The sequence below is a fragment of the Bubalus bubalis genome, chromosome 1, assembly GCF_019923935.1.
Source record: "Bubalus bubalis isolate 160015118507 breed Murrah chromosome 1, NDDB_SH_1, whole genome shotgun sequence".
NCBI classification, from domain to species: Eukaryota; Metazoa; Chordata; class Mammalia; order Artiodactyla; family Bovidae; genus Bubalus; species Bubalus bubalis.
In genome coordinates this window covers 43,389,029-43,515,622 of record NC_059157.1, presented here as the reverse complement: position 1 = coordinate 43,515,622, position 126,594 = coordinate 43,389,029, and the positions used below count along the sequence as shown (strand labels likewise).

At 52.6% G+C, this 126,594-nt stretch overlaps 2 protein-coding genes across 13 annotated transcripts; both read left to right on the top strand.

The window, feature by feature from the left end:
• The first annotated feature begins 4,400 nt into the window (after window positions 1-4,400).
• On the top strand, window positions 4,401-24,103 carry KBTBD11 (kelch repeat and BTB domain containing 11). 10 transcript variants are annotated; one of them, XM_044939016.2, is made up of 6 exons: window positions 4,401-4,605; window positions 11,130-11,329; window positions 12,604-12,856; window positions 12,944-13,062; window positions 14,544-17,066; window positions 18,547-24,103. In XM_044939016.2, the coding sequence occupies exon 6, from the start codon at window positions 19,298-19,300 to the stop codon at window positions 21,236-21,238; it is 1,941 nt and encodes a 646-aa protein (XP_044794951.2). In that variant the 5' UTR covers window positions 4,401-4,605; window positions 11,130-11,329; window positions 12,604-12,856; window positions 12,944-13,062; window positions 14,544-17,066; window positions 18,547-19,297; the 3' UTR covers window positions 21,239-24,103. The 10 variants fall into 10 exon arrangements, with proteins under 10 accessions (XP_044794951.2, XP_044794967.2, XP_025136657.3 ...); XM_044939019.2 differs by lacking the exon at window positions 4,401-4,605 and adding an exon at window positions 4,612-4,883; XM_044939029.2 differs by lacking the exon at window positions 4,401-4,605 and adding an exon at window positions 5,854-9,753.
• An 18,187-nt stretch (window positions 24,104-42,290) lies between these two features.
• Window positions 42,291-106,725, top strand: MYOM2 (myomesin 2). 3 transcript variants are annotated; one of them, XM_006064795.4, is made up of 38 exons: window positions 42,309-42,426; window positions 42,619-42,800; window positions 48,221-48,341; window positions 49,311-49,529; window positions 52,419-52,581; window positions 52,675-52,832; window positions 54,064-54,156; window positions 59,831-59,919; window positions 60,006-60,056; window positions 60,759-60,923; window positions 63,070-63,231; window positions 66,127-66,268; window positions 69,871-70,070; window positions 70,660-70,713; window positions 75,720-75,847; window positions 78,038-78,221; window positions 78,942-79,116; window positions 79,474-79,595; window positions 81,222-81,409; window positions 82,520-82,646; window positions 83,721-83,899; window positions 84,634-84,748; window positions 85,785-85,941; window positions 86,030-86,136; window positions 89,822-89,866; window positions 90,375-90,511; window positions 94,559-94,703; window positions 94,822-94,881; window positions 96,156-96,223; window positions 96,630-96,743; window positions 97,037-97,124; window positions 97,635-97,673; window positions 99,885-99,990; window positions 102,723-102,886; window positions 103,339-103,375; window positions 104,546-104,568; window positions 105,672-105,727; window positions 106,095-106,725. In XM_006064795.4, exons 3-38 carry the CDS (start codon window positions 48,232-48,234, stop codon window positions 106,410-106,412), a joined length of 4,488 nt encoding a protein of 1,495 aa, XP_006064857.4. In that variant the 5' UTR covers window positions 42,309-42,426; window positions 42,619-42,800; window positions 48,221-48,231; the 3' UTR covers window positions 106,413-106,725. The 3 variants fall into 3 exon arrangements, with proteins under 3 accessions (XP_044794949.2, XP_044794947.2, XP_006064857.4); XM_044939012.2 differs by lacking the exon at window positions 42,619-42,800 and having other exon boundaries at window positions 42,292-42,426; XM_044939014.2 differs by lacking the exons at window positions 42,619-42,800; window positions 60,759-60,923 and having other exon boundaries at window positions 42,291-42,426.
• Window positions 106,726-126,594: the final 19,869 nt, after the last annotated feature.

Here is a 126,594-nt window from a genome sequence, read left to right as displayed (position 1 = left end):
TTTGAGACGTGACCTTCCCGAGTGGCTGGGGTGTGTTTGCTGCCGGACAGCACGGCCGAGCCTGCAGGGAGCATGAGTGGAAGGGCGGGGGCTGCGCAGAGCAGAGGCCTGCCCCGCCGTGGTGGGTGCACAGCCGGGGGCCCCAGGAGGGAACGCGGCAACCGCCTGGAAGAGGCAGGAAGGCTTCCTCCCCGGTGCCCGCAGGTGCGGTGTCAGGGCGACACCTCTAGGTGAGGCAGGTGACAGAGAATGTGATGCTCTCATCACTACGTTACGGGGCTTATTTCTTCTGCTCATCCAAAGTAATTGTTGGTTTCCTTCCTTGCTGCTAACCTACAGGATTCCTGTTGTGGCTTTGGTGGTTCTCATTCGGGGCAAGTGCTCCCTCCACCCGGGGGCCGGGGGGCAGTCTGCTCACCACCTGCGGGGGCAAGGGTGCCGCTGGCGTCCTGAGTGTGGGGCCAGGGATGCTGGCAGACCCCGCGGGGCACGGGGCGCCCTGAGTTCTCCCGGCCAAGGCAGGTCTCGGCGGCTCCTCCTCCTCTCCTCGCGGCCCCAGCAAACATCGCACAGCGTGGTGTCAAAATTTTCTGTACGAACATCCGGGATTCCTGTTCTGTTCTCAGATGTCCTCAACTTCTCACTGGTGTGTTTCATTTTAGCACTGCTTTTCCAACTGGACTATAAAAACACCCTGTTTAGGTCCTGAAATGGAACTTCTCATGCAGACTAACAGATGCGAACAGAGGCAAAGGGCCCACGTTCAAACACCATCGCTTACACTGGTGTTTAAGTAAGATGTACAATAGTGATAAGTCTATAGCCTAAAGATGATGGGGATTCACACTCAGCCAAGAGAAAGAGGAACCTGCCCTGGCAGGAGACCCCTAAATGTTCCGTATTTTAAGCAAGTTCGACATACGCGCATTCAGGTTTATGAGTACGTCAGGCGTGGACTCTGGCTTCTGCATAAACTCAGCCCGGCGTCCCTCGTGCACAGACCGTGGGGAGATGAGGGCTCTCCATCCAGATTTTGTGGCTCCGTAGGGTCCTCGGCTGACATCAGGCTGAGTGCTGTGCCCTGGGCTCTGCTCCCAACCCCAGCCCCAGGAGAAACCCCATCCCTCCTCCAGACTCGCGGGCAGACAACTCTGGAAAGCCACTTTGCTGGTGCGTGAAGTCTGTGCCAGCGTCTGAATCCCATTGCAGTGAGTTTTCCAGAAACACAAACCAGGGCTGAGAGCACCCGCCGTGCTCACCAGACGTCCGGCTGGGGGCTCATTACTTCTAGAGCCTCCGTTTCCTCATCTGGATACCATAGGAGCTTCTGCATTGAGGTTGCCAGGAGATTCAGATGAATGACGGGCAGAGGGTTTCACTCAGTGCCTGGATGCAGTTGTGTCTAATAGGTAAGGCTCCTTATTTAGTTTATGCTCGAGGTTTACTCGTTAGGCCTTCATGTGGAGATGACTTGAAAAATTAAGCACTGTTCTGCAGTCACTGTATGACCAGCGGGGAGGCCAGCAACACAGAGGGTACCTTTCGATTTGGATTTCTGTCCTGTTTAACCCTGCAGGTCATCAAAGCCATTGTTCATACTGCTTCCTCGGGGATGACAGGGCTTCTCCCGGTCCCGGGACCCCCTTGCAGGCAGGATGTCCTGGGTCCCTCCGGCTGCACGGTGCCAGCACCGGGTTTGCGGGCTGGCCTGGCCCCCTGGCCGCAGCATCCTTGTCCCACTCTGTCTCCTTCTAGAGTCGCAGGCAAGCCTCCTGACACTCCTGTGTGGAATCATGCATCATAAACCAGGAGTCATGAGCTGGACGACAACTTGGGGAAGACCCCTCTCAAGACGCACAACCATCCCCCTCCCCAAGGGCATGCACACCCCAAGGTTGGTCTCTGCTCACAGCACGAAGCGTCTCTGGGGTAGGCAGAGGCAGTGCAGTGAAAGGAGGCAGGACTGATGTCATTTCTCACACACGATTCCTGTTACACCGACTGTGGCTTTGTGCTCTCGTAAGCCTTCCTGACACCACCCTTACGGCAGAAAGTGAAGAACTAAAGAGCCTCTGATGAAAGTGAAAGAGGAGCGTGAAAAAGTTGGCTTAAAGCTCAACATTAAGAAAACTAAGATCATGGCATCCGGTCCCATCACTTCATGGCAAATAGATGGAGTAACAGTGGAAACAGTGACAGACTTTATTTTGGGGGGCTCCAAAATCACTGCAGATGGTGATTGCAGCCATGAAATTAAAAGATGCTTACTCCTTGGAAGGAAAGTTATGACCAACCTAAACAGCATATTAAAAAGCAGAGACATTACTTTGTAGAAAGGTCTGTCTAGTCAAGGCTATGGTTTTTCCAGTAGTCATGTAGGGATATGAGAGTTGGACTATAAAGAAAGCTGAGTGCCGAAGAATTCATGCTTTTGAACTGTGGTGTTGGAGAAGACTCTTGAGAGTCCCTTGGATTGCAAGGAGATCCAACCAGTCCGTTCTGAAGGAGATCAGCCCTGGGATTTCTTTGGAAGGAATGATGCTAAAGCTGAAACTCTCATACTTTGGCCATCTGATGCGACAAGCTGACTTCATTTGAAAAGACCCTGATGCTGGGAAAGATTGAAGGCGGGAGGAGAAGGGGACAACAGAGGATGAGATGGTTGGATGGCATTACCGACTCAATGGACATGAGTTTGGGTAAACTCGGGGAGTTGATGATGGACAGGGAGGCCAGGCGTGCTTCAGTCCGTGGGGTCGCAAAGAGTAGGACACGACTGAACGACTGATCTGAACTGAACTGAAGCCTTCCTGATTTGCTCTCTGAAGCATGGATTCATTCAGTCATTTGGAAGGACGGTGTTTCACTATGAACATAAACCAGGGCTTTGGAGCTGAACTACAATTCCTGCTCCACCTTACACAGAATGAAAGAGACGGTGAAAAGCTCTGAGAGTTAAATTTCCTCAGCTGTAAAATGGAAGGAGTCTCCACCTCCTGGGGTCCTACATGTCTGAGTGCGCACGCGTGCATGCACAAGTGTGTGTCTCTACACCTAGTATTTTGCAGAATTGTACCTGTGCTTACATTTATGTGAAGTCATACTTAATTGCAGATAACTTGCTCGAACATTATGGATTCACACCTTGAAAATACTTTAACTAAAATTTTTATTTCTTTTCCAAAAGAACATTTGCTAGGATCGATACTAATAAACGTATTGGCCATTTAGTGATGGTAATATTTACTTGCTTGACGAAGATTTATCGCCTCCTCCTGGTAGCTTGCAGTCTGCTGAGAAAAAGTGTGTGCACAACAGCTGACATGGTCCACGCAGACCAGAGTGCAGGGCGATGAGAGAGAGGCCCAGTGAGGTCACTGGATCACTGACTCAGCAATGACTGAGGATCACAGTGCTGACCGTTACATGAGGCCACAAACACAGGCTCTGCGGTCATACTGACGTCAGGATAGCGAGGGCATGAGCGTGGGCCAGGCACTGTGTATGGTGTGAAATGACTGCCCTGGCACGACCAGGGCACCGTCCATGTGTGTGCCCTGTTCAGTCGGGAGTCAGCAGTGCTTCAGAGAGCTTGGCAGCATACTCTGTTCTGAGCACAAGGCTCTAGGCACCAGAAACACTCAGACATGAAGAAAGGAGCCTCCACTGTTCATGGAGTAGCTCACGAAAGGATGGAGATGCACCCAGAGTTCAACAGAGCTGAAGGGAGTAGTCAGGCTGGGGTTGGGGGAATACAGGGGAGCAACCAGAGCAGGGCTTGCCTTGTGTACAATGTGCACAGAACTCAAAGGAACCAGGGAATGCGGTTTCCACGCCAACACACAGATATTCTAATTAATTTTTCATGCCAAGAGACTCAAAGTACTTTGTAGTGATTGGATCAATTCCTGACAGCTACTGGAATTGAATTGCTTTTTTTTCCCTTGTGGAAGGCTGCAGGAGCGTGTGAACTCAGGGCTGTTAAAAGGAAAATGCTCAGGGCTATTCAAGGGAAAATGCCCTGCTCTCTGGTACTAGCACTCAGGGCTCAGAACCAGTGGAGGCGGGGGGCCACGCTTCTAGATACAAGAACAAGTTTCAGCGTTTCCTCTACTTGAGTGTTCTCTGTGTTGCCTTTTTACTCCGGAGTCTGTACGGATGTAGGCAGTTTTTTAACCACTAAATGTTTCAACAACGCATCGTCCCTAATTTTCCAAAAATTTAAACTCTAAATTCCATTATTTTATTTTATATATATTATTTTTTCTGGGGGGATGGGGGGACTAGGACACAAAAGAGCCTGGTCTTTGGCGGGCACTGCGCCAGCGGGAACCTGTTTCTCGTTCGGTGGTGGAGGAGCTGTTGGATTCAAACTCAGTATATACGCAGTGCGAGGGGTCCGGGCCGCTGGCCGCGGGCCCTCCCAGCCCTGGAAAGGGTTAAGCGAGCCGCGAGGGCTCGGGGTGGGCGGCCGGGGGCCGGGGCGCGCCGGCGCGCTCCCGAGCACACGCTCCCGGCCGCGGCCTGCGGCCGCCCTCCCGCCCGCGTCCCCGCTTCGGCGCGCCTCTCAGATCCTCCAGCGCCTGCCGAGGCCTCCAGGACGCGGTGAGTGCCGGGCCCCACCGCCGCGGCGGCCGTGAGCGCGCTGCCCGGGCCGGGGGCGCGGGGAGCACTCGCTGGGAGGACTGGAAAGACGCGCCCCGGAAAGACCCGCGGACTCCCGCGGGCGCTCGCGCAGGTGCGCGGGAGGCAGCCCGCCCGCCCCCTGCGTTCTTACAGGTGCGCGGGAGAGGCCGGCGCGCACGCGTCGGGGACCCCGGCGAGGGCTCCGCACCCCCGGTGCGGGCAGGCACGGAGTGGAGGGCGCGGAGAGGACCTACGAGGTAGGGGTGGACCCCGAGGGGCAGGCAGCGGCTAGACGGCCCAGGAGGCGGAGGGAAATTGGGGCCGGGATCCGAGAGTGGGCACTTCCCGGGACAGGGGTGGCCGCCCTGGCGGAGATGGTGGGCAGCGCGGGGAGACGGCCCGGTGGGGTGTGGGGTCCCGCCCGGCTCCGGGGCGCCTAGTGGAGGGGGCGGCACGGAGACTCCCCGAGCGCTGCAGCCGGAAGCGGGGGGCGACTAGCCCCTGCTCCGTGCCCGTGGCGACCGCCTCCGAGGACACAGCCCCAGGGGTGCCGTGGTCTCCGTCGTTCCCGCCGCGGATCGCGCTTCGGCTAGCGCAGCCCAGCCAGAGCCATCTCGAGGGCGGAGCGGCCTGAGCCGGCGGGGAGGAGCCAGGCCCGAGCCCCGCGCCCCGCGCCCCAGGCCGGACGCTCCTTGGGGAGACGGTCCCAGCCCAGTGGCCACGTTTGCGGCCAGCGGGGCCGGCCACTTCCCGCTCCCAAAGAGTGCCTGGGCCTGTGCTCAGCGCCGCGCGGGCCTGGCTCGCGGGCGGCCTGGCCGGGCCGCGCTGCCTCCGGAGCATCCGTCTCTGGGCGCCACAGGAAGCGGGTGGGAGGGCCCTCCCGGACCTGGGACCGCGGAGGGGAGGGACGTGCCTGAGTGTGTGCGGAGGCTCCTTGCCAGTTCGCCCCCCATCACCTCCTCTGACTGCCCTGCGAACACCCGGGGCCCTCTGCGACCCCCCGGGGGTCCCCTCCTTGTGCAGCCGGCATTGCTGGGGGCTCGCGGGGTGCTGGGGTGGTGCACAGCGAGCGCTTTCTTTTCTCGGAGTCTGCCCCACTGACCGACCAGACGGGCCACCAGCGGTGCTTGTCGCTTGGGTTGGAACGTGCCTGACATCACGATGGCCGGGGGCGGGGCGCGAGAAGAAACCGCATTTCAATAAAGACAGCGTGTGGCCGGCTGAAGGGGAGGTTAAATGCATTTCCACGGAAAGCCTCCCGCCGGCCCCCCCCAACCCCATTCATGCGGGGGGACCCCAGCCTCCCGGTCAGGGCCCGCAGGGTCCGCCACTCTGGCGTGGTTGCTCCTGTAGCCTTAAGTAAATATAAAAAAATTTCCACCATTTCTTAGGTTCCTACAAAACCACATCTTCTATCTCCACCCACCCCCACATCTATTCTAAGGGCAAGGAAAAGAACAAATCAATGTAATAAGTTTTATTTCTGCTCAAAGTACTGAAGGCGCCTTGCAGGCAGATTTTAAATCCCTGTGCAGCCCCTCAGTGGGGGTGGGGTGGGTGGGGAGTTCACTCTTCCCAGCCTGTGATCAGGCCGCCTCCCTCCTTTTCGCATCAACCATCAGGTACTCAGCTTCCAATTAGGACGCTTAATGGACCGCCAGTGTTCCCCTGGCCTCTTACCCTGAGCTAATGGTGCCCTATTATTAAGAGTCCTCGTGCCTACCCGGGAAATGCAGAAGGGAGCACTCCATCCCTCAGATTTGCCCAGGGACAGTCCCCTGAATGCACTGTAACTGGAGGTTCCAGCTCTCCCTTTGGGGCCTAACAAAGCAAATGTTTAAAGAAATAAAGTCTTTCCACCTTTTAATGTCAATTGCACAGGATACTGCTGATGATATAATTAGAACACAATGAAAAGAGTTCAGAGATTTTGCTTACAGGCCATAAGGCCCTCTTGGGTTTGGGAAGAGGGGAGAAGACAGTGAAGTGTCCGTGGTTCATCAGGATGAGCCGTTGGGGCAGCCTGGCTTTGTGCGGTCCCCTGTGGTCCCAGTGTCTGGGTGTTCCTGGGGCGGGACCGTGCCGGCTGCTGGCTCCAGCGCTGGGAGAACAGAGAGTCTGGGAATGCGGCGAGGCCGTCCCTTCATCCCCGAACATCTTCCTGGCAGCCCCATCACTCCATTTCTGCATGCGCTCATACAAGCTGCCACGCTGGCACCGGGGAAGCAGGAGGCCTCCTTTTAGCTCCAAGTCCACTCTCGTCCCTGAGCTGAAACCAGGCGGTGCTCCATGCTGTGGGGCCTCCATCTGGGATCCTGTTTCAGTTTTTTTCTAAATACCAGCAGCATAAATTGTCTGTAATCACAGCTCTGCGGTGAATCTGGAACTACTTAGGCAGCTGTAATGCCCCTCGGCCTCCCTAGTTGGGGGCGCAGTGACCCAGGAGGATGGCTACAGGGCCACCCCAGAGGTGCCCGCGGGGCTGTCGGGGTGCAGGCCAGAACCCGCCCTGTCCCGGCGCGTCCTCCCCTGGTGGCCCTGGGTGGATCTGTTCTGGGGAGTTCAGGGATCACTGTCTCCACTGGGGCCTTGACTCGGGTTTCTCTCTTGGAATTATTGTAATTACTCTAAAATGACAGTGTTGGCACCCGCAGCTCTTTGTGAAATAGTTAACAATGAGCACTGGCTTTTGGGGTAAACCAAGATTTTCCAGGAGTTTGCCTTTGGCCAGCAAGCCAGCTCCTGCTAGAAAGAATATTAAACAGCACTTTGGAAATTGAAGCCGCTGCAAGTCTTATACAATATCTGATGGATTAAAAACCAATTTCTTCCTTTCACAAACATCTATCGAGTGTCTGTCCCACCCAGGTCAGGCTCAGTTCTAGGTGCTGGGAATACAATGGCATTTAAAACTGACACAGCCTCCGCCTCCCCCAAACTGTCTCCCTGCAGCTTAGGTCCTGATACGGTGAAAGTGATATTAATTCATGTGTGGTAACAAGCAGGCAGTGTCTCTGAAGGAAAGGAACAAACCCCTATGAAAGCACCTGACGCAGGGATTGTGAGTTGGGCTCTGAAGGATGAAGCCCAGCAACGGAGGACGGCAGGGGACGCCCCGCGGAGACAGCGGTCAGAGACGCTGGCGCGTCGGAGGAGGAAGGCAGGCCAACAGGCACCCCGGCCGTGTCAGAGATTTGTGACTTAATACACGTTCATCCCTCATTAACTGTGGCATTTCCTCTGTAAATTGACAGAGCTTTACACACTAGGCCTTGATGGAGCAGGACGTGGATTAACTTTGGAGAGCCGAGACTGCGTGGCTCACAGAGCGAGACCGTCCAGGGGGGAGGACATGGCTGAGCATGGCGTAGGCGGGGGTCCCTGTGCTGGGGGTGTGCCCTCAGCACTGGCCCTGAGAACCCTTTGTCGTGGGGCCACGGTGCAGACACGGAGCTGCTGCCTCTGTCCAAGCCAGGGTCGCCTCTTGCTCCCATTGCGGGCACCCGCCCTGGCCCCCACGACCAGTTCCTCAGATAGCTGTCAGAATGGTCACTGAAAGGCATGAGCCTTGTTCCGAGGCTGGGTGGCCAATAGCTTCCCATGGGCTGCGGTCCACAGCACAGATAACAGGAAGCTCACTCCAGCCGGCGGGGTCGTCTGATGGCCAACCCACAAACTTAGTGGCTGCTACAGACTGAGTACCTGTGTGTTCCCCAAATTCACATGCTGCGCCTAACACCCAGGTGATGGTATTAGGAAGTGGGGGGGCTTTGGGAGGTGATGAGGTTGTTAGGGTGCAGCCCCCATGATGGGGTAAGTGCCCTGATGACAGAGACCCCATGGAGACCCCAGCCCTTCCTCCAGCTGAGGACACAGGAGAAGATGCCGTCTGTGAACCAGGGAGCGGGTCTCAGACACTGTGAAGAGTAGTCAGCTTTCCTCCAAGTCTGCTGGTCTAAATATTAGTCTCAACTAAAAACACCTTCACAGAAATACCTTGTAGACTGGCATTTGAGCAAACACCTGGGTGCCGTGGCCCAGCCAGGCTGACGCATTGCCACTGTCCTGTTCAGACGGGAAGAGCGACACGCAGCGGCCGCTCTGTGGGCAGCCCTGCAGGGCCATCGGACACAAGCGGGCTCAGTTCCAGCTCCGGGAGTGATTCTCAGATGCTCCTGGCCCTGCCTTCTTGATCCTCCAAGTCCTCCTCCCTTTTTCATAAAAAGTGCCTGGTGCTTGCAGCTGAGTGATTTTCTCAGCCTGCCTCCTGGTTTCTTTGAGCTGATCTGGCTCATTGACTCCAAGCTGGCAGAATCTCTTCCTGTGCAATTATCTTAAAAATGTTGTGGGCTTTCTATGGATCTGCTGGGATTGAAGCCATTAGACAGAGGTGTCGTCCACAAATCCACTCAGTCCTTTCTCCACCTTGGACTCCCTGCAAAGGCTACTGTGAAAAGCATCCTTAAAATTCCTAGAAGCCTTGTGTTGTTTACCACAAGACCCTTCCAAGGCCTCTGCCTGGTGCCCCTCAGATACCAGGAGGTCTTAAAAGAGATCTGATTGTGCTGCCTGGACTGATCTTGGCTCTGAAGCCCCATCTGAATTCGACAGTCTTGGAGGCGCTGGGAAGGAGAAGAGTTTCCTCTGTGAACCCCATGAGCCTGCTTCCTCTATGTTTCCTCCAAATTGCACTTGAAAACGGAACCCTTCCTTCTCCAGCTCCCCTGTTCTCTCAAGTCACAGAGATAGCGCTCAGCAGGGCCACCCTGGCCCCCCCCCGGAAGTCTTCTCCGGCATCATCGGGCCGACCGGAGCGCCCTCTGTCTCTGGCATCATGGGGCCGCGGCGCTGCTGAGCCCTGCCATCCAGGAGCCCCGCCCATCTGTCCTTGGAGCCCTGACGTGTCTGCCCACTGCCTGCCCCACTGGCTCCATAACTGACCACTCCAGACCTGCCAGCTCAGAACAGCAGGGCTGCCGTGCCCTTCGACTTACAGGCTGGGCAATCTGACGGGGAAGCTCGATGGATGCCCTTAAGGCCACCCACATCTGCTGCCAGCTGGGGCCCCTGGCAGCACTGTGTCTGTGGGCTCCAGCTGGGTCCCCAGAGGCTCCGGATTTCTCACAGGTTGGCACCGGGCCCCCGAGTGTCGGTCCTGAGAGCGGAAGCTGTGTGATTGCCGTTTTCAGCACAGCCTCCCTCACCACAGTGACCAGCGTTTAGGATCTGGGGGCCGGAGCACACCCGTGGGGGGCCGCCGTCACCCGGGGGATGACCACCCCTCCTCTCTCATCTCGTCCACGTGGCCGGGCTGCACTGAGGGACCCCAGGGACCATGAGCCGTGTCCTGCGCCATCCTGCCGCGCCCCCTCCAGCTCCTTCTGCCAGCCGGCGGGGCTGGGCTCCTGGGCCCGAGCTGCCCGCCCTGCGGTGCTGAGTGCAGCCCTCCGCCTGCCCTCCCGCGGCCCGGCTCCCTAGCCCTTGAGGTCCGTGTCCCGCGGAGGCTAGGTGTCTCGGTCCAAGCTCAGGGGCCTCGTGTGTGAAGAAGGCTCAGCCTTGCTGGACCTTTGGCCTCCGAGGGCGGGGCCGTGCGGGGCAGGGCTGCCCGGCAGAGGTCCAAAGAGAGCAAGGCCAGCCGACCAGGCAGAAGGCCTGGGAGAGAGGGCTCCGCCCTTGGGGTGCATGGCCGTGGCCTGGGCCCTTGGTGCGGTGGAGCCCAGACCTGCCCAGCAAGGGCCCGCTGTGCGAGGGGCTTCTGGGGTCGGCTGTGGACCTGCAGATGCCCCCCACCCAGCCGGGCTGTGAAGCATCACAGCTACCCCATGTACGGGATGTGGCCACCTCCTTGTGGACTTCCAGACCCCACAAGACGGCAGGAAGGGGCGATGTGTGTGTGTGTGGGGGGGTGTCACACCCTCCCCAGTCACTACTGCCTGACCTCCTGTGGTGTCTGTCCCAGTGGGAGTGCTGTTTCCCAAAATAGCCTCTTCCTGAGACTGAAGTGACCCCCTCACCCTGACCCCACCACAGCCCCAACTCCACACCCACATTTGGGGGAAATACAGTGGAAACCAGTATGTTGGCAGCCTTCACCTATAAACTCTATTTAGGCAGATGTTGGGCTTCCCAGGTGGCTCAGTGGTAAAGAATATGCCTGTGATGCAGCAGACACGGGTTCGATCCCTGGGTTGGGAAGATCCCCTGGAGGAGGACATGGCAGCCTACCCCTGGAGAATCCCATGGACAGAGGAGCCTGGAGGGCCACAGTCCATGGGGTCAGAAAGGGTGGGACATGACTGAACAACTAACACATTGACTTTAAAAGAGTTTGCAAAGACAGCAGGTTAATAATATATTGGGCTGGCCAAAATGTTTGGGTTTTTCCATATAATGTAACAAAAACCCTAGCCAATTTTTTGGCCAGCCCAATAGTTTCCTTGGACTGAGTCTCAAGATCATTTAAATATTTCGTTTTTGCATCCACTTATTCCTGGCTGTCTCAGGACTGTCCTGATGGGAGAGGCTTCTTTGACGCTCACATGGAGGAATTCCCACTGACAGAATGTGTCTGGATTTCTGCTTCCGAAGCCAGGTGTCAACAGTGAGAGACGAGCTGGCATTTCATCTGCCTCCGCATCCCGTCCGCCACCCTCGTTGCTTAGAGGACAGAGATCACATGTTGAATTTGGATGAATTCCTCCCTGTAAGCTCTCCGCCAGGTTCCTTGTCTCCTGACAGCCAAACAGAAGGCAGTGCTGCTCCGCAGCAGTTTCCAGGCAAGACTCAGGCCCTTTCCCAGGACCTGCTAAGCCGGAGGGGGCGGGCCTAGGTCAAGAGCATCGCTTCTGGGGACTGGCAGGATACCTGAGGACATAGGTCGGGGGTGGGGCTCTATTGTTACGTCTTAACCACAGCAAAGCAAGAGAGAGGTCAGAGACAGGGCTTCCTAGCTTGTGGTCCATTCATGCCTACAGTGATAAGTGAGCGAGTGCAATTAGTAGGCAAGGGAGCTGGGTTCCAACTTGCCAGTAATGGGTGTGTGATCTTGGACAAGTCTCTCTGTATAAAACCAAGAAAATTATAAAATGTGAGTTTTTATTTAACTTCCCCACATTTCAGTTTGACCTTGACTCTACTCACGTACTCGTAGCACTAAGAATATGGCAACTTAGGAGTCTTGTTACCTAGTGAGTGACTTCATTATGTTTCAGACTGTGTGGCTTCCATGAGAGTCAGTTGCAGTCCAGATTGATTATTTAATTGATGAATACTGATACACATATGGGATAACATTTTTAAGTTGTAAATTATAAAATAATCAAACGCCATTAACAATGTGATTAAAATACCGATGGTATCCCAGTGAGCTTTAATACACGTTATCATCTTGCCGTTTACACTTCAAATCCTTAGGAAACCAGGTGTTAATACAGCAGGTAGACAACACCTCCCCCACCCCCACCCCCCACCAAGCCTGTCCCTTTCACACTTCCTTGAGTGATACAGAGTTTTTTTTTTTTTCATGTTTAAATGTATGTAAATAGTATTATGGTGCTTCCCAGGTGGCTCAGTGGTAAGGAATCCACCTGCCAATGCAGGAGACACAGGAGACAGGTTCAGTCCCTGGGTCAGGAAGATCCCCTGGGAGAGGAAATGGCAACCCACTCCAGTATTTTTGCCTGGAGAATCCTAGGGACAGAGGAGCCTGGTGGGGTACAGTCCATGGGCTCGCACAGAGTCAGATACGACTGAGCACAAGCATGAGCAGAAAATCGGATTATACGGCATCTTTCTGCAAATGGCAAACCTTCAAAAATTCAAAATTATGTTTTTGGAATTTATTCACACCGATACATGTAGGTTTAGTTCATCCATTTTAATGTGTGTGGCCCTTTTGGCAGTGATGGAAAATCAGTCTGAAAGAAGTTTAATCAATCTTTTTGTACAAAAGGACACAAAGCTCTCTTTCTGAAACAGGAGATGGATTGCGTGGCTGCCCTGTCACCTCCCTCCACTTCTTCGAAGCCATCAGAGGATTCCTGTTGTCGTTCGGATGTGAGGGTGGGGCCTGGCCCTGCTCACCCTGGGGCTCCTGGCCGTGCCAGGCTCTCCAGTTTCTGAACTGGTCAAGCTTGTTTCCAACCCAAGGAGTCTGTTCTCGCTCCCCCTGGCCCTGTGTCTGGCTCCCTCCTGCTCTCAGGAATCTTCCCCGGATGCCAGTAGAAACCAGGTCCATCACGCCTCTCAGACCCTTGTTATGTGGTTTGTAATTCACTAGAATTCGTATAATGATGGCTTAGGCTTGTTTTCTCCCCAGACTGGGAGCTCCGTGGGGGCCGAGGTCAAGTCTTTTTGGTTCCTGCTCCCATCTAGGACCCAGGGCACTTCCTGAAACATTGTGGGTGTTCAGCTATATCCACTCAGTATGTGAACCAAGTAAGTGAAAGAATACTATTAATTATTTATCACCGCTGATGGGACTTTAACAGATTGAAGATCTGGGGGGAAGTGTGAATTTGTTCAGCCCAGGCGTCTCTCACTTCTGACTCCAGCTTTCCATCCCTGATGGAGAGCTCACCTCTGATTTCAGAGGATGCCCAAGACAGCCTTATCTTACTCAACCATTGCTCAAAACTGGGTCTCATGGCTACAGGTTTCCTGGTGGGACTGTGGCCCATGCGCCTTTCCAGCCCTGGTGGTTCCTTGTGGGTGTTCGCAGTCTGTGTCTGCCTAGGTCAACACCTCCTGAACCCGAGCCGCAAACAGAGGCACGTGCTTCTCTTGCAGCGCGTTCTGGGCTTGTTCCCTGGAGGTGCATCTGGAAATCAAGGGTGTTGTTTGTGCTCATCTAACTTGGGAGTCTTCCAAGTGACGAGTGCACACGTTTATCTCCACCTGTTCTCCTTTCAGTTCCTCGGGGTGTGTGACTCCGCGGAGCACAAGACCGTGTTGTAACGGCACCCAGTTGGGTCCTGTCTGTGATGTCACGTTTGGTGGTGACTGAAGGCACAGGCTCCCTTGAGCCCGCAGCAGCAATGCCCCCGAGTGCCCCCGCTCTAGTGTGCTGACTTCAGCAGTGAGAGTCCATCTCCTGCCAAGGGCTGTCTCGTGAGTCACGACACTCTGACACCGTGTGTGTCTCTCAGATTAAAAACAAAGACTGGCGATCTGACGAGGGAGGCGGAATGGTGAAGCTCTCCTACAGATCTTCATGACCTAGTTGTCCTGTTGGATTAATGTACATCTCATCCCTTCGCCCCGGGCATCATCTTACCCAGATGGCTCGTCACTGGCAACAGCCAAGGGCACAGAGACGCTCCCCTGATTTTGGCTCTCTGCCCCGCGGGGCCTTTCTCCCCATAGACTGAGGCAGTGCTGCTGCAGCAGGAGGACCGTGGGCCATGCTTTTGACAGCACTCTGAGAGGGCAGGGCACAGGGTCTGCACACACAGGCACACGTGCGTGGGGTGTGCACGCACACACAGCCTCGCGGGGCTCACCAGGGCGCGGGGTCTGCACGCACAGGCACACGTGCGTGGGGGGTGTGCACGCACACACAGCCTCGCGGGGCTCACCAGGGTGCGGGGTCTGCACGCACAGGCACACGTGCGTGGGGTGTGCACGCACACACAGCCTCGCGGGGCTCACCAGGGCGTGGGGTCTGCACTCACAGGCACACGTGCGTGGGGTATGCATGCACACACAACCTCGCGGGGCTCACCAGGGCACGGCGGCAGTTCTGCGCTCGCCCCACAGGTGGAGAGGCCTTTTTGGCACAGGACGAGGGCCAAGCTTGGGGCAGACCTGGGAGCAGACAGCTCAATGCCTTGTTTTCCAGCCTAAGGAGTTTGGACTTTGCAAACAGCTATTACGTAAAGGCTTTTCTTCATGACATTCTCTGATTTTACTTCCTCCAGTGCAGCTGTGCCAGAGAGTCAGCCCGCTGTTATTCCCCTAAATCACACCCACACAGACAGCCCCAGTGGGCCATTCCCACCAGACCTGCCTGCATCTCCATCTGCTTCCCTCTCAGGGCTGGGACAGCCCCCTCCACCAGCATCCTGCCCCCCAGACGCGCTGGGCAGCGGACCAGACCCACCAGCGTCTCGTAGGCGTCCCTCAGCCCACCGTGCGGATACGGCAAAGTCCCGGGCTTCACCTTCAAAACTGGAACAGACAGGAAGGACCTCCCTGGGGGCTCAGTGGTAAAGAATCCGCCCGCCAGCGCAGGAGCCTCAGGTTTGTTTCCTAGTCTGGGAAGATCCCACAAGCCCAGGAGCAACTGTGCGCCACAACTGCTGAGCCTGTGCTCAAGAGCGGGCGGAACCGCTGCTACTGAAGCCTGCAGGCCCAGGGGCTTGTGCCCCACAACACGAGAAGCCTCACCACAGCTAGAGGGCAGCCCTCGTGCACTGCAACCAGAGGACGCTGGCACCCTGCAATGGAGACCCAGCACAGCCAAAATACATTAAAAAAAAAAAAAAAACCAACAAAAAAAAACCACACTAGCAGCAGACAGAAGGACCCAGAGCATCGGGCGGGCACTGGGTGGCATGGATGCTGGAGCCAGCCTGTGGGCCCCGTCTGGCTCAGCCACTTGCCGGGCACAGGGCTAGTTAATCATATGAAGTTGGTGAGACTGCTTCACATCTCATTTCCTCTCGCAAAACAGGGCTAAAAGCTACAGCCCCGCAGAAGGGTTCTTGCAAGGGTCACATATGTAACACACGCGACAGCAGTGCCTGCAAGATAGACGACACAGGCGTGAGCTGGGTCATGATCACTCCTGCACTGAGGTTGCCTTACAGTCTGGCGAGTCCTAGAAACGTCCTTCGTGAAAAGCAAATTAAAAATTACAGTGCTGAAGCCTGGCAGTGTAGACTCAGGTTAACGTCATCCCAGGATTCACTGGCTGCTCACTGTCTGAGTGGGGTTACCCTGGTGTGTGAGGGTCAGCGGCGGGCAGGGCTCAGGGAGTGGTCCTGGGACCCTACTGTGACAAGCAGGTGGCTGGACGCTCGGATCGGACACATGGTGGGCCTGACTCAGAGGACGCCCAGAAGGAATTGGCTACAACAGGCGCTGCAGGTGTTTAGATAAACTTCATAAGTCTGTTCACTAATGTTTTTAAAAAATGGACTTTATTTGAAAGGGAGATTCTCTTTAGCAACCTATATCATGATAATGAAACAAACTTAATTTTAAATGATCTGATGTCCACATTAAGTGCATAAATAATGTCCACATTTGGAAATCATACACAATCTTTTTTTAAAAATTCATATTGAGAGAAGAAATTCATAGGAAGAGACTAAAAACTTCTGCTTGGGTATTTACACTGTGGAGAAGAGGTGTATATCCTTCACAGGGAGTGCTACCTAAGTTATATTTAAAGCAGACATGTTCCTATTAAAATATTTTCTCACCAGTAGTCAGGAAGGATTCTGTTACTACCGCACACCCGCACCTCTGCTGACACATCCCTTCCTGTCAGTCACGACGATAGGTGGAGAGGCAGTTGTTCATCTAACAGCCCCCAGAAAGGTGCTTGGGGGACAGGCCCTTCCCGTGCCACGGTCAGTGGGGAGTCTGGTGGTTTCCTTGCTGTCAGGGCCGGCACCAGGCTCAGAATCCTCCCAGAGCCTCCGAGGGGGAACTCTGATTCCAGAGCCAAGTACAACATGGGGAAAAGTCCCTTTGGAAATCCCGGACTTCCAACCAAAGAAACCTGACCTGAGCATCTTGGCAAACCCGCCAATGCCTCCGAGGACTGTTACAAAATGGGCTGATTCCTTCCCATCCATTTAATGGGTCATTCTGGGGGAGAAGGTTTTGCTCTGAAAGTTGAGTTTCTTGAACATCATTTGGAAAAGGAAGTGGTCCTCTGCTTTCTCCTGGGGATGCTGACTGTTTGTCCTTCACGGTGTGTGTGTGTGGGGGGGCAGGACCTGTCGACCTGCAGAACCTTCCTTCAGACAGTGGGCTGCACACGGGGAGCTGGCGTGGACGGGCCTGCAGAGGCCGCTGACCGCCTAGATTGTGTCTATTTCATCACGCAGCTCTTGCTTAGTGTGGCTATGACAAAATTTCTGCTTTGCCTGATTCTTTCAGGCTTTAAATGGACTCTGGAGAGCTTTTAAAAGACGAGAGTGCCGAACTCAGGCTTTTCAAGTGAGTCCCGTGCCCTGCTTTGGCTTTGAGTCTGTGATGCCTTCCAAGAGGAGAGCCCTCAGGGCTTGGGCCTGTGCACATTCTGATGAGAGTCAGGCCAGAGGAGGAACTAGGAAGTTCTGAAACTCTTTTCCTGGCCTAAAACTAGTTAGTTTTCTGAGGTCCAAGATTGGCCATACCATACAAAGAAAGTACGAAAAGAAAGAAGCAAGTCAGAGAGCCAGTTCTCTGGTTCTACTTGAGGCATGGAGGTGTATACATATATTTGGGTAAGATATGTAAGTATGTGTTACTTTTTATCTAACTTTCCCTGAATGACTCAGCTGACTAAGAAAACACCTCTGGCACTTTGGGAAAAAGCCAGAACTCTTGCTTATGAAATCTGCCGGTTTCCAGTTTGTCATCGCATTCCGGTCACCGGGGGCCGGAGTTCATTTCCATCTCAGTGGACACAGCGCCTCCCCAGCAGCTCCGCAGGCCGGCGCACAGCTGAGTAAACATGCAGCACCCCTGTGACCCCCATGCCCGTGGTCAGAGTTTCAGCCCGTCCCCACCGTCCCCACGCTGCCTTTCCACGCGAGGCAGCACCCTGCACGTGGGAATATGCCCCACAGGGTACTGGTAACAGTTTCTGGGAAATAGGGAAGGAGGGAGGGGAAGAGAGACAGAGGAAGGGAGAGGGAACTGAACGTCTAGAATTTCCAGCTCTGAGACACTTGTATTTCCTAACATGGCAGCAGGAAAGGGCCAGAGAAATGTGTTTATACACATACATACACTCAGCCCTGCACATTTATAGGGATCAGGTAACAGTATTAAGTACAATTAGCAGAGAATCAGAAGCAGCTGAGGGTAGGTGGTTAGGTGTCACTGTATCTGGTCTAAGAAGCGAACACAGCCTGGAAAGACAGCGGGCCTGGCTGTGTGTATCTGGCGGGTTTCTCTGTCCGCAGCCTCTTTGTAGGAAAACCAGAGCACAGCTGCCCCACCCCTTATGCCAAGACCCCCTTCCAGGCTGCCGAGTCTCAGTGAAGACTTGGCCAATTTAGGAAAGATAGTTTATTCTTCTGCTTCATCTGCCGGTGCTCACCTCTGCCTTCCAAGGAGTTATGTGGGTTTTGTTTTCTGTTTCGTTTCATCTTGGCTTTCTCTTTGGGGGCACGTGTGCTCTTTGGAGCGTCCTTTCTTGGAGGTTTTCGGAGATGCAGTGCAGAGAAGGAGCAATTCAAACGGGTTTCAGGTTGGAGCCTCAGAAGCCAAGCCCACACCAGAGCCCTCGCTTAGCACCTTTCTTCAAATACTGGCTCTAACCGAATTTGAGATGGCTGACTGGATCAGGTTTCAGGAAAACTGTCCCACAGCAGAACTGAGGAGATATAGGCTAACCACGCTTTCTCACTGAGAGTTCTTAATTTCACACATCTCATTAGGTTGGAGTTCGGGAACGGTTGATACTGACTGTCACTGATCCTCCAAACCAGCAGTTTTATGGTTCAACCCAATGAATTAATATTTAAGGCCCTTGGCTGAACTGGGTCCTTCCTTAAAGGCCTCAAAAATCAGGGGAGGACCAGTCTTTTAATTCCTAAATAGTATTCACTGAAGTCTCTCTCCAGCACTGAAAAGCCAAAATCCCCTTCCCACCAAATCTGAAGCCTACAGCTTGTGGGGGTGCTGGGGGCAGATGTTATCATGAAATCGCCTATGGAAAATGCAAACTCAAACATCCTCTCTTTCCCCTGTAAACAGGAACACGAAGAGCTGGTGACATGACATGGAAACACCTGATGTTCCGACAAAGGAAGTCGCAGAGGAAGGCCCCCGGTGGATGAGTGAGGAAAAGGGGTCTAGTGTGTGCACTGACTTGTCTTAACGCCCACCTGGAGAGTGAATTACGCACCCCCGCCTGCCCCCAGGTGAACACCGCCGAGGCCGAGCCAGGCCCGCACTCAGCCCTAATGGCGAACGGGGGTCACACACGAGGAGAAAGCTCCCCGGGCGGCTGCCTGTAAAGCAGGACTGAAAGTCAGGGTTGGGAAGCGTGGACCGCAGCCCAGCGCCGAGCGCGGACGCGATGGGATGCGGAAGGATGGACGGTGACTCGGAGAGACAGGGCGGGCCAGGTGCTTAGTACCCGACAGCTCGGTCCGCAGAGCGGGACCCGTGCCCAGAGCGGAGGCAGCGGCTGTCCGACCGTTCCGTCCGCCCGCGCGGAGCCCAGACCACACAGACCCGGGCAGACGGCCGCCCGCCCGCGGGGACCGCGCTGGGGTCACAAGTTCAGCCGGGAGCGGGAGCGCGCTCCCGCAGACACACCCCTTTCTCGGGAGAGCGGGCGGGCGGGTGCGAGCCGAGCGGCGCAAGAGCGAAAGCCGCTGTGGACAGAAGTGAGGTCTGATCGCGCACCCGGAGCCCGGAGGAGCCATCGACCTTGGGCAGCCCGAGTCCGGGCGGAGTGATGCGGGGCTGCTGAGGGGGACAGCTGCCTGAGCGAGCGCGCATGGAGAGCCCGGTGGTCCCCTGCGTCCTCTACCCGGGCGACGGGGCGTGCGGCCAGGCCGGAGGCCGGGGCGGCGCTCCCGAGGCTCCGGGAGAGGGCAGCCTGCAGCCGCCGGACGCGGCCGAGGGGGAGGGCGCGGCGTCCCCGGCGCAGACACCCTGCAGCCTCAGCGCGTCCCTGTGCTTCAGCTCCGGGGACGACTCCCCGCCGCAGTCTCGCGCCTCCTCCGCTGCGGAGGACGCAGCGGCCTCGCCGCCCTCGTGTTGCAGCGGCCGGCGGGTGGTGGAGAGGCAGTGGGGCGTCGGCAGCTCGGGCGCCGCGTCCCCGGAGGAGCCAGTGTCTCCGGAAGACTCCGCGTCCCCCGAGGAGCCCGCGTTCCCCGGGGAGCGCCAGCCGACCGAGGAACCCGCATCCCCGGAGGAGCCCGCGGACCCCGCGCCCGTGCCGCCCGGCGTCGGCCCGGAGCACGGAGAGCCCGACCTGCTCATCGAGGTCTCGGGCCGCCGGCTGCGGGCGCACAAGGCTGTGCTGGCGGCGCGCAGCGACTACTTCCGCGCGCGCGCGTCTCGGGACGTGCTGCGGGTGCAGGGCGTGGGCTGGGCGGCGCTGCGGCTGCTGCTGGCCTACGCGTACAGCGGGCGCATGGCGGGCGTGCGCCCCGACAACGTGGCCGACGTGGTGGCCGGCGCGCGCCGCCTGCAGCTACCCTGCGCCGCGCAGCGCGCCACCGACGCCGTGGCGCCGCAGCTGAGCCTGGCCAACTGCTTCGAGGTGCTGAGCGCGGCCAAGCGGCAGCGGCTGGCCGAGCTGCGCGAGGCCGCCTACCGCTTCATGAGCGACCACTACCTGGAGGTGCTGCGCGAGCCCGCAGTCTTCGGGCGCCTGTCGGGAGCCGAGCGCGACCTGCTGCTGCGCCGCCGCCTACGCGCCGGCCGCACCCGCCTGCTGGCTGCTGCTCTCGGGCCGGCCGGGGAGCGCGCGGGCAGCCGGCCACAGAGCCCGTCAGGGGACGCGGAGGGCCGCGGCGAGGCCGCCGTCTACTGTTTCCACGAAGCGGCTGGCGAGTGGCGCGAGCTGACACGGCTGCCGGAGGGCGCGCCGGCGCGGGGCTGCGGCCTCTGCGTGCTCTACAACTACCTCTTCGTGGCCGGAGGCGTGGGGCCCGCGGGCCCTGACGGCCGCGCCAGGCCCTCCGACCGGGTCTTCTGCTACAACCCGGCCACTGATCGCTGGAGCACTGTGCGGCCGCTGCGCCAGGCACGCTCCCAGCTGCAACTGCTGGCCCTGGACGGCCACCTGTACGCCGTGGGCGGCGAGTGCCTGCTCAGTGTGGAGCGCTACGACCCGCGCGCCGACCGCTGGGCCGCCGTGGCCCCGCTGCCCCGGGGCGCCTTCGCCGTGGCCCACGAGGCCACCACGTGCAACGGCGAGATCTACGTGTCCGGGGGCTCGCTTTTCTACCGCCTGCTCAAGTACGACCCGCGGCGTGACGAGTGGCAGGAGTGCCCGTGCAGCAGCAGCCGCGAGCGCTCGGCCGACATGGTGGCCCTGGACGGCTTCATCTACCGCTTCGACCTGTGTGGGGCCCGCGGCGACGCGCCGGCGGCCGTGCCGGCCGGGGGGGTCAGCGTGCTCCGCTACCACTGCCTGGCCAAGCAGTGGAGCCGCTGCGCCTCGCACCTGCGGCCCCCGGGCGCGCCCTCGGGCCTGCAGCCTTTCCGCTGCGCCGCGCTGGAGGGCACCATCTACTGCGTGAGCCGCGCGGGCACCTGGCGCTTCGTGCCGCCCGCTGAGGACGAGCCTGGCGCCGGCGACGCGGGCCTCGAAGGCAGCTTTGAGCTCCAGTCTCTCCAAACCCCGGCGGACGCCCGGGGCCTGCTCTTCCCCTTCGTGCTCAACTTGCCGGAGAAGCCGGACCGAGGGGAGGAGGGCGCTGTGTAGGATGAGCCAGGTGGTCACCTGGCCTGTCCCTCCGCGGCCCGAGACAGGGAATGCGCCGTGGGCGGAGGTCCCAACTGGGAACCCGGAAGGGCGCAAGGGGAGCGGAGGCCGGGGGAGAGGGTCGGGGGTGGGCGCTGCCCACGGGGGTCACTTAGGAGGTAGTGCTTGTCACTACTGGGCCTGGCAAACCGTGTGCAACGCTGCCTTAAGGCCCCCTTTCTACTCTGCATTCCTTCTGCTTTGTTTTGCTTTGCTTAAGGGAGGGGGGTCGATGGCTTAAGATGCAGGATATGAGCAAATAACTTTGCAAATAAGATACAACATACCTGAGAAAGAAGGAAACAGAATCAGAAACTGCGCTTCCAGGTGCAGTGGGTGGGCCCTGTGTACCAGGGACGCTGTGGCTCGTCGGGGAGGCAGGCTTGAGTACTGCGGGGTACCAGCCCCCTTGTTACTGTGTGCTGAGAAGGCCCTGGGAAACGCAGGGGGCTCCCAGACTGGAGTCCTAAATGAGGCCAGTGTGAACCATATTCCTGGAAACCCCTGAAAGAAGGTCGTGCTTTTTTTTAGCTTGGAGTTTAAAGTCATAACTGATAAATCAAGCTCTTAAAGCTTTTCTAATTTAGTTTAAAAGTTCCTGCCCTATGTGTCAACTCTGAATGTAAGAAGTATTAAAGATGAAATCTTTGATTTCCAATAAGGTCTCCTGTCCAGTGAGCACGGGAGATATTTCCTGTCATCCCAGGGGCCCCGGACAGGGTCAAAGGTCCACACACCTGAGAGCAGGTCCCTCTCATCACCTAACTGAGGTGGGTTTAATACTTTCAATTTCAAGGATGCTCATCATTATGTTCAATGTGTAGCAATGATTGACTGTTACTCGGGCTTTAGATCTTTGGTGACTGTTGGCCAAAGAGCGTATCATCAGTAGGCGAGGCTGACAGCGGCCCAGTGCTCGCCTGCTTTGAAAGCAGGGCCGGGGTGCCCAGCCGCTGTGATATTTTATAGTGGGCTTGAAGAGAGTAGTATTCCCCCGGAAAGAGGACTAAAATCCTTTCTTTTTTTGAGAGTTCTAAAGAAAAACATACAGGCATAGTTTGAACCCGCCAATTGTGATGTTTTAAATATTAATTCTGTAACTCTGAGGGAAATTCATTTTTACAACCATTATTCTAAGAAAGTGTGGCAGAGTGACAGTGAGTTTGTAGACACGAGGGGGAGCATATGTTTATAAGGGAGTGTGGGGCTTTCCTGGTGGCTCTGCGGTAAAGAATCTGCCTGCCAATGTGGGAGACTCGGGTGAGGAAGATCCCCTGGAGAAGGAAATGGCAACCCACTCTAGTATTCTTGCCTGGGAAATCCCATGGACAGAGGAGCCTGAAGTCTATGGGGTTGCAAAAGAGTGGAACATGAATTAGCAAGTAAACAACAATAACATAATGTAGTTTAGCAAATGAACTACTTTTGTCTAATTGTGAGCTCCAAAATACCATTAATAAAACTAACATGAAATTTCGCTACTGTAATAGGGCACAAGGATTAAAAGGCAGGGTTTACTATTTATTAAACATTTAAGGATAAAATGTATGTTCATAAAGAGAGGCCAACTGACTTGGATTCTGAATCCAATCCACTTTTTTTTAATGACAGGAAAAGTGCCCATTGAAGGTTACTGGCACAGAAGTCGATGAAGTCATGTGTAGCTTACTGTGAACTCCTCATGAATCAGTGATGGGAGGGAGCCTCCCTGTGCGATCTGTGGGTGTGCGGGGAATAGGTTATGCTTCCTAAAGAGGCAGTGGTCGTTAAAGTGGTCAGTTAAGCATGCTTAGAAATTCAACATGACTCATGCATGTCCTGAGGACAGTGCTCTGCCGTCTCAGCTGGTGTGTTCTGGGAACTTGTGTGCCTGCCTGTGACCACTCCTGACACCATAGGATGTCTTGGCAACTCGGGTCAGCATCTTAGGAAAAACCAGGCTCCAGATTGCCTGACTTTGTAGGAGCAGACTGGAGACATGGCAGGAGAAGAAGAAGTGAGGTCCAAAAGAAACAAACTGTTCTTGTAAAGACACGAGCGTTTCATATGACATACATTTTTCTCCAGACTTTCGTTATTTATGCTCAATTTTTATTTGAAATGGAACCGAGGTGATATTTTCATTCCTTCAATATCAAACTCATGAGATATGATCACTGTGATTTTACTTGAGAAATCATTCCTAGGATGCTTACCATTGAAAAACACAAATCCTAAAGTGGGCTTCCAAAGTCAACTCTCCCCATTGGAGATGGGAGACATACTAGCTGTCAGACGTGGACAGCCAGACAATGACACACCCCGCGGGAGTGTTTGGATATTATTTCATCCTTGAGTTGAATGAAGGGACGCTTGGCTGAGACACAGCACCGCTTCCTGTGGGAGCTGGCCCTGAGCCCCAGGGAGTTGTCAAGACGAGATCACGGAGGATGCCTAAGGAGGGTGGTGAGCTTAGAACCTTGTAGACCACGTTTCTCAAGGCAGCATCACCTAGAACAGGTGCCAGAGGACCTGTGTGCTTCGAAGACCAGTTTATTTTGTTTGGGGCCCAGTACCTGGGGTGTGGGGCCAGTCGGGCCGTGCGCCAAGTACACAAATCGAAAAGCCCCTGGCCCAGGATCCTTCTGCGCAGGAGGGCTGGGCGAGAGGCAGGCCTCCAGGGCTGACGTTCCAGGGCCTGGGCTTGTCCCATTGCTGAGCCTGTGTCCAGCTCTCTGTAGAGAACCAGTTGGTGCAAAAGGATCCCTGCTCTTCTATCGCTTGAATCAAATGAAGGCAGAGCATTTACAATATCTGTAATTCTCATGAAATTAAGAAACCCCCAAACACTGACATTTCCAGACATTTGAAAGAGCGGTGGGGCATTTTCAGGGGAAACGTAATTTGCAGAAGCTTAATCTTTCGGTTAGTTCACAGCAATGACTTTTGTGTTGTGAATCAAGGTTCGTTTGGAACCTGAAGGATTGGGGTGAAGTCATCTTCATTTCCTTTCTGTTTTTCCTGCTGGTTGGGGAGAGCCCCGGTGCCAGCGCCAGCGTGGACTCTGGCAGCTTTATGGGGCTGGCCTGGGACTGCAGTGACTTTATTTCTGCGCCAGTTTATTTTCCTTTCAGAGAATGAATGCTGCAGAAATTCTTTGGCTACTTAGTGACAACAACTCCCTGTATCACTTTTGCTGCTGCTGCTGCTGCTAAGTCGCTTCAGTCATGTCGGACTCTGTGCCACCCCATAGACGGCAGCCCACCAGGCTCCCCCGTCCCTGGGATTCTCCAGGCAAGAACACTGGAGTGGGTTGCCATTTCCTTCTCCAATGCATGAAAGTGAAAAGTGAAAGTGAAGTCGCTCAGTGGTGTCCGACTCTTAGTGACCCCATGGACTGTAGCCTACCAGGCTCCTCCATCCATGGGATTTTCCAGGCAAGAGTACTGGAGTGGGGTGCCATTGCCTTCTCCAATCACTTTTGCTACAGATACTTAAAATAAATCACCTGGTCCATTTTTGTTACTTTCTGGTGTCAATTTAGTAATTCTGGTAGCCACTGTTTAATTTTTTTGGTCTCTTGGGTAACTCCCTCTGAAATGTTTTGAAATGAAATGTGTTTTTAAGTCTTTGCCTTTTCCTGAAGTTAAGATGGTTTCAGGATATTATCTGTTGTGACACCTTCCTGGGTCGAAATGTAAACGAAAGTGCTCTTTTGCATTCTGTCTTATTGTAGATGATTTCCTAGCTTACAAAATGATTTATTTTTGGTGTCTTTAAAAAAATAAGTGTTCTCCTTTTCCCCTTTCCTCTGCGACATCATTATTCACGGGAAGATAACAGGAACTAAGCATGGGAACGGGTTGTGTTCTGGTTGCATCTGAGTGTGCATCAGAGCCACGTTCTCTTTGCTTCCTCGCATCCTGGAGGGCACCACGAGGCTCCGGCTCCTAGTATGGGAACTGGCATGGGTGAGGGCCTCCTACCTGCTTGGTGAACTGGTGTGAAATGAAACAAAAGACCAGATTTGTCCTCCTGTGAGACGCAAGCTCCTCTGAGGCTTTTGAAAGTGCTAAGCAGTGCCGTGATGTTGCTGGGTGTTGAGGACAAACAGCCGTCTTGAAGACACAGCTTTGCCCAGCTGATGCGGTACCGATCAGTACTCATGTTTCGAGTCGTGAGTGCCAATTCCGTAAAACCCTGTCCATCTGCCTGTTTATGCCGAGATGAAATAAATCACTGGGGTTGCTAGCGCTCCTGCAGTCTGCGAGGCTGTCCTTGTGTCTTCTCTCCGGAGCAGAGCCCTGGTGGAGGGCCTCTCTGGGAATGAGCTTCGGGGCTGGGAGATTCTGGCCTGACCTGCGAGGGGTGGGGGGCGAGCCCTCTGTGAATGAGGCGTGTGGAGTGTGGAGGGGCTTCCGGCGACCAGATCCAGGCATGGGGTCTCTTCATACTCCTCAGGCACCTGTGGCACCTCTGCCCACCCTCCCCACCACACCCCTTCCAGCCCACTGCTCCCGGGGGGCAGCGTCTATGCGGGGACGTTGCCCGTGGGCCATGGGCGGACCCAGGGCAGGCCGGGGGGCTCATCACACTCGTGGCCCCGACAAGGGTCGGCACACATCTGGACAGGGATGCAGTGCAAGGGGAGTGCTTTACTGGGGTTCCCGTGGGAGGGGCAGGTGGGGGTGAACAGCGGGGCACTGGCTGCTCTGAGCAGTCTCAGGGGCTGTCGGGTCCCTGGGGTGCCAGGCAGGGGGAATGAGTGAGGTGGGCTGGGAAGGCCGGTTTGAGGGTGACTGAGACTGGGAGTGTTGGGGCTGCTGGCCGTGGGGCTGGAGGCAGCTTGGGTGGGGGCTGTGGGGCTGGGGTGTGGATGAGAGATGGGCAGGGGCCTCGGTGGGTGGAGAGGAAGCCCGTGTCCTGGAGGGAGGCCCTCCCAGGTCAAAACCTCCCGAGAAAGCAAGAAGCCAGGTGGGCACAGCTGTGGTCCGCAGCTCAGCCCTGCCAAGGGTCTGCGGCCCAGGAACATTGGGCGAAGCTCAGGGCACAGCTCCTGCTCCCTGGGATCCTCCTCCTTCCCTGAGAGGCACCTGATGCCACTCAAATCCAGAGGACACAGAGTCCCCAGGGTGTCCCCTCTGCTCCCCTCTCTGCCCAGCAAAGTCACCCCAAAATGAGAAAGAGGCTCAGGGGTCAGAGCACATTCACCAGCACAGGAGGGGAGGGGAAGTGGGGCTTGGGTTGCTTGGCCAAGAGTGGCTGGTACCTACCCCCTGAATCACCACCTGGGATGCAGGCCTGCAGACCCACGGGAGTGGGTGGGCTGTATCCATTTAAAGTTGTCTCCTGTGATGTTCTGACAGCTGAAATCCCGCCTGGCAGGCAGATACCCCCATATCGCTGAGACCTGGTGTGGGCATTGGGCACAGATGGAAGCCGGCCCTGGCAGGGGCAGGACCCACAGAGGGAACCCAGGGTGTGACGGGCAGGGCCTGCTGTAGGGTGGGCCCTGCCAGGCCCGGGGAGGCCCAGCGAGGCGGGCCCGGTGCCTGAGAAGCATGGTGGGGCAGCGGGGCTGGCACGCGGGGTGAGGGGCAGCCTGTGCAGCACGGGGCCAGGCTGCGGTTGGGGCACTTTGGAACTTGTTGGAGATTCCGAGCAGTCGGGTCAGAGACAAGAGAGACGGAGACCTCGTCCACCCGGCCCATGTCTGGTGCACCCATCCAACTCCAGCCCGAAACCAGGCGGAGTGCCGTGGACAACCTCTGAAAGGCTTCTCCTCCCAGCACACCCGGGAGATGGCTGCGGGTGGATGGGCCTCTCCACACTTCTGCGCAGAGGGCGTCTCCAGGGGCACGCCTGGGGTCTGTCTGCACCTTGCCCCCTTCACCCAGGATGTCACGGGGGCCACTGTCCCTCCTCCACATCAAGTCCGGGCACGAGCGCAAGTTTCCTGGCCTTTGGAGCCAGTCGAAGACAAACAGACAAACGTCCGTTAAAGCAGATTCTGCTCAGCGCCGCCCATGGTGAGAGGAGCCAGCGTGGGGCTCAGCCAGGTGATGGCGCCTTCGAGGGGACAGGAGGGGGCAGCAGACAGTGCCAGGGCCGGTCCCTGGACTGCAATGGGGCCGCATCTGAAGCTGGCAGCTGCTGAGTTAGGGCTCTGCCTCCCCCAGGGCCGGAGGCCCAGCTGGCCTTCCTCAAGCTTCCTCTGGAAGGCGTGGCTCGCAGGCCTCTGAGAAAGATGCCCCGAATGGTGGGAGCACGCAGGTGTCTCGGAGGAACAGAGGACGGGCCCATGCGCGTCAGCCCATGTGCATCAGCCCTTCTTAGTGAAAGCTCTGGAAGGTCAGGGCCCCACCAGGCACGGCAGGAGCAGACAGCGTACCTCTCGCTGCAGCCTGGAGCTTCCCGGAGGCGCCTCCGTGGGGCTGGTGCCCACAGGACCGCCTGGTGGGCAGGAGGCCCTGCTAGGGTTAGACTTGGGTCCTGGTGCTGAGCTCGGACAGAGCGGTGGGTACCGGGGGCCCCGGCCTTCAGACAGACGGGGCCACACAATGACACCCGCCCGTGGTGAGAGTCAAGTTCAAGCCACTGCTGTCTGCGGGTTTCTGACGCACTCTGGAGACATTTTCTTGTGCTTCCGGGGCTTAATTTGAGAACTCGCTGAAATTGAGCAGCAGTGGTGTAACTGGGACTGCACACTCGATGGAAGGAAGAGTCTGATGTATCAGAAGGGTACATCCTGCCCATGCCCACGGTCGCGGGGGTGTGTGATGCTTTAAACAGACCACACGTGCCAAGCCAGGCTGCCCGGTTTCCGCTGAGGTTTGGGCTACAGGCCCCTGCGAAGCCCCTACGAGTAACCCAATTACCGAGGCTGCTGCTCCAGGGGATCGGGGGACTGGAGTCCGGGGCCCCCCGCGCCAGCCCCGTCTGCCTCACAGCTGCTGCGCCTTACAGCCCAGGGCGTCTGCCCTTCAGATGAGCTGTGACTCTGCGTTGACTCACACATGGCTGTGGGCAAACCTCCCTACAGGCCGCACGGGCAGGGCGGCGGTCGGGGGATGCGTGGCTGAGAATCTGGGGCTGGCCTGGGGCCCCCGGGGCACACCGTCCTGGATGGAGGCCGGGGGGCAGGTGGGCCAGGGACCTGCAGCCAGTCCGGGCCTCAGGGCAGCCAGGGGAGCTCTGTCCACTTCCAGGATGGTGGCCGGACACCCCACCAGCTTTCTGGGCGCTTCTGTGCACTTTTCCCCGCAGGCTCTGTGCCACCCTGGTGCCCGCTGAGCCCGCCCCGCCCCTCTGTAAACAGCATAGCAGTGTCCACGGCCCTTTGTGACACAGCGGCTATGGGAACCGGCCCTCGGGCAGACAAAGGCTCTTTCTCTCCGCTGCTTGCTCTGAATCTCCTCCTGTCCCCAGGCCGGCGGGTTGGCGTCCCCGCGGTGTCCTCGGCAGTTAAAAGCTCTGTGTTCTTTTCAGAAGGCCGTGGCCGGGGGGTCTGTGTCCGGGTCAGGGAGGCCACTCTCTGACCTTGGCCCTGAGGAATGGACGGGCCCCCCGGCCCCCACCCACCCCGTCCAGTTACTAATCATTTACTTGGCACAATTCAGATGCATTAAACCTGAATAGAGTTCAGGTTCTAGGGAAGGACGGATAATAGAGACGTGTAAATAGGAAGGCATGGATCATAGGAGATCCTATGTGGCAGCTGTGACTGGGGCAGCAGACTGAGTGAGGGCAGCTGGGGGCGGCGGAGGGCGGACCACCCCCTCTGTCTTTTCAGCCACCACCAGCCCGTCACAGCCCAGTTCTGGAATGCTAACTCAGTAAACTGACTTGGGCCATTGTTTCCCCATCTATTTGCCATGAAGTGATGGGACTGGATGCCATGATCTTCGTTTTCTGAATGTTGAGTTTTAAGCCAGCTTTTTCACTCTCCTCTTTTACTTTCATCAAGAGGCTCTTTAGTTCCTCTTTGCTTTCTGCCATAAAGGTGGTGTCATCTGCATATCTGAGGTTATTGATATTTCTCCCTGCAATCACCTCATGGTAAATAGATGGGGAAACAGTGGAAACAGTGAGAGACTTTATTTTTGGGGGGGCTCCAAAATCACTGCAGATAGTGACTGCAGCCATGAAATTAAAAGACGCTTACTCCTTGGAAGAGAAGTTACTATCAATTTACACAGCACATTAAAAAGCAGAAACATTACTTTGTCAGCAAAGGTCTGTCTAGTCAAGGCTATGGTTTTTCCAGTGGTCATGTATGGATGTGAGAGTTGGACTATAAAGAAAGCTGAGCGCCGAAGAATTGATGCTTTTGAAATGTGGTGTTGAGAAGACTCTTGAGAGTCCCTTGTACAGCAAGGAAATCCAACCAGTCCATTCTGAAGGAGATCAGTCCTAAATATTCATTGGAAGGACTGATGCTGAAGCTGAAATTCCAGTACTTTGGCCACCTGATAAAAAGAGCTGACTCATTTGAAAAGACCCTGATGCTGGGAAAGATTGAAGGCGGGAGGAGAAGGGGACGACAGAGGATGAGATGGCTGGATGGCAGCACCCACTCAATGGACACGAGTTTGGGTGAACTCTGGGAGTTGGTGATGGACAGGGAGGCCTGGCATGCTGTGGTTCATGGGGTCACAAAGGATCGGACACGACTGAGCGACTGAACTGAACTGATTTGGTCACCCCTTCCTTTTCCTCCTGCTCTTTGCCCAGGGCCCTGCCCCCCCCACCCCCTTTGCCTTCACTGGGGCCCTGGCATCCACCCTGGTTCCTCACTTCCCTCTGGCTTCTGTGGGCACCTTCCCCTCTCAGCACAGCCTCGACTTTCCCACATTCTCCCCACCTCCTCCTGTCAGTCCAAAGCAGTGCCCACCAGAGCCGATGTTAAATTCACTAATGTCAAGAGGGGGGTGACCTTCTTTTCCCCTCTGTCCTGTTCTGAGTCTGTTTGTAAAGGTGACTGCATGATGGCAGGAAGTTGGTTGCATGTTACTCATAGTCCCCAGGAGAGAGAGGAACTCCTGGACGTGTGGACGCGCGGGGGATGGCCTGGGGTCGGGGGCAGAGACACGATGGAGGCAGGACGGAGGCCACGGGCTTCCCTGGGTTCCAGGATGGAGGGCAGGCATCCGTCCTCGAAGGACACAAGGGGACTCAGTCTCAGGGCTGCAACCCTCAGGGGGCCCGCTGTCTGAGGAAGAGGGTTCAGAGCCGCTGCAGGACGCTGGGGGTGGGAGGGGCTGCCAGGACGCCCCTGCCCACCAGCAGCTGCTGCTTCATTTTGTGTTTCTCAATTCTGACAGTGAGTCCCTGGTCCCACCCCACACAGTCCTAACGCTGGCAGGAATCAGCTGTCTTTGGGATCAGTGTTCTCAAACCTCAGGCTGTGACTCACTTGTCAGGAAGTCCATGTGCTTGGGTGCAACTGCACACATGAGTTGAAATAGAGCTGGATAACCAAAGTCAGAGCTCCTCTCTCCCCCTGCACCCACACACGTGCTCACATGTGTCCTCCAAGACAATGCGCAGGGGCGTTTGATTTCACATGTTCTCCTCTCCCCTCCTGTTTGGTGTCACACCCCCAGCGATCTTTGCATCATCCATCATTCGTAGTTCGAGGACAAGGAGGCTGAATCAGAGAAACAGGGGCAGTAGGAGGTATAGAGATAGGTAGGTAGATACTGGAAAGATGAATGGATGGATAGATAATGTTGATATCAATACAGACACACAGATGCACATTTGTGTCTGGGTCACAATAAACTGTGGAAAATTCTTCAAGAGATGGGAATACCAGACCATCTGACCTGCCTCTTGAGAAACCTGTATGCAGTTCAGGAAGCAACAGTTAGAACTGGACATGGAACAACAGACTGGTTCCAAATAGGAAAAGGAGTACATCAAGGCTGTATATTGTCACCCTGCTTATTTAACTTATATGCAGAGTACATCATGAGAAACGCTGGGCTGGAAGAAGCACAGGCTGGAATCAAGATTGCCGGGAGAAATATCAATAACCTCAGATATGCAGATGATGCCACCCTTATGGCAGAAAGTGAAGAGGAACTCAAAAGCCTCTTGATGAAAGTCAAAGAGGAGAGTGAAAAAGTTGGCTTAAAGCTCAACATTCAGGAAACGAAGATGATGGCATCTGGCTCCATCACTTCATGGGAAATAGATGGGGAAACAGTGGAAACAGTGTCAGACTTTATTTTGGGGGGCTCCAAAATCACTGCAGATGGTGACTGCAGTCATGAAATTAAAAGACGCTTACTCCTTGGAAGGAAAGTTATAGATAGCATATTGAACTTAGATAGCATATTGAACTTAGATAGCATATTGAAAAGCAGAGACATTACTTTGCCAACAAAGGTCCATCTAGTCGAGGCTATGGTTTTTCCAGTGGTCATGTATGGATGTGAGAGTTGGACTGTGAAGAAGGCTGAGCGCCGAAGAATTGATGCTTTTGAACTGTGGTGTTGGAGAAGACTCTTCAGAGTCCCTTGGACTTCAAGGAGATCCAACCAGTCCATTCTGAAGGAGATCAGGCCTGGGATTTCTTTGGAAGGAATGATGTTAAAGCTGAAACTCCAGTACTTTGGCCACCTCATGCAAAGAGTTGACTCATTGGAAAAGACTCTGATGCTGGGAGGGATTGGGGGCAGGAGGAGAAGGGGACGACAGAGGATGAGATGGCTGGATGGCATCACTGACTGGATGGATGTGAGTCTGAGTGAACTCCGGGAGTTGGTGATGGACAGGGAGGCCTGGCGTGCTGCGATTCATGGGGTGGCAAAGAGTCGGACACGACTGAGCGACTGAACTGAACTGAACTGAACTGATACATATGTGCCTGGCTCCCCTGCTGGCTCAGTGGTAAAGAAACTGCCTGTGGTGCAGGAGCTGCAGGAGGCACGGATTCGATCCCTTGGAGGAGAGCATGGCAACCTGCTCCAGTATCCTTGCCTGGAGAATCCCAGGGACAGAGAAGCCTGGTGGGCTACAGTCCGTGGGGTCCCAAAGAGTTGGACACGACTGAAACTACTTAGCATACACATATCTATACCTATTTCTAGAAAGATCCGTCATAAGGTGTTTGCTTACGTGAGGCTGGAAGCTTAGGAGCTGGTGACGAGCCCTCTGGGAGCTGGTGGCCAGCGTAGCCGATGGTGCAGCCTGGGGCCTGAGTGGGGAGCTGCCGGGCAGACCCCAGTCTGAGTGCAAGGCCAGGAACCTGGGGAGCCCAGGACAGAGGCTGGGCGCGGGCAGAAAGGCAGAGAGACACATCCACCCTGCTCCGTCCACATGGGGGGTGGGATGATGCCTCCCAGACACGCCTGAAAACACTGCTTAATCTGACATCAGGGTGGCCCCGAGGCCTACGGAGGTGACACTTGAAACCCCCTGTCACAGAGGCAAGTACATTTAACACAAGGGACGCAGCCCTGGAGGCAGAGAGCCCGGGCAGGGTCACTGGCAGACGGGGCCATCATGGGGCGGCTGGCCTGCTGCTGCTGTTCTGTTTAGGAAGATGATTTATACCCATTCCCATGTGGGCCTCTACAAACCTGCACGTCTTTGGAGCCTCACTTGGTTAACTCTCAAGTGGGTGACAGTTTTGTTCGGTTTCTTCCGGTTTGGGCCGTGGTTTACAGCACCGCGAGTCCACTGCACCCCCTGAATTTCTGGACCTGGACTCTCGCGGTGGACCGAGCAGGGGTCAACGCCCAGGCCTCCTCTCAAACCTGCGACTGGACGATTCCAGAATCTGCAGGTCTGCCTCGGATCCCGGGCCTGAGCCCAGACTGTGACGGGCAGCGCTGCCGCCATCTGGTGGAAAACTGCAGACATTACACCTTAGCCCAGCGTGAACTAAATACTCGGTTCATTGAACTGGGGAAAGATCAGAAAGTTCTAAATTATACAGCTACTACAACATAGACCAGGGCACATAAGATACTTGCGAAGCCCTTTTATGTACATCCAATATTATTTAAAGTGAATTCATACAATAGATGGTTGCTAATTAAAGGACTGACATGCATCTCTACTTTCAAAGGTGACGCACACCCCAGGACAAATTAAATCCTCCAGCGACACGCATTTCTGATCGTAACGTGACGCACGATTGGCCCCTTCATGCGTGTGCACTGTGGTGTGTGAAAGCCACCCTAAGGGGTGAACAAACGAGGATTCCTGCTGTAGGAGGCACCTTTAGGAAAATCCCAAATAACAGCCCAGAGTTATTAAAGAGGCCAGTAGAATATAAGAAATCAGGAACCTTAAGCGGAAGGCTCTTGGAAATGCTAACATTTGCAACCACAAGTTCATGTAACATTGAGAAAGGATGTCTAATTTCTTCTGACCTGGTCCTGCCCTCCTCCATCACCGTGTCCACGCCGGCAGCCCAGCCCGGCTCCAGCCCTCTCCCTGCTCGGCCCTTAGAGCGCAGCCAGCGCCAGCGTGTTCCCGTGGGCCCCCTGGTCCCGGCCTAGTGTGGCCTCTGCGGGTCGGGGCTCTGGCATTTGAACACAAGCATGCACAGCGCCTGCCCAGGGGAGGTGCATGGTGCAAGGGCTGGGGGCGGGTGTGGGCTTTGAAAGGCCCCCGTGGCTCCCAGGGCCGGTCAGCAGAACCAACAGGATGTAACACAGAAAATCCCCATAAGAGCCAAGCTAGGGTAGGAACCCGGCTGACACCACTGCAGGCCGGCAAGCCCCAGATCTGCAGGCGGTAGCGGAGCCCAGGCGAGGGCTGCAGTTCGGGTCTGAAGGTGGTCTGCTGACAGAATTCTCTTTCTGGGACCTCAGTCTTTCCCTACGGAGGCCATCAACTGATCGGGCAATGCCCACCCACACTGTGGATAATGCACTTCCCTCGGAGCCCACGGATTTAAGTCTGAATCTTTTCAGAAAGGACCTTCACAGGTCCTGCGTGGGTGTTTGACCAAATATCTAGGTGCCATGGCTTAGCTGAGTTGACACATAAAATTAACTGTCCCAGTGTGTGTACACACACATCTTCAGATTTTTTAAAAACATATTTTCAGTGTAAGAGTTACTATAAATAACTAACCTGACGTTACTCAACTTGGAGATTTTTTTACACTGATATGCTTTTGGTTAGATAAAATTACTGTGACTAGCTGGAACCATGTTAGGATTACTATAATTTATTTCAACAGTGAAAAAGATGATTGATAATACAATTATTTAAATTTGCATTTAGTGTTTTTCCTCTTAGAAAACACTTTCAAATTTCTTGAAGGAACTGGTAATTTTTGAATGGTTCTGCCGGTTTGGTGCGCCCTCCAGTGGATGTAAGTTGAATATGCACTTGGTCAAGATTTCAATGGATGGTTTGCAGCTTTAGCACTTCTGAGCGTGGTCCGAAGTCACCTGGAGGTTTCTGTTGCTGCTTACAGAGCCTGGCATCAAGAGTCATTCTCATAACACTGATGAGATTGTTGGGTGTATCAACAGTGTGAGCTTTTGCCCCTGTATGATGGAATTTGGAAGGTCTGTGTAAATTCAGGGAATTCTTGTTTTCTGAATGGCCAACACAGGATGTCACAAACTGTGGGGTGCAGATGGTGTGTCCAAGCTGCAAGAGAGATCACAGGATGTAACAGGCGTGGAAGGTAGTGGCTGTGGTTCCAGGTTCCCTGTTGTAAAGAAGCTTTAAGAAATTACCAGAGAGCATCTGACTGCAGTAAAAGAAAAAACTATTCGCTTCTGAAAAGGCTGTGAAGATTGCCTCTCCTGCGCTGTGTCTACGAGAGCCTGGATCTTCTCCACATATTCCAGGCAAGAATCAGACTGCAACAAAATGAACAGAGGAACGCCCCAGGTGACTTTTCTTAAACCAGACGTCAGAGAGAGTCTTAAAAATATAAAGAAGTGCCACTCTATTTTTTTGTTTTAAAAATATATTTATTTTATGTAAATACATTATTTGTGTTAACATAAAATGGGTTAGATTTCGTTACCTTAAAGTGAACTAAATTTTTCATGTGGTAAATATAGGTAGACATAACCCATGTAAGTAAGAACTGTTTGGGATATTTTTAAGGGCACATGGGGGTCCAAAAAGTTTGATTAAAATGTTCAAGAAATCTTGGGCTCAAGGAGTACTTGATAATCTGCAGATAATCAATAGTCAAACATAATGTTGAATTTATAAACTACAATGGAGTAATGAATGATGTCTATATGTTGACACATATAGCAATGATGTCTATATGTTCTTACTTTTTTATACTTTAACATTATTTCATTTGTACCTCTAACAAGTCAAGAGTTGATACTTGTATCTTTACTTTTCACAGGATTAAAGCAGGTTCCACTCCTGCCTTGACTATATCTCTTAACTCAGTTCATTTAATTTTCTTCTAAAGGACCAAATCAAGGAATATTTATCAAGCATCTGTTCTTGCCAGCCCCAGGAATAGTTGTTTAAGAAAAAAGAGAATGAGACATGGTTTATGCCTTTCCTGGAGTAGAATAGCAATAGCTTTATTTATGTACACACTTTTGAAAATAATTTGCTCAAATTTCTAAAATCATTGCCAAATTAGACTTCGGACGGTTGTCTTTTAATTTATGAGTAATTGAGTACTCTTAGATCCTAGGCACTGTGGTCTGCAGTTTCATTCCCAATTGGCCAAAGTTAGAATTTTATGTCAATAGCCGTTGCATGAACTTGGGCTATTTCAGCAGCGGGGCATTATCTGCATCCTGTTTCTCAGCGTCTTCTCTGTACAATAGGCTGTGATGATGAAAGGAACCTTCTCAGGAAGAGCACCATGGGAAGTTCAAGTTGAACGAGGCAATCCTGTGACAGCTCTTCAGAGGCATGAAAAATAAAATGCAGGAGCTTGCGGGAGAGACAGTAAAGCTCCGTGAGCTCAGCTTTATATTCGGCTGGAAGGGAGAATGAGAGTCTTTTGGAGAAAAACGTCATCCTCACGGAGTGTGCCTCTGAGGGGTTTCATTTTCATGGGGCAGGTCTGGGCCCCCATTCGTGGGGTGAGTGTATGCTGGTTGTAATTAGGGTGCTGTGGTCAGTGTGCTCCAGAGAGATGGTGGGACAGACAGATGGACAGACGGACACAAAGGGAGGTTTAGAACAGGAAGTGGCCCATGGACTCACAGAGGCCCAGGGGTCCCACCGTCAGCCTTCGGCCTGTCTGGGCCTGTTGACGCGTTTGCAGGAAGCGAAGGGCTGGCCGGTGACAGCCGGTGCTGTCCAGCTCTGGGGGTCCTCTGAGGCTGGCCCTGGCCTGTCTGTGTCCCCTGCAATCCACCCTGGAGCCAGGGCACACAGCCGGCTCCCGCCGCGCATAGAACACGCGGCCCTGCCAGCTGAGCGCTCTTCCCACCCGCTCTGTTTTGTGACAACCGCTATTTTAGAAGCACGCGCTCGCGGTGAGCTTGGTGAGCTCCAGGCCATGATGCGCTTACGGAGTGGAATCCTCTTGGCAGGCGCGTCCTGGGCTCTGTTCCTGTTTCCTGGATCCTGTTCCGGGCCTGGCTGCGGGGGACCTTGCTCGCGGGGGCCGCGCTCTCTTCCCCGGGTGCTGTCGTTCAGGACTGAAGTCACAGCAAATCAGGGCTTACACAAGGACCATCTAATCCGAGTCTCGCTCTCCTACTGTGAAGCCAAGTCCCAGGCGGCGGAGCCTGTGCCCAGGGCACGCAGCTTCAGCTGCAGATTAACAGACAGGAAAACCAGGCCGGCGGCCAGTGCCCTTGACTACGGGCTCAGGGTGCCCCGGGTAGCTCTCACCTCCTCTGGCCCTGCTGTGATTATTTAGTGACAGGGTGGAGATAAACTTCCCATTAATTGAGGGCCATATCTGTAAACAGAAGCCTGTAAATAGAATCTACAGGACGAAGGCCATGCTCTCCCGGTTAGTAAACACGTCTTTATTGAGCTGGGACGATGCGGAGGCCCAATTCGGTCAGAGGGAAGGTGCAGGTGCCAACCAGCTCCCGTCCCGGGGGTGGTCCTTGGGTGCCGGGGACAGTGGGCTAGGAGAAGGGCCCACAGGGTACAGTTCTGCTGGTCAGACGGCAGTTCTCAGCTTAAAAACACAACCATGAATACTGCATTCAGGATTGAGTTATAATTTCGAGCTTTACCAAGACATAGAAATCTGTGGTTGCCTTGACAACCATAACCCACTTCAGGGCAGCCCTTCCCCTCCCATGTGGGTCTGTGGGGGCTCTCTGGGTTTCCCACCTGCCGAGACAACTTTTATTCTCTAGCTGATTGGGAAGAACCTCCCGAGTCAGGAAACGTCAGCTCCCTGGGGGAGCTGGGCTGCAGGCCACCTGAGGCCCTGGGGGCTCTGACACCCCCATCTCAGGGAGGGACGCGGTAGAGGTCATGCTGAACAGAATGTACACATGACCCTGAAAGAGATGCAGCCAGGAGCTGGTGCCAGGTTTCCTAGGATTAGTTCTGATTTACAAAATATGGAAAAACTCCGGGCTCCATTACAGACGCACTGAGGAATGCTCCAGGCACCCGCTCTTTGATGTCAGGGAGAGCGCGGGTCCGGTCACCCCTCCGTGTCTTGCTAATGTTGAAGGAGGCCTGTTAGCTAGTTCGGTGCGTTCACCAGGAAGCACCTCTCTGTTGAGCGTGTTTTCCCTGCGGGCCTGGAGCTGTTTTCACGGCCAGCTGGGTACACGGTGCTCAGAGGCTAGAGGGTTAGATGGATGGGCCAGACCATCGCCCCGGTTACCGCATATGTAGTTTACAAACCACGGTGAGGGCTCTCAGGGGACATGACAGAGGAACCTGACTTAGACGGGGTCAGGGAGAGGCGCCCGAAAACTGGAGCTTGAGGTAGAGACTGGACTGGGTTAGCTGAGCAGAAGTAGGGGCAGCCTGGGGCCTTCCAGCTGGGACGCCATGGCCAGGTGGACATCGGCACGCTAGTCTTTAAGGCGTGACGGGCTCTCAGAGGTTGGGATGACAGCTCAGGTTTGCACCCTGAGGCTATTGCTTGGGACGGGGCATGGAGAAGCCAGGGCACGTGTGGGTGCAGACAGTGGTGGTTCTGGCAGAAGGGCCCAGCTCTGCCCTAGAGGGGGACAGAGGCGTGGAGGGGGGTGTCAAGGAGGACTGTGCATGGCCAGGTAGGCCTGGGGGAGGCGCCCAGGGTCCCTGCCTTGTGCTGCTCGTGGAGCGGGAGCAGAGGGGGCCTGGGCTCAGTCTTCACCTCATGGAGGTTATGACTGCATCCACTCTGCAGAGGAGGATGGGCGTCCATGTCGGGTACCTGCCCCCCCAGGCGGGGAGTCCGTGGGGTAAAGCGGGCAGAGATGGGGAGAGAGGGGCTGTGGCCATGCCCCAGGGCAGCTGTGCTGTCTCTTCATGGTGGTCCCTGGGGTTAGACGGTGGCAGAGGTGGCAGATCACAGCCCCTGGAGGTGGTGACATGGGGTCGGGGGACTGAGGGCTATTCTGGTGAGTGACGTGACGGCAGTGGAAGGTGGACAGAAAGGCCCAAGGGTGGTGGAAAGTGGATAAACGGGGAATGTGGCCACGTGCGGCCGGGAGCGGGAGAGGGCAAGGCTGGCAGAGCACGTGGGGGTTGGGGGGGCACTGCAGGGATGCCGGGGCCGTGGGGGCAGGACGGGGGGTGAGGAGGGGCATCAGTGGGCTGAGGGGGCACTGCAGGGATGCTGGGGCCATGGGGGCAGGCTGGGGGGCGAGGAGGGGCAGCGGTGGGCTGGGGGGGCACTGCAAGGATGTCTGAGCCGTGCTGGGGCCGGGGGTCGGGAGGGGCAGCAGTGGGCTGGAGGGGCACCTGCACCCTCTGAGCACCCAGGAGGGGGCTGGGTTCCGGGAGGGAGGTGGGGGAGCAGGGTAGGGGGGGCCCTCTGTGCAGACCTAGCTGGCTCGGTGGAGAAGGAGGTGGCGGGGTCTGTGTGGGCTGTGTTTAGATCAGGCCCCTCGGGCCCCAGCCTGGTGGGGTGGGGGGTGGCTCATGCTGCCTGGTTACTGGTGAGACCAGGGCCCCCAGGCTCCACTGACACCCTGGGTTTGAGGCAGGGGCACCCCACTCATAGCGCCCCAGCTGTGTGTGTGCGCGGGGGAGCCACCTGCATTTCTGAAAGTTGTTTGCTTTTGGCTGAGACCCCCCTTCCCACTGTCTCCATGAAAAGCTCTTCTCATCTTCACCCCTCTGTGCAGAGCGGGTCCTGTCTGAAGCCATCCTGGTGATCATGACTGCTGGCCTTGAGCGCCTGGATCACCACGTGGCCCTGTCTGAAGCCATTCTCGTGGATCACCACGTGGCTGGCTGGAGCTTCGTTCACGTTTCTTGACCTTCGCATCTGCTGAATTTCTTACATCCGTGGGTTCAGAGTTTAGCAAATTTAGAAACATTGTGCTGGTTATTTCTCCAGGTATTTTCTTCCATCCAGCCCCCTCCCTTGGCGACCCTAATGACTCCTGTGGGACCAAGTGTATTACCTGCCTCAAGTCACCCTGCAGCCTCGGAGGCTCTTATTTTTCCCCATCTTTTCCCTCTCTGTATTTTATCTTGCTATGTTCTATTGTTGTATCTCCAATATTCAGTGAGGTTTCGATTCTGAAGTAACGTGCTGTCAATCTCATCAGTACTTTTGTTGCTGTTTTTCAGCTGTTCGGTCGTGTCTGACTCTTTGCAACCCCATGGACCGCAGCACATCAGGCTTCCCTGTCCTTCACCATCTCCCGGAGCTTGCTCAAACTCATGTGCATTGAGTCGGTGATGCCACCCAACCTCTGTCACCCGCTTCTCCTCCTGCCCTCAATCTTTCCCAGCGTCAGGTTCTTTTCCAAAGAGTCGGCTCTTTGCATCAGGTGGCCAAAGAATTGGAGCTTCAGCTTTAGCATCAGTCCTTCCAATGAATATTCAGGGTTGATTTCCTTTAGGATTGACTGGTTTGATCTCTTTGCTGTCCAAGGGACTCTTAAGAGTCTTCTCCAGCACCACATTTCAAAAGCATCAATTCTTCTGCACTCAGCCTTCTTTATGGTCCAACTCTCATATCCTTACATGACTACTAGAAAAACCATAGCTTCGACTAGTTGGTACCTTTGTTGGCAAAATGATGTCTCTGCTTTTTAATATGCTGTCTAGGTGACTAGATGGTAAAGCATCTGCCTACTATGTTGGAGACCCAGGTTTGATCCCTGGGTGGGGAAGATTCTCTGGAGAAAGAAATGGCAACCTATTCCAATACTCTTGCCTGGAAAATCCCATGGACAGAGGAGCCTGGTAGGCTATAGTCCATGGGAGCGCAAAGAATCAGACACGACTGAGCAACTTCACTCTCACTTTAGGCTTTTCATAGCTTTTCTTCCAAGGAGCAGGCATCTTTTAATTTCATGGCTGCAGTCACTGTCTGCAGTGATTTTGGGGCCCAAGAAAATAATGTCTGTCACTGTTTCCATTGTTTCCCCATCAATTTGCCATGAAGTGATGGGACCAGATGCCATGATCTTAGTTTTTTGAATATTAAGCTAGTGTTTTCACTCCCAGTGGTAATTAGGTGTATGTATGCATTGCTGGAAGCAATGTCGATGGAGTCATTCCGTTTGGATCATTGATTAAAGTTTTTCATCAAATTGGGGAGGTTTTTGGCCATGATTTCTTCAGAAACCAAGTTTTGCTGTCAGTGGAAGCAAATTTATGGCTTGTGCTTTTATAAGCTCAATGTGATGAGCAAAATAGAAAATGAAATGGGGAAGCCCTCAGCTTTGCTAGCCTGAGGGAACAGACCCAGTGAGGGTGAGCAGTGGACCCCCTGCGTTGGACCAGCAGGGGGTCCCTGGGTAAGGTATTTGTGGAGCTCTTCTAGGACACGCCTGCATCAGTGGAGCAGTGGCCTTGTGGGATGGTTGTGTCCCGAGGACAAGGTCCAGGGGGCAGAGTCCAGGAGGCAGAGCCCGAGGGGAAAGCCTGCAGCCCCCATGCAGGCTGGCCAGCAACGTGAAGGGAACGGGATGCACAGGGGGTGTGATGGGCACAGATCCCTGTCCCCCGTCATGTAGCCTGTCAGGTGGCATCTGCAGGGCGTGCGCCCAGTCTCCAGGTTCAGGACGGGCCCAGCAGGGGTCAGCTCTGGTGAGCTGCGGTTAAGAATGGCAGGATAACGTTCTTCAGTGAGAAGCGAGGCCTTCAGCAGCAGAGGGGTGACCCGCCTGGGGGAAGAGCTGGGTTCTGGGCTCGGGGCCGGCTCTCCAGGGCTCCTGCTGGCAGCATCTGCTGGTGGGGACCCTCTGCAGAGGTGAAGGCTGACATGCGTGCCCAGCGCCACTGCGCCCGGCCCTGGGCCTCCCTCTCTCGCCAAAGCCTGGAGCCTCCTTTCAAGGGGCCTTCGTCCTCTGCAATGTAAGACAGTCACCAACGTCTGGCCAGCTGGACACCTGTTCTCTAAACTGTGTTGAAACATTTCTTTTGCTGCTTTCTGAGACAGAATATACGGAAATTAACAAAACCCTTAGAATATTATGTTACTTTTTTCAAGCATTCAAACAGCTTTCTCTGAACTGAGCATCAGTGTTGGTCCTGTGCTATAACTTCGAGAAATCCTTACCACTCAACAGATGGGGACATGGCCCCCCGGCCCAGCAGCCTGGGGGCTGGTGCTGCAGCTGGGTGGGGCCTCAGAGACGGGGGTCCCCCGCTGCCCCTCCTCTCGGCGCCAGGCGCCAGGTGGCAGCCGGGGCTCGATCGTGCCAGTCGTGTGTTATTTATATTTGGACTCGGGCCGCAAGAAACGATGGGCACCCTGCAGTCATCTGGGCGGATGAGATGCCACACACGCTTGTGGTAATAACTATAAATAAGACGTAACTTGCCGACTAGGCATGGGTCTTCTTTTAGGTGGAAGTTCTGGGTAAATTAACCCCAGGATGAAACCTGCGGTAAAACCCCCAGCCGGAGTCATCTCTGAAATAAAAACCCAGCCAGAACCTCCCCTGTCTCCCTCAAGGCCACCTCCCTGCACCCACGGCTCAGAGCCTTCTCAGGGTTTGGAGCCCAAACGGTTCAGTGTCTGCTGCAGTCCACTCTCTGCGAGAGAGCTGTCTCGGGATGTCTGTTCATGAACCAGGGAGACTTTAGCTCAAAAGTGCTGGAAATAGGTCTGTGGACCCCTGTGCAGAGGGAAGCTGTGGGGGAGGGAGGGAGGGCGGGCGGGCAGGGGGTCGGGCCCATGCTGCTTTTCTGGGTCAGTTGCCTCGGTTTCCTGGGTGTGAAAGGTACACCTGTTGAGTGCAGGCGGGTGCTCTCAGCGTTTCCATTTTTCCAACTTGAATTGGACTTTTTCCCTCCAGAGATCAGGCTAATGATTTAGGACACAGGTAGCCCCATGGGGCCAGGCGTCCCAGGGTCTATAAATAGCATCTCCTCGGCCATAAATGGACTGCGGCCGGGCCTCGGGAGGCAGCCGTGCTTAGCTGTCCCAGCAGATCCTGCGGCCCTGTGAGCCCTCTCCCCTTGGCCAGCCCCTCCTGCGGTGAGTCTCCTCTTCTCTCCTTTGCTTGTGGGAGGCTGGGCAGGGAGGAGTGAGGCGTGGGTAGGAGCTGACCGCATTCAAAGTCCCAGTGGGTATCGGGGGAAGAAACGTGAACATGAGCAGTCCACTCGGCGCAGACAAACGTCAGCCAAGAGTTGGAGTCAAACTTTGAGTTTCTGTGCCAGGATTTGAAACTTTCTGTGCTGTTAGACACTTCTGAGCCTGTCCCAGCCCTCGCACCTTAGCCTGGATTTTGCAGCATCTCCAGGTTCCCCAGTCGGTTGATGGATGTCTGCAATTTTCTGGAGCCTCAGAAATGAGAGCCTCTGGCAGGAGAGGGCAGGTTTGAAGTGGTGTGAAATAAAGCTGGATATTTTCTTAAGAGAAAAAGAGAACCCAGGGCCATTGCACTCTGACCCGGACTGCAGCGTCTCGGGGAGGGGACAGCTCCGTGCTTCTGTCACTGTTTCCAAGAGCTCCCGTCACAGCAGCGGGCTGCTCCCCCAGCTCTTCCGTGCGTTATGAGCCTGCACAATTCCTCCTTGGTTCCCCTGAGAGAGCCGAAGTGCTGGTCATGCTCTTGAAACGCTGCCCCAGAGGACGGCAGTGGGGTTGGAAGCCGACACCCGGGAGGTCCAGGGTGGTGGGGGGAGCATCGAGGCAGGAAGGTGGGGGCTCAGTGGTTGGAATCCCATGGGAGGACACAGGCTCGAGCCCTGGTCCTGGTCGGGGAGGATCCTCCATGCCGCACGGTGCCACCAAAGAAACCCAGAAATGCTGATCTGTCCCCACCTCCTGATCTAAGGTCCTGCCCTGATGAACACACAGGCTTCCAAGAGCACTCGGGGCAAAGTTCATTTAGAGTTCTGTCCTAGAGTGAGGCTGGGCCGTATGTGTAGGGCATCTGTGTGAGGCTCACGCTGAACTAGGGAACTTGGCCCACGTGTTCTTATGGAGACAAGGAAACCAGTGGGTAAAGTTTGTGGGGTGAAATCTCTGGGTAATCTCCTTTGTTGCTAGTTCTCTCCATTTGTGAGAACTGCGGCAGGCCGCTGGGCTGCTGGAGAGGGCAGCGCTCCTGTCCAGGAAGCAGCGCCTTATCCTGTTTCTCCGTCTAATGTGATCCTGCTTAAGCGCCGGGGCGGTGTGGACCAGCTCCCGGGGACTGCAGCAGCAAGGAGGGAACTGCTAAGACATTCAGTCCCGGGGCTCAGAGGCTATTTGGGGAACACTTGAAAAACTGGCTGCCAGACGTTAGGCGTCAGGCTGGGTCGGGGAGTGAGGATTTGAAGGGCTACTCTGTGCTCTGTTGTTACACTGACTTCTGGGCTGAGTAGCTTGGAAAGCCTCAGGGAAAGCAGTCCGTATCTTGGGAACCGGGGTGGGGGCCGGCTCCTTGGGGTGGGGGTGGGGGCTGGCTCCTTGGGGTGGGGGGTGGGGCGGGCCGGCTCCACCGGGTGGGGGCGGCTGTGTGCTCTGTTCTCCGGAGGCGCTCTCACCTGCTGTGCTCGTGGACTCTGAGCTGCACAAACCACACTTTCTTTTACTGTATGGAAGTAAATGGACATGTTTCCACGGATTAAAGTCCTTCTGGGGACATGGGTGATGACTCCGGTCCGTCCTCACGGGACGGGACCAGGGCGGAGCCCGCCACGGAGGCACGTCCAGTTCGTGTTTCATTTCGGGCTCACGACCCCCAAACGTGTCAGGAGCACCCGTGGGTGGAGAGCAGCGGCTCTGGGTCAGACGGACGCTCGGCTCTGCTGCCGGGAGCCCAGGAGCAGGCGGCTTATTTTCATCACCTGAGATGGCTTCCTCGCAGGAAAGGTCGAGACTCAAACCGGGACAGAAGGAGACTACGCAGCTCGAGCTGTGTACATTCACTCACAGTTGTAAACAGCGAACCCCGTGTGCTTTGACCACGGTTGACTGTTGACTGTGCGCCTTCAGTATGGAGGACGGTCAGTGGTCAGAGTGGGGTGTTGTCTCTGGCGGTCACAGAGCTGGGCCGCTGGTGTGCCCAATGTGCCCTGCCCCCTCCCCCAGCCCCTGTGTTCTCCGTGAAAGACGCTGACCTGGGTGGGCGGTGGGGTTAGAGCTGGGCTCTGGCCCCAATGCCTCCTCCCCTGGGACTCACTCCCTTAGGCTGTGCTGGGGGCGGCTGAGGGGTCAGTGAAGGGATTGTTTTCCTAAAGAGGAGAAAGCGGAGGGAGGTCTGTGCAAACAGGCTGTCACCCCTTCCTCTTGGGGGATCCCCAGAGGGCAGCTGGCTGTGTCCCCGTGGTCCCCTGAGACCCTGGGGCTACAACTCTGGAGCAGGGGCTGGGCCTGCAGGGCTCGTTTCCATGGGCATCCTCCCCCCATCTACAGGCCCTGGGCGGGCAGGGACGGGCACAGCTGGGCAGGTTCTAGAACCCGAGGTCCACTGAGTGGTGCCTGCACGGGGCCTGGCGTGGGTTTCTGGCTGTGTGGCAGTCCCGCCGGCATGGATCGCATGCACAAAGGTAGGAGTTCGCTGGCAGCCCGGAGCAGGCATCCCCAAGGCCTCTCCATCCTCGAGACTCAACCAGCCGGGGTCCACGCTTGGCTGGCACGGACAGGTGCGCCTGCTGTGGGCAGGATGGATGTGGGGGAACCTCCTGGATCTCTGGGCAGGATGTCTACTCAGTGAGCAGAGAAGTTCGTGGGCTGGGGGCTGGGTACCGGTGGGCCCACGATGTCCTGGGGGACGCATCTCCAGTAAGTCCACAGTCAGAACAGGGGAAGGGCAAGCACTTGACTCCAGCCCTGTGTCCCCATCACCGCAGAGGGCTCGCCCGCAGCAGGAGAGGGTGTGCTTGCCAGCCACCCGTCAGCCCAGCACAAGCTGGGTGCCCACTGCACATAGAGCCCATGGAGCGCTGGCTCTGAACAGGACCGGGGTCCTGCCAAGGGGCGGCTGCCTCTTTGGGGCGCTACTGCTACACTCTGAACACATCCTGACAGCTTATTCTCCCCTGTCACCTTGGCCATTTTTGGACTCTTCCCTCTGCCAAGAAAGGCGACAGATTTGACGGGTGGCTCAGCAGAGACATGTACATATCACAATGGGCCAGGACGCTGGTGCAGCAGCAGCTGCAGGGCGCCCTGGGCTTCTCTGCCGTAGGAATTCTCCCCACAAGCGCACGGCCGGTGGGAGAAGGCATCTCAGAGATGAAACTGGCTCCGAATGGTGACCCCTGGCCCCCAACACATGGACTCAGCGACCCGTTTTCAGAGATGGAATGTGTGCCTTCTTAGAGGGGAAACTTTCCTTGAAGATTCGCTCTGAGTCACTCCCTGGAAAATCCCAGGGATGCAGTTGAGGGACTGCAGATATTAAAATGATAAGCGTGTGCTTTCAGATGCCCCGTCCTGCCTACACAATCAAGCTCGATAACAACAGACACTAGTGTGCCAGGCACAGACGGCCACTGGTGTCAGCGTGCGCTCCTCCCTGCGGAGCGTGCACGTTCAGCCGGAGGTCCGGGTTAGAGACAGAACAAGAGCGCCAAGGCCACGCAGAGCGCTGGAGGGTCAAGTCCCTCCCAGGGCTGCAGGTGTCGGAACTTGCGCACCTGACCTCAGAGTCACAGCACCTCTTTCAGAGCTGGGTGGGATGGAGGGGCTGCGTCTGCATCGGCTCCCTTAGGCGGAAGTTTCCATTGTGTGTTTACAGTCAGACGTACACCATGTGCCACACGCTGGACCCCAGGGATCCGTGGTGGTTGGTTGACTAGCTGGCCTTTAGTAGGGAATTTGGAGATGAGTTAGTGTAGAAAAGTATAAAAGGCCCAGGAAGAGCAGTCTGGTGGTGTCTGGACCTGGTCTTCTGTATGCTTCTGTGTGCACACAGGGCATTTCTGTTTGCTTTTGGGAAATCACCCCCCTCTCTGGCCATGGGGGCGCCTGCCCATCCTCCCCCAAGGGCAGGAGCTTGGCTAACCCCCAAGGACTTTCCAAGCTCTGCAGTTCCGCGATTCTGGGAGATCACAGACTAAAGGGACCTGATTGTGAGTCACAGACTAGGAACAAACCCTGTGTTTGGAAGGCTTCCTAGCCTCTGCTCAGGAGTGTGGGTGGCGGTGCGGAGTGGGGGGCCCGCCGCAGGCAGGACCCCACGCTTGCCCCTCGATTTTCACCCTGTCCTGTGGGCTGTGCTCTGGGCCAGATCACTCCAGTTTGAACACAGAAGATGAGAGTGGACTGGGGTTCGGGGGGTCCTTAAGCCCCTCTGTCTGGAGGTCAGCAACCACAGGGCCTGGGGGATGCTGTCTGCTCCCCTCAGAGAGCCCGGCTTGGCGGGCACGTGCAGCACACGCCGCTAACACGCCCTGCCTCAGACCACCACACTCCTGCCACAGGGCGGGCCCTGTCTCTGGGATCTAATGCTTGGTAATCTGAGGAGCTGATCATAGGTATAAAGTGCATGATAAATCTAATGCACTTGAATCATCCAAACCCTGACCCCTCCAGTCTGTGGGAAAACTGTCTTCTTCAAAACTGGTCCCTGGTGTCAAAAAGGTTGGGGACCGCTGCTCTAGCAGACTTCTTGCTTGGGGAGAATTTAGCCGAAACACTCACTTTCCTGCACCCCTCAGGCTTTGAGCTGGGCTCCGTCCCCAGGCCTGTTCCCTCCATGAAGTGAGCTGACAGGTCGCCCATGAGTGGGCTGGGCTGTTGGAGGGGTGGGCCTGGGTGTGTCCTGGAGACACGATCCTTTCTCAAGGCCCCTTCAATCAGGAGTGGCTTCAGCCCCTGCGCAGATGCTGAACGCTCCACACGTGGCTGTGGTCTTTGCAGAGTGAAAGCTCTCCTGTTGGGACCCTGCGACCCTGTGTCCTGCCTCGCCTTGCTCCAGGGATGCCCTCCCCCGCCCTCCGGCCGCCGTCACCTCCCCACCCGGAAAGGCCCCTCTCAAACGGTGCCTTCTTGGGGGCTGCTGACTGCTGCGCTCCAGGGCCACGTGCCCCCCTCCGGCAACCACCCCACTTCCCGGAGGGTTTCGTGCCTCTCTCTGCTTTGTCTCCTCCTCGCTCGGGTTCTAACTGTTTGTGTACTTCTTTGACCTGTGCTTCAGTTATTTTTATCCTTATCACTCACATTGCTTTCCATGTTGCCTGAACAGACTAGGTCATCTGTATACACTGGGTGAGTGTATTAATTAAGTGGAAAGTGTAGCTCAGTCTTCTGATTTTTTATGGACTCAAACAAGAAAGGCAGTCAGGTGCTGGGGGACCTAATAGGTGTCCAACACTATTTCCTCTTATAGAATCTTCCTTTTGTTCCCTTCTTTTCTTTTAGGGAGGGTTTAGTTAGTTGTTGATTCTCTTGTAGGAATTGCAGCAGCCTGGTCAGTGGAAACTCAGGGCCTCAGCTCTGCCTGTTGCTCTTTCCTGCAGGAGTTGCCAAGATGTCGCTCGTTGCTGTGCCCTTCTACCAAAAGAGACATAAGCACTTTGACCAGTCGTACCGCAATATCCAGACAAGGTACCTTCTGGATGAATACTCAGCGAAAAAGAAGTAAGTTGAAAGTCACTGATGAGGCGGCCGATCTCGAGTATGAGCTGTGTCTGACCTTGGAGGCTTCCTAAAGCCCAGAGATGAACTGGTTTGGGGGTTCAGGGAGGGCTGTGATCCCCGATGCTCGTGTCCAGAGCAGAGAGGGAGCTGGGAGCCCCAGCTGCACAGAAAGCTTTGGGGCTACTGCATGACATCCTGGCAGGTCCCAGCAGGTCCTCTTGGATAGGCTCTGTCTGAGCCCCGGGTTTAGCTCATGAGGCAGGGATCTTCCTTCATACGTTTTCCAGAACTAGAATTTAAAAGCTCACCCAGAAGCAAGGACCATGAGAAGGAACTCCGTGGAAGGGAATGCCGGTGGGACTGAGGTGTGTAGGGGCAAAGTGATGCTTGGATGGAAGCTGATCTCAGAATACTGCTACGTTAGTGACAAAGGTGGCAGAAGGTAGATTGCTGTCTGTCTGATGGGCTGGTGTCCGGCTGCAGCTTCATCAGTGAGCTCCTGCGGCGGTAATTTAGGAGACGGACACTGGCACTGGCCCTGGCTTCAGCTCCGCGGCCCCTATATTTAGAGCTGCCTGTGGCCCTTGTGGTCGGCTGCCATCCCAGGAACAAACAGAGCCAAACATTCGCTGCCCCTCCCCGCAGCCTTGGGGAGCTTCAAATCTCTTAAGATAGACATCACTGTGGCCTCAGGCCAGAAGGGCCTGGCGGGCACCTGCTGGCCCCAGAGGGCTGGCAGGGGTGGCAGGGAGCTGAGTCTGGGGAGAGGGGGCGCCCCTGGGGGTGGACACGGGCAGATCGGGAGGAGGTCACACATGGGGTTGAGCGTGTGCACGCGCGAGCAGGTAGGTGTGTACACACAGGCGTGCCCACAGGCGTGGGTGCCCGTACATTCCGAGGAGAGGCTGGGGGGATGGAAAGAGTGATGCTGTTTGTAACTACACGTTTGTGCTTCTCCCCTGCACCAAGGCGCGCTTCCGCCCAGTCGTCTTTGCAGAGATCGGTCACTCGGAAGTCGTCCTCGCAGAGGGAGTCCAGCCGGGCGGCGTTGGGAGAGTCCACCCTGGGGGAGACCACCCTGGGGGAGACCAGCCTGGGGGACACCACCTTGGGGAGGACCACCTGCCGGCTGTGCGCCAAGAGGATGAGCAGTGCGCTGGAAGAGGAGGCGCAGGAGAGGAAGCGCAGGTAACCCCCAACCCCCCACCGCCACACTCGGCGCCCCAGCCCGGGACCAGGGGCTGTGTGGTCAGAGAGTGGGGGCAGAGCTGGAGGGGCCTGGGAGACGCGGGGGCGCTCCTGCTGCAGCAAAAGCCACGAGCGGCTGCTTTCAGCCCGTCTTGCTCTGCACCTCCGTCGTCTCCACTGGTCCCTGCAAGGAAGCGACCAGGGTGGCTTTTCTGCACCCTCGGGCAGAGGGGAGCGCTGTGGTCCAGGGGACCCATGTCTGCTTCCCCGCGACAGAGCTGGGCTGGCCTCAGGCCTCTGTCCCCTCCCTGCTAAATGCACTTCCCCACCCAGGGAACATGACTGCCACACTTGGAAACATCGAGACCTAAAGGTGTGAATTGGAGTTTTCAAATTTCCATCAACAACCTCTCGGGCTACTTATGGCCAGCTGTGAGGCCTGTGCTCAAGCAGGGGACCTTCCAGAGAGGGGCCAGGATGCCAGCCATCTGTCCTTGTGGACATGGAGCTGCAGGGAGTGGTCTGTGGACCCTCGTGCTTCACATTTCTACTGGCTCAGCTCATGGGGAGAAGCCGCCGGAATGGGGCGGGTGACTGAGAATGCCGGGCTTAAAATTATCCCAGATCACAAGAAGCTGGTGGTCAGCTTACTTGAATCTTCTAAGAACAGAGTGCTTACGCATCTCGAGAATGCTTTGTATCTGCTCTATTTTTCCTCCTCACCTTCTACTTATTTCTAGAAATTTCTCTCTATATCTCTAAAACACTCAAAATTCAGAAGGAAAAAAGGGATTTAGGTCAACATGTTTCAGTCTGAAAGTTGCACTATGACTAAGGAATCTGTTTAATGAAAACATTGTATAGCTGAAAAGATTAGCCTTTATTTTTGAAAATTTGAATTATCTTTAAATGCCTTATGGGAATGTTGTCCTGTAAATTAATTTTATTGTCAAGTGAAGACTTATTTTGTCAAAGAATCAATTCAAAATGTGTACATTAAGAAACTGGGTTTTTATGTGTTGGATTATTGCAGAAAGAGTTCTACTCTACTTAAGTTGTAGCACAGCAAGTGACAAGACTCCAGCCTTATCACTTTATCTTTATTTGAACCATCAGTTTTATTAATAACTTGGCGTGATCTTGTCCCGTAAGTTCCCATTCCTCAGTTTCCTAAGGTGAAATGGATGAGGAAAGTAAACTTGTGTTGATTTGAACAGTTAGGGAGTCGGTTACTGTGACTCGTGTGGTTTCAGCAAAAAATGACTTCTGTGACAGTTCTGGCTGTTGGAAGTTTTCCTAAAACCTTTGAAGCTGCTCTCTTGCAGTAGCAAATCTGACTCAAGAATGTATTTTGATTCTTGGTGACTGGTTATAATCTTACTGTGTCCCTGGAGCTCAGGGTGAAAGTCAGTCTGTCTGAGCAGGTGCAGTGTGGACAGGGCTCGGCTGTGCCCGCCCTCCATGGAGCCCAGCACCCAGGCTTTGGGTGCTGCGTTTAGGACCCTCACAGGGTTTTACTCTCACACCCCGTGTGCACATCTCCCGTGCGAAAGATCCTACAAGGTCCTTCCTCCCTTCAGAGTGAGCCTGAGTACAGCTGGAGGTTTTGGTGAGCTGAGCCAGAATTGGTGGAGATTTTGTAGCAATTCCCGATCTGTCCTGGCCACAGAGGGGAGCGGGTGTAGGGGGATTTGAGGAGTTAGATGAATTCCAGTCCTGGTGATGATTTCCTACTCTTGCTAGCCTCAAGCATTTCTGAAAGCACATATTTATTCCTTACGTCCTGTGGCAGACAGGAGTTTAATCTACAGGACAAATCAGTCTTTGGTGAAAGACGAAATTGTGGCTCGATCAGTGTGAGTTAATCTGTGAGCTCTTCATGCGAGATAAAAGCCAAGGCGGCACCAGTGTGCTCTAAAGGGTCTGGGTGTGTCCTCCCGAAAGATACAGCCGATTAGCAGTGTCCCTTTGATGCCTGTCTGTCTGTCCTGGGCAAAGTGGGCCTCCCAGTCTCACGCAGCTGTCCAAGGGGTATGTCATTAGGGCAGAAGCTTGGACACTGACATTACTCGGCACAGGAGAATGGGGTCCTGGCCTACTGGACAGGGACCAGCAGGGACACTTTGTCAGTGTCCTGAGTGAGGGTGTTTGGGGCCACGGGCAATTCCAGTTCAATTATAAATCACTAGGGGCTGGTGGTGCCATCAACAAGCCCCATGCTCGTAGTTTGTACGCAGGTCAAGGTGGGACTTCTGATCCTTCAGTCTTGCTAGGACAGTCTGCGGCACGTGCAGAGATCCATCACTGCTGTGTCTGTCACTTCGTGGGATCCCTGCAGACAAGAAGGCTCCATTTCTGGGAGCCCACTTAGCAGGCCCCCGCTGTCTCCAGCACAGACCCACAGAGCCACTTGCGTGGGCGAGTCTCCGGGAGTGAATGGGAGCCGGGCAGCCAGGATCAGGGTGTCCGGAGCCGTCCTGGAGCCTGGATGTCCGCTGGGCAGGGGTGTCGGGGGTCATCTGTGGGCCCACGGGAGGCAGCCCTCGGCAGAAGGAGTGGGCCCCTCACTTCTCTGCCCCTGTAGACCGAGAAGCTGCCGACTGTGTGCTCTGGAATACAGACTATTTCACTCTGAATTTGCTAGTTCAGAAGGCTTTACCTGGGTCTTTAATTCACTCAGACATGGCAGCCTCAGGTGGAGACGAGTGGGTTTTGTGTGACGCAGGGCTCGCGGAACAAGCCAGCGGAGGGGAACAAGCAGAGGGGAGCTCGCGGAACAAACTCTCCTCCCCAGGAGATCCTGGGGAGACGGGGTCTGGCCCCGCCCATGGTAAGCGCGCCCCCGCCCTGCCCATGGTAAGCGTGCCCCCTTCTCCGCGGCTCGCGCAGGTACCAGTCGATGGTGGCTGCCTACGGGGAGGCCAAGCGGGAGCGCTACCTGAGCGAGCTGGCCCAGCTAGAGGAGGACGTACACGTGGCCCGCACCCACGCCCGGGACCAGCTGGACAGGCTGGCCCTGCAGCACGCGGGCAGACACGGCCTGCATCACGCGGTAGGCATGTGCACTGGGGGTGTCCGGGGACCGTGGGGTGCTCCGGGGCCCGGGGCGCCCCCCAGCACCCTGACCGTGCCGCGCCTCGGATAGGTGGACGACAGGCTGGCCTGGGAGCGGCACTCGTTCGAGGAGCGAATAAGCCGGGCGCCCGAGATCCTGGTGCGGCTGCGCTCGCACACCGTCTGGGAGCGGATGTCAGTCAAGCTGTGCTTCACGGTGCAGGGGTTCCCCACCCCCGTGGTGCAGTGGTGAGTGGGTGCCCTTCGGGTGGCCCGGCTGCTCCCCTCTGAAGGCTCTGCAGCCTTCTGCTTACCTGGGTGGATGGAGAAGGTCCGCGTGCAGGGAGCCCGGCACCCGCTCCAGGGAACAACACACACAAGACCCACTGGGAAAGGCAGCGGTAAACGCGCCCGGGGTCCTGGGCAGGCGGTTTCATGTCACTGCAATTGAGCCAACTGATTGTCCAGAGGACTGTTATGTGAAACCCAGGAATTCCCTGGAGGTCCCCTGGTCAGGACTCTGAGCTCTTGCTGCGGTGGCCTGGGGTTCCAGTCCGAGTCGAGGAACTAAGATCCTGCAAGCAGCACAATGCAGCCGGGAAAATACAATAAAGTAAAATAAAACCAGGTTCCCTGAAATGACCAGCGTTGATACCCACGGTCCTGCTTTTACTCGTGTGAGTGGAGACGCTAAACTCCAAGGCCCTGGAACCACAGGGCAGGGTTTCTGGAGCCTGACAGATGAAGTCTCTAAGCCCATCGACACTTGGTTTTGATGTGCATTGCTAAGCTGACATATCTGTCCATCTCCTTCCCACTTGCTCATGCCGGGTCCCTGGGGTCTGTCTGGCCACAGAACACATTTTGCTCGTGTCCCAGGTTGGGTCTCTTGGCAGCAGAGGAGACAAGTGTCTACCTGGCTCCTCTGGCTGCTTGATAGGCAGGGAGACTGGGAGCTGCCTGCCCTTGGTCTCTGGGAGCCGTGGTTCTGCTGTCCTGGGGGACCACTGGTCCAGCCTCCTCCCGGTGAGACCAGAGTGGCTGGGTCTTTCCACATGAGTCCTGGTGACCCTGTGGCTTCCAGAGGCTGTACCAGGGCCTGACCAACCTTGGCTACATTTTTTCTTGGAATGACATATCCTGAATTTCTAGCAAGTTCCAGGGGACCTTGGCCCATGCTCTGTTGCAGGTTGAGGGTTGCCCAGGTTGTCTGAGTCTAGTGAGAGCCACCCGCTCTTAAACAGTTGAGGGGGGTGCTGGACCTTTCCTGAAGCTGCTCCCCTTGCCCATCCACCTGACATGTGAGCGGTGACTCAGGCAGAAGCAGGGCGATGATGCGTGTGTGTGTGTGCACGCGTGTGTGCGTGTGCACGTGTGTGTGAGTGTGGGGCCAGGCAGGGGCAGGGATGGAAAACGAGCAAGGTCGGGACACGCACCAAACTTCCACCTGCCTTCACACTTGGGTGCTTTCCTTGTTCAGGTATAAAGACGGCAGCTTGATCTGCCAGGCCGGGGAGCCGGGCAAGTACAGAATCGACAGCAAGTACGGTGTGCACACACTGGAGATCAACAGGTAAGCACCCAGACGCCTGCCCAGGTGGCCAGGCCCCAAATATAGGAGCACAGGCCAGCTTGCTCCACGTTCCGCACGGCGCTCCCAGAGCTTCTGAGTTAACTCTTGGCGGGAGACACAAGTGTCCCTCCGTCTCCCTGGTGGCATCTGAGGGGTGTGGACCTGAGCTCTGCCCAGGCTTCTGCTTTGGACACAAAGGGAGTAGGTGGTTTAGACGGTTTATCGAAGGACGACGGCGGCCAGTCCAGGTGTGAGGCCATGGGGAAAGCTGAGACACCCTCATGCCCACCCACCAGCCGGGCTGAATCTTCTCCCAGGTTTGGGCCACAATCCCTAAGTTCCACTCTTCAAGGAAACGTGTCTTTTTTTTTTTCTCACAACAAATTGGAAACATGTAATAAATACAGGTGGGCTTCCCAGGTGGTGCTGGTGGTGAAGAATCCACCTGCCAATGCAGGAGACCTAAGAGACTCAGGTTCGATCCCTGGGTTGGGAAGATCCGCTGGAGGAGCACACGGCAGCCCGCCCCGGTGCTCTTGCTGGAGAATCCGTGGGTAGAGGAGCCCGGCGGGCTACGGTCCCTGGGGTCGCAAAGTCAGGCACGACTGAAGCGACTGAGCATGCATACATGTGCAGTAAATACAGATAAGTAAAAGATAATGACGTTCACCCCTGTTTCCAGCGACTGGGGTCAGTATTCTGGCGCACTTACAGAACTGCTCTTTCTCTTATACAGCACTCGCCCTCTATGCATACTTCAATTTTTTTTTTTTAACAAAAAGTGAAATTCTGCTGTTCATTTTCTTTCTGCTTTTCTGAATACATAGCTTTCATTTTTTACAAAAAGATCATAACATTATGCAGGTTAATGAGGACAGAGGCTAACAGGCTACAGTTAAGATTAAAGTCTGTGTTGAGTCATGACTTTGTTCCTCTGAAGTAAAGCTGAGGCTGCTTAGAACAGCTGGAGGCCCCGCTGGCACTGTTGGCTGAGAACCTACTGTGTGCCCCACACTGTCCGGGAGCTTGGGGTAAAGCAACCAGAAGCTGGCTTCCTGACTTGGAGGTCTAGCACACGGAGGTGAGCCGTGCACGTCAGGAAAGGAGAATCAGGCCAGGGTGACGGTGCTGGGCACCCAGATCCAGACACGCAGCCCGGCCCTGGGGTGGGTGTGAGCTGAAGGGGCATGTCTTTGGGGAGAAGCCATCTAAGGGCCAGGCCTGCAGGTGACGGCAGAAGAATGGGGGCTCCCAAGAGGGGCACTGCCCTGGGGCTGCAGCAGTCGGCAGGCATCTCAGGGCAGGAGGGCAGAGACGACCGCCCCCACCCTGAAGCCATCCTGCTGGGACCGTGGCTGTTGTCAGGCAGAGCGGGGAGGGCAGGTGTGACGGGTCCCCGAGAGTCACCGCTGCGAGTGGCAGGAGGGCGGGTGGGCAGTTTGCCTGGAACGTAGGGAAGGTGGTGGCGGAACATAGGTGGGTGGATGGAGGGCGAGGAAAGGTTTTGAGAGTGGAGCAGGAGCGTTTGTGATGGAGTGGCCAGGCAGTCCCCTGTCTGCTGGGGTGTGGGCGGCTGATGGACGGTGAGGGCCGGGCATCCACGCTCCTTCAAGTCCTAGAGTTTCCGGAAGTGTCCACAGGCAGCGAGCCATGCAGTTTATGAACAGGGAGAGGGGCCAGCCGCTGTTTAGAAGAATGCTTTAATTTGAGGTGGCTTTCTCACCTGGGGTGCCCTGGGACTGCTCGGGGTGAGCTTGAGGGAGCAACTGCTTCATTTCAAAGCTGTATTTTAATCATTATTTTGAAAAGAGAAACAAATTCCCTTTCTCAAGTATGTGTGTGTGAGTTAATCAGTTGTGTCTGATTCTGTGCGACCCCCTGACTGTAGCCCACCAGGTTCCTCTGTCCATGGGATTCTCCAGCAAGAATACTGGAGTGGGTGGCCTTTCCCTCCTCCAGGGGATCTTCCCGACCCAGGGATGACACCTGGGTCTCCTGCATTGCAGGCAGATTCTCTATCATCTGAGTCCCTGGGGAAGCTCTTCTTAAGTATAAAAAGGTCCCACTCACCCTCATGCGGCAACTTTTCATGGTGTGTTGAGAATAAGAGAAGCTTTGAACCAGGGGAGCTAAATCAGTGAGGCCCCAGTATACCCAGGGATACTCAGATAGACTTGGTGGTGGCATCAGCTTGCAAGTAGCCAAGGAACTGGGGACAAGGACATTCCTGAGACTAATGTTTTTCTCAGTATTCTTACCCGCGTGGGGACATTCTTAGCAGCTGAAATGAGCATATTCTCCAGAAGAAGTGCCGGGAGGTCCCACACAGGACAGCTGCGCTCAGCTGTTCATTCCAAACCGCTGAGCTGCCATCATCTGATCCGCGCCCTGTAGGTGTGGGAGAATGTGCCTGCTCCTCGCCGCCCCTCCGGGAGCCAGCCCTGCTTCTCTTACCCAGTGACATTTGCTCCTATGAATATTTTTTGGCTGCTGCTGCCAGATTCTTGAAGTGCTGAAAAGGAAGCTTCGTCCCCCTCGGTACTGTTCGAATTGAAGCTGTAATTGACACGGTTTTACATGCTCATAAGACTTTCTCTTGGGACTCACAGGGTGAGTTCTGTTTCTTCAAAGAATTTTTATGCTGCTGCCGTTTTGGTAAAGGCGCTTAGAACATCACGTATTGTGTTTCAGTCTGACCCCAACGCGCCCCACTCCTTGTAGGGTGACTCCAGGGCTGGCCTCTTCTCACGCTTTATTTTTAGACTTTGATATTCAAATTTTACTTTGAGTGAAAATTTAAATCCCGTGTCAACACTGCTTAGAGTTTGAGGACATGGGCCCTGATGACCCAGAAGAAATTCATGTCCTGCTTAAACTTTCATCTGCCCCTCTTTTAAAATAGACAAGGGACTTCCCTGGTGGTCCAGTGGCTGAGACCCCACGCTCCCAATGCTGCGAGCCTGGGTTCCATCCCTGGTGAGGAAAATAGATCCCAGGTGCCGCAACTAGGAGTTCGAATGCCACAACCAAAGATCCCACGTGCCGCAGCTGAGACCTTGTGCAGCCAAGTGAATAAGTAAATATTCAAGTAAAACAAAATGGACCACGTTGGACTTCCTGGTGATCCAGTGGTTAAGACTCTGCGCTTCCACTGCAGGGGGCACGGCTTTGGTCTCTGGCTGAGGAAGTTCCACATACCACTTGGAGTGACCCCCCCCCCCAAAAAAATAGATAAGGTTTCTCGCCTGGGGTGGCTTTGGGAACACTTCAGATCGAGGCTTTGGGAAGCAAAAGTGCCCCATGACGTTTGAAACAACTGAGACAGAAGGAATGCCCCTCTGTGTGCCCTGGGATGTCGTCCAGATAGAAAGGAAGCTTCTCTGCCCCTCATCACTTGTGTGTGGCTTCTGACAGTCTCGAATTAAGACTCTGGGCTTCCCCTGGTGTGGCCTCGGGAAGGAGAGAGAGACTGGAGGCCCCTGGCTGTGGTCAGGCATGTGGGTCTCCAGGTGACCTGTGAATGAAATTTCAAGTGGGGAGTGGTCCCCTTTGAACACTCCGTCCTGTACGCCCTGGCCCTGCTGTCTGCCCCTTCGTGCGGTGCCGCTGTGTACGAGGCTTCCTGCGGCCCACCCCTGCACCAGAGCCAACAAATACATATGGGCACCCCTGCACGCCCATGTGCTTATTTATCATCTGTATACATCATCTGTATACGTTCCACTGTGTTTCATAGGAGGTGAAACGTATACAGAGACATGTCTAAGAAGAAACAGATGAAAGTAACCAGAGTTCCGCCCTGCCCCGTGTGCTCCCTTAGCGGGCGTGCCTTCCCGGGGCCCTCTGCACTGAGTCAGCAGGTCTGGGCACTTGTAGGGGCTGTGGGCTTCTGTCCACATCACACGGTCCGTGGAGCCTCTGTACTGGATAGGTGCGTGTGAGTGGGTGCACAGGCCTTCTGCGCACCAGGACCCTGGGTCCCAGGTGCCCTCTCTCCAGCCCAGTCCCTCCTGCTAAGCGCCAAGTGCTGGCGGGTTACTTGACCTGCGTTGGCGCTAATGCATTAGGGAGCTCTGCCCGGGGTCCTAATTCTGTGAATCAACTGAGGAAGAGCTCAGACTCCAGCAGGAGATGCTGTTGTCCAGGTGGGCTTGGCATCTGGGGCTGGACTGGAACCTCGCAGGGGTGGGCCAGGGTTCCTCCAAATGTTCTGAAATATGCTCTCCTTTTGTCAGTAAAGAATCTGCCTGCAGTGCAGGAGACCCAGGTTCAATCGCTGGGTTGGGAAGATCCCCTGGAGAAGGAAATGGCAACCCACTCCAGTATCCTTGCTTGGTAAATCTCATGGACAGAGGAGCCTGGTGGGCTGCAGTCCATGGGGGTCGCAAAGAGTCAGGCACGACTGGGCGACTAACACTTAACTTACTTACTGTTGGAGACACTGTGTACTTTTTGGTCAAAGAAACTATTTTCAGCCCCAGGTGGAATAGAACATGCAATAAAATTAAAGGACTTCTGAAGAACCGGTTTGTCTCTGGGTCACTGGATGCTTGAAGCATCTAAACGTGACACTTGAGTAAATGTTCTCCATGTTTTTGTCACCGTGCATGTGATGCGCACGCTTGGAGGGGCAGCAGAAGGAAGAAAGCTGCAGTTTTCAGGATTTTGTGTGTGTTTACCCAGCTTCTTAGAGACTCTGCTTTCTCTTCATATTAATAGAGTAACAGGACTCTCTTGTCTGGCACTGAAGACTTTTATACAAAATAGCTGATGAAAAATGACCAGCAGAGTGTGTATATGCTAAGTTGCTTCAGTTGTGTCCAACTCTTTGTGACCCCATGGACTGTAGCCACCAGGTTCCTCTGTCCATGGGATTCTTTAGGCAAGAATACTGGAGTGGGTTGCCATGCCTTCCTCTAGGGGATCTTCCCGACCCAGAGATCGAACCTATATCTCTGGTGTCTCTTGCATTGGCAGGTGGGTTCTTTACCACTGGCGCCACCTGGGAATCCCAACCAGCAGAGAGTCTGCATTTAGTTTAAGTCCTCCCCTCCTCTCGACTCTGACGTTTCTAGGGGAAGCTGGTGGGAAGACAGTGCAGATCCAGAAAATAAGCTTCAATTTGTGTGAGATGGACATGGGGTGTGGAGCCCCTCCCCGATAAACTGGGGTCTGTGGTGCCCGGGTCACTGTCCTTCCTGGGGCTGAGCACACGTTCCCGTGATTCTTTGGACCCCAAGGCCTCGGGCAGGTCCAGTTCAGGCACCCTGGCTACACCCGCCAGCGGGTGCTTGAGGTCTGCACAGGGCCCCTGTGGGGAGGGAGTAGGGGTGATTCTCTCAGAGGCTGAGGCCATTGGAGCTGCCCCGTAACAAGACAAAACCACGGATGCAGCAGGTAGGAAAACAGAACCAGAGGGAACACAGGCTCCTCCTCGAGGGTGAAACTCGAGGTTTTAGGAAGGGCCAGTACATATTTTTCCCTGCAAAGCCAAGGCATAGTGTGTGTAATTAATACCTCATTCCGAGGACAAGCTGGCATTGTTCTTAAACAAATTGCTCACGGACGAGGGATCCAGGTCAGCCGAGCCGCTTTCGAGGAAGGCTGTGCTTGCCTCCGGGGCGAGCAGGGCGGTCCCGGGCACCGTCGGGACTGCGTCTGGCTTTCCCCCCAGGGCCGACTTTGACGACACCGCGACCTACTCGGCGGTGGCCACGAACGTGCATGGACAGGTGTCCACCAACGCGGCAGTGGTGGTGAGAAGTGAGTGTGCCCTCGGGGTGGGTGGGGGCTGCTCCCGCCTTCTCTCCCCTTTCTCCACCTGCCGTGACCGCCCGGCTGTCTTGCAGGGTTCCGGGGTGACGAGGAGCCGTTCCATTCGGTGGGGCTCCCGATTGGATGTAAGTTGATTATTTTCCTGTTTGTGCAGTAAAATGTGTCCAGATATTTTCTAAGCATCAGATGTTTTCTAAAACCATGTTCCAAAAGGCCCTTTCTCCCGGCTGGTGTCCGTGTGCTGACGGTTGCTGCAGGGACTCGGGGCTCAGGGTGCTACGACTTGATGGGAGCCGCACGTCTTGGGGCTGGTGCAGGGTTTAGACCCCTTATTCTTACACGGTGGTCAGAGAACACACGCCCTGCACACTCTGATTTTCCCTCCTCCTTTGGCACAAATGTCCAGATGTGACTCCATGCTGGTTTTCTGGTTCTTCAGAGGTGGCTGAGTCCACGCAGGCATCGTAATGAACATCACACATGGGCTTGAACATCAGACTCTTCCTTCCCCCGGTGCTGGAGGGCTGGAGGTCCCAGGTCGAGGTGCCCACCGAGTGGGTGAGGGATGCTGCATCCTCTCTGAGAGGAGAGAGGGCTCTGGTCTTGTCCTCTTCTTACGAGGGCATGGATCCTGTCCAGGGCCCCACCCTCATGACCTGATCACCCACAGACCCCCAATATCATCACACAGGAGCTCCCCCACATGAGACCTGGGGGACACAGACGTTCTGTCCACGGCTGTCTGTTAGAGGCAGAGGGCACAGGGGTGGCGGGGCACCTGCTCTGCCTGCTGGCCTGGCCGTGACCGTGCCCGCTGCTCTGTGCAGTGCCCCTGTCGTCCGTGATCCCGTACACGCACTTTGACGTCCAGTTCATTGAGAAATTCGGAGTCACCTTCCGGCGGGAGGGCGAGACCCTGACTCTCAAGTGCACACTGCTGGTGACGCCAGACCTGAAGCGCGTGCAGCCCAGGGCCGAGTGGTACCGAGACGGTGAGTGGCCGTGGGCTCCTCCTGGGCCTCGCGGGTGGACGTGAGCTCCGAACCTGCCGCTGACGTGGCGCTGTCTCCGCCTCCATGACAGCTGTGGGGGGCAGAGCTGGCGAGCCTGGGCGGAGCCTGGGCCTGCCGTGACCTTGACCTTCCCCGGAATGCGGTTCACGGGCCCGGAAGAGATGAGGCATCAGGGCTGTTCTTGGTCCACAGAGAGGGTCTCGTGTGATTAGGGGGAGAGCGAGGCGTCTGTTTCTGTACGTTTTTCCTCGGCTGCAACAGTTGTGAACAGTCACCAGGACTGCGCGTCCGATGCCTCTGAGGTTGATGACCCAGTTCATTCCATCAGGACTTGGAGGGACTGTGGTCAGCCCCCTATGGGTGGGTAGCTGAGGCAAGGAACCGCTGACCTCCCCTCCCTGCCTCTGGGAGCCAGCAGGATAGGGAGTGGGACCCAGGAAGCCTGGCCCAAGTCTCCACGGCCCCAGGACCCTGCCCCATGCTGCCGCCAGCACGGGCTGCCCTGTGCAGCTGTGTGTGAGTGTGTGTGTGTATGTGAGTTTGCATATATGTATGTGCAAACTCGTGTGTGTGTGTATGTGTGTGACTATGTTTGAGCTCCTGTGTATGTGTGTATGTGCAAGCTCACACGTGTGTGTGTATGTGTGTGATTATACGTGAGCTCTTATGTGCGTATGTGAGCTCCCATGTGTGTATGTGTGTGTGTATGAGCAGAGTGTGTGACTATGTGTGAGCTCTTGTGTGTGTGTGTGAGCTCCCGTGTATGTCTGTGTGTGAGAGAGCTCCGATGTGCATGTGTGTGTATGAGCAGAGTGTGTGACTATGTGAGAGCGCATGTGTGCATGTGTGTGTATGAGCAGACTGCAGGAAGAACCTTCTTCACCTCTGGCAGCTGCTTGTTTCCTATGGATTCGGTCACAGAACTTCCTGCTTTTATCTGTCCAGGACCTAACACAATGGGAATTACCACAAAGGATCCTATGCCATTCCTGTCCATAAGGTAGTTTATAACCTAGCTGGGGAAATACACAAGATGGTAAATCGAGGTGTCTGTGAAATATAAGGAGTATCCCAGAAGAGCCTGTGACAACTTGCCAGATGCCTGGTACTGGCCCCTGGTGCTGTCAAATGTACCCAGGAAACCAGGCCCGCGGTGATAACAGAGAGCTTGATGGAAAAAAGCTGCTGACAGACGATGCAGCCCTGGGGGGGTGGGGCGCAGAGGAGCTGCCGCTGACCTTGTGGCCACTGCGAGGGTGCTTTAGGTTTGAGGGCGTTGAAAGTGGTGATCTTGGTTGGAAAAGGACAGTGTGTCTTCACTGCCCAGGAGGGTAAGGGGTGGGGAGAGACATGCTTTGTGGTGGCAGAGGAGATTAATCTATGCTTTGTAGTTCTGAGTTAGGATTTAAGGTCTCATGTAAATCCTAAGGTTCTAATTTACCCTTTCTGGAGAGAAGTGACAGGGACGTGAGGAGGGGTCTCCTGATATTTCCAGAGGATGTTGGCCTGGATGCTAGAAGGTGTTCCTGTGCCTAGGTCTTAAGTTCCGGGATCCCCAGACCACGTGGTGTCACAGTCTTGGCTGATTAGGGCGGAACAGGCAGGCCCGCTCTGCACTTTCTGGTTGTGGATGTTACGGAGTCAGCGGATGAAAAATAATAGCTAATTTCTCATTATTTTATCCTGTGTCTCCTTGATGCCAAGTGTCGATTTTTTTTTTTATCATTTATATTTCTTCTCCTGAAATTCACCTTTTTAGTTCTGTACCCTTTAGGCTGTGGTTTGTTGGCATGTTATTATTACTGTCTAAGGAACACTATGGGGGCCTCATGGTACGTTTCCAAGGCTCAGGAGGGCCGTGTGGGACTGTCCCCCCTTCCACACGCTGCGAGCCGCCCACTACTCCGCCCTGGGCCGGGCCCTGCGCGCCGCACGTCCTGCCGTGCGCGCTGTCCTCCGCTCGCCCTGCCGTGCGCGCTGTCCTCCCCTCGCCCTGCCGTGCGCGCTGTCCTCCCCTCGCCCTGCCGTGCGCGCTGTCCTCCCCTCGCCCTGCCGTGCGCGCTGTCCTCCGGACGCACCTGGGCCCTGCATGTCCCTGAGGCCCGTCTCCTTGCCCGTCTTGCAGACGTGCTGCTGAAGGAGTCCAAGTGGACCAAGATGTTCTTCGGAGAAGGCCAGGCCTCACTGTCCTTCAGCCACCTCAACAAGGATGACGAGGGGCTCTACACCCTGAGGATCGTGTCCAGGGGGGGGATCACTGACCACAGCGCCTTCCTGTTTGTCCGAGGTGCGTGGGCTCCCGGGGGTGGGGACCAGCGTGATACTCGGTATGAGTGGCGCTGGGGCGGAGGCAGGGCTCGCTGCCTGGGCGCCGACAAGCCGCTGGAATCCAGGGGATGAGTCCTGGGTTGAGCACCTGCGGTTCAGGGGCCACGCCCGGCCGGGGTCTGGTGCGGAGGCCGGTTCCAGGCACCTCCCTCCTTCCCCTCTGCCACCCTTGAGGCTCGTGACAGCTGAGGATGGTTGCAGGAAGAACCAGCCTCAGCACAGGGCAGCCGCATCCTGGAGTGTTCACACAGGACACACTTGTGTTGTCTCGTTTCATCCTCTCGTTTCAGCTCGCGGGAGGGCCTCACCCACCCAGGTGTGGAAGGCGGGACAGAGCTCAGGAGACTGCAGGCACAGTGAGCAAGGCTGTGTATAAGAGCGTTTATCTTTAGACACAAGTGTAACGTGTGCATTTACATATCATATACACGTGCCTATCCTTATAGGCTTACAGCTATACATTCATGTGTGCATGAAGTATAGGTCATATATACATATTTTATATACATTTACATGTAAAATAGATAAAGGGATATACAAAATGGATAAAATTGTATATATAATGTACACATATATGTATACATACATATATATGTATTAATATATATACACACATATATTCATATACCATATGTAATCTAAACTTCGTAACAGTTTCATAAGGAATGTTCTTCCGTTTTGAGTGGCAGGCAGAGGCCTGGGCCCTTCTCCAGGGAGGGGGCCCTGGGTGTCTAAGCTGGGGAGGGTCCCCTGTGCTGTGATGATGGGCCTTGCTCCCCTCGCCGAGCCCTCACCCTGCATGGCCTCTGGGTGCACAGGGACCTCAGGCACAGACCCCACCTGGCCAAGGCACAACTGACCACCCTCACCCAGGACACCAGCATGGTCTATTCTGGGTGGCCGGTGGCCACTGTCCTAACCTGGCCCCCCACGCCCCGTGGCCCTGGACGCTCAGCCCCCACCCCCCATCCTATGCTCCTATCTCCTGCACCTTTATGCCCACTCGGACTCCCCCCCGCCCCGTGGCCCTGGACGCTCAGCCCCCACCCCTCCCATCCTGTGCTCCTGTCTCCTGCTGTGCCTTTATGCCCACTCAGGCTCCAGGTTCTGGGGGCCTGGAGTGACCCTCTCCTTACATTATGTTTCCAAACCAGATCAGTTAGATCCACGCATGAAGGAAGGGCTGTACCATCAGCGAATATTTTAGCTTAAAAAAAATGCAAAACAAGTACAGACACCCACCTTCCCCACCCCCTCAAGACAGCGAGGCTGGGGTTTCAGACACTTCCACAGAGTTTTGCCATGTTTATGAGGATGCCATTAAAATGTCCTTTGCATTCTCTGGGCAGACCTTCCAGCAAGATGTTTCACCTCATCAACGTGAGAAACATACACTGGAGCTGCAATTTCTAGCTTGTGCAGCTCTGCCAGCAGAAAGAAAACCAAGCGCGTACGGTGGGGGCAGGGCTGGGGGCTTAACTGTTCTGATGACTCTCTGAGGAGTTTGAATGTGAGAGAGAATATTTGGCTTAGTGTCAAGAAATCCTTAGATTTCAATGTGCTGAGGGGACAGAACAAGAAACTGTATACACCTGGCACTGTTAGGAGGTCCAGTGGCCACAGGTCCCAAGTAACTATGCACGCCACACCAGGAGATTAAATGCTCAGTGTATTAATACTTCTGAACAGCTCTGTTGGCCTTCAGAGCTGCTGTAATTAACATTTGGAAACAAACGCAATTGCACTCTGGTCATAAACGGCTGAGGAAGGGACATGTGGGTGCAGACTCAAATGTGGTCACAACTTGCAGGAAAAAATATAAGTCTCAGATCTTGTGAGGACTCTGAAACACACGAGTGTCTAAGGTACTGTGTCTCCAGTGTGCAAAATGCCTCCTGATAATAGTAATATTTCATCGGTCGGTTTTTGACGACCTGACATTATGTGACAACAGGTCATCAGGAGAAGGCGAACTTCAACTTTGGAGTCAGTTATGGAAAATCAGACTGAATGTGTGATAGAGGACAGAACGTTTTGAGTTTAAAAGTCACACATACGGGCACCTCTCTGGTTACCAGCGGTCACAGTTGAGTCATTTGAGCCTCAGGGTTAAGCTGGGGAGAGGAGTGAGCAGGGGGGCCTCTAGGTTTGAGGGGCTGTCAGAGCCTCAGCTGCCCCCAGGCCCTGGCCACGTTCCTCTCCCCTCCCACCAGAGGCCGACCCTCTGGTTCCTGTCCCCTCCCCTCCCCCCAGATGCTGATCCCTGGTCTCTGTCCTCTCCCCCCGAGACACTGACCCTGGTCCCTGTCCCCTCCCCACTAGACGTTGACCCTAGTCCCTGTCCCCCCCCCCCAGATGCTGACCCTTGGCCACTGTCCTCTCCCCCCAAGATGCTGACCCCCTGGTCCCTGTCCCACCCCCAGATGCTGACCCCTGGTCCCTGTCCCCTCCCCCAAGATGCTGACCCCTGGCCACTGTCCTCTCCCCCCAAGATGCTGACCCCCTGGTCCCTGTCACACCCCCAGACGCTGACCCCTGGTCCCTGTCCCCTCCCCTCCCCAGATGCTGACCCCTGGCCACTGTCCTCTCCCCCCCAGATGCTGACCCCTGGTCCCTGTCCCCTCCCCCCAGACGCTGACCCCTGGTCCCTGTCCCCTCCTCCCAGACACTGACCCCTTGCCCCCGTCCCCTCCCCCCAGATACTGACCCCTGGCCCCTGTCCTCTCCCTCCCCCCCCCAGATGCTGACCCCTGGCCCCTGTCCTCTCCCCTCCCCCCCCAGACGCTGACCCCTGGCCCCTGTCCCCTCCCCCCAGACGCTGACCATTGGCCACTGTCCTCTTCCCTCCCCCCAGACGCTGACCCCCTGGTCACCGGGGCCCCGGGTGCACCCATGGACGTGCATTGCCATGACGCAAACCGGGACTACGTCATCGTGACCTGGAAGCCCCCCAATACGACCAAGGAGAGCCCCGTCATCGGCTACTTCATCGACCGGTGAGTGTCCTGCTCCTCTGGGGCCAGAACGTGCCTGAGGCGAGTCTCCTCCTGGACAGCGGGCGCAGGTATCTTTCTCATCTGAAGGGTGTGATGGCCTCTGTGGGTGTAGGTGCTTCACGATGCGGTTGCTTATGGCTCCTGGCTGGATGGTTGGAAAGCATCGCCTCCTTGGCAGGGCCTGGTGAGCCCTTGATTCCTCTGTGTGCTGATGGTGCTCTGTGTGCCTGACCAACACTAATCCCAGCCCGCCCCAGGCCATTTGGAGCCACCTCAGGCTCTGCTCAGGTCCAGCCGGGGACGCCGCAGGTCCAGCTGGAGGTCCCTGCTCAGCCCTGTCTCTCCTTCTTGGGCTAGAGCCCAGCACCGTACGTGTGGACATGGATGCCAGCTCGTTCACACCTGAAGGCCCATCTTCTTTTTGGTTAAATAGTATTTTCTTCTTGTTTCCAAGTAGAAAATATTGATGTTCTAATGCACAAAATATTGGGACTTGTCTTTGAGTAATAACGTGATGGTAGGTCATCTCTGATCTGAAAGGAGTTTGAACTTTCTTGTTCCTTTACCTGGAATGGAGCTCTGATCCTGGGAGGGAGATCAAGGGGAGCTACAAAATTACTGGAAATGCAATTTATCATCCATTCTCATCAGTTCAGTTCAGTTGCTTAGTCGTGTCTGACTCGTTGCGACCCCATGAATCGCAGCACGCCAGGCTTCCCTGTCCATCACCAACTCCCGGAGTTCACTGAGACTCACGTCCATCTAGTCAGTGATGCCATCCAGCCATCTCATCCTCTGTCGCCCCCTTCTCCTCCTGCCCCCAATCCCTCCCAGCATCAGAGTCTTTTCCAATGAATCAACTCTTCGCATGAGGTGGCCAAAGTACTGGAGTTTCAGCTTTAGCATCATTCCCTCCAAAGAAATCCCAGGGCTGATCTCCTTCAGAATGGACTGGTTGGATCTCCTTGCAGTCCAAGGAACTCTCAAGTGTCTTCTCCAACACCACAGTTCAAAAGCATCAATTCTTCGGTGCTCAGCCTTCTTCACAGTCCAACTCTCACATCCATACATGACCACAGGAAAAACCATAGCCTTGACTAGACGGACCTTTGTTGGCAAAGTAATGTTTCTGCTTTTGAATATGCTATCTAGGTTGGTCATAACTTTTCTTCCAAGGAGTAAGCGTCTTTTAATTTCATGGCTGCAGTCACCATCTTCAGTGATTTTGGAGCCCAAAAAAATAAAGTCTGACACTGTTTCCACTGTTTCCCCATCTATTTCCCATGAAGTGATGGGACTGGATGCCATGATCTTCGTTTTCTGAATGTTGAGCTTTAAGCCAACTTTTTCACTCTCCACTTTCATCAAGAGGCTTTTGAGTTCCTCTTCACTTTCTGCCATAAGGGTGGTGTCATCTGCATATCTGAGGTTATTGATATTTCTCCCGGCAATCTTGATTCCAGCTTGTGTTTCTTCCAGTCCAGCGTTTCTCATGATGTGCTCTGCATATAAGTTAAATAAGCAGGGTGACAATATACAGCCTTGACGTATTCCTTTTCCTATTTGGAACCAGTCTGTTGTTCCATGTCCAGTTCTAACTGTTGCTTCCTGACCTGCATACACATTTCTCAAGAGGCAGATCAGGTGGTCTGGTATTCCCATCTCTTTCAGAATTTTCCACAGTTTATTGTGATCCACACAGTCAAAGGCTTTGGCATAGTCAATAAAGCAGAAATAGCTGCTTTTCTGGAACTCTCTGGCTTTTTCCACGATCCAGCGGATGTTGGCAATTTGATCTCTGGTTCCTCTGCCTTTTCTAAAACCAGCTTGAACATCAGGAAGTTCACGGTTCACGTATTGCTGAAGCCTGGCTTGGAGAGTTTTGAGCATTACTTTACTAGCATGTGAGATGAGTGCAATTGTGCGATAGTTTGAGCATTCTTTGGCATTGCCTTTCTTTGGGATTGGAATGAAAACTGACCTTTTCCAGTCCTGTGCCCACTGCTGAGTTTTCCAAATTTGCTGGCATATTGAGTACAGCACTTTCACAGCATCATCTTTCAGGATTTGAAAGAGCTCAACTGGAATTCCATCACCTCCACTAGCTTTGTTTGTAGTGATGCTTTCTAAGGCCCACTTGATTTCACATTCCAGGATGTCTGGCTCTAGGTGAGTGATCACACCATCGTGATTATCTGGGTCGTGAAGATCTTTTTTGTACAGTTCTTCTGTGTATTCTTGCCACCTCTTCTTAATATCTTCTGCTTCTGTTAGGTCCATACCATTTCTGTCCTTTATCGAGCCCATCTTTGCATGAAATGTCCCCTTGGTATCTCTAATTTTCTTGAAGAGATCTCTAGTCTTTCCCATTCTGTTGTTTTCCTCTATTTCTTTGCATTGATTGCTGCAGAAGGCTTTCTTATCTCTTCTTGCTATTCTTTGGAACTCTGCATTCAGATGCTTATATCTTTCCTTTTCTCCTTTGCTTTTTGCTTCTCTTCTTGGATGAAATTACAGTCAAAGATCATGAATTCAGAAGTAAGAGAGAAGGGTATAAGCTATTTGGTTATAAGAGGATGGTTCTGGGTAGGAATTTAAGGTTTTGTATGTGATAAATGCATTGGCATAAGGGGGTTATTTCAGAAAAGAACAAGCAGCTCTTTTTTTTTTTTTTTTTGCTTAATATTGGTTAAGTTCTCTTCCTCATCCAACACGTATGTCTTGGTCCTTATGTCTTGGTTCCATCCTTTGACTTGTTTTCTACATGAAAGCAAAATGGATACAGGCATGCCAGGTCTTTATCCACATAATACACACCCTAGAGCAAAAGCGATTGTCACTAGTCAGGCAGGCCATGGGGTTTCGAAGAGTCGGACACGGCTGAGCAACTTCACTTTCACTTTTTACTTGCCTGCATTGGAGAAGGAAATGGCAACCCACTCCAGTGTTCTTGCCTGGAGAATCCCAGGGATGGGGGAGCCTGGTGGGCTGCCGTCTATGGGGTCGCACAGAGTCAGACACGACTGAAGCAACGTAGCAGCAGCAGAGGCATCCAACAAAGCTATGTGTTTAGGTAAAACATGCACTATCAGGGTGATAATTTGATGATATGCTAGGGTCAGACTTGCATTGTTCAGGGTTTACGTTGGATTAATAACAGAAACCAAAACAAATTGGGAGATGCTCTCCGGCTGTAACTGTTACATGTGTGTATAATGAATGCTGTTGTTGTTATTCAGTTGCCAAGTCATGCCTGGCTCTCTGTGACCCCATGAACTCCAGCACACCAGCCTTCCCTGTCCTTCACTATCTCCCTAAGTTTGCTCAAACTCATGTGCCTTGAGTCAGTGATGCCATCCCACTGTCTCATCCTCTGTCGTCCGCTTCTCCTCCTGCCCTCAATGTTTCCCAGCATCAAGGTCTTTTCCAGTGAAAAGACCTTCACATCAAGTGGCCAAAGTATTGAAGCTTCAGCTTCAGCGTCAGTCCTTCCCATGAATATTCAGGGTTGATTTCCTTTAGGATTGACGGGTTTGATCTCCTTGCATACACGTATTAGACTGATGCAGTTGTTACTCTCTGCTCTTTTTTGTACTCTGAAGATGCGAGGTGGGAACCGACAACTGGGTACAGTGCAATGATGCCCCCGTGAAGATCTGTAAATACCCCGTGACTGGACTCTTTGAGGGAAGGTCTTACATATTCCGCGTGCGGGCTGTCAACAGCGCGGGGATCAGCCGGCCTTCCAGAGTCTCCGAAGCCGTGGCTGCCCTCGACCCTGTTGACCTCAGAAGGTTACAAGGTAGGTCCTTTGGAGTTCAAGGTCTGGCAGGTTTGTGTGGCTTGTTCTTTCTCTTTCCCCCAACTTGGCTCTGAGCCTTGAGTGAATCCTCAGGGCTGAGCATGGCAAGACTGTGGCCCATGGGCTCTGGGCAACCCTCGAGGTCACGTTAGGAGTGTGGACACCAGACTGACGTTTACACCTCAGAAGGCAGGTTCTTCATCGTCCTAAGGCTCTTCACTGAAAGCAGTTAAACTGGCTCAGAATTAGACTTTTCTTCTTCCACTGGTTCCGTCAGTTCAGTGCATAATGAGAGCTGGAAGGTGTTGAAGCCAAGCCCCTCTCTTTCTGAATTTTAATTTCATGTGACTCAGATTCCTCAGCAAGATTGTGTCCTTAATGATGCTCCTTAATGACGTTTGAAGTGGTCACTGCATTGTCCTGAGCTGCGTGGTCTCTTGAATCCGGTACAAAGAGCTGAGAAACACTGGCTGTCCTTAAGCCCACTTCCAAAACACCAACTCAGACCACCTCAGCCTAGTGCAGATGCTGTAATCGTAATGCAGAGGCTTTCTGGATTCAGATTCAGCACCGACCTTTCTCTCTGCAGCCGTCCACTTGGAGGGAGAGAAAGACATCGTGATCTACCAGGAGGAACTTGAAGGTAAGGCGCTTGGCGCCACTTCCTTTTGGCTGTTTTTGCCCGAGGGGTTTAGGGCTGTGATTAGAGAGTGGAGGGTAGGCTCGTCACATGTAAAAATAAAGCCTTTGGGCCCAGCTTAAGGTCATTGAATCAGGAAGATGAGCAGGCAGAGGGTAGGGCTGAGAGAGGAGGTCAGCAGAGTCCTGGCTTCATGTGGGTCATTCCAGCGTCTGCAGGGGCCATGGAGCAGTGACCAGCCCAGCCTGAGCCCTGATTCCTGGCCAAGGAGGCAGTCCTTTACCCAGGACTACATGCATGAACAGTATTCCATTTTTTTTTTTTTTAAATTACAAATTTTATTTCTAGCATTGTAACTAAGAGGGACTAGTTTTCCCATCAAATAACATCCCTGTGATTTGAAAGTTTGCATTTCCCTTTGTATACTGGCTTTTCTGAACACTTCTGGATATTCCTCCCTGCTGTAGCAAGATCCATTCACTGAGGAGAAGAATCCTGCATTGTTAACCTGGGATCCAAAGATTTTGATTGCAATTATGATTACCATCCACAGAGAACAATGAATGAAAATTTAAACATGAAAAAACTAGCTTAATTTGGAGCTTCTGTCCAGGGAGATGTACTTCTGAGCCCTTTTTAAAAACATCCCAGGTTCTTTCCCTGGAGAGCTGCAGAGTCAGAAAGTCAGAGGTTGATTTTCATATTTGCTCCTCAATCTGCCCCCCAAACACTGTATCTTCTACCCCGTAAAAATTTTCCTTTAGTGTCTCAAAACGAACATGTGTCTCTCAGAGGAACTCCTTGACGAATGTTGGTTAATCCCATGGTAATATTAACATCTCCATTAAAACCTCTGCTTCCAGAAAAATGCAGAAACTGAGAAGCAAGCCCAACAAATAAATAACAAAAGAAAATAATTTAGGAGAGGCTGAGAAAATGACCCCCTGTACAACTGAGAGGGGTTTCCCTGGTGGCTCAGTGGTAGAGAATCTGCCCGCCAATGGGGTCGCAGAGTCGGACACAACTTAACAATAAAGCACCACCATCAAACAACTGATGAAAACATAGGTGTTTCAATGAATAAAAATGACCCTGATGATATTAGAACAGATGTTTTGTAGGACACCAGCGTGTACAAAATATGCGTTTTTGACCTGAGAGGGGAAAAAGAAGCTCTTTTTCTTCTAAAGGTATCAGTGAGGGGAGGAGTGATCTTAGTTACCCTGAGTGGACACATCAGAGTTAAAATATGGTAAAAATAACTTAGAATGAAGGGTGTAACTTGTTATATAAAGTGAAAGTGAAAGTCGCTCAGTCCTGTCCAACTCTTTGTGATTCCATGGACCATACAGTCCATGGGATTCTCCAGTCTAGAATACTGGAGTGGTAGCCTTTCCCTTCTCCAGGGGATCTTCCCAATCCAGGGATCCGACCCAGGTCTCCCGCATTGCAGGCGGATTCTTTACCAGCTGAGGCACCAAGGAATCCCCATGTAAATTGCTACATAGATGCTGAATATCCAGGACGGAATCTGCACTGTGTAAAGGTCACTGTGAAAAGCGGGTGTGTGTGTGTGTGAAGTAATATTTCCTGACACACTTTCCAAGGCAGGACTGTGCCCCTCTGGGCAGAACAGCTACCTCTTGAAACATAGATATGTGTGTTCTTGGGTTGAAACAGCCAGAGATTCACTAAGCACCAAATGAAGAGATAACCCATTTCCAAAGACTTGCTTTTCCAGCTGATTCCAAGGGAGTGTGTCTTACAGACACAGTAGGTCTTCTTTCTAGGTCTTCTAAAGTTACAGAAAACACCTTTCATGTTTTGTCTCCTGTTTCCTCGTAAGAAGGCAGCGTTTCATACCAACTGGAGGGCTAAGGCTCAGACACTCAGAGAATCGCTGGAGTCGGTTTGTTGATACGGCCTGGAGTTCAGCCTCACGGGCCTCAGTTGTTATGTGAGGCTTTGCATGTGGGGCACGGGCAGTGTCCATGGTCTAGAACAAACCAGATCTGAAACAAAGACCTCTGCACTTACACAGGGATCGGAGCGTTCATTTGCTTACCTTTCTTGTTTTAAACAACGACTACCTCTTCCAATCTATAAGTCTTTAGCGAGAGAAAGAAACGCCATAATGTTTTCAAGGAAACCATTTCTGGGTTCAAAATGGGCTATGAGGAACTTCTTCCTTTCCTACCCGTATCTCTTTTCTTCATCTAAGCTGAACTTTCTTGGCATTGCTTTTACTAGAAAAGTGCTGGCAAATGCCATTTGTTTTAATGAAAAAAAAAAAAAAGTTATTTTTGTTGACTAACAAAGTGCTCTTCTGTTGTTAGTTCAGGGTATTTTTTATGTTTATTGTTTTGTTAATTTTTTTCTAATCATTTTAATGTTGATTAATGTTTTCCTGCAAACATTTAAATTAATATCTATGCTCTTGTAATATCATCTAGCTTTTGCAACCTTTCTTGAGTGGTTCCCTGGAAGAATAGATACTTCATTCTTAGAAAGACGAGAAGAGGCTCTTGGAGAAATAATGAGATTGTTTCCATCCTGCTAATTATACGTCCAAGCATTCACTGCACTGTCCCGGGCCAGGTCATCTGTAGCCAATGCACTGAGCTCATCCTTTTCTCTGAATGCCGCAGGCTCATTTACAGTTGTTCATTCCTGAATCCTGTCTTCTTGGGTGTTCTAAAACTTCCCAGTAAACTTTATGTTTCACTGACTTAGCTGAGAGTCTCCTGGGCGGGCTGTGGAGGCTGGGGCTTCTTTGGGTCTGCAGAACAGAAAGCCAGAGTTGGAGTCAGGAGACCCAGGCTGGGCCACTGGTGGGCTGTGTGATCCCAGGAAGGTGCTGCGTTTTCCTGCATCCCTTCCTGGGCCGCCTTTGCACATCGCGTGTCTGCTTTCACAGGTGCTCACGTGGCTCCTCAGAACAGCCCGCGAACAGGCCGTGATGCTGAGGCGGGGCTGTGGGCGGTGCTCACCACCATCACCACTGCGAGCACATCCCCTTTTCTGTTTTGCCTCCATCTGCTTCTCTCTCTCTGAGGCGCCTCTCCACGGTCGGAGGGTCAGTAACAGACCTCAGCTTCTGTCCATGGTCCCCGCCTTGGCTCCTGGGGCCATGTAGAGACCCCTCCTCTTCTGCTGGGCTCAGGCTGGAGCCAGGAGTCTGGATAACAAAGTATGCTGCCCCGATCGGGGGTTCCCAGCTGACAGGGAGGGTTCTTCTTCTTGCCTGGGCTCAGATCGAGTGCTTCTCATTGCACTTTGCTCTGGGCCCTCAGGTCTGACCGTGCGGGAGAGGCCAGTCTGCACTGTCTCCCATGCTCCTGCTGCCGCGTCATCTGCGTGGCTTCCATCCGTCCTGCGGTTTCTCCCTGTGTTGTCAAGTGCCTCTGAGACAAGCTGGGACTCAGTTTGGAAGCGAGGTTGCATTGCTGGGTTCGGGTGATCCGAGCCCTCCCTCTGTCTGGGCCTCTCTGGGTGAGGATGCGGCAGGTGGGCCCGGGGGCCCTGCTCTGCCTGCATACTTGGCATCTTTCTGGATACACTCTGGTTCCTTGTCTGAAACCCAGCCCACTTGCCAGATGCTGCTGGGTAAAACCAGGTTGTGCTTCGGTGTCCTGTAAAATGTGATGAGCTCGGTCTCAGGGCTCTTGATGAAACAAACCCAGGCTTGTGTGTGCTGTTTCCATGCAGCCGGGCAGCTCCTCGCCAGCAGCAGAGTCTGGAGGGAGCAACTGGATACTGAGCAGGGTTCTGAGATGTCCCCGGGGATGTCTGAACCTTTTTAATCATGTGCTAATCTAATCAGAAGCTCGTAATATTTTGTATCGCAGTGACTGGGACTGTGGGTCTGGAGAGCCTCCACTCCTTACGAGAAGTTCTCACGTCCAAACATAACACTGCTGACACATAACGTTTTATTAGAGAGAGACATGTGGCGGAACAGAGGTAGCGGGCTGCTCTGATGCAGCGTTCTGTTATGGCTGCTTGCTAGTGGATAGCACATGGGAATGTCAAGTATACAGACCTGGAAGGCAGTGCCTGTGGTGTAGACCAGACCTACCTGGGGAGGTGGGGGGAAACCATGTGCTTTGCTAGTTGATGAATAGTCTCAGTGCTTTGAGGGCGTCATGAAAGGAAACCAGCAGAGAGGCCCCCACTTCCTGCTGCAGAGCACGGTTGCTCATACCTTCTCTGCATAGACTCCCCTCACAGTTAGAGCTGCATGTCTGGTTAAATGCCCTATTTCTTGGGCTTCTCAGGTGGTGCTAGTGGTAAAGAACCTGCCTGCCAATGCAGGAGACATAAGAGACACAGGTTCGATCCCTGGGTCGGGAAGATCCCCTGGAGGAGGGCATGATAACCAGTATTCTCCAGTATTCTTGCCTGGAGAATCCCATAGACAGCGGAGCCTGGTGGGCTGCAGTCCACGGGTTGCAAAGAGCTGGACTTGACTGAGCGACTGAGTACACACGCACGCCCTGTTTCTTCTGGGTGAACCCTCCCCTCCCACGTCCAGTTGAAATTCTGGATGAGCTTTGGATTAGATTCTGTTCTTATGAACTGGCTTATACTGGGAACAAAAGTACTTGGATGAGCTTCACCCGTTCATTACACTTTGGCTCTGGAGAAACAGTTCTTGCCATTTACTGACTTTCCCAAAATAGAAATGGAGCAAAAGCTGACACTGACACTCGAGTCCTTCAGGGCCTGTGAAGCAGCTGAGGGGCCTGCTACGGGACGGGCCGGGGGAGCGGGGCGCCTGCTCCGGGCCGGGCCGGGGGAGCGGGGCGCCTGCTCCGGGCCGGGCCGGGGGAGCGGGGCGCCTGCTCCGGGGTGGGCCGGGGGAGCGGGGCGCCTGCTCCGGGGTGGGCCGGGGGAGCGGGGCGCCTGCTCCGGGGTGGGCCGGGGGAGCGGGGCGCCTGCTCCGGGGTGGGCCGGGGGAGCGAGGGACGGGCTTCGGCCAGTGCTCATGATGTGGATTCCTCCTGCAGGCGAAGTCCAGATCCCGGGACCTCCCACCAATGTGCATGCCTCGGAAACCAGCAGGACATACGTGGTCCTCAGCTGGGACCCCCCCGAGCCCCGGGGCAAGGAGCCGCTGATGTACTTCATTGAGAAGGTACATGCTGGCTGGGTTTCCAGGAGCAGCGAGTCTGTCAGGTCTGCCCAGGTGCTGGGTCATGGGTTCTCAGGGTGGGTGGCTCTTGGATCGATCATCTCAGACTCCACGCGGTTTTCCATTGTGAAGCTGCAGGTAGTGGCTGAGCTGGCAATGCCTGAGCAGTGCTGTGGTGGACGTGGCCTTGGGAACGTGGTGGGCTCGGGCTGTGTGGTCTTTGTGCGGGCCAGTCAGCCCCCCGGGTCCCCGCTACACACGACAGCCTTCTGCTGGGGGAGCCTGCAGTGTGCTTCCTGCTGGAACATTCTAGGCCCCAGGTTCTGAGGATTTGGGACATAGGGGGATAGTGGCCCCTGCTCTCAGTTTGCTCATAAGCTGAGTAACTACTCAGTGGTGGCGATTGTGTTGAGCAATTCACACTTCAGATGGTGAACAATTACACAGAGTCGTTGCTTTTAGATCTGGACGCACACAAAGAAAGAGTGTGTACACAGTAAATGTACACCCCCACCTCAACTCCAAACATGTGTCCTTACTACATGCCACGTGCCCCCATCCTGCTCTGCTCGGTCGATCGCACGAAAATGCAGCTTGTGACACACTCGTGCGAATCACTGACCTGTGACTGGGTCGTGGGCTGTTGAAAAACCCTGTGTAGCCACGTGGATCCTGTAACTGTGGTTTCATGATACTGACTTTATATGACAATATAACATACAATCCAGTGCACATAACATACAGGTAGAGTCTGTAACACTGACACGAGCAAATGTCCCACCCAGTAATGACGTGAAATACAAAGTGAAGCGAAGCAGAGTGAGTATGAACAATTTTCAGAAGTTTTCATTACACCAGAAGGTATAACGACCCTCAGCTTTCCCCGCTTATCTGCAAGACTTTCTTGTGTTGCAGACTTGTGTTATCCTCTTTCTTCTGAGTCTAACTTATAGTTCTCGCCTCATGAAAACCCCAGATGAAGGGCTGGCAGAGGAGGAAAAGGGTTTTCTCTCCCCCTCTTCAGGGATATTTCCTTATCTACTTACCCAGAGCTGGAAAGGTCAAGTTTCAGCAAACATATTTAAAAATCTTAAAAAATTTTTAAATTATATTAAACTGAAATTTAGTTTATGTATTGTATCATGTTCTTTTTGGAAAGGAAGGCACATCTCCAGAGGGGGGAAAATTAAATTAAGCATGCAATCCTGGTTTTTAAAGTAATTATCAGTGATAAAAATTAAACACACTATAAAAAAAAATTTGGAAAATACATAGATGTTATATAGGACAAAATGAAAATCACCAACAATTTGATCATGTAAAGTAGTCATTATTAACATGGCACATGTCCTTTCCTCTATAGCTATTTGTATCTTGGTATATCGAGCCCATAGATATGGGCTTCCCAGGCGGCACTCGTGGTAAAGAATTTGCCCGCCAATGCAGGAGACACAGGAGACTCGGGTTCAATCCCTGGGTCAGGAAGATCCCCTGAAAGAGGGCATGGCAACCCATTGCAATATTCTTGCCTGGAGAATCCCATGGACAGAGGAGCCTGGCGGGCTACAGTCCATGGGGTGGCAGAGAGTCAGACGCGACTGAAGCGACTTAGCACATACATGCACACGTATTGTAGATGTGGTTGGCATGCTGTATTACATTTAACAAAATGATACACTTTCTCTCACCCCAGTGAAAGTCTTTATACAATGACTGAAGTGGCCACATGTAATGCATATGTGTCATTTTGAGTTATAATGTCTCTATGCCATTGCATTATTTAGGGAGATGTCACTTTGTGACTACTTTAGTAGCTGGGCAACAGTGAAAGTTTTAAACGGAAGTGTGAGAGGTTATGATGGAATTTTCTGCATCTACTCCTCAGTTAGCTCTGTTTACAGTTCATTTCACCTTTACTAGAGCTACAACCTATGTATTGATTCCCTGAAGTTTTCCATCATTTATTGGCTTTCACATAAAAATTTTCATTGTTAACATATCCAGCTTTGGGTAATTTCTCACCCCCTTCTCCAAATTGGCTTCCTTTTCCTAAAATTCAGAACAGGGATGCTGATGGACTCAGAGGAGCCGTTGGCTGTGGTCTCCCGCAGTGTAATCTGGGAGCCAGAGCCAAGCACCCCCTGGGATGCGGGTTCAGGGACCTTGGCTTCCATTGGGCCCTTGTCTTCTCAGTCCATGGTGGGGAGCGGTAGCTGGCAGCGGGTGAATGCCCAGACGGCCGTGAGGTCCCCCAGATACGCCGTCTTCGACCTCGCTGAGGGGAAGCCATACGTGTTCCGAGTGTTGTCGGCAAACAAGCACGGCTTGAGTGACCCGTCGGAAATCACTGCCCCCATCCAGGCCCAGGACACCATTGGTGAGCAGTCCCTGCACGTGACCTGTGTGCGAGACGGGCCCTGGGCAACGTCACGCGGGACAGCGAATGTTGACAAAGACGTTAATGTCACCTGTGGGTTAAAATTCAAGTTGTCTTAAAGTTTCATTGTGCTAGAGTTGACGATCTCTCTGCCTTGTTTTGGTCAACATTTCTCCCAAGTTCCATCTTCTTTTTATGAAGCCAATAAATGGGTTAGAAATATTTTAAAACAACAATACGACCCTACATGCACTAGGGTTCTGGTCCACGTGGCTTGAGGTTCTGTCTCTGAAGATGTCTAGTATGGGTTAGAGGGATTCTGACTTGCACCAGGGGAGAGATCCAGGGCTGCATCATTGTTTGATTTGAGGCCCTTGCTGAGTCTCTCCAATCTGCTGGAAACGTGTCCTGTTTCTTAAATGGCTAGCTTTACACCCCAGTTAAGAAAGCACGTGTGTTACTGGAGGAGCACGCTGGAGGGTCTGGACCAGGGCTGGCGGGGGTGGGAGACTCTGTGATGGGGTTTCTTTCTTGGGGAGCCAGGCTGGCACTTTGGGACAGAGCGCGAGGACTGCCTGGCGCCTCCTGGGCCCCCTTCTCTGCTCTGTCCTCGTTGTCCAAACCTCACCGAAGCCCCCAGCCCTGAAGATGAGGGGGCTGCGGGCCTCTGGTGTGGCTCCTGGCCCTGATGCCGCTGGGCCTGTGCGCCTGTCTCTGCAGTGGTGCCCTCGGCGCCTGGCCGCGTCCTCGCGTCCCGGAACACCAGGACCTCGGTGGTCGTGCAGTGGGACCGGCCGAAGCATGAGGAGGACTTGCTGGGCTACTATGTGGACTGCTGCGTGGCTGGCTCCAATGTCTGGGAGCCCTGCAACCACAAGCCCATCGGCTACAACAGGTGCGGCCACCTGGCACCCCCCACCCCTGTCCCCGAGTGAGCAGGAGAGGCCCAGCCCAGGACCAGGGCCCTCGGCTCGGGCTGGGGGGACACTGCAGGCATCCATTCTGGGCCCCCGTCAGAGTCTAGCTTCCTCCAGCCCTCAATCTGGGACCCGCCAATGGTGACGGGAACTAATGAACTACAACTGCAGATGAGAATGGATGGATGTTAGGCGTTCATGAGAAACTCAAAAGAGTAAACTTCCTTCCAGTCCCAGTGACTACGTTTCTGGTGTGTTCAAGGCAATTTCTGTGTCTGTTGCAGAAGGACAAAGGGCTGCCCCTGGCCATCACGCCCCTGATTCATGTTTTCCAGGTTCGTGGTGCATGGCCTCACCACTGGCGAGCAGTATATCTTCCGAGTTAAGGCTGTTAATGCTGTCGGCATGAGCGAGAACTCACAGGAGTCGGACGTCATCAAAGTCCAGGCCGCCCTCAGTAAGTGCTTCTCGGGTGGCTCTGCGCCAGCTCCTGGTTCTCCACTACGTCTTCATTTCTGCAGGAGTCAACTGTTATGATGCCATTTGGAACATTACACACGGGGAAGCGTGGATGTAAATTGTTGAGCAGAAAAACATGCAGTTACATGGAGCCCTCTCATCAATTGGCTACTTGTCTTGCAAATGCCAGGGTGACAGGGGGAAATGATAATATGCATTAAAAATAGGAAATGTTATTCGAGGTCACGTTGGTTTCCAAGCACACGTGCCCACATTAAAGTGCATGCTATAGGGTGTGACTGTTTCCTTTCAAAATAAGATGCTAAGATAGAACATCAATGGCCTTTTCAGCTATTCTTAGTTCAAGGAACTTAGTCATTCCAGAAAATTTCAAATGTTTATGTAATTTTGTGGCTTTGTTCATAAATGGTGATCTTTAGAAATTATTATATTGACCACACTGAACAATTTAGGTCTTAGCTTGTAGCATTGTGCCCTAGGAAACTTGATCTGTGCAGTTCTGCATTTTATAATTGTTTATAATTATTTCATATGAAGTGGAACACAAGGCTTAAAAGTACCCATGAACATTTTGAAATGAGATCATCTCTTATACACATTTTGAATCAGAGTATGGATATTATTTTTACTTCAGAGAGACACATTTTGCTGTTTATTTCTGTCTCCATCCAAATCTAAAAGCATCTTCAGAAATCTTGATCTCCCTTCTAACAGTAAATAATGTTACTGGAATTTCCAAGGAATGTCAGATCTGATAATACTTAGGTGGGCAATATAGTGAAACATTAATGCTCCTTTTATTTTATGGTCATTGTCTTAATCTATCAGTTTTTCCCAAGAGGGACTTTCAAACATTACCACTTGCCTCTTCAAGTCATTCCTACTAAAGGAAAAACAGTCATTTGTGATTTAGTTTCATAATAGGGGCAGCTCATTCCCGGGCAGCTGTGTTTGGGTATCAGTGGGGGGTGTGCCGTGGGGTCTTCAGAGTCGAGCAGAGGCAGCAATATCCTTGCCATCCTGGTGGGAAAAGATGGTCCATTTCCAAACATGACAGTCAAAGGGAAATGAACTTGTGCTCATGTGAACTAGTCTGAAGTTTCTGTGACCGTGTAGGAAGTTAAGGCTCATTGGCCTAAGGGTACTGGTCATTGCCGGGCATGGGAAGCTTGGCAGTCCTTCACAGGCATAATGAGAAAGCTGCTCTCTCATGCTTTTCCTTAGAGGAGCGGGGAGAGTCTGTTACTTCACATGTCCAGGCCAGACTGAAATAATTCTTGGCCCTTGTATTATTGAAATATTAGAAGACCTGTGTATGTATTGGAAGGTGTGTTTAGAGATGGCAGTGAACACGTATGAGAGGCTGTTACCCATATTTCTTAAGCCTCCTGCATGGACGGTGGGTTCTTTACCACATGTTTCCCCTGGGAAGCCCTTTATAAAACCATTCTCTTTAAAAGAAGCAGCAGAGACGGGGCAGGGAGGCAGGACAGGAGGGAGGAGGGTGCGGGGCTGGGGTGCCTCCCGTGGTGGAGAGGTGGCTGTGGGGGGCTCGGGCTGAGGCACTGGGACGCGGGTGACTTTCCCGCTGTGTCTCCTGCAGCCGTCCCTTCCCACCCTTATGGGATCACCCTCCTGAACTGTGATGGCCACTCCATGATCCTGGGTTGGAAGGTGCCCAAGTTCAGTGGCGGCTCCCCCATCCTCGGCTACTACGTTGACAAGCGGGAGGCTCACCACAAAAACTGGCACGAAGTCAACTCCTCGCCGCTCAAAGAGAGGATTCTGACGGTGGGTACTCGCGGGTTCAGTTCCTCTTGCCTGGGGACTTCTCCCTGGGGGTGGAGTCTCCCATCCAGTAGTTCAGTGACATTAGAAAATTTGACACAGAAGCAAAGATGAATGAAAACAATTCAGTGTGAGACCTGAGGCCCTTAGGAAGCATCTTCTTCTGAGAAGCAAGGAGGAGAGCGAGGCAGTGGGCTGCTTCCCAGGACTGGTGGGCTGGTAGCGGCGCTGGAGGCAGGAGGCTCTGTCCTCAGAGCAGGAAGGGCGGAGGCAGTGGAGACGGCGCTGCTGGGCCTGTGCGTGCCCGTTTCCCAGGCCCGTGTGTGTCCAGGCCCCTCAGCGAGTCACTTGCTCAGGTGTACATCGCGTCCGGGTGCAGGGAATCGGGGCCATGAGGATGTAGGGCGAGAAAGACCTAGAGTCAAGTCCCAGGTGAACCCTCGGCCACTGCTCTTGCTCCCGGAGCCCCTCCTCATGAGCCGCCGCTCAGGGTTTCTCGGAGAGAAATAAGCGAGGCGCTGTTTGCCCACCAGGGTACCGGGTGATGGTCGCACCGTCTCCAGGGCGACACATCCGTGTGCCCTGGCCCCACCCCGCTCTGCCACTGGCCCCTCGTGGCTCTCGTCTCTGAGTCCTGATTTCCTGACCAGGTCATCAAGTCGTCCCCGAGGGAGGGCGTATGGAGTGCACAAGGGAACTGTGTGAGAGGGAGAGTGGGGATGGCCCCGTGGCAGGCGGGCTGGACTCACTGATCGGCCCCTCGATAGGCCGGAAATGCTCGCTTCCCCTGATGGACAGTGGGTTGTGATGCAGCTTCGTTTCGCTTAATAATTAGAAGTTGAGTAGAGCTGATTTACACTGTTGTGTACAGCACAGTGATTCAGTCACACACACACATAGGCGTGTGTCTGTCCTTTTCCCTCAGGGGTTCTTACAAGACGCTGAGTAGAGTCCCTGTGGTCCTTGTCACTCACCTGTTTTACGCACAGGCGTGTGTATGTCAGACATTGATCCCAGTCTCCTGACTTACTCCTCCCTTTCCCCTTTGGTGACAGTAAGTTTGTCTTCTGTGTCTGTGGGCTCAGTGTTAATGTAGACATATCCTCTGAATAGGTGGAGGGCTTGACTGAAGGCTCGCTCTATGAATTCAAAATTGCCGCCGCCAATATGGCAGGGATCGGGCAGCCGTCGGACCCCAGCGAGCTGTTCAAGTGTGAGGCCTGGACGATGCCGGAACCAGGTAAGGTGGGGGGTCTCCTGGACACACAGGGCTGCCCGGAGGAGGGGCCTTTTGTGGTGCAGCCTCCCCAGCCAGCAGATGCTCAGTCCCCCTCACAGGTTCTGATACCACCACCCCCACGGGCCAGGGCTGGGGCAGTGGACACGCAAGCCAGGCAGTGACAAGGGGGCATGTGAGGCGGGGGCCACCCACCTCTGCTGCAGAATGAGCCCGGCTCCCCTGAGTCAGAGACGCTGTGGCCAGAGGCTGGTCCAGGGCAGACCTGCTCCAGGGGTGGGGGATCCCAGCTTCCCAGAGGAGGTGGGAGCTGGGACCGGCATGGGGTAGCCGGATGCCACTGGTTGTGCACTTGTTCAGGACCCCCTCCCAGAGCACCCAGGAGCCCGGGGTCTCTGGTTCTGAAGGGCCTTGTTGTCAAAGATCTGCATTTACTCAGGGCTCTACACGCACAGATGTGTTTTCACAAATTCGCAAGGACTAGGCATATCCAGAGAAACTGATCCAGTCCATCAGGGCCCGTCAGGGTATCCAGTGCATCAGGGTCCCTAATGCAGTGGTTAATATGCTCATGTTTTGAACAAAACCAAACAACATAAAACAATAAACCCAAAGTTGAAGCCTAAAATATCAGAAATTCTGAGGCTCAAAATTTTCAATTTTGGGGCCAAATTATATTGCTTTTTCCCTTCTTTTTTGGGCAGGGAGGGAGGGGAGTGGTTTTAATGATATTAATTTTTGCCCCTTAGAAAAGTCAGTGGAAGAGAAAGCTGTGGAAGTTCCCCGAGGCTGTGGGGGTTTAGAGTGATTAGTCAGGGCAGGGCTGTGGCCCCTCCCGCTTTCACTGCTCAGTGCTCCTCTGGACCTGGGTGGGGGGTCAGCCCCACCCCAGCCGTGCTATCGCAGTGGGAGGGGTCCCCTGGTGGTGGAGCAGGTGCCTGGTCCCCGGGTGAGTCCTGTGATGCTCAGATGTCCAGGCAGACGTGGGCGGGTACCGTCCTGCACGCCTTTCTCTCTGCGAGACGGGCCTGCGGGCCCTGGGCGAGCATGGGGACTCGGGCGTCCATGCATTTTCAGGCCCTGCCTACGACCTGACGTTCTGTGAGGTCCGGGACACGTCCCTGGTGCTGCTCTGGAAACCCCCGGTGTATTCGGGCAGCAGCCCCGTCTCTGGCTACTTCGTGGACTACAAAGAACAGGACTCCGGAGAGTGGCTCACCGTCCACGAGACCGCCACACCGCATCGCTACCTGAAGGTGACGCAGGCCCCTCAGGCCTTGTCTTCTGGGGAGCGGCTGTGTTGGGGTCTAGCCCGAGGCCCCCAGGGGCTGGCACGTGTGACCGGGTACCCCTCCTGCTCGCTGGGGGTTCTGGACTGCCCGCCCTCTGTGGACCTGCACAGCAACTGCGTGTGGGAACCGTCTGCACAGGGCAGCTTCCTCTCCCTGCCACCGTGCGACCACCCCCGACGGTGCTGAGACCTCACGGTCCTGGCTGCGTGGATGTACCGTCCACAGTGATGACTGGAATTACGTCTTTTCACACTGACTGTGTTTTATTTACTCGATTCATATGATTGCTGACGGACGTCTATCTGATAAACACACACACATACACAGTGTGAACACATCTGAAGAGTTTATTCTCCAAATGTTTCTATTTCTAGTTCCTGCAGTAGTCACTGGGGTCAGGTCAGCGGTGACAGGTCAGGTCAGTGGTGATGGGTCAGTGGTAACGGGTCAGGTCAGTGGCGCCTGCTCAGCGGTGACGGGTCTGGTTATTGATGAGGGTGGGGTCAGTGGCTCAGACCCGAGGCCCCGCCCCTGGATCTCGTCTCCCCTCTTGATCCCCTGACTTCCTCTGCATGGCTGGTTGACCTGGAAGAACATGATATTTATAAAAAGAAAGCATGTTCGTAATAAAAATGTGAGGAAGGATGAAGTCATTTTCGTTTATTGGTTCACGTGTGACTTTTCTTTCATCTCTCCAGGTGTGTGACCTTCACCAAGGAAGGACCTACGTGTTCCGCGTGCGGGCGGTGAATGCCAGTGGGGTGGGGAGGCCCTCGGACACCTCGGAACCAGTGCTGGTGGAGGCCAGGCCAGGTGAGACTCGCCCGCTCAGCTGGTGACAGGCAAGACCTCCGGGCGGGGTGGTCTGGAGGGGGAAGAAGCGCGTGTGTGGAGGGTGGGCGGGATGATGGCGGGACTGTCGTGAAAGGAGGTGGTTGACGCACGTGGTAAAGGATGTCTTCCCTGACACACCACACGCCCCGACACCCAGGCGGAGAGGGGCGTGTGAGGTCATCCCGAGGGGGTGGGGGTCTTCACTGGCAGCGGCAGAACAGCAGGCAAGCAGTGACGATGGTGTCTTAGGTTACGGCTGAGTTTTGATCAGAAATTATAAGGCCTCTGGTAATTGTCTTGGTTACAAGTAGTAAGAGCCTCGCTTATGGGCCCTTGGTGGGAAAGTGGTTCCGAGGGTGGGAAGTGAGCTCCCAGAACATGAGACATGCTGGGAGGGGGCCCCTGCCTCCCAGAAGGGGTGGAACCAGGAACTGGAAGCCATGGCATCCCCGGGGGTCTCCCCTCCCTGAGACCAGCGAGTGGGGGTGTTCCGCCTCCGGCTCTGTCATCTGGGTGAGGAGGGTGTCAGCGAGCTCCCAGCTCAGCCGGCGTGTCTCCTCCAGCTCTGACCCCTAAGGGACAGCCGTGAGCGGCCTGTGTGGGGCCAGGTATCCAGCTGCGTCCAGCACACCCTCCCTGACCCAGAGGAAAAGTGGGGACAGGAGAGCGGGGTGTGGGGGAGACCGCTGTGACCGTGCTGCCCAGGCCCAGGGCTGGAAGTGATCAGACCCCAGGGGGAAGGACTGAGTGTCTGGATCTCAGCCCTGAGGGTTTCTTCAGGGGTGCCGGGTGCAGAAAAGCACGTGGACAGAAGGTGATGACGGGACAGCAAACCTGCCCTCCTCTGCCCTCCTCTGCCCTCCGTCACTGCCGAGGGCGCGTTGGCCGACATCCTGGGCGGATGGTCAGTGAAAACCGCTGATTCACAGACACGCGCTCTGTGCCGGGCCACCCCTTCTCCAGAGAGAGCCCGGGGCAGATGCCGTGTCCCTAAGTGCTCCCAGCTCCTCTGCAGGCACCAAGGAGGTCAGTGCAGGCGTGGACGAGGAGGGCAACGTCTACCTGAGCTTCGACTGCCCGGAGGTGACGGACGCCTCCCACTTCACGTGGTGCAAGTCCTACGAGGATATCGCAGATGACGACAGGTTCAAGGTCGAGACTGCGGGGGACCAGTAAGTTCCTCCCCGGGCCGGCTGGCGTGACCTGCTAGGAGCACCTTCCAGCACAGCAACTCATGCCCCGGGCTCTCTCCCCTTCCAGCTCGAAGCTGTACTTCAAGAACCTGGACAAAGAGGACCTGGGGACGTACTCTGTGTCGGTCAGCGACACGGACGGCGTGTCCTCCAGCTTTGTCTTGGATGAGGAAGGTAACACCTGTGGGACACTGGCTTGCCTTTGGGGTTTTTGTAACACTTTGAAAGATTGATGCTCATAGAGAAAAGACTTACTTGCTCTGAAAAGGGGTGTGTCTTTGCGTGAGGCTAAGGGTGGGGAATCTTTTTTAAATCCAAAAATTATTTTGGAAATTACACAAACTCTTGAGTTTCTACTCTAGCCACTAAGTAAATCACTGGTCCGGAAGTATTTTATTTATTGCTCTCTATATTGCATTTATTTGCCTCCCATTTGTGTTTTAGAGATGAGTTTTATTTACATTTCATTAGTTTGGCAAGTAGCAACTAGCATATTATAATTAAGTCCATAAAACTAATGAGAGGCATGCAAAGAAGCTTCCCTTTCCTCCCAGCACTAACTAATTGGATAATCAGCTAATAAAAGAAAACACACACATATGGATGTATGTATTTGTGTGCACGAGATGACATTTAATTGCCATAGTTAAGATCCCTCTCTGTCTTACAAATAGCAGATGGCAGAAAGGAGTGAAGGAAGTCAGCTCATCACGACCTGGTGAAGAGCAGCCCTTCTCTTAGGCGGGTCCCAAGGTCTGAGTCCCCAGGCACTGAACCAGCCTTGGGAGGAGGCTTCCCCCTGCCTGGGTTGATGTTTCTTGTGTCTGTGATCTAGAGGGGACTGCATAACTCTGGGTGGAAGCCTCAGATCTTCATGTGGGTCTTTAAAGGCTTCCGAGTGCCTTAGAGTCCTCAGTCAAAAATGCCATAGGTTGCTCATCTAATCCTTTCCTTATCAGCTGGCAGTTTGTTTGCCACAGCCAAAGGGGTGGTCTCAGAAGAGGGATACAGTGGTGGTGGGGGAGGCTAGGATGGGAGGCGGGGGCTAGGACGGTGGGGGGCAGGGGACAGGGTCTGATGATGGCAGGCGTCTGAGGGTCCCGTGCAGACATTGGGTAAGCTGGGGGAGCCCCTGTGATCTGACGGGACCAGCAGGAGAACGGCAGAGTGGTGCACTGTGTCTGCTTCCTGGGGCCCCCAGCAAGCAGGAACAGGCCGGAATCTGCTCACAGGCCTTCTAAGCTGCCCTTTCTGACCCCATGTGGTGGTCTTCAAACAGCCTTTTATTTGCAAAACATCCTTTAAGAATTCTGATAAGTGGTGTACTCCTCTGCTCCATTTGAGAGTTTGAAGACATTTCACCTAAATTTTAAATCATTGCAAAGGATGAACGTTTCCAGTACCTTTTATATTGTATATGGACATCAAGTCCAGTCAGGCAAAACCTTGAGGCTGAAGCTTTAGGTCATCTGATGTATGGAAGTTCCTGCTGTGAGACCTGCTGTGAGACCTTTAAATCAGCTGTCCAGGTTGAGTTACTTCTGGTCACAAGAAGTCTGCTTCATTGTTCAGTTCAAATGCTGTGCTGTGCTCAGTCGTGTCTGACTCTTTCTGACCCTCTGGACTGCAGCCCACCAGGCTCCTCTGTCCATGGGATTCTCCAGGCAAGAATACTGAAGTGGATTGCCATTTCCTCCTTCAGGGGATCTTCCCTACTCAGGGATCGATCCAACCTGAATCTCCTATACTGCAGGCAGATTCTTTACCCCTGAGCCATTGGAGAAGCCCAAAGGCTGGAGTGGATTTGCATACAGACCTCTGTAACCGTGATCTCATTTCTAAATTCTAATTTTAAGTAGGAAGGAAGGTGAAAGAAATTATTTAGAAACTTCAATTTTCTTAACTTATTCTTGAGACTCTTAGGAGCAATGTATTCTGTTTTTTTTTTTTTTTAATTTTTATTGTTTAGTTTATTATCATTTTTTTTAACTCATGAAAATACACCACAGTGAAATTCTGGGTAGGTGAGAGAGATGTTGAAGCAGGACAGTCTGAAAGCAGAAGGAAAATCACAGACCAGCATGTTCTCGGCGAGCCAGACCCATTTCATGGAAGAGTTCGTACGGAATGAGAGGATGTGGAAGCGCAGCCCTCTGTGTCACCCTGTGCAGGTCGGCCTCTAGTCTGGTACACAGCTGCCCCCCCAGCCCCGCACTCAGGACCGCCACCCTAACCAGCCCTAACGCACCCCTTTTCTTCCTGCGGGGCTTCCCAGGTGGCACTACTGGTAAAGAACCTGCCTGCCAACGCAGCAGATGTTAGAGATGGGGGTCAGTCCCTTGGGAGGATCCCCTGGAGGAGGCCCTAGCAACCCACTCCAGTATTCTCGCCTGGAGAATCCCATGGCCAGAGGAGCCCGGTGGGCTGCAGTGTGTGGGGTGGCAGAGAGTTGGACACGACTGAAGCGACTGAGCACACATGCACTGATTCCCTGGAGGGACTTGCCGGGGTCCAGCCCCGGTGGATCCAGGGAATTCGAAGCGGGACGGCGTCGGCGAGGATCAGGAAACAACTGCTTAATTAAACGTTAATTAAGGATATAAAGAGTGGTGAAATAAGGATAGCTCAGTAGGAAAATTCAGTGAAGAAAAGAGGCTGAATAATTCAGCCAGAAGGTAAGAGAAAGAACGACATGGGGAGACCAAGTTTCGGTGAACAAGGCCCGCACTTTATTTTCCAAAGTAGTTTTTATACCTTAAGTTATGCATGGGGGAACGGGTAGAGTCATGCAGTAAGCCAGGCTTTCTTCCTGCAAGCTTATCATATGCAAAAGTTTAGGTGATTTGCATCATCTTCTGGCCCGGAGGCCTGTTAACATTTTAAGACCCTTTCTTCAGAAAACTTATTTTTCTCTAAAGGCGATTAATCAAGCGCCACCCTCCAAAAGCATTAGATAAAGTTGCATTCCTACAGAGCAAAGGTGTGGTGGGCTATAACAAGAAAAAGAATTAACTCAAGGGTCCCAGGTTACAAACATTAAAGCTACTATTTACACCAATTATATTAATCAATACACTGCCAGGGACACAGCAGGAAAGGGATATGGAAACTTAGCAGCAAACATTGGCCCAACAAGTGAAAAACCCTTCACCAATACAATTTCTAATCAATCTTTTAACTGCTCAAAGGAATCTGTGTTTAGACAGTTTAGAACATCTCCTGCCTCTCACAGTTGGGAGGCTCTGAGCAATCACATGTGGCCGGAAAAACCTATTCAGGCAGGCTAGAGGACTTCCAAAGGAGTTTGTAGGTTGAAACACTATCACACCCGGGAACTTTATTAACTGGAGCTGTAAGTTAACTCTTTTTTTCAGAGAGAGGTAGTGGGGGACAGCCCCCCGTAAAGTCAGAGGTGTAGGTGAGAGCACAAAGCAGAAAGTAGGCAGACTCTGGTTTTGGGGGTAGATGCTCGAGAATTTCCAGGGGGACTCCTGAGGCTCGATCCCGCCTTTGCGTATGCCGAGCCTCCTTCCTCATGACCTTTGTCATGGGTGGAGCTCCTCACTCTGGCTCCCAGCAGTGATAGAATTCCAGTTGAGCTATTCCAGATCCTGAAAGATTATGCTGTGGAAAGTGCTGCACTCAATATGCAATATGCACTCAATATGCAATATGCCGGCTCCCGGCACTGTTCACAGCTCACGTTACCCCATCTCCTTCTCACTTCAGTTCTCATTTCTTTCACAGCCTCAAATGAAATCCTGGTGACGTTGAATCTCTGTTTTGTCTAGCTTTGCTCTGGCTTAAAACTTCTGAACATACAGGTCAAAACTACTGATGCTGTTTGTCTTAATTTCAGAGCTGGAACGTCTGAAGGCCCTGAGCAATGAGATCAAGAACCCCAGTAAGTGGGCCTGGATCAGAGCAGGGCTGTGTCTATGATCTGTGCAGCCCTGGGGGGCCTTGCTTTGTGTGGCAACTCACGTGCTTGTCACCGTGTGGCTCACAACAAGTAGTGGCTGATACTGTAACCGGCAGTGATTTTCACTGCATACCATGTTTTGGATTTCGGGTTGAGTGTGTCTGCTTGATCCAAGTGAGAATTGCACCAGGTGGGATCTTCAGCTGTGGATTACGCTGAATTCAGACGGAATGTGTCTGTGGTCCCTGGGCCCTCAGGGAAGCAGACCATGCATGCTGAGGACCCACGGGTGTGAGGCTTTGATGGCAGTGCCGGGCTAACTAGAGTTGTGTTTCTTAGTTTTGGTTTTCATAATCAAGTCAATGCTCAGGGGTTTTTTACATTTTCAAAAAATGTAATACTGAGGATTGAGATTTTCCTACAACACGCAACTCTTCTTTCTCACCGGGATTCACGCACTATTGACTTGTGATTTCTTTTCTTCTGCTAGCGATTCCTCTGAAGTCAGAATTAGCTTATGAGATTTTCGACAAGGGCCAGGTCCGCTTCTGGCTCCAGGCTGAGCACTTATCCCCAGGCTCCAGCTACCGCTTTATCATCAACGACAGAGAAGTCGCCGACAGCGAGGTGAGTGTGTGTGAGTGTGGTCTCTGGCTTTGGAGGCTTCCCGGTGCGAACGGGAAGGTCAGCTCCTGAAAGTCGGCATTCTGGGTCTGTTTCCATCCCTTTTGGGCTGTAGAAGGCTGACAAGGTGGGTGAGAGAAGGCTGGGGCTGGCACTGTTCAGAGCTTTGGTCTGGGTTTCATGAGAGATGGGGAGGTCTTTAAATTCAAGCCTATTACAATTAAAAAACAACAATCTACGTTTTAGAGACATTAGCTTGGTGTTATGGAAAGGTTCTGGGTACACGGGGTGAGCGATATGCTCCACAGGTCCATTTATTCCATCTTTATGGGGGTTTTGAAGGCAGATATTTTTGCCCTGATGGGAGCAAGGCCTCCCTCACCCAGCCCCAGCCCCCAGAGCTCCTGTGGGAGGCGACACCAGGGAAATTAGTGTCTTGAGCTTGAGCTTTAGGCTGCCTCTGGGTGAATCTGGGCCAAGAAAATCATAGGATGCTGTGATGCAATACTTTGTCCTTCTGCTGCTTTTATTTGTATAGAATGAAGCTTACGAATGTTAGAAGGTTCCTGTTTTGCTTGTGGAATATTGTGTTTCCGCATAAGTCATTGTGTCTAATTACTACAGCGCAACCGGGAACACAGTTAAAAGCCAACCACTTGACTGGAGCCCTTCCCTACTGTTCAGTGGTGCCCTGGGGGTCTCCTGAGTCTCGGCGTCCTTACTTCCTCTGTCCTCCTTCCGCTTGGTACCCACTGCTTTGTATCTGTTCAGCAATTACACTGAGCCTCACTCAGGTGCCTCAACCATCTGCTGCACGAGTGTGAACGGGACTGGCTGGGAGGTGGGGTCACTCACGCTCCTTCTGAGCCGGGCTCCTCATCCCTGGTCTGATGCCTATGTCTGACGGGTTTTAGTAAAGCTTGGTTAGATGGATGTCCCTCAGAGAGACGTCGTGTGTGGACAAAGATCCTGTGAGTTTCTTCCCCAGTCCATCTTCCCCTTGAGAATAATGACGTCCTTGAAGGACTGTACAAGCTGGGGGGGTGGCTAGTAAGCAGAAAGCACGCAGCTTCCTCTTGGCTGCAGAAGAGCCCACAGTATGGACACTGTGCATAGAAGAGCGTTGTGATCGAGGTGACTGGAGATGTTTTTTATGAGCAGAGATCATGTAGGCGTGCAATGGAATTTAATGTAATTGTGCTTTATCTGTAGAGTATATTTTGATTAACATTTCCTACCTGCTGTGGATAGCTGGCTTTAAGAATGACATCTTCGCTACACAGCTCATCTTTTGCAATAGGGCTGTACTGTTTCACTGCCTTAATTAGCAATCCACAGGTGACTTTTCGGTGTGGAGATTGATGCTGTTTTGTGAAAGTCACATAGAAACCTATATTTTATGGCCCCCATAAAATCATTGAACTTCATCTCACTGCATAATGGCAGTTGCTAGAAGCCTAATTTTTTCTCAAACCTGCTCAGACCCCATGGTGCAGAAGCGAAGAGAATGTAGAAGGCTCTGGGTTGCTGAGGATCTGGTTGGTGAGAGAGGTTCCTTTTCCCCTCTCAGGCCTAATTAGAGCAGGTTCCTGCAGGCTGCTCCTCACAGATGCTTAAAGGGAGCAAAAGTCTGACAGAATCAGAGCGGCTCCTTGAAATTTGCTTCTGGTTTGCAAAAGCAAATACTCAGAACTACAAAGACACTCGTGGGCCCCACAAGGTACTCTGTTCAGCCCTCAGCTTGCTGCCCCTTCCTTGTCTAGCCCCCCGAGAACCACCAGAGTCTCCGGGAAGGAGACAGGTCCCATGCGCTCCCTGTGATCAGCACCATCTCCCAAAATGACCACCCTCAAAAGTAATCTGAGCTCATGTGTCTCAGAAAAATACCTAAGCCATCCTATACAGGAACACAGTGTTCCTGTTAGAAATGGTATTGGAATTTCCAACTGTCAAGGTGATTTTTTTATGTTTACTGGAAGTTAAGGCCCATGGGCATGGGCTGGCTTGATTCAGTTAAAGCCCGCAAGTCATCTTTGGTCAAGGAGAACCTGAGGCATCACGTTAACCCCTGGGACCTCACACACTCATTCTCTTTTCCCCGTGGTTGGCAGCTTATATTCTGCAAATTGCATTTGAGTGCCCTCTGTAGCCTAGAAAAATGACATATAACCTTGCCCTCCTGGAGGTTATCCAGAGTGGAAGAAACACAACTTGAGTCAGAGGATGATATAGAAAAAGTACAGAGCGTGTTAAAACAGTTATGTGTGAGCTAAGTCATTTAAGAGAGAAAGAAAGTGAAGTCGCTCAATCGTGTCCAACTCTTTGCGACCCCCCCGTAGCCTACCACAGTCCTCCATCCATGGGATTTTCTAGGCAAGAGCACTGGAGTGGGTCACCATTCCCTTCTCCAGTGGATCTTCCTGATGCAGGGATCGGACACTCAAGTTTCCTGCATTGGCAAGTGGGTTCTTTACCATGAGTGCCACATACAGTGAGTGCTGATTCTGAGAAGGAGCTGTTAGAGCCTGGAGAATATAAAGGAGATTCCCAGAGTAGTGGGTTCCTAGGTTCTCCTCAGGAGGAATAGTTTGGGGAACAGGTGTGCCCTGCAGCCTTCCCGAGGGAGAGCGGGCAAGGTGTGGACTGGAGACGAGGCGGGGTGGGCTAACTGAGCGGAGTGGCCATGGACGGGGCATCTTGGAAATGCACTTGGATAAAACGGAAGGAGGGAGAAGGCAGAGGGGCCTCCTCCAACACCAAGGGAGAATTTGGAGCCAACCCTTGATGCTGAGGGGGCTGAGCTTAGGGACGCTGAACAAAGGCGCTCTTTCACTAACATTTATCTCGGCACTCTTGGGACGCTGGCATTTGGAATCCACAATATGAATGTCAGCTGAGAGAGGAAGATGAGCATCCTGAAAATAGATGTGCATGATCTGTCAGGACGTGGCTGATCTTACGCAGTTTCTATTAGTCACCTACAAACAGAAATGCGTCCTGGTAGTATCGTCAAGTTGAGGGTCGTGGGAGGAGGGTATCTCTAATGAACAGAGTGGCCTCCCCTGGTCCCCACACTGGGTGATGACCACAGGTCCCGATTGGCGACCCTGCTCACCTCGCTCCAGGCCGCGCTCTCCTGGGACAGGTCCGGTCCAGGCAGGGAAGCCTTTGCTTAAGTCCCGGCTGCCTGCCTCTGAAAGGAGGCAGGAACGCCTGCAGGAAGCATCACTGGCAGAGGTGGCTGTGCCTTTGTTCACTCTGGGCATGGAGCAGGGTGAGGTCCAGGCTGAGGGAGCAGCCTTCTGCTGTTGCAGTGGATGCCCTGGGGAGCCCATCCTGGCACCTTGGCCCCCTTTTCCTGCCCGGCGGCTGCGCTGGAGATGGTCATCCGTGTGCTTGTGCCCCTCCTGCCTCTGACATGCTCAATGGCGACCTCGAATAACACGTGGAATAACACGTGACCCATTAGCAACCACACGGGATCGGAGCACCTGCGGCTCATCACAGGCGACGAGGGTGGAGTCTGCAGACTGAGCCCTGGGCGGGCTGTGCTGGGAAGGGTCCCCCTGAAGCTACCCAGCTGGGGTTGCAGAGCCTGGAGACCCTCAGCCCTGGTGCTAGTGTGGTGATGGGGCAGGGGCGACCAGTCGGAATGGGCCCTGAGCCCTTGAGACGGAAGCCCTCACGGCGTGGAGGTGGTTGTGTTGCAGTCTCTGGTTCTGTGGTCACACGGGTCCCAGTGCATCCCGCTCTGCTTCCCATGTGCTATCTCATGGTGGTTGCACATTCCCAGGGCACGTGCAGAGTTTCTGCTGGATTCGAGTGTAGGTTGCTCCTCACGTAGACCCAGGGCGTCATCACAAAATGTCCCTTATTTGATCTTTGCTTCACCAAGAGGTTCAGTGGATGGAATTTCACTTTCTGGTTTTGGGCAGCATACTCCCTTAAGATACAATAGTTGAGTGACTGTCAGATCCCAGAGGGGAAGCTTCGGGAAGGCATTTTCCCTTTCGGGAAGGTGGGATTCTCATCTCCCCTGTGTGCTCCCAGACACACAGAATCAAGTGTGACAAGTCCACTGGCATCATCGAGATGGTGATGGATCGGTTCACCATTGATAACGAAGGCACCTACACCGTGCAGATTCAAGACGGAAAAGCGAAAAGCCAGTCTTCTCTGGTTCTTATTGGAGACGGTACGCTATGTGGAAGGTCCTTGTATGTCCATAAAAGAAAATTCAAAACAGATTCTTCTGATTTGAGAGAAGCATGTTTATTTCATTTCTGTTTTTTTCCCTTAAATATTGGATTTAGCATTCAAGGCTGTCCTAGAAAAGGCTGAATTTCAAAGAAAGGAGTTCCTCAGGAAACAAGGTAGGTGGTCGGCTGGCTCCCCCACCACTGGCATAGACAAAGGTGTAGGATTTGAGTATTTGTTTGGAGCAGATCCTGTCAGGCCAGACAGCTAACTGCAATTTTAAAATGATGGAGAAGTCAGATCTCTTCTATTCTGTAGAAGTTTGGACCCTTTCTGTTCCTTTATTTCATCTGTGCTTTTTTCTTGCTTCTACTTGAAAAGCCCTGGAATCTCTTGTTTAGTGTTCATGTTTCCCTGCAGTGACAAGGAAAGGGTGCCCCCGTTACAGGTCCATACGAGTCCAGCAATTGTAACAAAAAGAGGAAAGAATGGAGGGAGGCAGTGAGGTGGGGGCTTTATTAGGAGAGATGGAAAGAGGGCCACAGACCCAACTCCAATTCCCAGGAACTTGTTATTTTACTTAAAATTGTGTGAACTTGAACTTTTAGATGTAATTGTTTAGTTACAAATAATATATTTTAAATACATTGTTTTAAAAATGCATATTATCAATAACTAGATATGAAGGAAAATAGATAAAAAACTGAAATATAGCCCAGGGGTTTATTTGAAAAACACTTTTATACAGAATTTCTGTTGTTTTTTAAAAAAGTTAGAATACAGTTTTTAAAATATAAAAATATTATTTTATTGTTTTATGTTATTTTTATTTTTAATAGACAAAAATATTTATTTTACCTATTTCTACCGTATGATTTTTTAACTTTGTAGAATGTATTTATATGGAAGAAATTAAAAAATACTTTCTAAATCTGCTTTGTATTTTTGTGTTGAATGTGTTATTAGCATATGACTTTTACATTAAGCAAAATGGTATTTTCTACAGATATATAAATTCATCTTTGATTTCAGATGCTATGTAAATAAAATATCACATGTTGATATGATTGCTAGGTCAAACTGCTTTTTCTTCATCATACTTAGATTAGTTCTCCTATTTCAAGGTTTTTATAGGCTATGCTGGTGGATGTTTATTCAGACACTTGCCTTGAGAAGAAATATAATATTTCATTATTCTTCTTTCTAAAGGGCAGTAGCCGTCAGATGTCAGTAAGCAGGAGAGACTGGGCAGCGTCGTCCTGTTGGAAATAGAGATTTTTGTACCAGGATTGTACATGCTGAGGTCAAAGCCCTGAAGATTAGTTTTATTAAGTTATCTTGGTTTCAGACTGAACAACTACTTTCTTCTGCCCCGAATGCATTTATATGTATGTGTCTGTGTATACATTTTTCTCCTTTTTAAAAACTTTTTTCCCCTTCTTCCCCCCAGGCCCACATTTTGCTGAGTATCTGCACTGGGATGTTACAGAAGAGTGTGAGGTTCGGCTTGTGTGTAAGGTGAGAGATCGGTTCCACCCAGAAGGGAGTGACAATCAGGGAGATGGTCAGATCACACGCGTGTGGTTTTATATTATTTATAAATTTAAAATACACTGCTCACAACTTGTCTTTATTATTGAAATCGTCTATGAACCAAAAGAAACTTACACCATCTGATTTCTTGGATTAGAAGAAGGAGGAGTCATTCGTTCTTCCTGTCGGGGCTTAATTATTTCAGAAGCTGGAACTTAGAAATGTATTTACCATTGATAGAACAGATAGCTTTCCTGTGAGCTTCTGTCTGACACTGTCTATAATAAAAGTTTATTCACTTTTTTTAGGTCTGTGATTTGAAATCAGGAAAGACTTTTTTCTCATGAGCTCCAGCAAGTCACGTACTCAACATAAGACCCCTGTCTTGTAGGTTGCAAACACCAAGAAGGAAACGGTTTTCAAGTGGCTAAAGGATGATGTTCTGTATGAAACGGAGAAGATGCCTGACCTGGAGAAGGGTGTCTGTGAGCTGCTCATACCAAAGGTGTGTGTGTGTGTGTGTGCACACGTGTGCGCGTGCTCTGTCATTTCAGTCATGTCTGACTCTTTGCGACCTTCTGGCTCCTCTGTCCATGGGATTCTCCAGGCAGGAATACTGGAGTGGGCTAAAGAAAACAGAAACAAGGAAGAAAACTCTTCCATATCTCTTGCGAATTCTGCCTTATCTCCCATTTTGCATGCTGGATGTCCATGGTTTGCAAAGGAAACATTAGCTTGTATTAGGTTTTATATCATGGCATCAGTTTTACATACGTATGGGATGTGTTTCATTTGCAGTTGTCGAAGAAGGATCACGGTGAATACAAGGCAACCTTGAAAGACGACAGGGGTCAGGACGTGTCTACCCTTGAGATAGCTGGCAAAGGTAGATGAGAGCCTTGTCCCTGCTCCCCAGGGAGGTCCACCTGGCCAGCAGGATGGGTGTGAGATGCGGGCGAGGCATCCTGCGCCCTTGGGCATATTGTGTCTTTGGTAGCAGCGCAGCAGAGGGCAGGCTTCTACTCCTGCTGTCCTCAGAGGCGTTTGAGTGAGTTGAGAAGGATGTTACGCTGGGCTTCTCTGAAACGCCATCTTCGTCCACCAACAGGAGCCAAATCCTGTCCTGTGATGAATGTGTTAAAATGATTGAACCCAGGATGAGGTGGTTCAATTAAATGCAAGGTCAGATGAATGTTGAGCAAAATGTCCTTGCTCCAGGTTTAAAAAATGGAGAAATTAGGATTTATCGCCACCTAAGCCTTTCATGGATACACATTGCCATTTTAATATTTCATTTTTCAACTGAACATCCTGCTTTCCAGTATCAATTTAATTAAACGTGAAAACGCTGCTGATAAATTAGGCCTGTAACCGTGCATTTCCTCCTTCCTTTCAGTGTACGAGGATATGATTTTGGCGATGAGCAGAGTCTGTGGTAAGTAAATGTCTTCTAATTTTCAAGTCATTTTGGGCCTAGACTCTCTATTTCCTGAGAAGGGCATTTTCCACAGCTGATGGATCCACAGCACATCTGTGAACAGGCCCAGATTCAGTGGCAGGACAGCGGCTTGTGGATGACAGAGGCATATGAAGGGGCTTTCCTGTGGGGTCAGGCTAACGGCCCACAGAACAAGAGTCTGTTCTTAGTGTCCCCAGGGCTGAAGGCGATGTGTGGCTGCAAAGCAAATCCGTTGTGATAGAGTTAGGGTCCCTCGACCTCCTCACCCTTGTGATAAGGAATCTGGAGGGGTGACTTTCAGGTTCTCATTCAGAGGTAAAATTCTGTAACTCTGTGGATACAAACAAACCCGTTATAAGAATCGATGCCAGAGTGACAGTTCTCTGCATGGAGGACGCTGTGTGTGAACACACACCTGAGAACATGCTGTTGACACTCCTCTACGTTTCCACCTGACTTCTGAGGTGGGAAGGCAGAACTGGAGCCTCAGGGTCCTCAGTGAAGTCTCAGCACATCAGCACTGAGTCCACGAGGTGTGCTAAGGCACCCTGTGTACTTTGGCAGCGTCTTGGGAGGGACCACAGTATTCAGACAAGAACTCTGGTCCCGGGCAATTGTGTGACCTGCTGCCACCAGCAGGGTCCTGGGCAGCGCCGGGGTCGTCTCGTGGCCCTAGTTCAGGAGCCCAGGCTTCCTCCTCATGTCCTTCAGCATTCCCTCCTCTCGCGAGACGTGTACTCGAGGATGCGACCCATCCAATTCTTTCACGTTGGTAATCCTCCAGTTTCACAAAAATGTCTGAGGTGTATGTTCTCTTAAGGGGGCCAAGCTTATAGTGTATCCCTTGATTTTTAATACTTACAGAACTCTGAAATGTCTAATCAAATAATCAGCTGTGGAACAGAAACACCAACGGCAGAACTTACTTTTTGGTGTGGTGACTGCAAAGATTAAATATGTATCTGGTTAAATTTTGTCTGATAAGACATAGATGCTCCTTAAAGCTTCAAAGTCAAGGCTTAGTCAGGACGCAGTTGAGATAAAGTGGAGGATAAGCACACGATTTCCTCGGCGTGTTGCCCCGGTCAGCGTCAGCCCCGGAAGCCAGGCTCTTGTCGTCTGATTACCCGGGACGTGCATCCCGCCGTCCCTTCTCCCCGTGGCGGGCTCAGTTGCTTATCCGTAGATTCCGTCTGAAGTGAGACCCGGCTGGTGGTGTGGGGCAGGGTGTAACCCCGTGCAGGCTCGATGAGGAGCACAGGGACATACCGGCACCCGGATCTGAGCCGAGATATTTCCCAGAGCCGCTCTCCTGCCCGGCTGTCCCACGTGCGTGCTCAGTCACCGCAGTCAGACCCGACCGCTCTCCTCTGCCCCTGCGTCTTACAGACAGTACACCAGTCCCCACTCCCTGCTTGACTGGAAACCCTTCTGGACTCGCTATCATTTGCTGACTCTAACTGTAGTCTGAAAAACGACCCTCCTCTTTACGCTCTTCTGTTAAGACTGCAGCGTTTCCGCATCTTTGTGTTCCAGGATGTGCGGCTTGCTGCCCTCTGCGGTTAGCCCACTGAGCCCCCCCCCACCACAGGGTGAAATGTGCGGAGAAGCACGATGCAGGAAGGGGTTTAGAAAAGCCATTTTCTGGTTTATCTTCAGGCAGGAGCGGAGAGAGGACTCCAGAGGCCATGGGGTGGGGCATTCAGGTAGCTGGCTCTGAGCTCAGAGCCCCGTGGAGGGACTCCCACCGGGGCATTGTTGATGCATTTCCACAAAACGTGTAGGTGACGGAATCCCCGGGGGTTCTTCCCTTCAGGGGGAAGGAAGAGGGAGGGGAGGGGTGTGAGAAGCTGGGTGTGGTCTTGCCCACCGGGCAGGCCCGTCGGCATGGGCCCGTCTGCACTGGAGGCTTGCCTGTGGTCTAGTTATAAGTGGGCGCTGCAGTAGTGGCCGCATGGACATGGCTGGGGGACGTGAGCAGCCCCGCGGGAACATTTTCTCGGGGCCATTTGAGTCCCTTCATGCCTCAGGAGATTTTAAGGTACTTTCGGTGTGGATGTTAGAACACACTTGGGTGAGGATGTTTTTACAGGGATGTGGCCGGGCTTCCTGGCCCAGGGCCGGCCTGCTCTCACCCAGCAGCACAGACTGCTCCCCTCGGGTCTGAGTCTGCCCTGTCTTCTGCAGGAGCCTCTGCGTCTCCACTGAAGATTCTCTGCACCCCAGAAGGAATAAGGCTTCAGTGCTTCATGAAATACTTCACTGAGGAAATGAAGGTGAACTGGTACCACAAGTAAGTGTCCACGTGCCGTGGGCCGCAGCCCTGTGTGTCCACAGGGTGGTGCCCGGGGCCCATCGCTGGGACACGGGGCTCCTGGCCAAGTCCTCTTGAGACTTGGCAGTTTTGAGAAGTGATGACAGCCGTGGGCTCAGGGTGGGGCCATCTCAGAAATGGGGGGAGAAGGACAAAGAGAAGTGCTGGAGGTGCCGGAGATCGCGTCCTCTGCTGTCTCGGTTTAGACAAGGGTGGCTTTGCTGATGACACAGGTTTTGTCGGCATCTGGCAGAGCTAATGGAAAAAGAATATTCAGAAACCACGCTCCAGATTTCCAGTCTGTTGCTTTCCCACTAGATCAATTAAAAAGAAAGGACCAAAACACACTTAATAGTACTTAAGAGAAGAAAGCAAGTGAACTCAAGCCCTGCACACAGCAGTTTTCTCTGTTTTCACATCTGCTGCGGTTGCCCGTCCAGGGGGCCATGCTCACAATTGAAACAGTAGAGTCTCCCACGATGCTCACAGCGGTGGACCAGGGCCTGCCCCCAGCCCCTTGGGGTCTGCCCTCCCGACCCTCCTCCCAGGCTTATCTCCACACTCGTCAAAGCTTCAAGTCTGTCAGGAAAAGGACCAAGTTCAGGGTTACCGTCCTCCGGGCCTGGCCTCCGTCGGGCAGTAAGTGGGGACTGTGGGTAGTCTGTCTCTAAACTGAGGACACGGGCAACCTTTCCAGACCACCTTTTCAGTGACGTCCACAAACCCAGACCTGTTTCTCAGTGGACAGGATCCCAGCGTGTTCACACGTGCCTTACAGAACCTCGGCTATATGGCACTGTTTGACGATCAAGTTCTTATTTGACAATAATTGGAAATGCAGAGAATAACAAGCATTTGTTGAAATACAGCCTGCCATTGGAGGCTACAGGGCCCACTTAACAGAGTCGGGGTGCCCGAGGGAGACTCATCCTGGGGACCCAGGCATTCTGCGCCAGTGGGTGATGAGAAATCAATAGAGAATGATGAGGATTTGGTGAATCATGCACGTCAGCAAGGCCGATTGTTCTGTGAGGAAAATGCTGAGTAAGACACCAAGGGCCACTTAGAGGAAGGTGGAAACCTGCTCCTGAGGACTTAGAAACCCACAAAGTGCAGTCAGCAGAAGCGTCCTCTGGTAGGGGATTTTTTTCTCTTGCTGGAAGGTGAAATGCCTGTGATGGGGGAGGGCTAGACCTCAAAGTGCGAAGTACTGGCTGCTGAAGGCATCGAAGCAGCAGCGCCACTGAAGCGCCAGCGGCCTCTTTACAGAAGGAAACAGTTAACGCTGCTTTAATCCCAGAGTGTGGACTTTAGCTCAGCTTCAGAGCTTTGCTCTGAGGCCCCTGAAGTCTCAGTGAAGCCTGGGGCTCCCGGGGGAGGGGAGGTTCGGGGCCATCCTGCTGCCAGCCCACCCCTGCAGGGACCAGCCTCCTGGTTGCTTTCACACAAACGGGCAGACACGTGTAGGCTTTCACACATCTGCCTCTTTCTCTCCTTAATGTAAGGTGTTTTAAGATTGCTTGGGAATAAAGGGATTCAGTCAGGTTTTGTGATCAACTAATAAAACCAAGGGGGCGGTTTTATCCAATTTGGCCCATTTAAGTCCCCAGGCAGTAAGGAACAGACAGTCCTTTGAGCCAAGGTCACGGTCAGTGGGGTGACGGTGACAGTGAACTCTGCCACAGCTGTGCTGCTCCAGCAGGATCGGTCTGCCTTCTTCTAAGCTGACAGGTTCCTGGAACTGCTGTGGCAGGTGTGGGCTGAGCGTGGGGCTGCTGGCCAGGGAAGGTTCTGGAGGCAAGGGTTCATCTGGGGATGGAGCCAGGCCGGGGGTGGTGGAGGGGTGGGTCTGCTGCAGACGGGGGGCTTCCTGTGTGTTTGGGGGACAGAATGAGTCCCCAGTCCAACAAGTCGGCAGGGCTGTGACCATGGGGTGGGGGCAGAGGTCAAGTCTGGGCTTCGGATCGGAGACTGGAGCTGGTCTCAGGGTCACGCTTGGCTGGGGACATGTTGGCCCAGGGGTTGGGGGCTCCTGCAAGACACCCGGCGGGCGGCAGGGCTCCAGACACATGAGGGCAGGCTGCGTGTGGTCTGGCGTTCGGTGGACGCCCCCTCCTTCAATGCTGTGTTCAGCCTTCATCATGGCTGTGTCGATGCTGGGTGTAGTTCTCTCTTCGTGATCAGCTTGTTTTACTCAGCATGATGTCCTTGAGGCCATCCGTGCTGTGGTGGGTGTCAGAATTTCCTCCCATTTCATCGTGTTCATGGGCCACCATTTGCTTATCCATCGTCTGTCCATGGACACTTGTTTCCACCTTTGGCTACTGAGTCCTGCCTTGTGAACCTTTGTTCCATCCTTTTGGTTACATATCCACTGGATCATACAGTGGATCATACGGTGATTCTGTTTTTAATTTTTTAAGTAGAAAAATAAGTCATGACCTAAGGGATATGATAGTCTATGTGTGGCCAGCAAGCAGATGTTAAACCACAGTGTATCTCTATAAAATAAGTATCGGATTTAATTTCGGAAGGTTTTCAGAGCTGAGCTGCTGATGTGGTTCGTAAATGTACAATATCCAGAGACATCTACGATGACATCGACTCTACAGCTTGGAGGAGACTTCCTCTGAAAGACGCCCAGCATGCCCCAGAGTGTCTCACGTGTAGTGTGAGATTGTAAGTCGAATGTGTCCTGTGACTTTTCAAAGGGATGCTAAGATCACATCTAGTGAGCATATGAGGATCGGCGGCAGTGAGGAGATGGCCTGGCTGCAGATCTGTGAGCCCACGGAGAAGGACAAGGGGAAGTATACCTTTGAGATTTTTGACGGCAAGAAGAACCACCAGCGCTCGCTTGACCTGTCTGGTCAGGGTAAGATCATTTTTCTCTGGCCCCTGGTAATTTTGTACTAGGAGATCAGGGTAAGCAGGATGCTGAAAAGGAAACCACCAATTTTACAATTCTCTCTTTTTTTTTATATTATTATTTTTTTAAATTTTATTTTATTTTTAAACTTTACATAACTGTATTAGTTTTGCCAAATATCAAAATGAATCCGCCACAGGTATACATGTGTTCCCCATCCTGAACCCTCCTCCCTCCTCCCTCCCCATTCCATCCCTCTGGGTCGTCCCAGTGCACCAGCCCCAAGCATCCAGATTTTCATACAATTTTCATTCAGAGAGGATTACTTTCTGAATCAGCGCTTTATTCATTCGGCTATTTGTCAGTGTTCACGAAGCAAACTCAGGAGCTGAGAGAGTGAGTGAGTAAGAGCCAAGCACATTCAAACTCTCACTAACGTACGAAATATTCCCTTACAGCTTTCGATGAAGCGTTTGCCGAATTCCAGCAGCTCAAGTAAGACTTGCACGTTTGTCTATTATTCTGGGGCTCAGGGGACCAGGCGTTCTTTGGTTGAGTGTGGGGACCTTTGTGGATGCCTCACTGACCCAAAAAATGTGAAGCTCTAGGAATTGGGATAAGTTGGCAATTTAAGCCATTCCACATCCAGAAGAAGGTGTCCTTCTAAACTGTAAATGCATGTAACAGTTAATTTTAGAGTTATAATGACCCTGGGTTACTTTAAATGAATTTAAATACTGAATTTCTGAAATAGGCATAATTATAGCGACACATCATACAGAGCAATTTTTAAAATGTTGGATGTTTAGTTTCCTTTTAAAGACTTCGTATTTTTAGGGCAGTTTTAGGTTCACAGCAAATTGAGAGGAAGGGACAGAAAATACCTGCCCCTTCCATGCGTGGCCTCCTCACTCAGCACCCGCACCACACCGTCCACGAGTTACGGCTGGTGAGCCTGCGTGGATAGGCCACATCAGCCCGAATCTGTGGGTCGTGCTCGGGCTCGCTCGTGGTGTTGGACAGTCTCTGGGTTGGGACAGACGTACAATGACAGGGATGACAGCTATACTCACGAGAACCCCCTGCCCCGTGCTGGTTGAGGCCCTTCTGCTGGGATCCCATGGTCTGCAGCCTCCTCAGCCTGGCTTCTTTCACTTGGTCATAAGCACCTAACCTTCTTCCATGTATTTTCATGGCTTGAGAGCTCGTTTCTTTTTAGCCGATTAATATTCCATTGCTCAGAGCAACTTTTTAAAGAATGACTTGGGATTTCTAATCTGTGTCTCAATTTTAGAGTATCTTTAAAACTGAGAACAGTCTTTGTCCCACACTAAGTTATTCAGTAAGTATTTGTTGATGGATGAATGCATAACTGAGATAAATCAGAAATCAACATTTTCAAAAAATATCTAAAAATCTCCAATGCAATCTGGTGAAAAAAGAAATCTCTTCACCCCACGAGAGTGGATGGCAGGCCTTTCTGTGGGTTTCAGCAGCTGGAAGGCAGGGCGGTGGGAGGCATCAGAACTCTGTTCGACCCTGTGACCTGGATTATTCTTGGAGAAGCTCTGTCTCCAGCAGACCTCTCGAATGTGTGATGCTTTAGTTGATAGCATTTGCTCATGACTCTTTTTTTCTCTCCCCTCTGCCCTCTTTAATTTTTAGGGCTGCTGCTTTTGCAGAGAAAAGTGAGTACAGGCTTGATTACAAGCACAGTACACTCTTGAGGGTGGGGGTAGAGGGTCCGTATTTTAGAGCATTCATGGTGTACACAGAGTGAGCACAGCAGACCCGCCTCACCTGACGAAGCCCCAGGGCTGCCCATGCTCCCTCTTGCCCCCAGCCGCCCACCCCGGTGCCCTGCAGCCCAATGCCAGCCCCCCTTCCCCCTTGCCCTCCTTCCCGCCCCCCAACCCGTTCTGTGTCTTTTTATTCGCTGCTCACTCAGGAGTGGCCACCTGAGGAGATTCAGGACAGGCTTCCAGTCCTGGAGGCAGGGGTGTGCCAGGCATGTGGGGGTCGGGGTCAGGGGGCAGAGGGCAGGACAGAGGGGGACGGAGGCCACGGCCTTGCCTGGGGTTTGCAGGGAAAGGCAGGCAGGGTGGGGTGAACACGAGACTGGGCCGTTCTAGTGATTTCTCTGGGCTTTGGGCAACAGGGGTGTTCTGAGCTGCCGGGCACCTGGCTGGGGTGATCCAGGCAGGGGAGTGTCCCCTCTGGGGGCAGGGCAGATGGTGGAGGCTGGCCTGGCTGGGGGGTTGGCACAGGTTGTGGGCGACTCCTGGTGGGCCCTTGGTGGGTGGGGGGTATCTGCCCGCCAGGAGGGATTTCAGATGTCAGAACATCACAGGAGGCAGAAAATTATACTATACACACACACACACACACACATATATATATATATATATATATATATATATGCACACACACACACAAAACATTGCCCTTGCAAAATCCTCTCTCCAGAGACCAGGCCCCTCCAGCTCCTGAAAGAATTCAGGGGGACGCGGTTTGCCTGGTGTTGTGGCCAGGGTGAACCTTCATCCTCAAAGCCCTGCTCAGTCTGAGCTTCTAGAGCATTTCACAACCCCCCTTTTCTGCCCACCACCCTGCCAGCCCCTCCCAACATGGAATCACACTCCTCCACGCAGACCTCGGCCAGGGGCCCCCCAGCCATGAGCCTTGTCAGGTAGCACCCCCACACCTGAGCCCCTCCTGGCCCCTGGGTGCCCCAACCCCCAGGAACAGCCCTGCAGATGGTGTTCTCAGCCGAGTTGCTTTCCTGTTGCAGATCGTGGCAAGGTGATCGGCGGCCTGCCCGATGTGGTGACCATCATGGAGGGGAAGGTGAGGGCAGGGGGTGCCCGGAAGGGCAGGGGATCCTCACACAGGCCCTGGGTGTGGAGCCAGTGTTGGGGGGGGGGTCCCTGCATCCTGCTGGGCCTGGGCTGCCTCTGCGGACCTTATCTCCTCAAGGTACAGATGTTGATTCTTCTGAATACACAGGGCACTCCTCCCACCATGGGACACCTTCTGTGCTGTGTCTGAGGCTCCTGGTGTCTCCAGTGGTGCCTCCATATACAAAGAGCATGTTGACCAAATAAATGATGGGTGGGGCAGATCAATACCTGGGTGGGGCCGCAGGTCCAGCCACACAGAGGCCGTCTGACTCTTCTTTCTTTATCTCCCCCTCTCTGCCTGCTCTCCCCCCAAGACCTTGAACCTGACCTGCACGGTGTTTGGGAACCCTGACCCAGAGGTAGTGTGGTTCAAGAATGACAAGGACATCGAGCTGAGTGACCACTTCTCAGTCAAGGTGGAGCAGGCCAAGTATGTCAGCATGACCATCAAGGGCGTGACCTCCGAGGACTCGGGCAAGTACAGCATGCACGTGAAAAACAAGTACGGCGGCGAGAAGATCGACGTGACGGTCAGCGTGTACAAGCACGGGGAGGAAATCCCCGAAGTGGTGCTGCCCCAGCAGGCCAAGCCCAAGCTCCTCCCCGCGGCTGCCCCTTCACCCGCCCACTGAGGGGCCAGGGGGCCGTGCCATCGCTGTGGGTGGCGTTCCGCGTGGCCTGACAGCCCCTCGCACGTTGTGGTTTTATCTTGGTGTTGTGTTGTTAGTAGTTTCGGTCCTTCTGAGCAGAACAGCGGGTGTTTCCCCGTACAACTGTGTCTGCAGGTACTGGACAGTGTGGGCTAGGGGTGAGCTGACTCCTCGCTGGGGTGTTCTGTCCATGATGCCTGCAGGCCTGGGGGCTCTGAGATGCTGGGGCGGTCAGCATATGTGCCTCTTGCTCTCTGCTTTCTCTCGCTTCAGACAATAAAACTTCAAAAGGCAACTTTTGGTGTCTCTTCTGTACCAAGCGGTTCCCAGCATGTCAGCCTGCTCGTGTCCCCGATCTGGTCTGGTTAATTGCAGGACCCGGGGCAGCTTCACAGCAGGAGCCGGCGGGCCACGTGCCCTGAGGAGCCGGCTGTCCAGGGCGGAGGGGGGTCCAAACTCCTGCGTGCATCCTGTTCCCTCAACTTCCCACAGGCAGGACACCCCGGCCAGTGAGAGGCCTCTGGTTTCCTAGGATTCCACCTGAATCCTTTCCTGAAAACCCCCGCTGCTTTCCCCAGTCAATAAATACGGAGTGAAGCCCATTCCTGTGCTGACCCCACCTGCGTATCCATTCTCAAAACAGGAGGAGCCCTTGCGGGGTATTTATGTCCGGGGCAGGCAGACAGTGTGAACGATGGCTGTACTGTTACTCAGGCTTGAGCGTAACTCTTCTGCCTCCTTCCGAGGGAGACAAATGTGCTGCTGTCGGGAAAACATGTGTTTTTTTTTTCCCATGAAAGGTTTTTCACCCAGGAGAGCAGTGAGAATCCACATGTGAACGTTAATGTCATAGAAAATTAAAAGCTATAAATAGATTGAGAAATTAAATTTCGTAAAAGTGCACTCACGGTAATGATGGCACGAAACAGATGAGCAGACACACGTTTGTGACTCGTCTGAAGGCCTCTCATTAGCGGGGGGTGTTTATGAAAGCGTCTTTTAAAAAACTGATTCAAACAATTGTTTAAGTACATAAAGGTAGGTTTGTGTGTCTGTCGATGGGGAGAGCATCCGTAACTGGGGAGCGAGGGCTTTGCTTCTGCGTCAAAGAGAGTTGTTTTCCGTGTCTGGGGTCCTGGGCTGGTGCCTCACAGGGCTGGGTTCTGCAAACACGGTTTCCAGCAGGCGTAAGAGCCGCGTTAGGGCTGTGACTGCTATGTGACCAAGAAGGGGAGCTGGACCACTTCTCCGTTCTCACGGGAGGCAGGTGGCCACGGAGGTCAGCCCAGCAGGCTCTCCTGTTCTTCTCCAGGGCCAGCTTCTCAGCGGCGCCGGGTTTTGCAGCTTCCATGGGCTTCTCTGGCCTCAGTGCAAACCTGCCCCAGATCCGGTTCAGCCCCACCCCTGTGCCCCCCTCTCCACTGGGAAGGTTTCCACAGTTCCGGCTCAGCGTGAAGGGATGAGATACCCAAGCTCTTAGACATGTTCACTCTCAGCCTTGAGGGTACACTCTCCAGGATAGGTTAATGAGAAAGCAGAGAAAGCCCTGCCAGCCAGCGCCTGCGCTGGGGCTCACCGCCTGTAGATGGCAGTCGGAGAGAGGGTACTGAACCACAGCATGCCCGTCGGCATGGCCAGACCAGACCTCTCTTTCTGATGCAGACATGTTGCTTAATGAATGGAAGATTATTGAGGGCGTTATGCTCGCCCCAGAGGCAAGGACAGGTCCAGAAAATTACTGTTTCCAGGAAATAGCAGGTCATTTTGAAGGCGATAATATAGCCTCTTAATCTTCACGTGATACACATTACAAGGAATAAAACATACCGTGTGAGAGGTTACGAGGCTCTTCTTACACCAGCGAAGCCATAAAAAGATGTGATCTATCTATGCATTAAGTTTGGGGTATGGATTTTAAATATTCCGTGTTTCAAAGAAGCATGTCAAACGCAGCAGGCTCCCTCATCTTTCAAAGCAGTAAATTACAGCTTTGGAACTTTTCCCATTAAAGCCGCCGGCGCTGCAGAGCTGTGGGGCGGGAGTGGGACTGGAGGACCCGGAGGAGCTTCGGGGTCTTCGGGGAGCCGTGTGCACCCAGCTGCCCTTGTCTGTCCTTGAGCATTTCTCAGCGGTTGTTCTGCCTCTTGATTTTTTAAAGGACTTTCTTACAATGGATGTTTGGGAGAGGAAGCTGCTGGTCGGCATGAGCAGCCCTTATCATCTTCTGTTTTATAGTGTTTTATAGGGTTCATTGGGAGGGGGCATCTGTTTTTTATTGTAGTTGCCCCCTTGGATGTACAGTTAAATAAAGAAATGGAACAAAAGTGTACATATAATCATCTCTTTTTTTGGCTTAAAGTAGTTGAAAATCCATTTAAACATCATTTAAGCATAGGATTATACTGGCATTTTACCACAGACTTATGATGGTATTTTTAAACAAAGGGGGCATACAAACAAGGCACATTTAAGGGCTGTGTTAAAAATGACGGGAAGATGCAGCACCCCACTCGGGGCAGCTCCGGGACACCAAGCACACATCGCAGCTGCTCTCCTGTGTCCTGTGTATCACTCAGCCTCGACTCAGCCTTGCCCACCAGTCACACTCGCCATTGATCGGCTTTTGTTTCATTCAAGATGACGGCTTCTCCGGTACCCAGACCTCGCTTCTTTCACTGCTTTTAATGCATTGCCCTAGAAAAGCATGGGGTGGGGAACACAGCTGAGGGGGCATGGGGGTTAGTCCCAGTTCTCTCAGAACCAGCCACCCAGGAGCCCTGGAAAAGCCTCCATCCGTGTATGCCCTGTGCCCTCACTCTACAGGGACCCTGACAAGCCTCCATCTGCGTGTGCCCCGTGCCCTCACTGTAAAGGGGACCCCGACAAGCCTCCATCCGCATGTGCCCCATGCCCTCACTGTAAAGGGGACCCCGACAAGCCTCCATCCGCATGTGCCCCATGCCCTCACTCTACAGGGACCCCAACAAGCCTCCATCCGCATGTGCCCCGTGCCCTTACTGTAGAGGGGACCCCGACAAGCCTCCACCCATGTGTGCCCCGTGCCCTCACAGTATGGGGGACCCCGACAAGCCTCCACCAGCGTGTGCCCTGTGCCCTCTCTCTACAGGGGATACCAACAAGCCTCAATCGTGTGTGCCCTGTGCCCTCACAGTATGGGGGACCCCGGCAAGCCTCCATCCGTGTGTGCCCCATGCCCTCTCTCTACAGGGGACACCAACAAGCCTCAATCATGTGTGCCCTGTGCCCTCACTGTATGGGGACCCCGAGAAGCCTCCACCTGTGTGTGCCCCGGGCCCTCACTATAGAGGGGGACCCCCAGTTCTCCAACCGAGCACCATCTGGGTGCCTTAGGAATGCCCTGAGTGGCCAGCTCCCTGTTAGCCTCAGGCCCCGCCGTGGTGACCTCAGCTTCTGTCTCCTTCGTGACATGTTCTGAAAGGCTCTTGGGGTTTTCAGTCCAAAGTTTCCTCCTTGGATCAGAGGTTTAGGATATCGGCCTTTGTGCCTGTGGTTCTGATGGGGATGCAGTTGGATCTCTCCACTGCTGCCTGCTGGGGCAGTGGGGCCAGAACAGTCGGGGGCCCATCTCTGACGGGTCTGGGGACTCCCGGGGGGCGACCCCGCCCGGGGGGTCCATGCTTTGGGCTGTCTCCTCAGGTCCTAACTGAACCACCAACAGCGTTTAAAGAAAGAGGTCAGTGCCAGGGGATGGATGGCGGCCAGGAGCCCAAAGGGCGAGAATCAGGGGAGCAGGGACCCCGGCCTCGCCCGCAGTGCCCGGAGGGTCAGCAGGCGTTTACTAACTGCTGGTGGGTCAGGACCCTGGAGGCAGCAGGGTGAGAGGGGCCAGGGGTGAACCCTGGCACTGGGTGAGGAAGGGGCACGGTGTCCGGAGGGCTGGTCCCCAAGGGCGGGCACTGCAGGACGGCCGGTCCCCACGGGCGCGCTCCAGGAGGGCCATGCTCGCTGCACTGGGTGGCCTGGAGCACGCAGACTGCCCTGTCCCGTCGGGACTCCAGTCAGGCTGCCGTCTGGTGGCTTTTTTAGATGCTCAGCTCTTTCGTGCAGTGTAAGAAAACGCACAGGTACATCAGTCCATGTTTTCCCTTCTAAAGATTAACAGAAGGAAAAAAAAATGACGCTCAACCGTTTTCCCGGCTATGCCACTGTCACCCCCTCAGTCTCTCACAGAAATGACCTGGCCCGCCTGCACCCCGGGTCTCGCGCACTCCTTGCTGCCCCCCTTAGGACCCGGGGCCCTGCCGCTCAGTGGTCACTGCCTGTGCTTCCTGTTCACCACACATGTGCACCGAGCAAGAAAGCTGGGAGCTTTGCGCTTTTTCCAGTACGAGTTCACCTCCTCGGCAGGAAGTTACTGTGTTTGGTGTACCAGCCAGCTGCCCTGTGAGGCCTGGGAGCCCGGCCAGCCCACGTGCCCAGCTCTGTCTCCCACACGCCCAGCTCCATCTCTCCTAGCTCCTCGGCTCCTGCCGCCGGGGCCTCGCAGTCCATTGAGAAACTGCAGTAAGAGCACGTCTGCGTATTTGCAGGAGGAATTTTTTTCTACATTATCCTTGTCTGCCATGTTTCTCAAATGGGCAGCCTCAGGGAGTATTTGTATAAAGCTGGCATGCAAAGACGTGTTTTAATTAAGTCCAAGCCTTAAAGGATGAGGCAGGGGATGTGGGCCCCCACCCACGCAGATTCTCATGTGGGATGTGGCATTTGTGGCTGTCTAGTCATCTTAGATTATGTTCTGGGCACAAACATGATTTCTTGTACTGCTGTCTGCTGCGAGCTTTCTGTCTGGGACACAACTTACAGGTGAGTGGTGGTTTCTGTAGGGAGATGATGTCTTAATTTATCAAACATCATACACTTTACCTAAATGATTTCATTTGTTACTCAGTCTCCATCTTGGTTACTTCTCTGTTGATGAATACCATCCTTGAAAGGCTCTTCTCTTCCCTGAAGCTGTGATGGATTCCAGAAGGAAGAATAATATCATTCTGTAAGGGGCAAATAAGGGGCCTTCCAGGTGGCTCAGTAGTAAAGAATCTGCCTGTATTGCAGGAGACATACATTCCATCCCTGGATCGGGAAGATCCCCTGGAAGACAAAATGACAACCCACTCCAGTATTTTGCCTGGGAAATCCCAGGGACAGGGGAGCCTGGTGGGCTACAGTCCATGGGGTCACAAAAGAGCTGGACACAGGAGGGGCAGATATCATGGAGCAACCCGAATATCTCATATATGTAATCCCAGATAGCTCAGTGGTAAAGAATCTGCCTGGTAATGCAGGAGACATAAGAGATGTGGGTTCGATCCCTGGGCTGGGAAGATCCCTTGGAGAAGGAAACGGCAACCCACTCCAGTATTGTAGCCTGGAGAATGCCATGAACAGAGGAACCTGGTGAGCTACAGTTCATGTGATCACAGACCTGGATACAACTTAGTGGCTGAACATGCACACCACACTCCCTTTTCACGTCCTTTTGTGCCCTTATTTTGGTTCAGGCTTTTAATCCCTCTGACCAAGACTCTCCCTGGCTTCCTCTCTGGGTCTGTATCCTCCCACTCCCCTTACCTGGCTACCACCTGCGGCCCAGTTCACCCTCTGAAAGCAAAGTGCTGACAAAGAGAAAGCTTCTGCTTTACTACTTGGCCATAAAAAGAATGAAATTTTGCCATTTGCAACAACATGGATGAACTTGGAGTGTATTACACTTCGTGAAATAAGTCAGAGAAAGACAGATACTGTATGATGTCACTTTTACGTGGAATTTAAAATACACCACAGACTAGGAAACTCACAGATGTAGAGAACAGCCCAGTGGTCATCAGTGGGGAGAGGGCCAGGGGGAGGGGGTTAGAAGGTGGAGTCTGTTAGGTATAAAATAAGCTATAGGGATACACTTTACAACACAGAATATACTCAGTGTTTTGTAATAACTATAGATGGAGTATGGGCTTCCCAGGTGGCTCAGTGGTAAAGAATCTGCCTGCCATTGCAAGAGACTCGGGTTTAATCCCTGGGTTGGAGAAGATCACTGGAGAAGGAAAGGGCAACCCACTCCAGTGTTCTTGCCTGGAGAATCCCATGGACAGAGGAGCCTGGTGGGCTACAGTCCATGGGGCTGCAAAGAGTGACTTACACACACACACACACACACACTATGGAGTATAACCTTTAAAAATTGTTAATCACTACGGTATACACACATAATTTATATAATATTTTACATCAACTATTCTTCATTAAAGAGATGCAATCATACAAAAAAGAAGAAAGCTTCTGTCTGAAAACCTTTAGGTGACTCCTTGTCTGAGGTTCCCCAGCCTGACTTTCATTAGATAGAATCTGTCATTTAGACTGGTTTCGGGGAAGATGATTTTTCCACAGACCAGTGTTGGTGGGGGATGGTCTGGGGATGATTCAAGCAGATTATCTCTATTGAGCACTTCATTCCTGCCCTCAACACAAACTCACAAGTCCCTGAAAACCGTCTTTAAGTTTTCTTCAGCATTTTCTCCGGAGGCTTAGGAGGCAGACTGCTCCGCTGTGAAGCTGCTCTGCCCCACGTGTTTCTGCTACAGACACTCACACTGACATGCACTCCCTGGACAGGTCTCCATGCGCACAAGCCACAGCCTGGCAGGTCCTCGCTGGTCTGGGAGGGACAGGTGGGTCCCTGGTGCCCTGAGCCTGATTCTCCAGTGCCGTCAACTCAGTCTGTGTTTCAGTTCAGTTCAGTTCAGTTCAGTCGCTCAGTCGTGTCTGACTCTTTGCGACCCCATGAATCGCAGCACGCCAGGCCTCCCTGTCCATCACCAACTCCCGGAGTTCACTCAGACTCATGTCCATCGAGTCAGTGATGCCATCCAGCCATCTCATCCTCTGTCGTCCCCTTCTCCTCCTGCCCCCAATGCCTCCCAGCATCAGAGTCTTTTCCAATGAGTCAACTCTTCGCATGAGGTGGCCAAAGTACTGGAGTTTCAGCTTTAGCATCATTCCTTCCAAAGAAATCCCAGGGCTGATCTTCTTCAGAATGGACTGGTTGGATCTCCTTGCAGTCAAAGGGACTCTCAAGAGTCTTCTCCAACACCACAGTTCAAAAGCATCAATTGTTTGATGCTCAGCCTTCTTCACAGTCCAACTCTCACATCCATACATGACCACAGGAAAAACCATAGCCTTGACTAGATGGACCTTTGTTGGCAAGTAATGTTTCTGCCTTTGAATATGCTATCTAGGTTGGTCATAACTTTCCCTCCAAGGAGTAAGCGTCTTTTAATTTCATGGCTGCAGTCACCATCTGCAGTGATTTTGGAGCCCCCCAAAATAAAGTCTGACACTGTTTCCACTGTTTCCCCATCTATTTCCCATGAAGTGATGGGACCAGATGCCATGATCTTCTTTTTCTGAATGTTGAACTTTAAGCCAACTTTTTCACTCTACACTTTCACTTTCATCAAGAGGCTTTTGAGTTCCTCTTCACTTTCTGCCATAAGGGTGGTGTCATCTGCATATCTGAGGTTATTGATATTTCTCCCGGCAATCTTGATTCCAGCTTGTGTTTCTTCCAGTCCAGTATTTCTCATGATGTACTCTGCATTGAAGTTAAATAAGCACGGTGATAATACACGGCCTTGATGTACTCCTTTTCCTATTTGGAACCAGTCTGTTGTTCCATGTCCAGTTCTAATTGTTGCTTCCTGACCTGCATACAGATTTCTCAAGAGGCAGGTCAGGTGGTCTGGTATTCCCATCTCTTTTAGAATTTCCCACAGTTTCTTATGATCCACACAGTCAAAGGCTTTGGCATAGTCAATAAAGCAGAAATAGCTGCTTTTCTGGAACTCTCTGGCTTTTTCCATGATCCAGCGGATGTTGGCAATTTGATCTCTGGTTCCTCTGCCTTTTCTAAAACCAGCTTGAACATCAGGAAGTTCACGGTTCACGTATTGCTGAAGCTTGGCTTGGAGAGTTTTGAGCATTACTTTACTAGCGTGTGAGATGAGTGCAATTGTCCTGTAGTTTGAGCATTCTTTGGCATTGCCTTTCTTTGGGATTGGAATAAAAACTGACCTTTTCCAGTCCTGTGCCCACTGCTGAGTTTTCCAAATTTGCTGGCATATTGAGTGCAGCACTTTCACAGCATCATCTTTCAGGATTTGAAAGAGCTCAACTGGAATTCCATCATCTCCACTAGCTTTGTTCGTAGTGATGCTTTCTAAGGCCCACTTGACTTCACATTCCAGGATGTCTGGTTCTAGGTGAGTGATCACACCATCGTGATTATCTGGGTTGTGAAGATCTTTTTTGTACAGTTCTTCTGTGTATTCTTGCCACCTCTTCTTAATATCTTCTGCTCCTGTTAGGTCCATACCATTTCTGTCCTTTATCGAGCCCATCTTTGCATGAAATGTCCCCTTGGTATCTCTAATTTTCTTGAAGAGATCTCTAGTCTTTCCTATTCTGTTGTTTTCCTCTATTTCTTTGCATTGATCACTGAGGAAGGCTTTCTTATCTCTTCTTGCTATTCTTTGGAACTCTGCATTCAGATGCTTATATCTTTTCTTTTCTCCTTTGCTTTTTGCTTCTCTTCTTTTCACAGCTATTTGTAAGGCCTCCCCAGACAGCCATTTTGCTTTTTTGCATTTCTTTTCCATGGGGATGGTCTTGATCCCTGTCTCCTGTACAATGTCACGAACCTTACCTGCAGCCAAAGTTCCCTCTTGACTAAAAAGATACAGTCATGTGCACATCACAAGACAATAAAAGAAATCAAGGAGCTGGAACCTACAGAAAGCAACTCCCTTCTTAGGGAATGAGTGCAGGCATGATTGGCTCTGGGCTTCCCCAGTGGCTCAGTGGAAGGGATCTGCCTGCAGTGTAGGAGCCACAGGGGACGAGGGTTCGACCCCTGGCTGTGTCGGGAAGATCCTCTGGAGGAGGAAATGGCAACCCACTCCAGTATTCTTGCCTGGAGAATCCCATGGATGGAGGAGCCTGGGAGGTTACAGTCCATGGGGTTGCCGAGTCGGACACGACTGAGCGACTTCACTTGCATTTGCAGTTTCCTCTTGAAAAATAAGAAGTTGACAGGCAAAGGAAGTGATCTTAGATAAATCTAGAAACTTAAAATCAACAACTTCTCCCATCATTAAAAGCACACTTTAAAATGATGGCTTGAGTGTAACATAGCTCTAGGAAGAACAACGCAAGTGGAAGAGAGTTAATAAATTTTTACGCAACCTGCATCCAACTATGGGAAATGGTCTTAAATTTCTGAAGGGGGGCGAGTTGCTTGCACGTGGTGAGGGTTTGACTTCCTAGGCATAATGAAAGCTGGAACCGGGCCACTTGTTGTCAGAATTGGCACCACACCTCCTGCACAAACATGCCAGTGCATACCTCCTGCACAAACATGCCAGTGCACACCTTCTGCACAAACACACCAGTGCCCGTGCAGTGGCTCCCCAAGCAGCACGTCCTCCTGGCTTCTCCCCAGATTGGGGGGCTCATGGCTCCATCTCTGATGAGTCCTGGAGCGTCTCCTGGATTGCACCTCTGGCGGGATGGCTGGAGACGGCCCTGCAGTGGGGCTGTAAGAGGTGGGTACCTTAGTTACCCTGATGGGTGTGAGCAGCTGTTTCTCTCCCATTGGAGTTGACCGCGTCTACAGCCTTCTGAAGCACGGAGGTCAGCCTTCATCCTGTCTCTGTCTTGTTGGCTGGTGGAGGGAGCATCTTTCCGGTTTTCTGATTTCTGCTCTCGTCCGCTGTTAACTGTTTCAAGTGCCAGGTGTTGAGAGTTCAGCAACTTCCCGGGTTTGTTTTCATCACAATACGTGCTGATAATGAAATTGACCAAAGCCACCCCCAACCGTCACCTCGTCAAGGTGCAGGTATTGAAGTAAAGCACCTATGGCTCTCTCTGGCTTCCTCCCTCTGTTTGTGAAATCGAGGCAGCAACTCTTTGCAGGGTTGTTATGAGACTGCAGACAGCTTGCCCTGTTGACAGAGCGGACACGGGCCCGTGTGATGTCGAAATCGATGGCTTCTCCCCTCCGTGTTTGGTTCACAGAGACGTCGCCCCTTGGGAATTTTCCAACTTCGTCAGCTTCAGACTTAACTAATATGGGATTTCACTTCCTCTCCCTGCATTCTGCGACTCGCATTTTTAAGAAATCAAGACTTAGCAGTGAGCTGACATTTTCTTAATCCAGTTTTCCAAGTCAGACACGGGAAAGGATGGTGCAGACACCGTGGTTTGGGAGGGAGTGTGAGTTTTGTCTGTTTGAAAATGTTAGCCGTTTTCACCTATGCTGTCATCGCCTACTTCAGAATGAGGAGGGGAGAAACTTTATTTATAGAGCATCCACCATCCTGGGCTGAGAAGGATAATGAAGAGACTGCTGTCTGTGGGACAATTCGTGCCAACTTGCTGCCAGCGATGGAGAGGGTGAAGGTGTTGGCTGACAATTTTAGCAGGAACTTATGCAATGGGGCTTGGACGATCCACACACACCGGGAGTCCTGCTCGTCCTGACGGAACGCGCTGTCAGCGCTCCTGCCCCATGAGTGTGCTCTTGGGTGGCTTTTATGAACTCCACAGGCTATAAATACCCCGTCCAGGGCCGCCTTTGCCAGCATGTCAGAATGCAGCCTCACAACTTTAGGAAATTCATCCTTGAAAAGTCAAATGTCTGTTTTTCCTGTGTTGGCCTTTGCAACCCACTATAATTCCTGTTCCTTAAAGTACTGTGTAGACAGATTGTTTAGCTGGTATAAAACACTTTATTTACAATAATATTTAGTACTATTAATATTATTATAATTAAAATAATATTTAAAATTAAATTTTATCCATGAAGCTTGTGTCAAAGTAGGGGAAAGAGGAGAAATCAGGAGAAAATAAGTGAGAATTGTGTGTTTATGTGTATATGTGTGTGTGTGTATGTGTATATATATTTTGTGTGTCTGTACCATTTTTAGCTTCAATGTTTTGTTTTGTGTGGATCAAAGATTTTCTCTAGATTTTATTATTTTTTATTTTAAAATAAAAGTATCCACCATATACATAAACACGTCTATTTCTAAATACTTAATACATTTAATTAAAAATCTCACGGACTCTAATTTACCATAAATCTTACCTACTAAGCAAACAAAAATAAAATCACTTAATAAAAACAGTTAATGATCATGCTGTTAATATTCTGCTATAAATTTACTGGAAAATACGTATCTTTAAACTCTTGTGGAGAGTGAGTTAAATATCAGTGTGGGTCTCTCTTTGCTCTGTCTTCAGTTTTAGATAATCCATTTGTTCAGTTCAGTTCAGTTCAGTTCAGTCGCTCGGTCATGTCCGACTCTTTGCAACCCCATGAATCGCAGCAGGCCAGGCCTCCCTGTCCATCACCAACTCCCGGAGTTCACTCAGACTCACGTCCATTGAGTCAGTGATGCCATCCAGCCATCTCATCCTCTGTCGTCCCCTTCTCCTCCTGCCCCAATCCCTCCCAGCATCAGAGTCTTTTCCAATGAGTCAACTCTTCACATGAGGTGGCCAAAGTACTGGAGTTTCAGCTTTAGCATCATTCCTTCCAAAGAAATCCCAGGGCTGATCTCCTTCAGAATGGACTGATTGGATCTCCTTGCAGTCCAAGGGACTCTCAAGAGTCTTCTCCAACATCACAGTTCAAAAGCATCAATTGTTTGATGCTCAGCCTTCTTCACAGTCCAACTCTCACATCCATACATGACCACAGGAAAAACCATAGCCTTGACTAGACGGACCTTTGTTGGCAAAGTGATGTCTCTGCTTTTCAATATGCTATCTAGGTTGGACATAACTTTCCTTCCAAGGAGTAAGCGTCTTTTAATTTCATAGCTGCAGTAACCATCTGTGGTGATTTTGGAGTCCCCCAAAATAAAGTCTGACACTGTTTCCACTGTTTCGCCATCTATTTCCCATGAAGTGATGGGACCGGATGCCATGATCTTCGTTTTCTGAATGTTGAGCTTTAAGCCAACTTTTTCACTCTCCACTTTCACTTTCATCAAGAGGCTTTTGAGTTCCTCTTCACTTTCTGCCATAAGGGTGGTGTCATCTGCATATCTGAGGTTATTGATATTTCTCCCGGCAATCTTGATTCCAGCTTGTGTTTCTTCCAGTCCAGCGCTTCTCATGATGTACCCTGCATATAAGTTAAATAAGCAGGGTGACAATATACAGCCTTGACGTACTCCTTTTCCTATTTGGAACCAGTCTGTTGTTCCATGTCCAGTTCTAACTGTTGCTTCATGACCTGCATACAATCTTTCAAATATAAAGTGTTTATGTAATAAAGGTGTCTTTTAGGCACCTTAGAATAGATGAGAAATTAGGTTTTCAACAAGTTGGAGAGGCTGTGGGAAACAGGCCTCCCCTGTGCACTACAGATGGGAATGCACACTGCTTCCCCTTCGTGCATTTTTTATGTAGAATTTAAAGATACATTACATGTCGACCCTATACTTGCTTTATATTTATGGACTCATTTATATTTCTAATATTTTATTTGTGTGGCATTTATTTTATAGAGTATACATGTTTCTAATGCTCTGCATTTTAAACTCTTGAAAGTAACAAGTGCTCATTGTAAAGAAAAAATACTGGGAAGTGGTAAAAGGAAAATAAATCCTTGCTCCTCTTTATTCCAGTTTTCTCTTGTGGTCAAACCAGGTCATCGGTGCCAAAAATCGGATTCATGTTCTTCTACACAGGTGTAGAGGACTAATAACATCTTGAATTATTCTATCATCTATTTATGTATGTACCTATCTATCAACTATATAGATATCTATCACCTCTGTATTGATCTGCCCTATTTATCTATCTTCTATCTGTTCATCCATCCATCTGGTCAATCTATCCCATTCCTCACTTCAGAACTGTTTAGAGATAATTTACAAAAGAGTGTCCTTACAAATAACACAAAGTGATGGACAGTTAGGTCAGAGAGAAAATAAGAAGGAAATACTAAGATTAAACAGAAATGCATAGAAATGCCTGTGGTGGTGAGAACCTGCATAGTGATTAAATTTGGCAAAAACTCATCTCTGAGCTCAGCAGCATCCAAAGACAACCGGGAAACTTGAGCAAGACTCAAGAAATACTGAAGCAATTTTGTGGGTGCTGAGTCTTTTGATGTTTGGGGAAAGGTAACAGAAGGGAAAACAGCTTTCATCTTAAAAGGTTTAATGTAAGTTTAATTCAATTTAAAAAAGCACACAATAAAACCACCAATCAACCTATGTGCCCAGCACACTACTTTAATATCTCATTGCCAAAATGGCCTATAAATATGAAGAGAAGTGGTATTGTTGAAACATGAAAAAATGGTTTTGAGAGGTAATCCATGGTTGTTTCTGTAGATAACAGACGTGACGCTGCTCAGATCTGGCTGGAATTATGGCCCACAGATCACGGATATGATTTGTGTGGCTGTAACCTGCCCCCCTATGAATCTTGCAGAGTGGTGTTTCCTGAAGACTCTCGCAGCTCCAGGCGCAGACAGTGAGCATAAATCTCAGAGGAGTGGCTACACTTAAGCAGGCCGAGTGTGATGGAGGAGAAGCTGATGCATATTCATGACAGAAGGGAATAAATAAGAGGGGATGGTAAACATATGGGCAAAAGCTGAGGGAGCAGCAATTGTGCAGTGCGGGCAGCTATTAATAACTGTGCAGAGAGGTGCTTCTCAGTTAACTCGCTTGCTCGGTTGTGTCTGACTCTTTGCGACCCCGTGGACTGTAGCCCACCAGGCTTCTCCATCCATGGGATTCTCCAGGCAAGACTACTGGAGTGGGTTGCCATTTCCTTCTCCAGGGGATCTTTCCGACCCAGGGATCGAACCCAGGTCTCCTGCATTGCAGGCAGACGCTTTAACCTCTGATCCACCAGGGAAGCCTTAAATAGCACTCTGTTTTAAACTTAGTAATTATCTATGTTTTCTCTGCTTTGTTTGCTTGTTTGCACTCTGAAAAATAGGCTAAATAATTCCTGAAGGATGGACTAGGTGATGAATCATAACTAATCCTGATGACATTAAACCAGAGATACACAGTGTTTTTGGAAATAGATGCATGTAGATGGATTTTGTTCCTTTCTAAATGTTTAACAAAATCTTGTATGTGTAACAAAGTACTATATACATTGTATGGTAAATATATTTTCCTTTTAACACTGTTTCTTTAAACAGCCCTGTCTTTTTCCCCCTAAATTTCTGTCACCCACATGGGTAGGAAGGCAATTTCATACTGATAGGTTTATGTTACACATGTTGTTTACTGTCATGAGCGTTTTGCTTGCCTTTTCTCTCGACATCTAACCCCTAAATCCACTGGCGTTCATGGGGCAAGGATGGGGTTTGTCTGTAATGTGTAGATGCTTTCCTTAGCAGGCAGGTTGGGGTTTATCCTGTAAGTCAGACGTCACAGAGGTGGCCCCAAGGGTCCCGTGGGACACTGGGCCCTGGGTGGCGGGGCCTGGGGTACGTGCCATGAGGACAATAGGATTAAGCAGGACAGCTCAAGCCCCTCTGATGCCCACAGACCAGGGCTGGGCTGCTGGACCACGGTGCTCCCAGAAGTGAGGCTGGTGATGCCCACAGACCAGGGCTGGGCTGCTGGACCACGGTGCTCCCAGAAGTGAGGCTGGTGATGCCCACAGACCAGGGCTGGGCTGCTGGACCACGGTGCTCCCAGAAGTGAGGCTGGTTATGCCCACAGACCAGGGCTGGGCTGCTGGACCATGGTGCTCCCAGAAGTGAGGCTGGTTATGCCCACAGACCAGGGCTGGGCTGCTGGACCATGGTGCTCCCAGAAGTGAGGCTGATGGGATGCTTACTAAACTCTTACCTGGTTAAATAATGTGACATCAGCTAAAGTTGAGAGAGAGGTCCTGTCTTCTCTGTATAGAGCCTTTCTGGGGCTTTAGACCTTATCAGTGAAGGTTTCCAAAAGGCACTGCATGGCCCGGAGAAAGGGGAACCCAGGAGAGATGTGTGACAGCCAAGATTATGACAAGGTTTCAGAGGTTTCCCAGTCCCCCACGTGAGGGTGGCTCTTTGGAAAACCTAGTACAGAGCCCAGTCCAACCTGGCCCAGCGGCATCCCAGTCCCTGAAGTCCTTAGCACCTGCCAGCAGATAAATGAAAGCTCCTTGCACTTGACTCCAGCTCTCAGATCTGTGCTGAGAGCTTGGAAAACCGTTACAGCCCATTTTCTGGCTCACGCTGGTTTGTTATCACCTGCCAGGCTGCGCATCTTTGTATTATTTTAGTTCCAGAATACATTAAGCCTGGTCTTCACTTCACAGTTAATAAAAGCACTGCTGAATCATGGCATGCACAGATGGTGGGCTGGGGTGCTCCCCCTCTTCTTCTCTGTCATGACTCCGGGCCTTTCCCGGCTTCCACAGGCCTCTGGGGTCTTCTGGTTCCAGGTAATGCTTGTTTGGAGGCTCTGAGGCCAGACCCACTGGAGCCACTTCCCCTAAGATGGTTCATGGAGCCGGGAAGGGGGTTTGTGGTGACCTTGGGGTTACTTACTGGTGTGAAATGCATTGTTTCCACGTGGCTGGGAATGGCTCAGCACAGACGTCATAAACCAGGAAAGCAGCAGTGTAAACACAACTAAGGAAACCTAAGGAAAATGCCAACATCAATAATACAACACTATTCAATACTGTTTTCAAAAATAAAATTTACAAACAGAACATAGGTTTTTCCTGACAATGAGGCTTATATTTTCTCCCATGAGGAGGGATGTGTAGACGGTCAGAGACGTGAGCTTCTCCTCCATCGGGTCATGCGCCTGTCTGAGTGTCCGCCCGGTCCCAGGCTCCTTGACTCCTCACTACGTTAATGGCACTTCTTGCGGGATGAACGTCCGCTGGCAATTTCAGCAGGCGTGACCTCAATTTCAAAGCAGTCATGTCTGTTTCGGAGGTGAGCCCCGTGGCCAATTCTGCACGACAGTTCTGAGGCATGGGGTGGCGGTCCAGCCCTGGGATTTCTGGCTTCTTGGAAACGTGGAAATAGCTTTGTCAATCAGGCTGCCTTTATCCTTCACAAAATGGGACCATGACACCATCACATTTCCCCGTGGAGGCAGGAAGATAATCCTGCACTTGCATTGCCCGCCTGCACACACAGGAACATCTTATTTCACTCCCGTAAGGATATTTTGAGGGGAGGAAGGCTGGCCAGACTCTGCACTAAACCGTGACATGCCCAGTGTAAGCCTTTTCCTCTCAGCATCTTCCAGAGCCCCTCTTCTCATTATGTTAGATCTGCAATATCACTGTGAACAGATTAATCTCTTCCTAGATTTAAACTGAAACAATCTGAGAGTAACGATGGCTAATTATGAATTCTAGCCCCAGAGAAAGGCTTTGACATGGCTCTGAGGGGCAGGAGGACCTTCAGGTGGTGATGAAGTCAGCTGCCTTAGCTGGTTCTGTCAAACTGCCCCTTGGAGTCAGTAAAGAAGTACGAGCTAACAGGTTATTTGCTTAGTGATATGGAATGATTCTTTCCAAGTCTGCCTTTGAGGCATAATAAAACCCGAGGACATTGTTTAACTTTCCACTTGAGACCTGGCACAGTCTGGGCAAATAAAACACCCCCGCGGGCTGTACTAAGCTGTGTCTATGGAGGGTTCCTTTCTGCCTGCCTGACCTGCACGGGGTTGGAGGGGGGCTCTGTGTTTGTCACCAGGGAACCCAGCCTCCACGTGCCCAGCTTCTCAACTGTGCAGAGTCAGACTCACGGTCCCCTCTTGTTCACAGTCCCCGAAGAACAGACACAGAGGTTCTGCCGACTTTGAGAACACCCTTGCTGCTTTGTTCAGTCGCTCAATCGTGTCTGACTCTTTGTGACCCTGTGGACTATAGCCCACCAGGCTTCTCTGTCCACAGGATTCTCCAGGCAGGAATAGTGGAGCGGGTTGCCATTTCCTCCTCCAGGGGATCTTCCCACCCAGGGATCGAACCTGGGTCTCCGGTTTCCCCTGCATTGGCAGGTGGTTTCCTAAACACTAGCACCTCCTGGGAAGCCCTCAGAGCACAGAACTGCCACCAATAACTTTCCTTTTGAGATTTCCGGTCACTGAGATGGCGTCCCTGGGATTTGCTCGGCTCCGGGCTGACTCTCCCTATAGGGAGCAGATCTATCCTGCGTCGAGCAAGGAGAGATCAGAGAAGACCATGATCTGGGAACAGAGAGACCACGCTGCAGCCCAGACTAAACCTGTGGTTCCTAACCTGTAGTGATATGTAATTAACCAGGACATGTAATTAATCTGTTTTCCAGGACGGCTTGTAAGCATCTTAAAGACCTAATGCACAACTTACTACAGAGACTAGAGCTGTGGCAGTGACATGCAGCGAGGCGTCGGCAGAAGAGACTGTGCCCTGAGCACTTCCTACTCTGCGCCAGTGACCCCACAGCCATTCACGTTCCTGCATCATCTGCTCTGTGTTTCATCGACATGTCCTCTTCCACCCCACTTCTTATTGACACTTTCAAACAGCAGTTGGGAAGCTAAGTGTTTCAGAAGAAACTGAAATTAAAATAGATTTATATTGGGAACAGCTGACAGTTTGGAGTTTGATAGTCTATAAAAACGTGAAAATTTCTCTCTTTTTATTAGCCCCTGGGTCATACGTTATCGATGGAGCTGACACACGCGAGCTGATACACTACAGAGCTTTTCATCAGTAACATCTCTCCTGCTTAGCTTAAGCTCAGCATTAAGGGGACAAAATCGAATGGTGAAAATATCTACTCCCCTACGGCGACAGACAGAAGAGGCTGTCAATCCGTCGATGATGGGCTCCTTGACAGGCTATCTGAGCAGCTCTCCTCAGAGAAACCCCCAGGGTCTCTGTGTCAGAGACTCTGAGGGCAGGTGGCTGAGAGGCCCCTTCCCGTGGCGCGCTGCTGTGGGGCTGCTTCAGGAGCGGCCAGGCCACGGCCTCCTGGCTTCGTGGTCCCAGCTGAGGGCCTGGGCCCTGGACACTGGCTTGGTGATGCTGTTGCTTACTTTTTTTTAAAGATGCAGATTTTATTCTTGGCTGGTGTCCTGAATCTGTGAGGATCTCTGATTCCCAGGTCATCATGAGTTAGACTTCAGATTCTAGAGAGGCAGAAAGCTGTTTAGACATTTGAAATAAAAATATCAGATAAGAGCAATGGACTATCTTTAAAATTCCACTGGACGTGAGCACACTGGACTCTCCAAAGTGAAAGAGATCTCCTAGTGAGTATATTTAAAATGGGTCACTTTCTCCAATTTTAGCAGTGTGTAAAGAGGGGGTGATTTTTTTAAGCCAGTATTACGCCATTTTGAGAATGAAGTAAAAGGGTGTTGACATGTCTCTGCACACTGAGGTTCTATCTAAATTGCCATGTGTGTGAACTCCAGCCTCTTCGCCTGATGGAGCTAAGGATTTCAGGTGGGACCTCTGTGCATCTGGAATGTCTCTGACCTGTGGAGTAAGATGGGGCCCAGTCCTGCAGAGTTTGCCCTTCAGGGGCAGGACTCAAACAGGATGGGGCTCTGGCTAACTCCTCCCGGATTAAGGGCAGTGAAGAAGGAGGCTCTGCAAACGTCCTTTCTTTTCTCCTCGCGGTGACTCCAGGTAAGGTTTCCACACATATCAAGCACTTTGTTGATTTTGAAATCACTCTTGCAGCCCAGGTTTTCCAAACTTTACCAATCAACAAGAAGGCGCTTACGTAATTTGAGGTAAAAATTATGGAAACGAGACTTCCCCAGAGTGGCCTGTGAGTAGGCAGTTCACGACCCGGAAGCGCCGTGCTGACCCTCTGCTGAGCTGCACGTCATTCAGGCAGCTAGGACTGCGTTTCAGAAGTTTTCAATGTAAATCGATTCCAACACTTTTATTCCATGAGAGATTAATGAGCACATTGATCAATTATGGGAATGAAGACATCCTCAGTGTGTTTCATAGATAAAAACTTTAAGCAACAGAAAGCATTAATCTGCAGGTTTTTGTTTTTTTTTAAGTTCTGACACCCTTGCATGTTGTAATTAAGACAGAGCAAAATCACGCAGACACAGACATGTCACTTAAAAGGACTTGATCTTTTTCAGTTAGTCTTTTCAAACGGAGTTTTAAAAAGTCAGAAGTTAAAAACTGTGCATTTCTCATTAGAGCCTATTCAAAGGATTAAAAAAAATTTACAGAGAGAATGAACATCAAAAGGATGATGACATTTCCAAGGCAGAGCTTCTTTCAGCAGCTTTCTCGCCCTCATATCAGATACCAGGCGGCGCTCTTGATCTGCACTTTTATGTGCTCTGCTTTGAAAACAAAATGGGTTATAAACTGACTCACAAAGTCCGGGGAAACCCACTGGCTTTCAAGGCTGAGAGGGGATCACCTGTCCCGCCTCTAGCGGCTGTGTGGCAGAGTGGACTTCCATGCCTCCCAAATCTGGGTTTTTGTTTTCTTTGTGTGTGTATTTTAATAACGCCACAGGGTTGGATTCAACAAAGCTTGATGGTGTTACTGGTGCCCTGGTCCAGGCTGTGGCCAGTGCTGAGAACAGGGCAGGCCTCGGCTCATCTTTCCCAGTCCTCATGGATGCCCGGGAGTCAGGACAGGGCTCGGTGCCTGGAGGGCACTGGGAGACTCGCTGAATCAACGACGCCTGGGCTGAGTGCCTCCATCAGCTGGGGCTGCTCTCTCAGAACCACGCACGGCGGCTTATGAACTGCGTCAGTCTCTCAGTTCCTGTTCACTGATGACCACTATCACTGAGGCCTCATGTGGCAGAGGGGGCAAGGGAGCTTCTGGGGTCTTTTCTCATAAAGGCACTGATCCCTCTCATGGGGTCTCCACCCTCATGCCCTCATCCCCTGCCAAAGCCCCCCCCCCCCCCCACCTTAACGCCATCGCCCTTGGTGTTAGAATTCAGCATAAGTTCTCGGGGGACACAGATCACCAGGCCATAGCACTGAGATTATTAGCATTCCCTGTGGTCTGTGGCACAACCTTGTGTATCTGGCCTTCTTGGCTGTGCTCACGCCGAAAGGGGGCTTGATGTTTTTAGTTAGGG

Coding starts and splice junctions, on each gene's coding strand:
- KBTBD11 (XM_044939032.2), top strand. CDS start 19,298: ATGGAGAGCCCGGTGGTCCCCTGCGTCCTCTACCCGGGCGACGGGGCG.
- MYOM2 (XM_044939012.2), top strand. CDS start 42,387: ATGAACCAGGGAGACTTTAGCTCAAAAGTGCTGGAAATAG. Junction 70,071..70,659: donor TGACCTCAGAAGGTTACAAG/GTAGGTCCTTTG, acceptor TTCTCTCTGCAG/CCGTCCACTTGGAGGGAGAG. Junction 75,848..78,037: donor TGATGTACTTCATTGAGAAG/GTACATGCTGGC, acceptor TTGTCTTCTCAG/TCCATGGTGGGGAGCGGTAG.